This window comes from Ostrinia furnacalis, unplaced genomic scaffold (genome assembly GCF_004193835.3).
Source record: "Ostrinia furnacalis isolate ACB-3 unplaced genomic scaffold, ASM419383v2 OfSCF0995, whole genome shotgun sequence".
Classification (NCBI taxonomy): Eukaryota; Metazoa; Arthropoda; class Insecta; order Lepidoptera; family Crambidae; genus Ostrinia; species Ostrinia furnacalis.
Genome location: NW_021131234.1, coordinates 649,034 through 764,038, shown reverse-complemented (window position 1 = coordinate 764,038; position 115,005 = coordinate 649,034). Strand labels below are relative to the sequence as shown.

The following is a 115,005-nucleotide window of genomic DNA, read 5'->3' as shown; positions in this document are numbered from 1 at the left end:
GCGGAAAACCCGCTTTTGCATCATTTTTCATTGTTGCTCTGCTCCTATAACTCCTATCGTGATGGTATATAGCCTATAGCCTTCCTCGATAAAGGAGCTTTCTAACACTGAAATAATTTTTCAAATCGGACCAGTAGTTCCTGAGATTAGCGCGTTCAAGTAAACAAACAAACAAACAAATTCTTCAGCTTTATAATATTAGTATAGATAGTATAGATTTTATTGTAGCAATTAAAAAATAGCCAATAAATTATAGAGAATCTTAAGGAAGGAAACTCAAATAAACTCTTGTTTACGTCTGTAAATAGGAATTTTGTATCATCTGTGGGTTGATTCCACGAATTCACAAAACGTTGTTTTTGTATTAATTTTGCCTTTATCGAAGTTGTATGTTATAGGTATTTATAACATCTACCTTCTACAATGATAGCTAGCACATCAATCTACCACAAATTTTAACTTAATTGACTTTGTACCATATTACAGAATAACTAAGTTCATAATTCATGAAAAAATTGGTCATAGGTAAGAAAATTAAGAGACTGACTTCCAATTTTTTTTTGCAAATCGTCAAATCTAAACAAAAAAGAATACGATCCGACAAAAATGCAATTAGCAATGTTTTTGGTCAGTGATTAATCAAAATACTTAATTTGATCGTCAAGGTCAACGTTGTAAGAACTTAACGCATCATTGTAGACACATCGTAAGTGACTTACGACAAAAACAATGACATCCGGGTGTAAACATAGTACCACAAAGGCCAGTGTGGTAGGTTTTTAAGTACATCTAGACTCTACTGGACAAGTTGTCTTGAACGGAAAATTGTATCACAACTCGCTTACCTAAATCACATAAAATCCTATAAAACAAAGTCGCTTTTTCCGCTGTATGTCCCTATGTAATATGCTTAGATCTTTAAAACTACGTAACCAATTTTGATGCGGTAAGTTATAGTAGAATTAAACTTTACAGTGTTACCCCCTTACTAATAAAAAGTTACACAGATGTTGAACACTGTTTTAAAATGACATTTCCATACCGTCACTTTAAAACACAGTTCAACGAGCGCGTAAGTTTTATTAGTAAGGGGGTTATTGTTTAAATACATCCATACATACATGAAAAAGGGCTACTATAAAGTTGATGATTATATAAAAGATAAAAATGTTTGGAATGTTTAACTACCTAGCTCGCATCAATACTTATGATTATAATATTTTGTATATTTTAAAGACTGTAAACCCTTGAAAAGGAGGCTGACAATAGTGACTGAGTTTCTTGCGCTGCTTCTTCTCAGCACTGGCCCATTTATTGTCCCGAAGCAGTGGTAGGGTTAATATTTGGACGTGTAAAAGTGCTTTCTAAAAGCCTATTTGCAAAAATAAATGAATTTTATGAATTTTAATTTTATCAGAATAACTTCTCTTAGATCTGTGACAAACTGAATTTCCCGCAGGCGAAGCCGAGGGCAAAAGCACTAGCTTTTAAATAAAGCCATCAAGCAGTTGATGAACTCTGTCTATGACTTAATAGACAATGATGACATAATAATAGAAATACCGAAACGTGCAGCGGTGTAGACTTGAGAGGCTTGAAACCGGTCTGTTGGGAAACGCTCAGATTCTGAGGCTGAGTGGCACCAACTTACTTTAACCGTAACTATGACAATAACGACTTCTTCACGAGATCAAATCAGAAATGAGGAGATCCGTAAACGAACTAAAGTCACTGACATAGCACGACGGATTAGCAAGCTGAAGTGGCAATGGACAGGGCACATAGTACGCAGAACTGACGGCCGATGGGGCAGCAAAGTTCTGGAGTGGAGGCCACGTACCGGAAAACGCAGCGTGGGACGTCCACCCACAAGGTGGACCGACGACCTAATAAAGGTAGCAGTAAGGCGCTGGATGCAGGCCGCTACCAACCATGCGGTGTGGAAGTCATTGGGGGAGGCGTATGTTCAGCAGTGGACGTCCTATGGCTGAAATGATGATGACGACAATAACTGGTGCATTTTGTATGAAGTTTGACAGATTTTTTACTTTTGTTAAAGTTAAAGTAAGATGGTGTAACTCAGCCTTCGTGGTTTATTATCCTGGCCGCAGTTAGTGCTTCACTCATAGTCACGTTTTGTAGATGTATGGTTGGGAAAAAAATATTACAATAATTTTGCAAGATACTGAAATTATACACTCGCAATTACTTTAAAAATCGTTTGCAAAAATTACTGACTGAAGCATGGTAAGACTAGAGTTCACACTCTACTCACTTGAATTTTAGAACTATTGTATTATAAAAAGACCATTTTTCATAAATTTTCCTTCGTGAAAAAGAGGTATTCGGAGAAAAGGTTCGTTTGAAAATATAATATTTCCTATGTCATTTACTTTGCCACTTCATTCATCAGATTCAGAGAATTTCGTCATAAATCTTAAATTAAGGTTGAAACTAACTAACTACTAAAGTTTTTTTCTTTTTTTGATTTCTCTTCTTTTATTTGTTCATTTTCATTTGTGTTTTCGTGTCAAATAAAGGTTTTTCTATTCTATTCTAAACTATCTACTTAAAGTTAACGTGCCCCATAAAGGTAATATTCACAATTGAAAAGTTTAATGTGAATTGAAAAATACAACCAGGTATTGAAATTTCAAAGGAAACCTGTTTTCATGCCAGCAAAATGCCTGAAAATTGTTGAAATGAAAATTTCCGGCAGTTGTCGCCAGTGCATCAGGTCACAGAGTTCACATTCTGATACGCAGGGGTCAGTGCCCGGTACGGGCCACAGCAGACAGTACTTTTAGCGTCGGCGATCGGCGATTTTCCGACTGTATCGATGCAGTAGCGCGATTTTGCGATTTCATGCGATCGGACGCGTTATGGGATCGCGCGTTTTAGCGACTCTATCAATGCAGCAGCGCGATTTTGCGACTTCATGCGTTCGGACGCGATAAAGGTTCAGCCAAACCAACGCGATCAGCTGGTGTGCAGGGATGGCGATCGATGCTTTTAAGTCTGATCGCCATCGCTGCACGCCGGCTGATCGCGTTGGTTTGGCTAAACCTTAACGGAATCGCGCGTTTTAGCGACTCTATCGATGCAGCAGCGCGATTTAGCGACTTCATGCGTTCGGACGCGGTAACAGAATCGAGCGTTATAGCGACTCTATCGATGCAGCAGCGCGATTTAGCGACTTCATGCGTTCGGACGCGGTAACAGAATCGAGCGTTATAGCGACTCTATCGATGCAGCAGCGCGATTTAGCGACTTCATGCGTTCGGACGCGGTAACAGAATCGAGCGTTATAGCGACTCTATCGATGCAGCAGCGCGATTTTGCGACTTCATGCGTTCGGACGCGGTAACGCGCGCTTAAATCAAGCGTTTTCAGATCGCCGATGTTTTAAAAGTAGCGTGTGTGATGTGGCTCTACCTGGAAATCTTCACGCGAAAATGAGCAGACCAAATAAGAAGAAATTTGTACAGGTTCCAGTAATTACCTTCATATTAATTAACTTCGGCATTCTGAAACTAATTTCATAAAGCATATGACTGAGCTTTTTCGTCGTAACTTCTTCAGTGTTCACTACTTTAATAAAACGGGTATAATGCAAAAAGAGCAATACATTTTCAATTTCACGAATTACTGTAGGTGTAGGTTTCTTGTAAACATAATAAATGGTGAATGAGTTAATTCTTAGTAAATCATTTATTTAAATGTAAGCAAGAAAGTGATGAAAAAGTCTTGGAAGTGCCTAACTGGGAAAACTGGTTTCATTGATAAAATCAAAGGCTTATTGTCAACTTCGAAATAATGCCCGCGTGATAGCAGGTTTTGTTAATTTTAAAAACAATTTATAAATAACTCTTTAGGCAGTAAACATTTTTCATATTAGAAACTCCACCTCTGTTTAACTCTGTCTCAAATGATAAATATGATAACTTTTATGATGGAAGTGAGGGCTCTAATATCCTTGGAACTTGTGAGAGCGTACATTTCTCATGTGTTTGTGAGCATGTGGAAGGCCTGAACCCTTATTCAACGTCGCTGAAAAAATGTAACCCGATTGAGCTAACTGGCACCTCACTGAATGCGACTCTTCCTCGCACTCACCCGCACACCTACCCTACTAGAGCGTCGATGTGACGTCACGGCTGCCAGGTGCGAAGTCAACTCGAGCGAGTAATAATTAACTTTTTAAAAAAATAAAACCGACTTCAAATGCGTGAACACAAAAAAAAAACTAAAAATTGAAAATATTGCGTATAAAAAAGTTTATCCCCAATTTTCCACCCTTGGGGGTAAAATATTTTCTTCAAATTCGCATGAAACCACCCTTTTCATAATACCTATTCAACAAAAAAATAATCGTTCAAATTGATTTATAATATAATCGGCGGAGATATTGCGTATAAAAAAGTTCATCCCCAATTTTCCACCCTTGGGGGTTGTTTTTTCTATTATTAAATTTAAATGGGACCACCCTTGAGGTATTACCTATACGCAGAAAAAAGATTTGTTCAAATCGGTTCATAATTGGCGGAGTTATCGCGTAACAAACATAGAAAAAAAAAAAACATACGGGTCGAATTGAGAACCTCCTCCTTTTTTTCCCAAAATTTCATAGAGCGGTTGATAAACTCTATGCCTAATCGTATGAGAGCTGTGGTAGATGCCCATGGAGGCAACACGCGTTATTAAATTAAACCTTTATTTGATAAAAACATGTTTTTTATTCAAAAATCAATTGCCTTTAACAAGGCGCATATCTGACTTGTTAGGCGTAGCTCCATGTCTTATGATATTCTGAATTCAAATTTAAAACAATACGATCGAAAAAGATGGTAATATGTATCAGGTTTAAAACTTCATCAACAGTTTTTGTTCAATCTAGCAATCATAGTTCGGTAGGGGCCATCGAAACCTAAACTCTAAGGAGGGCCAATAGATGTGTCCAGAAGTGTATAAAGATGATAAAATTTCAATTGTTTAAGTATTTTTATTTATTCTGTACGTCGCGTAGATAAAAAGTTATACAAGGGAGAAAATTTTCATTTGCACAAAAATCATTGTAGTAGCCTCCCCATCCCTCTTGGGTAGAGGGACGGTGCACACGAGTGTGCGATAGCAGGGAGGGTTACTGGTGGACGTTTCGTGTGCTACTCCCGCTAACTAACCGCACTGGAGCAATGAAGGGTGCGGGAGCGACCCGCTCAATTTCCTCTCCCTTACCCAGATGGGCGCTTACCCGCTTTGATCGGGAGATGGCCAAGGAGGCTGCATTCGTATGCGGTAGTCACGGACGGTGATATGGCGGCCATCCAACTAGCTGAGCTGCGTTCACTCGTAGCTGGCGTAGAAGTTCACGAGACCCGTCATATGGCTTGCCTTTATGAAATCGGAGCCGCCAAAGACCGAGCGAGGGCAGAAATGCTCGCAAGTTTGGACGACGATACTAACTGTGGGAGATTTTATGCTAGAAACCAACTACAGCCTATTGGTCCTCCACTGGCTAAAGAGCAGGCTCTGCTAGACAAGGTTTTGCGAGCGCTCTTCACGAACCAGTTTGCCTCTTGCCGCTCTACCATCCATGATAGATTCCCGCAATGTCAACTCAGCTGTGGAGGGGGCCCCTCTTTGCCTGCCTAGGCCGGACAACTATGCCTGCTGCGCAAGGAAGGCCGTCCAGCTAACTCAACGTCGGATATGACTGGGTACAAAGCGGCGCCCTCCTCCCGGGCGTAGATGTTATCAGCTATGCAGGTGACACTCGTCACAGCCTGAGGGAGGGATTGTATGGACGCGGCCAATTTGGCGACCACTGCCAGCACTTAAATTGCCAAGCGCATCTGGAGACTGGAGTGTTTCTCCTAACGCCCATATTATTTTACCGTGGATGGAGTCAGGATAGAATTTAAGGTTCAGAGCAATTGTCTGGGCCTGATAGTGGATAGCCAGTGTCAGTTTGACCCTCATTTTGCCATACTGTCATAGCGCCTGCTTAAGGCCGCGGATGCTTTATCGTGGGGGGGTTCGAGAGCCAAATGGCGGCTCCTTTACGCCAGANAAAAATACTTTTTGATTTTTGTGAATTTTACTCAATATTTAAATTTTTTTGTATGAAAAGGCAAAACGTTTGTTCTAGAAATGAATTTGCCATCCTTTAATTATCCGAAAATGATACCACACTTGCCCTAATACCCATAGTTTTGAAGATATGGGCCTTAAAGTGAAGCGCGGCGGAAGGAAACTTGCCCCCCCTCCCCCTGCTACCACAGGGGGGGCTCCCGATGTCTACCGACGGAAATCCACTCAGGAGCACCCAAAGAAACACTGTTGCAAAAATGAGCCTTCTATACCAAAGTGGAGGGGTCTCCATACAAATCATTGCACTAAATTCCCTACTATTGGACCCGCAACGAAATTAATCAGAAGAACATAGGAGGAGGAGGATATAATGTTGTAAATAGTTAGCGTCCTTTCCCTAACATTTGAACCTATGATCGCTTGTTTTGTAATTTTGACAATGCAAAATAACATTTATGTTTGCTCCGTGGAAATCTGTGTGGAAATTCTTGATTCCCGTTTTGTAACTTTTTGTACCTGTATTTGTATAGAAAAATGTATCTGACATAGTTAATAGAACATACAAGCATGCTTTCATTACTCCAAAATAGGACTCGATCCCAAATCCTTCGCGTTGAAAGATCAACTCTGAATCCTCTACTAGACTAAATTTTTGTAGCAAAATCTACCTACTAAAACATCATAAGATTTCACAAGGTTAAACTCGAACAACTGCACGTAGGAAGATTTAATGAAGGCTACTGACAACGCCACTTTTGTGGTGGAGTTTAGGCTGACACTGTAGGTTTGTTGTCGACGCTACAAGAAGAACTCGATGTGCCGCCAACTCACATCATATCAACATTACGATCTAAGAAGTAATTATTACTGCTTGTGCCAGTTCTCAGGCACCTTAGGAAACAGAGCTATTCACACGCTTCTACTGCATTGTTTCGTTGATTACGAGAAACGCAATCCAATAAATATCCGCTTGGCTTTTTGTTGACACAATTTCAAGATGGTTTCACTTAGCAACACGGTATAATAACGCCAGTATTCACAAACTTACTATGAGGTCTCACAGTGCGCGTGGACGCACAGGGTCACACATGAACCAATCACAGATTTATTCAACGCTGCTGTGCATTCGATTTGCTGCTTCACTTAAGCAAGCATCGTTTGTGAATACGGGTGTAAGTCAGCTAACTCAGACGCTAGTCGCAAAATATTATTTAATCCGTTATTAACTTCTATTGAGAACTCTGAGCAGGCCCGCCGCTAGCTGTTTCGTCGCCCGCGTGCAAAACTGATTATGCCGCCCTACGACTACCTACTTACTGAGTTTTGTAAAAAAAAAAGGCTAATTTAATTGATGTTTTCTCATTTTTCATGCTATGACATATTTTCTTAAACTTAATAGTCCAATCAATAGGTATTTTTTTCCTGCAAAAGGTGGAAAGTAAAATGTATGGGCTAGTTATGAAAAAAGTACCTATGTTTTCGAACTCGAGAGGTCAGAGCGTTAGTCACCATCTTGAGTTAAAGGGCCGAACATTAATTATTTTTTACATTTAACGCTTCAATAGTTGACTATATGAGAAAAATGTCTTTGAGAAGTACACTTCTGGACACATCTATTGGCCCACCTTGTATTTTCAGTTTCGTTTGGTCCTAGCTAAAATTTTATATTAGGTCGAGCAAAAAGTTTTTATGCAGTTTTGAACCTGGCACATTCACAATTTCATTCAATAGTCTTTTTTTGAATTTCGAACACAGAATTTAAAGAAACAAAAGACAATTTGGAGCCTGTTTGTTGATATCAAACAATCGAATACTAAGAAAACTTGGTTTTATTGGTTTAGTTAGATTTAATTCTTGAAAAAGTGATTGATATCTTTGGTTTTGCAACAAACATTACTTATTCTTAACATTAAGGTGAGGTTCTATCAATAATCTATGGATACTTCACCTGAAGTCGCCGCCCATGCTGTGGCACTTATTCAGGCCGGACATAGCCAAAGAAACGTGAGTGCTCAACTTAATTTAAGTCAATCTGCGGTCCGAAATGTTTATCGGAGGTACCTAGAGACTGGCGGCTTTGAACGTCGCCAAGGAAGGCCACGATCTCGGGTCACAACTGAAAGGCAGGATCGATTCATCGTGACGACCAGCTTGAGAAATCGTCACCTTACCTCCATTGAGATACAAAACCAACTTTGCGACTTCCACGGAGTATCTGTGAGCGCTCGAACTGTTCGGAGAAGATTAAAAGAACGCGATATGGTACCACACAAGCCAGCTAATGGGCCCAAACTAACGCGAGCCCACCGAACAGCGCGCCTTCATTTCGCACGCAGTCATTTAAATTGGACACAGCAAGATTGGAGCCGTGTACTCTTTTCTGATGAGTCTTAAAATTGTGTTACATCATACATGGCAATGATGGAAGGAAGAAGGTCTACCGACGTAAGGGAGAGCGTTTCGCACAATGCTGCTATGAAGAGAGGGTTGCTTATGGCGGTGGCTCATGGACTGTCTGGGGCGGTATATCCGCGAGCGGCAAAACTCAACTTGAGGTTGTTACAGGACCACGGCTGCCAACATTAAATGCTGAAAGGTACATTCGTGAGTGCTTAGAACCTCACGTGATACCATACGCGGACTATGTGGGCCCAAATTTCCTTTTTATGCATGATAATGCAAGAGCCCATGCGGCCGGCATCGTCAGGGAATATCTTCGGGATGTGAACATCACAGTTATGGACTGGCCAGCCAGAAGCCCAGACATGAACCCCATTGAGCACATGTGGGACAAAGCATTGCGCTTTACGGGGCTCCCATATGGGTTGACATCCTCGACAGAAGTCGAGAGGCCCGCTCGAGAAGAGAGGTGGTCCGCCGCGTGGCTCGGAGGACGAGGCGCACGATACCCTCGCAGTGTGTGCGGCGTGGGCTCGAGGCGCTGGGCCGGGACCTCGTGCTGGCTAGCATAGTCAAAGCAATGGTGGACAGTATTGAGGCCTGGGCGGCCATAGCCTCCTTCTGCGAAAACGTCTTGTTGCAAAATGAGTCCTCGGAGCGAGAGCACGAGGACGAACCAAACGCGCCCTCACTCCGTCGGTGGCGGAGGGGTCAGAGGAGGGGACAATATGATCGCTTCCTGATTCCCCTCCACGATGATGGTCAGCGGCTGATAGTGTGGGGGTGCCCCCGCCTGCATTGCACACACCATCTCCTCCGTCAGACGGGAACAGCTGCGTGATCCCAGCTGTTCTGAGCGCCCTGAGCTTCTCTTCTCGGAAGCTCTGAGCGCCCGATTTGCCGCCCCCCCTGGGAGTGCCGCCCGCGTGCGGTGCACGCCTTGCACGCCCGCTTGCGGCGGCCCTGACTCTGAGTTCCTACATGTTCCCGAAAGCACGTACCGAGTATTATTTCAGTAGTAGTACAACTCAAAATACAGCTTAGTTTAACAAGTTTTGCTTGTACATACAATAAAGCTGAGTTGCACCACCTAACCGTAACTATAACGATAACCGGTGTATTTTGGAGTTTGACAGATTTCAGATAGTCAAATTAAGATGGTGTAACCCAGCCTAAAATAATTAAGTCTTACTCTTCGTTCTTAGTTCTTTCTTACGTCTTATAGTTCTCTGCGATACAGTACAGTTTGATTTTGTAAATAACGATTTTGTGATATAACATGACAAATATTGTATCGCATACACTAGTGACAAATTGGTATCTCAACCCTGATATCATGATGATTTTATGCATAAATATCATGACTGCGTAGTACTGCGTACATAACCGTCTGCCGGCATCTGCTTAACTCTATGTAAAGAGTCCTATGTTCAACAGTGGACGTAGGTACTATGGCTAAGATGATAATGATTTTTTATAAACAAATAAATGGGACAAGGCGTAAGTTATTGGTACCTATAGTACCTAATAGAAGTCACAACAAGAAACCGAATGCCCATTTAGTAAAACACTTCCCTAATTCCATTCCTTCCCATATCTCAGTAGCTCAGACCGTCGTAACACGCGCAGTTAAAGCTAACCTCGAATCTCTAGTTTATAGGCGGTAAAAAAGTAACTGTCGAATAGAAAAGTACCCTTAGGGTGTGTCTTCAGGGTTCGCGATTGATGATCTTCGAAAAAAAACAAGTATGTCAAAGTCAAAGTCAAAATTTCTTTATTTGTTTACACTAATAAATAGTTCTTACAAATCGTCATTTTGCTCTTAAGGAGCCTCTACATGTTTCATAATCTTTTTACCCTACCAGCGCTTCGAGACCAACATTTGGCTATGAAGTAACAAATTGATATCTTCACTTCATCGTCTTTGAATTCAGCAAATACTTGTAAGTAGGCACCCTAATTATTCAAAACTTTGTTAATTAATTAATTAAAAAAATATATTTGTAATAACTGGACCAATTTTGATTAGTTAATAATTGTATGGGTTGAGAAATATTGGAACTGAAAGAAGTTTTAGGCCATGTAGGCCAAAAAAATTTACAAAAGATATTAAAGGGTCTCTTCTTGGACGAATTAGACGATGAAAGCCAGTTACTACACAAGGTATAATGAATCAGTCATATCTCACGTTACATCAGCTACTAGGATTATAAAAAGCTTTAAAACAAGACTTATTTTTATTGAACTCTACATTTTAATCTAATTCAAAGTCAGTGGTGACNATATTTTGTCATGCATAAGACAATCTTTTATACTCTTTAAAATGTTGAATGGAGTAAACCAAATCTTTACGACATAAAAATTACAGCCAACTTTTAACATTAAGTCGGTGTGCGGACGCGTAACGGTAATTAGAGAACAGGGTTTCATGAAATTAATTTAGACACAAATACTTAAAATAGAGGCCTATGATTTAATGCACAACTGGATAGGGTTGTTAAGTAACATATAAAAATACTTGCATGTCTCTAATTTGTCATTTTTAACGATTTAACAGCCCGGACACGCAAAAACTAGCTCATCTGAGAATGGCCGTTATGCTGAAAAATATCTGACATAATTAATTGAACATACAAGCATGAAATGTTTTCATTTCTCCAAAATAGGACTCGATCCTTAGCTTGATCCCAAATCCTTCGAATTGAAAGACCAACTCTGAAATCTCTACATTTATTAGACTACATTTTTGTTGCAAAATCGCACCAACTACACTAACATAAGGTGCCACAGTGTAAGCTCGATGTGCCGCCAACCCACATCAATATTACAATCTAAGAAGTCATCATTACCTGTGCCAGTTCTCAGGCACCTTAGGAAACCGAGCTATTCACACGCTTCTACTGCATTGTTTCGTTGATTACGAGAAACGCAATCCAATAAATATCCGCTTGGCTTTTTGTTGACACAATTTCAAGATGGTTTCACTTAGCAACACGGTATAATAACGCCAGTATTCACAAACTTACTATGAGGTCTCACAGTGCGCGTGGACGCCCAGGGTGACACATGAACCAATCACATTGCTCTATTCAACGCTGTGCTTTCGATTTGCTGCTTCACTTAAGCAAGCATCGTTTGTGAATACGGGTGTAAGTCAGCCAACTCAGACGCTAGTCGCAAAATATTATTAAATCCGTTATTAACTTCTATTGAGAACTCTGAGTTCCTACATGTTCCCGAAAGCACGTACCGAGTATTATTTCAGTGGTTGTACAACTCAAAATAGAGCTTAGTTTAACAAGTTTGCTTATACAATAAAACATTTAAGTCTTACTCTTCGTTCCTAGTTCTTTCGTCTTATTTAGCTCTCTGAGATAGGTACAGTACAGTTTAATTGATAGAGACGTATTTAGAACTTATATCGATTCATATTCAACCTAGCATGCAAAATCTAAACTTATTATATTTTATGACGATTTTTTGATTGTGACAAATATTGCTTTCCATGTTACCCGGTTGGTAGCGGCTTGCGTCCAGCGCTTTCCTGCTACCTTTATGATATCGTCGGTCCACTGCATTGGGGGAGGCCTATGTTCAGCAGTGGACGTCCTATGGCTAAGACGATGATGATGATGATGATGATGAAAAATATTGTATCGTAATAACAACTGATCAGATTTCACATATCGCGTCTGCGCTCATAAGCTGCCGGCGTCTACTTAACTCTCGGTATGTTTCGGTGAGTCCTATGTTCAGAAGTGGACGTATAATTGCTGAGGTGGTATTTTTTACGTGCTACAAGGCGTGTGTTTGGTGCCTAATAGAAATCACAATAAGAAACCGAATGCCCATTTAGTAAAACACTTCCCTAATTCCATTCATTCCCATATCTCAGCAGCTCAGACCGTCGTAACACGCGCAGTTAAAGCTAACCTCGAATCCTAGTTTATAGGCGGTAAAAAACTAACTGTCGAATAAAAGTACCCTTAGGGTGTGTCTTCAGGGTTCGCGATTGACGATCTTCGAAAAAAAAAAAACAAGTATGACGTAACAAATTGATATCTTGTGAACTTCATCATATTTGAATTCAGCAAATACTTGTAAGTAGGCACCCTCATTATTCTAGGCTTTGTTAATTAATTATTTGAAAAAAATTCTTGTGTGTTTGTTGCTTAATAGGTGGACCAATTTTGATTAGTTAATATTTGTATGGGTTGAGAAATATTGGAACTGAAAGAAGTTTTAGGCCATGTAGGCCAAAAAAATTGACAAAAAATATAATCAAGGACTTTGACGAATAAGAGAGAAAGCCAGTTACTACACAATGTATAATGAATCAGTCTTATCTCACGTTACATCAGCTACTAGAATTACAAAAGCTTTAAAACAAGACTTATTTTTTATTGAACTCTACATTTTAATCAATTCAAATTTCAAAGTCATTTAAATTGCCCTATAATAAAAATAATTTCGTTTTCTCCCAATCCCTAAAGCATTGAAGATTATTCCCGGTTCTCGCAACATAACAGTCTCGTCCCACACCTCTTAGTTTTTTAATATTTCAAAAGCCAAGCTCCCTAAGTACAGCCGCCCTCTGTTAGAGGGTATTGTGTTTATACAGCCCTCCCGAGTTCGAACGATTGCTGCTCGATGGATTTTCGGAGGTCATAACTCAAATTGGAATAGTAAGCCTACTCTAACTGACTCGTAAGAGACTCATGCCCGTTTTTACCATCAATCCCGAATTTTTAAGTGACCCCTATGGTAACACATAACAGGCATTTCGTTTTCATAGGGGTCACTTAAAAATTAGGGATTGATGGTGAAAACGGGCATAGCTTACTCGTGCCTCACGGGTTACAGTTTAGCTTACAGTTCCTTAAATGCTTACAGTTCCTTAAATTATTTCGGTTCATATACCTATTGAGATATTTTTTAAAATGCAAAGTAAACTTTGCAACTTCTCACAAGTTTCATTTTGCAGCATTTGAAAAAAATCTGGAAAAATTATGAGTGTTAATGGTGGGTGAACTTTATAAACACACAATTTCTGTCCTTTTTGCCATTGAAATTCAGAAGTACCTATTAGATGCATATAACAATAAAGGTAAAGGTCACTTTTACATTAGCCTGAACTTTGGATTTGGTTGCTCAAGTGTGAGCTAAGTTTGAATTAGGATATGTAAAGTGTTCTTCCCACCTGCACATTTGGAATTTAGTCTTACTCTATTTAATTATGTCTTTTTTATTTTATAGAAGGTACAAAGTGGACTTTCTGTGTCTTCTTACTTCATGTCAGCAGAAACGAGTGGGGCTCCGATTCGATGCGGTGTGTGGAAAGACGTTGAGAGTTTTATCCCGCTGTTGTGTTTGTAATACACGCGATTGCCCACGGATTCGTTCGCATTCCCATANTTCCCGTGCAGTAATCTGAATTATGGGAATTTTGACAATCAAGGCTAAACTTGCCGATCATATCAATGCTTTTAATTCCACGTTTTATCTATTTATCTTAAGTTCCAAAATACTGGTCAAAACTGAATAAAATATTTTTGATTTTGATTTTAAATCTATTGTGAGCGTATCAGCTATCATGGTTTCAGTAGCGACCTAAGTTCTTTCGTTCATTTCAGCCAAATGACGTACACTGTTGGACAAAATGCCTCTCTCGTTGTAATATAATAATATCATCTGCCACAGCCGTAAAATGAATATCGATTGTGCTTCGCCTTACATCAGGTGAAATTAGAAACATTTATTAGGGTTCCATCCAATAATAATGAATTCGTCTTGTTAGTTCACTAAGAACCATTCTCCAGTTGTTTCCTTCGAAACACTTTACTAAAAATGCGTTTAGGGAAGTGATTTCCCCTCAGGATTAACAGGGTGGCCTTAACTGGCATTACCATAATGGATGGGGTCCAGCTGATCGATGGGGGTGCATACGATTTGAGTTCAGCACTCATTGAGAGGGGTCTTGAGATTTGGCCGATTGATTTTTATTCTGAGTCGAGATTTTAGTGAAAATCAACGGGCTGTCAGTTGGGTTTCTTACCTCTTAAGGAAAAAAAATCACGCATTCTTTTAAGAAAACACTTTTCTCGGAAATCAGTTGCGGAAAAATTAATCAATGCAATCAAGGAAACAAAACTTCAGGATATTTACCGAACTAGAATCATGAAAAGTTAGAAGCAAAGTTGTACGGACCCTTCTGTGCACGAGTGTGATTCGCACTTGACCGGATTTTATATTTTTTCCTTTTATAAAGTGTACATTTAAGGAAAAGTTTAGAAAAATGCCTTTTGATTGAAACTACAAAATTCAAAGAATAAAAACTTTACATTCACTCTACGATTTCGACTCAATTTAGAGAGTGTGAATGGAAGAACCTTGTTCCAAAGATTAACTAGAGTCGGCCTTCAAGACACATTTCGTCGTGGTACCCCTCTAGAATGGTAAAGAGCGAACGAATAAATTTAGGAATTGCATTATCCTTATTTTCGTCAGTAGAGCGGCATGATCTGCCTAAACAATTAGCCTAAAAAGTTTCAATAATGACTGATATAGTTATGTACCTACCCTAGGTTTTGATATTCAAGTGATTATGCTGTGAGCACGCGACTTACAATCTATTGTCGAAAAATATGACAAAAGAAACACAAGTCACAATTTTCAACAGCACAATCATTTAGGTGGTCTTAATAATTAATGCACATGTTGTAGGTAATTAATTAGTATTCAAATATGTCGGTGACAAATTAGTCGATTTCAGAGCAATCTAGGTTTAAATTAATTTAAGAAAGTTCAAAAATTTAAAGCACACTACCCAAGACAAACTTTTCGAAATGAAATGGATGATCTCATAATCAAAGAAAGTTCATGAACCAATGCTATAAAACATATATTTTTTATTTTAAAACAAAATTTTACAGTTTGTCAATTTTTTTCATTTTAATACTAATATTGTGCAGCGCAGGACCGTTCATTGTGGAAAACCTTGGGGGAGGCCTTTGTCCAGCAGTGGACGTCATTTGGCTGAAACGAACGAACTAATATTGTAGGTAAGCTTTGAAGGCTCTATTTCGTTCGAAACTAGTCAATTGCCGAAATAAAACAAACTGGCGGTTAAAGCATCGGCAAAGAGCCTCTATTACCGAGACGCGGCCCCTCGCAGATTAATGGGCATCGATCGACAAACGAGGATCCAAATGTCGGGACAAAACTGTATTAAAGTGTACGTGTGATACCGACGCGCTAGGGCTGTGCCTTCAGCGAAGAATAGGTTGAGTTTTTCTTTGTGGGACGTAAATAATATTGTCTCAGGACTGGCCCATTTTTGCCCCGAAACAGTGGTAGAGTTAATACTGGGTCGTGTAAAAGTGCTTTTTAAAAGCTTACTTGCAAAATAAAATGAGTTTTTATGTCACGTTTTTACGCGAGTTTCACGAGTATTTTACAGTGAAACGAGTCTCATTGAGACTTATTTCAATATTAGTCGACAATATCTCGGGAATTGTAGCAAAGCTAACAAGTAAAAGGAATAACCACATTGAAATGGCACAATTTAAGCAGTCTTATCGCTAGGAAACGATCTCTTCTAGACAATCCACGGGGATGACAGATGATATAGATAAAAATTCATCCCCAAATGTGTAAACTGGACAAACAATAAAGCTATTTTGAGTTTTCTGACCAGAAAAAATACATTCTCGCACGAGACTAGCTGGCCCGGCGAACTTCGTACCGCTCAGTGAATTAATATGTAGCATGAGGTGTAGAATGTAGAGTAAAAAAAATGCCTATGTTCATCAGGGTTGTTATAGGATTCTAATGGTGAAAGAATTTTTCAAATCCTTCCAGTAGTTTCGGAGAATAAAGAATCAAATCTTTTTTTCTCTTTAATGTAGAGTTAAATCGCCAACCCTATCGTCCCCCTGTCGTCAGAATCTTTGGGGCGAGTCCGTCAATCAAAATATCCCGTAATGGGGCGCAGAGTTCCGCTTAGGATATTAGATAAACACCCCCCAACCCCCACCCTGGATAGTTGACTGTGCTGATGGATGATTTGGTAATTGACTGACAGATCATGATTTGAATTAGGGGAGTTATGCATTTTTGAGCTGAATACAAGTATGTTTTGGGGGAAAGATTTTTGGAATTTTTAGCTTTAGGTACCTAGTTCTTGCACTATTTAGCAAGGTACTAAAAGTAGGTGAGTAACCTATGTTCCTACCTAAGTAATTTTTATTTGAAAGTACAATAGAAATAGAAAGTATTTATTAGTCTCAAAACAGGTTTCATTTACAGTTTATACAGATACAAAAATTGTACAAACACTGTGGTATTTCATGTCGTTGGTATAATAGGTGAATACTAACATTAAAATTGTAGAGTGTTTTGCTCTACCTTTTGAGTTCGCAATTTTATGTTGCTTACTCGTAAAAAAATATCAGGCTAACAACGAATCTGTCTAGTCGAAAATAAAATAATCTGTACTAATAGTTTTTTATTATCTAAGTTAATAAGCGTCTGAAGCTTACTTTAATAGTAATCTTAGCTGCTACTAAGAAACGCCTAAGAAAAATACTTTATACAGGGTGAAATTGAATCGTGAAATTGAATCCTTTAAAATAAGACTCTACTCATAATACGTAGTTACCTACTCCTACATTCTCCAAATATGAGACAAATAAAATCCAATGAGTTAAAACGAGGTAAAAGGCAATAAAAAAACCTTGTAAAAGTTGAGTCTTATTTTAAAAGGATGACGATTCCAATTTCACCCTGTATAAAATTAAAAAAGTAGAGCCGGTTTCCATCGACACCAAATGGCTTAGCGACTGTCTAAAGCGTCAATGCCCTAGTCCTCTTTAATGACGTCATCATACAACCCCTCGCTGACTCGGCGAAAAACGAAATCGATTCGAATTTCAACTATTTCGCTTTTTATCCGATCGATCACGGGCACGGCAAACAACGATCCACCAAACGAATTAAAATTTTATCAGCGGGCAGTAAGGTTTAAAGTTGAGGGTAGGTGCGAGGTCGGCGCCTTTCGGGTGCGGTAAACGCCCCCTGTCGGAAATTATTGTCACATCGTATTACTGTTGTGCAGTGTCGCGTCGTGATTGTCTATTCGTTTTATGTTGAAATTCCTCGACGTTTATTGTGGGACCTACATGAATATTGTGGCACTTTTGTGGCACACACTGGCAAGTTTGCATTTAACAAGTGTCATTTTTTTATAGTTACTTTTGTGAAGCCTCAATGTAACCTTGTTGGTGTTCAAATAAATAAATAAATTAAAGATGACCAAGGTTTGGTCTAAGACAGAATATTTTTTTGCAAGTAACTTATGTGCGGGACACAACAACGCATCTCTATTAGAGTGATTGGTTAAGGTATTTTAGAGAGTGTTTTTCACATGAACGAATAGAATTTTCATGCATTTTCAATGGGCCATAGACACAACAAGTATTTAAGCAAATAAAATTTAAATAAATCAGTACCTCTAGTAGGAAAAACTTTCGAGTTCGTTTCGTTGCGTATTCAAAGTGTCATCGAAAAATTTTGTATGAAAAATTAAACAGCGCCCCCTATATTATAGCCGCCCTAGGGGGCGCTGTTTAATTTTTCATACAAAATTTTTCGATGACACTTTGAATACGCAACGAAACGAACTCGAAAGTTTTTCCTACTAGAGGTACAGGTACCTAAGCAATTGAAACCTAAACGTTAGATAGAGCTTGGGAACCGCGTTTTAAAATGTAATTGTCACTATAAACAAATGCTTTAGAGTAGGCACATACCGTTGATTTTTAGTTGGCCGATAGTTGTGCCCGATTTTAAATTGTATGAAGAATCGGCCAAATCAAATCGGCGTAGTGTTCGCACTCCCATACATGCCCATACTGATCAACTGCCCGACTAAACTATCGGCCAACTAAAAATCAACGGTGTGCGCCTACTCTTAACATCAATTCGAACGTGAATTTCTTCAACACTGCATCACAAACGAAGTTATCAACACACGTCGTTTCCTCACGAGATGAGTTTAACCTTGTAAAACGAACCTTCCCCAGGGAGTGGGAGTACCTACATTATAAGTATTAAACGCGTAACATCGACGCATCTCTACGTACAGGTTGCCAGGCAACGGACGAGGCTAGGGTGTCTATGGCCTTTTACTGGGACGTGCTCAAGGACGAACACAACATTTGAAATGGATTCGAGCTTGTGATTGGCTATTGAAAATCTATCATGCTTGAATATTAAGCATAGGTTTCGCAGAGCTTCACTTACACAAATTTTTAGACAGACTGTGTTGAGCATGTTTTCTGTGATTAAGCTGTGAGCTAAGATGTTTCTTTTTTTTTACCAACAGCTCTTTTGTCTTACTCGCTTGCTTTTACCGACGAATTAGCAGGTATTTTGCTTAACTGAGTACTTATGTTCCTGCGGTTGTAGAGCAGTGCAAGAAGGTGATTTTGTTACGTCAAACTGTCAGGGAGACTTTAGATGTGGTACATAAGTAAAGGTACCTATACCATGACTGCTCTGCTAAATGTAAAAAACATGTCACCACTACCGCCGATATCGAATAAGTTAAGCGCTATGGCTCTAACACTAATTTCGTTTTTGATACCAACAACTGCGTCGGAATAAAATTGACAATTACCAATGGTGTGCGTTCAAGAAACGTCTAAAATTAAAGCGCCCATAAAGTGAGTTTCGATATTTCCCAAGTATCTGGCCACCCTACAACTCCCCTCGCGCAAAATAATGAGATCCCACTTTGGCAAAGTCGCAGAGCTGTTATTGTTTCCTAGCCGGCGATTTGCGCGTTACACCGTCAAATTGAGGGAGCTCTTGGCTTACAGGCCGGTCGTAAATCATGGACTCTATTGAATGTGGGACTTGTCTTATCGTTTTCAATTGTTTCATTATACAATCTTTGCTACTTAGGTAACTGATTCTGCCCGTCTTTGGATTGTAGCAGAGTCTTATACGGCACATAACGAAAAATATGACTATGAAAGCATAAAATACTAATCTCTAGGTAGGTATATTCTCATTTCTGTTCCATATGGTTTGAAGCTCGTCTTTTGTGCCTTGTTTTATTTAATTAGGTAATAAAGATTTTGGTACTTCGATGTATTTTTTTCTTTGTTAATTATACAGTTAACATCTATGCATCTGTAGACTTTACAGCTTCTTTGCTTCGTTACTTTTTTCCGTTGATTTAAACAATTATAATCTTAAGAAATCAAAACTCGATGCAAAATTACTAACAAGGTGATGTATGAACATCAAATAGCTGAATTTCTACATATTCTCATCTATAGAACGGCTTAGAAAACTTCGCAAAAAGATCAGCACACGAGTAGGGCAGACAATGGGTGATATCGGTCCAGTGACACAATCGCGGACAATGCAGGCCACCTGAGAGCCTACGGAATATGGAGATTCTAGAAGTAATTGGAAAACGTTGAGCTCAAATTATACAGGCTTTTAACGGATATGATCGGTGTGACTTCATGATCAGTAGCTCTACCATGAGTTTACCTACCGAGCATTTCGCTATCGAGTGCGTAAAAAATGTATGGCAAATTGTACAGCGCCCCTAAAAAGTAGTTAATTTAATAGACTACGCGACTAAATTGAATTCCATGAAAATGTTGACTCTTCTTAATTCCTAACACATAAATGTTTTCTAAATCTCTCGATAACATGCGAGTTATCGAAAAACATATTTTACTGAAATACATTTGGCTTTTAGCGGTTGTCATTGCCACGACATTAGTGTAGAGATATTCAAAGGATCTAGGTATAATGTAGGCATTTTACAAAAGGCTTTTCAGTAAATATACTCGTAGAAATATGATTTCAAACTTTTTGGAGACTAATTGTATTGTGTACATAGATAAGTTATTGTTGTAGTAAGATTCTAAGGCTGAGTTGCACCACCAAACTTTGACCGTAACTATAACGATAACCGGTGATTTTTGTATGGAGTTTGACCGATTTTTGACGTTTGTTACAGTCAAAGTAAGATGGTGCAAACCAGCATAAGTGAACATGTTCACTCGTGTTACTGTCATCTGTCTGTCGTACCATCTTGACCACAATCTCAAAAAGGCCTAATTCAGAAACGAGCTAACAAATAAGACCATTTGAGTATAGAGTTGTCCAAGACTTAGGAGTAGTTTCTAATCCTGCTATCCTGCAACTGATCGTGATCAAAACCGTTCTTAAACGTCTCTATCCTTTGTCCCCAGGTGCAGTCCTATGCCGGCGTCCAGAGCCGTACTACGGCCGGCTTATAGGCAAGCTGACGCAGTATGCCCACGGCATCCGCGGCCAAGTGTTCGCCGTGGATGAGCACACAGTGTTCGTGAAAGGGTTCGCCTATGACGGCACCGGCCCTGATGCCTACTTCTGGGTGGGGGACACGCCTCAACCCTCGCCTGAGGGCACGCTGGTGCCGTACCCTGAGGATTACACTACGAGGTAAGTGCCTTGCTGTGTCAGTAGAGATTATGTTGGCGGCGTTCTCAGATGCCCTCAATGTGCGAGGAAGTTTGCCGCGAAGATCGGCTACATAAACCATCTTCGGGCGCATAAGCGCTGCCAAAACAGGAGTCAAAGTGGTCGCCATAGCCGGAATCGGTCAGATGAATCATCAGAGGTGATAGGTGGCCTTTCTGACACTGTTAGTGGTATTTGTCACAGGTGCTTCGGAAAACACGAGGCAAACTAGGTAGTAAAACCTGATCAAACGCTTCGGGGCGATGCTATAATCTGATCAAAGGTTGGTCACTTACATACCACCAACACCAATGCACTAGGCCTGCGTGGTGACTGGTGAAGTATGGCCAAGTCAGCCAATAGTGGGGGCGGCTTATAGGTATGCTGACGCAGTATGCCCACGGCATTCGCGGCCAAGTGTTCGCCGTGGATGAGCACACGGTGTTCGTGAAAGGGTTCGCCTATGACGGCACCGGACCCGATGCGTACTTCTGGGTGGGGGATACGCCTCAACCCTCGCCTGAGGGCACGCTGGTGCCGTACCCTGAGGATTACACTACAAGGTGAGTGCATTGCTGAGAAGCCATTTGGGGAAGCGCTTTGCATTACACTTGCACTAGACCCGCGTGGAGAATACGGTCAGATTTGGGGGACCAGTTTGGGGGTGAGGTCTGTGCCCAACATTCTCTTTCTTTCTAATGTCTCTCAGCTCAGTGGTCTGCTCACAAAAGATTCTCATTCTCTTCATTCGTGATTCAACATCTCAGTGTAGGTAACTATCATGACTCACGAGTTATTTTTACAGATCCTGCAGTCAAGTTTTGTTTACTAACTTATATCCTGCTTTGATTGGGAAATAAAATATAATATACATATAATCTGGCATGAAAGCATAAGTGCCACTTGTGGTCTAAACTGAATAAATATTTTTGATTTTGAACAACGTCTACTTACGAGTATATTTCAAAACCCAAATAGTTGAGTACACTTTACTTATTCTCGGATAAAGTAGGGCACTTTGGGTGTCGTCTTACTCCATCCCCAGGATCCAAGGGGCCCAATAGAGCCGTTACCAATTGATTCGGAATTCACGCGGCGTACGTTCACGTCGAATTGTGCACCGTGACGAATGTGGTTATGCGATGCCAACGTGACGGCAAACGGTTTAAGGGATCGGAAAACATTTATTTTGGAGTTGAGATCGGAGATCCTCGTAGCGCGTTGGAAGTGCTTGGTAGCGAATAAAGACGTTAAGCAATAGGCTAGATGACAAAATTTCAATTATTTGTCCGTCAGACAGATATTAGTAAATATTAGACTCGTATTTTTTATTTTCTTTCAAAATTAAATAATAACAGTGCTACATCGTGTTGAAATGGCGCGATACGTCACGCTTGAGTAGAATTTTTACTCAAAAGTGACGTCACGCGACATTTCAATTCATTATAATACCGTAATTATTCGATTATAGAAAAAAATAAAAAATATGTGTCTAATATTTTCTAATTATCTGTCTGACGGACTAAGTAGAATTTCGATTTTATTACCTAGTCATCATCCCTATTCAAGCTGTGGTCGAGAGCGGATGGGTGATCGTACTTACTCGTATTTTAGTGTATCGAAAAGTCTCAAAGATTTCAATTTAAATCACTGTAGCTAATTTCATTTGGTTGTCGGCGTTATAATTTAGATTATTCTGACAATAGCTGCGTTCTGCCATCGAAAAAACTTTTATAACATTTTAACTATTCTAAAGCTCCCTTAAAATCTTTCCTCAAGCAGTCTTCACATCTCTAACTAGGTGGATTTCCCATAAAGATTCCCTCTCTATTTCACCCCCTTCAAGTGTTTGCGTTATAGGTTGACTATGTCTTTCTGCAATCCTTAAATACCTAATCTCTGCAGCTAAATTCGAAATTGGTTCAGCGATCAAAGCGTGATTACATGACAAACAAACACTATCAACCATTGGCAGTTAAAACGTACCGTTTAAATAACATCACGACAGGTTAAACAAACAAATACCTGGTATTCCCCGAATCGATATCGCATGTGTAAAATATTGACGTTTCGGTTTCGAAGTTCCGATTATTCACGCTGTTGTCATATCCATATCATAAAGCCTAGTTTATCTAATAGACATGTAGGGTGTCTCTACATCTGTATCAAGTTAGAAACGAGAAAGTTCGTGTAAATAGTCTTTGTCCTAAATTAAAATTATCAGTTCTTCGGATTTCGTTTATTTTTCTATAGAACTCTACTGATCCTTTATTTCACAAATCTATTGTTCTTAATTTTTCCCGGTTTTTGCCTTACATGACATGTTTACAGAACTTTTGCAGTCAAAAAATTACCCCGTGCAACCACATCAAGCAAAAAGTTCGTCCGGCGGTCCAGCGGTAACTTAATTACCGACGGGCAGGCCTCGCTGTGTGCTGCTACAACCCGGTGTCAGGCTTTATTAGCTCTCACAGGTCTGACATCGCTCAATCGGGCTGAGAACTTGAATACAGTCAATAAAGTTTTATCTATCTACTATCTAATTTGTTACACTCAAAGCAAAATATTCCTTGATGAACGAACAATTCGAAGGGCAAGGTTGATTAACGCCAGCAATCAATATAATATTAAGAAGAGGTAAAGTACGTTATGTTCACAATTACAAGGAATCTGAAAATTCTGGACTTAATTTGAAAATTCTTTCGCTACTTTTAGTGGCGAGCTACATTATTCCCGAGTTTAAATCGACGAACCCATGTGCAAATAAAAACTCATAAAACTGATTTATAATAATGTCAATAATTAGGACGTACCTACTCATGTATGTCTCTTGAAAATGGTTTAAAAATACAAAGAACTTGATTATAATAATTAGTGGTTGAACTTTGGTTATCCCTGATGACAGATTTGGAACTTAAAGTGGTACCAGGGAGCATTACGTCAATATTCTTATTGCAAGCAGTGTCGGGGAAAATGTGGGAAAAGTCCTGCTGTTGACCCACAATTGAAATGCCAAAACATTCATGACGTCATCGACATTGTGGCAGCCTACGCACATAGTACGTTCCTAAACGAGAGTTGTATTTAATGAAAAAGCTTTAGGAATATCTCCACAAATGAAATGGTTCTAAAATAGTACTTTGTTGACGTCCCACCTACACGTTTACTAACGTGGTGGCCTACGCAAGTGTCACTTTAAAAGAAATTAATTACTTGGATACTATTTTTGTTACGGAATGGGGCAAAAATTCTTGTAAGTAAATAAAAAAAAGATACCATCCGAATTGAGAACCTCCTCCTTTTGTTGAAGTCGGTTAAAAAGGAAACATTTTTATTAAAGTGCTGATACTTAAAATAGTTTTCGCGAGAAAGACTTGAGAAAATTATACTTTTCTTTTATATGTATTAGGTATTAGGAAGCTCTGGTAGAGTCTTAAAGATTTGTAAAGAAAGAAGCTTAGAAGGCATTTAAAGAATGAAGCTTCAGGGCTGCCTTTTGATGTTTATGACATGCCAAGTCAAATCAATCAAATCAAATCATTTTTACTTGCGAATCTTTATTTGCAAGTCTTAGTTTACACTGAATAAACATTATCATCAAGATATCACCTCAATCGAACTCTAGGATGTAGGTAGGCAGTTCAAAATTCGACTTTAATATCTACACAACGAGAGACATTTTAAAGCAAATGTCCAACCCCACTGTAACACGTTCAAATATTATTGATAATGACAGACAAGGACGTCCGCAGCCACCCTCCATGTTTAAAACACAAGGCGACAAAAAGGCCACCCCTCTTTAGGCTATCGTCCCACGGGTCCCACCGCCAAAGATGAGCGATACACTTTATTTTCGAAAGCTATAAACTAAAGCCCGGTCCGTGAGCACGTAGAATTTTGTCCAATGCTAGCTACCCATCCTTATCGCTCGCGCGTAAGTATATTGCTATCGCGACTGTGCGACTGGCACCCGCAGTGAGTGTGCGAGCGCGATAGCAACATAACTACGCGCGAGCCATAAAGATGGGTAGCTAGGGGTCATTGGACAAAATTCTACGTGCTCACGGACCAGACTGTAGAAAGAAATGACTTGGCGAGCATTTAGGAGCGATGTGTAGTGTAGTGTAGCCACTTTCCGATATACTTTTTGTCGTTTATACGTGCATAATTTTTCAGAATTGAATTAAAATATTATGTATTTGTTTTTTTTTTGCTCGGCGAGTATTCCGACTGCCGAAATTGAGCATCACATTTTTGACAATAATTATTGAGTTCTATCACATTTCAAGGAGGAGAGAAACTCACTAGCCAATGTAAACAGTTAGTTATCAAGTAACTAATGATAATTATAATTAACTTTTTTAAAAAANACGGTTTAGGGGATCGGAAAACATTTATATTTTGGAGTTGAGATCGGAGATCCTCGTAGCGCGTTGGAAGTGCTTGGTAGCGAATAAAGACGTTAAGCAATTCATGCTGTGGTCGAGAGCGGATGGGTGATCGTACTCGTATTTAAGTGTATCGAAAAGTCTCATAGATTTCAATTTAAATCATTATAGCTAATTTCATTTGATTGTCGGCGTAATTATTCTGACAGTAGCTGCGTCCTGCCATCGAAAAGTCTTTTATAACATTTTAACTATTCTAAAGCTCCCTTAAAATCTTTACTCAAGCAGTCTTCACATCTCTAACTATAGACACGGGGTAGATTTTCCATAAAGATTCCTTCTCTAGGGGTATTTCACTCCCTTCAAGTGTTTGCGCTATATGTTGCCTATGTCCTTCTGCAATCCCTAAATACCTAATCTGTACAGCTAAATTCGAAATTGAATCAGCGATCAAAGCATGACAAACATGACAAACAAACACTATCAACCATCGGCAGTTAAACATATCGTTTAAATAACATCACGACAGGTTAAACAAACAAATACCGGTATTCCCCGAATCGATATCGCATGTGTAAAAAATATTGACGTTTCGGTTTCGAAGTTCCGATTATTCACGCTGTTGTTATCCATTATGCCCATTACGAAGTAGTTCAGCACAGGATGTCTAGGTAAATCTGTGCTATATTATACTTCTATGCGAAACCCGCCTGCCAAGCGTGGAGATTATGGCAAAACCCTCCACTATAGTGGAGGAGGCTCATAATCCAGCAGTGGACTGTAAAGGGCTGTTGATGATGATGATGATGATGCGAAAGTTTGTGAGGAAAACAGATCTTTGTTTATCTCGCTATAGCTATAGGGTGGATTTTGCTCAAACTACCAATAATGTTATTATATCAGAGTGACAGGATTTTTCATATTAAAATCTAAGCAGGCTAATTCAAGGAAAAGCTAGTGTATTAAAAATACAAAAGTAAATAGGTAACTATGTCCGTTTGTTACGTTTTCATGCCTTAACAAGTGAGTCACTTTAGATTACTTTTGGATGCACAGTTCACAAGCGCTAAACTAAGCTTTGCATTTGTGTGAGTGATCACCAAAAGTAGAGTCAGACAAAAAACTTTTAAAAAATCGCAAATGTTTGAGATAAATGGATTGAGCATTGGAACAGGTAGGATATAGGTGTCTTTTGTTATGCTAAATTGATTATTGCAATGAGAAGTTTAATCTAGAACTTTAACATTATCTACAAGTTCCATTGGTGGGAAACTCTCCTTTCATAGCGTTACATGACATGTTTACAGAACTTTTGCAGTCAAAAAAATACCCCGTGCAACCACATCAAGCAAAAAGTTCGTCTGGCGGTCCGGCGGTAACTTAATTACAGGCGGGCAGGCCTCGCCGTGTGCTGGTACAACCCGATGTCAGGCTTTATTAGCTCTCACAGGCCTGACTTCGCTCAATCGGGCTGAGAACTTAAATAGTCAATAAAGTTTTATACATCTATCTAATATCTAATTTGTGACACGTAGAAGCAATATTCCTTGTTGGACAATTGGAAGGTTAAGACTGAGGACATGGTTGATTAAAATCAATCTATTATGGTTATTATGGTTATTTGTGACAAGTTAATCTCTGAAAATACTGAACCGATTTTGAAATTTCTTTCACCAACCATAGAAACTTACATTTTAATTTCTGACTTTAAATCGACGAAGCCGTGTGCAAAAGTTAATCATCATCATCATACCAGGTACCAGGGAGTATTAAGTAAGTCAATATTTCTATTGCAAGCAGTCAGTGTCGGGGAAAATGCCAAAACATACCTGACGTCATCGACATTGTGACCACCTACGCACATAGTACGACTCCTAAACGAGAGTTGTATTTAATGAAATATCTCCACAAATGAAATGGTTCTAAAATAGTACCTTGTGGACGTCCCACCCACACGTTTACTAACGTGGTGGCCTACGCAAGTGTCACTTTAAAAGAAATTAATTACTTGGATACTATTTTTTTTTACGGAATTGGACAAAAATTCTTGTAAGTAATTACTTATAAAAAAAGACACCATCCGAATTAAGAACCTCCTCCTTTTGTTGAAGTCGGTTAAAAAGGAAACATTTTTAAGTGCTGATACTTTAAACAGTTTTTGCGAGAAAGACTTGAAAAAAATGTGTTCTTTTCTCTGGTAGGTATAATTACTATTCTCGAAGCTCTGGTGGGGTCTACAAGATTTGTAAAGAAAGAAGCTTATAAGTCGTCTCTCGCATGACTAACTATCCTATCTCAGTCTTTTGGCGATTTGATAACTAAGTCCTAACGGACTACAATTTTTTTCCTGCTTCCATTGTCTACGATTTTCTCTAACTCACGTATCTGTATGTACCTATTTTTTCTCCCACGAGGTCCGTAACTATAAAACAGAAACTAAATTTGAAATGACCTAACTGAAAACCCGTGGTTTTGAGAGTGGCAAAACTGAGATAAGAGAGTTAGTCATGTAAGGGACGAAGTATGTAAAGAATTAAGCTTCAGGGCTGCCTTTTGATGTTCTGGGGGCACGGCAGTGCCCCCACCAAGTCGAGCAAAAAAGCGGCACGGCCGTACCATCCTTTTCTCGAAGCAATTCAGGCCATTTTCGACCGCCTGTAACTTCGTTGTGGATAAAACTAGAAGGCTGAATTTTCATTAGCTATGCAGGCATTGTAAAGACACGGTATATTTAAAATTTCATTCAATTTGAACCAGTAGTTTAAGAATTATAACGGGTCAAAGTTACTTAATTTTGTCACTCACTGACTGACTCACTCACTCACTGACTCACTCACTGACTCACCGATCATCAAAACTCTAAGGCACTTCTAGCAGACCTAGAAGCTTCAAATTTGGAATATAAGTAGTGTTTGGTGTATGAATCAAGGAAAAACTAAAATATTTGGGGGCACGGTAGTGCAACCGCCAAGTCGAGTAAAATTTTTCAATTTCGGTCCAGTTTTCTAGATACATAACTGCTGTCTACAAAATACAAAAAGAAATGAGATCCCATCAAAAACAATACTTGTCAAAAAAACCAAGTCTCGCAACTCAGTTGTTCTACGGTAAAAAGTTGTGAGATCCATGTAATACCAAGTCCAGGCCAGGAAATCTTTAACGTTTTACATAAATATATTGACTTGGCCATCGCATGAAAACACGTGTAAATTAAATTATTTAGTGCGATGGCCAAGTCAATAATTTATGTAAAACGTTAAAGATTTCCTGGCCTGGACTTGGTATTACATGGATCTCACAACTTTTTATCGTAGAAAAACTGAGTTGCGAGACTTGGTTTTTTTGACAAGTATTGTTTTTGATGGGATTATGATATTATGCCACATCAAATCAATCAAATCAAATCATTTTTATTTGTGAATCTTTATTTGCAACTCTTGGTTTACACTGAATAAACATATCATCAAGAGATCACCTCAATCAACTCTAGCTTGTAGGCAGTTCAAAATTCGACTTTAATATCTACACAACGAGAGAAATTTTAAAGCAAACGTCCAACCCCAGTGTAACACGTTCAAATATTATTGATAATGACAGGCGAGGACGTCCGCAGCCACCCCCCATGTTTAAAACACAAGACGACAAAAAGGCCACCCCTCTTTAGGCCATCGTCCCACCGCTAAAGATGAGCGATACACTTTGGTTATTTTCGAAAGCTATAAACTAGAAAGAAATGACTTGGCGAGCATTTAGGAGCGATGTGTAGTGTAGCCACTTTCCGATATACTTTTTGTCGTTTATACGTGCATAATTTTTCAGAATTGAATTAAAATATTATGCATTTGTTTTTTTTTGCTCGGCGAGTATTCCGACTGCCGAAATTGAGCATCACATTTTTGACAATAATTATTTAGTTCTATCACATTTCAAGGAGGAGAGAAACTCACTAGCCAATGTAAACAGTTAGTTATCAAGTAACTAATGATAATTAAAATAAAATAAATTAATATTTATTTCTCATGTCTACCCGACTGCGCCAGAGGAGGGTTATTACTAACTTCTTCTTCGTCTCTACACTTTTGGTAGAGTGGTAGTGATTGTAAGTGAAGCATTGAGTGTGGTTTTGACCATGGGCCTTTTATTAACATGCGATCTAAAATAGTTTATAGCTTCTCGCTGCGTCGCCGGCAGTGGGGTTAGTGCCTTAGACGGCCATTACCAACCCCCATAATCATGATCATCTAATTGCGAGGCAATTTGTTTGTATTATTCACGTTTTAGTAATGGATTCTGGATGTGCCCCCATTGTGCGATTGCGTAAATTGACGACAATAAAAATTATATTCCAATTCGTTATGCTAATTGCTTAAAAATTTACATAAAGCTGCAATTTAATTATGAGTTGGCCAAATATTTTAACGTGCCAACTGACATCTATCTATATAAATATCTATCTATATAAATAAAAATGAATTGATGTTCGTTAGTCTGATTAAAACTCGAGAACGGCTGGGCCGATTGAGCTGATTTTGGTTTTAAAATGTTTGTCGTAGTCCAGGGTAGGTCTAAACGGTGAGAAAATACGCGCGCGATATTGTTTTTCTGTGACAGACAAAATTCCGCGCGGGCGAAGCCGCGGGCAGAAAGCTAGTTTCTTAATATTTTCTTTTAATAAGGAGTTGGTCCATTATTGTTATTTTAAGATAAAAATCGGTCAAAAAATCTTGATCAAACACTCACATCCTACTCCTTTGCACTGTAATGAAAATATTTCAACTTAAAAATGTAAAGTGATTTGCTACAAATAATAATTATGCAGGTAATATAATTCCGTTGCATCGACAGAATGCATCAAGTTTCATGATACATTTTCTTTTACCCATACGTAGGACTAAAACTTCAAATTCTCTTGCCCTTTTCAGAGCACTATACAGGGTGGAATTTTGTAATGCCACCTGGAGGGAAAGTACTCTTAATATTGTAGATAGAAACTTTTTCTCAAAGAAAACATTCCTTTATTTTTGAAAAGAAATAGAACTGCATTCAAAGATTTCCAAAAATTTGCTTGCCACACCCGAGAATCAAACCAACAAAAATCTGTTAAATATTACACCCTGTATTTTTATTACATCGATCGTTAGGGTTAAGTATAAGGATGAAATCTCTCAAACAAACTTGATAAATCAAATGAAAGGAAAACCATGAAACCTTAAATTATTTGAATTATGTAGGTACAGAAAATTGTATGGTATGGTAGTGAATTTTCGAAAAAAATTAGAAATTTTTTGAATGCAGTTCTTTTTCTTTTCAAAAATAAAGGAATGTTTTCTTTCAGTAAAATTTTCTATCTACAGTAATAAGAATACTTTCCCTCCAGGTGGCATTACAAAATTCCACCCTGTACACGCGTCCCAAATACAGCCCTACCCCCACTTAAAATGCAACCTTATTGTTCCAGGGACCCCCCGATCCTGACGGCGCACAGCAACTCAGACATTCTTCTGAGGCTGCCGGGGGGCAAGCGCCTACGAGACATCAAGTGGATCAGCGTGTGGTGCCGGAGGTTTACTGTGAGTACCCTACAACTGGGTTTCCCAATTTTTTTTGCCAAGGAACCCTAATTGATTATACTTTTCTTAGCGGAACTCCCGTACTACTTCGCCCGCACGCCCTGCCCTTCCCTTGTGCGTAAACAAGTCGGTGCGAGCGAACAACGTCGGTCATGAAACGTGGGATAATATTTTTTACGGAACCCTTGCGGCCTTTCCACGGAACCCCAGGGTTCCGCGGACCACCATTCGGGAACCGCTGCCCTACAATATGGGTTCCTTGAGTTTCTGGTGGTCTTATTATCATGGTCAGGTCTTTCAGTCTCCACTGCAGGAGAACGACCCTTAGGCTAGTCAATTCTAATCTAAAAATAGAGCCTTCATTGGTAGTATAGTTCTTGCAACTCACGAAGGCGAGTTAGCTTTACTTGTGTGTGTACGTGTACATGCACATAACGATAGTGTAATGTCTATCAAAACTTTTGAAAACGAACAGTAGCGACACATGTAAAGCTCACTCGCCTTCGTAAATTGCAACAACTTACTGGAACCTCAAGATGTAACTAGATTTCATCTGCCTTTTGTACTTGGGGGGTGCAGATGGAGGGAGATTCTGAGAAGACTGCTGTTGCCATATTTCAACAGCCGTATCCACATTCCACAATCAGAACGTCCGCATCACTCTTTGCTGGGATCTGATCCCATTGTCCTCAAGCTTCACCGTCGGCTTAAGATTATCCACGGGAGGAATGAGGGTGGTCCTATTCTACTATGCCAGAAGGCTTAAATTACCGTGCAATTTGAGCCGTGGGAATCAGCAACAATAATGTAGAAATAGTGTTATGTTTTCGACTGTTAGGTACGGGACTATTCCCACCTCTCTTTCCCACCGCTGCATCTCCTGTGTGGCCAGCTCAATCTACAGCTTGATCGTCAATAAAAACCCAACCAGTAAAGGTCAAGTACGACTGTTAGGTACCTTACAAAAACAAAAGATTCTGCCAATCTACGTTTTCGAAAGTATTTGTCTTTTCTTTACGCATAATGAACATGACCTCCGCAGTTGAGGAATCACGGATAAAAGATTTAGTTAATGATGAACACTTTAGTAGTTTCAAAATTATTACCTACATGAATAACAAACAAACATCCAAACCACATTATTTTGACTAAGGCGTAGAATTTGTTTAGTTAGGACTTATAGATTATTACTAACTCTACATGCACTCTCATGTAGAGTTTGTAAGCTTTTTACTAGATGAGATCTAATAGCTTTTTCAGAATGCGTTCAATTTGGCAATTTTGAAATAAGATTTTAAACGATAAAATTGACTGATACAGGGACAGCTCAATGATTATTTCGTTATTCTTGAAAGTACCCAGTAGCCAGTTACGCAAGTAAACTAGAATGGTACCTAGTGGACAATAAGTCAATTTTGGGTTTGGTTTCTGAGAACCACGTCGTTTAATAACAAGGTAATAATGACTTGGTTTCATTGAGGATTTGCCTCTGACTTTTTCATCTCTATTTGATATACCACCTGAAAAAACTTAAGATATGCTCGCAAGCACAAAATGACGATATCAACACGAGAAATTACGTTCAGACAGTCAAATCGATAGTAGGTACGTAAAATTAATGTATCGTGCCCAAATCTTGCTTGCCTGACAGCTCTTATATCGATTGCTTCAACGCGCATGCCCGGAGCTTTCCCGCCAAAATGTGACGTTTGGCGATTTGCCGGCACAAGTGGGATACGAGAGATGTGTAATCACACAAAAAATACGACGAAAGAAAACTAAAAGTGGTTGATTACAAACGATAACGATGAACATAATAAGTATTCAGTCAGCATTGCATCAGCCTTATCCTACGATAAAAAATATTAACACAACAATTTTGTACAACTTAAATCCATCGAGAGAAATAAGGCAACATACCTTCGACTTTATAAAAGTCACATATACTGCGACCAATAAATTATATTCAACAATCAAAGCAACCGCAGTATTAAGAAAGCATAGGCAATGTCAAATGTCCTAAAAACCAGACTGACATACGAGTAGATGAGCAACCACTATGGTACGTACCTTCTCACATTAGCCGATAGATTGTCCCAATAATGTGGTGTTAGAGCTAACTATTTCTTTGGGCCTATTTATGTATGCCCTGAAAAGGGCCTAATTTTAGAGTAGGCGCACACCGTTGATTTTTCGTCGGCCGATAGTTTAGTCGGGCTGTTGATCAGTATGGGTATGTATGGGAGTGCGCACACTACGCCGATTCGATTTGGCCGAATCTTAATCCAATTTGAAATCGGGCACAACTATCGGCCAACTAAAAATCAACGGTGCGATGCGCCTACTCTTAGAACACTGAATTCTAATTTGCCGAGCTCTTATGTATATATTCGGNGAAAGAAATAGAAAGAAGAATAGCAAACACTTGGAAAAGATTCTGGTCGTTGAGCGAAGTAATGAAAAATAATGAAATGCCTATGGCTGAAAAACGGAAAGTCTTCAATGCTTGCATATTGCCATGTCTTACATACGGATGCCAAACTTGGGCCTTAACTGAACAACAACAAAATAAATTAAATATATGTCAGAACGGGATAGAGAGAAGCGTTCTAGGAGTGAGAAGAAAGGATAAAATGCAATTAAAAAAGATCAAAGGGAAGACAAAGTTTGGAAAAGTACAATCATTATGCAGGAAATTAAAATGGCGCTGGACAGGACATATGTTAAGAGAAAAGAAAGAGAAATGGACCAGAATAATTACGGAATGGTACCCTAGAGAAAGCAGAAGAAGTAGAGGAAGACAACCAAAGAGATGGGAAGACGATTTGAAGCAAGTAGCTGGGCCAGAATGGTTACGTACAGCAAAGGACAGAAACAAATGGAAATCCTTAGAGGAGGCCTTTGTCGAAAGACAAGCTGTTAAGAGGAGAGATAAGCCGAATGCCGAAAATACTATTTTAGTTTAAATGAATTTTTTTCTTACCTCTAGTTATAATTTGTAATATTATGTATAGTGAAATAAGTTAAAAAAATTAACAGCAATAAAGGCTTATATTATTTTATTTTTATTTTATTTATGTATATATTTCCTCTTCTCCAGGTTAACTTCGGCGACGTGTTCATACCACCCGGCCTAGACCCACCCAGGCCGCGGGTGCTGCCAGAGTTCAAGCGACTGGCCCACGGCCTACGCTCCGGCAACATCAGTGTGCTGGACGCCAAGACTTTCTACATCCCCAACCTGCACTACGATGGTGCTGGTCCCGACGCGTATTTCTGGGTCGGGAACGGCACCGAGCCCAGTCCTTTTGGGACTAAAGTAAGTATCCTTTAGTGCCATTTAATACCACTTCTCTAGAGGTTCATCACGATGAGTGCAATAGTTTTGCTAGTGAGCTAACACCACAATGTGACAGACACATTGACCTTTGCAAAACAAGCTTAACGTCTAGCAGCTAACGTCAACGTTTTATGACAAGATCATAGGCGGAAGGAGTGATAAGGAATTCCGCGAGGGATAGAAGTCCAGTCCCTCTAGAAGACTAGAATCTAGAAAATACAACAATCCCTTAGTAAAGCAACAAATAAACACGCAGTGAAGCAATGAATGACAATCGTTGTCATTACTGTAGACTATGCATAGTCTAACAGTACAGGCACTCGTGCAAGAACTACTACTACACATTGCACACTAACACAATAACCTATCCAATTTAGATAATCCAATATGAAGGCACGGCATACAGCATTCACATCATCAAAAAATCTGATTCCACTTTCCCTTCCAGGTCCCCAACGAGATGGGGTCCCTCCACCCGCTCCGAGGGTACCAAGGCGAGGACATAGAGATCCAGCTGCCTGGCAAGCTGACGGCTCATGACGTGGACTGGCTGGCGGTCTGGTGCGTGGAGTACCGCCACAACTTCGGGCATGTGTACATACCAAAAGACTTGGACGTGCCACCTGCATTGGGGCAGACGAAGATCACTGTGAGTGCCAGAGGTTTGGTTGGGGATATAGGTTTTGTTTGCAACGCTAGAGAGGATTTGAAGTTGATTTATTGAGCTTTGTAAAGCTCGGTCACTAACCAATTTTGTATATTATAGAGGAAACTATTGAGCTAGGGCCTCTTTCATGAAAGGGTTTGTAGGTCACATCAAAACCTGCCCTTTGGTTACTCCAGAAGAGTTAAAGAAAACCCTGAAGACTCAAAGTCTTGAATGTCCTTGAAATGTTTCTAATTAGACACTTTTTACTAAGAACATGTCCATTGATTTAATTTTATAGAAACTGCTCGTGCTCATACTCAAGTTATGAACTTTACACATTACTAAATCGCGGTGGTGTCCTTCAATTTAACTTAAAACCTAAAATTAACAATAATTAATTATGATATTCTACACATTTTCTTATTTCAGCACTTATAATATCTTAATTTAACATCTCACCATCCATTACTAATCATGTCTTTCAGCGCTGCCAAGGAATCATTACCATCATTTTCCAATTGCAGGGTAAAAGGAAGAAGCCTTCAAAACGGGGGCGGACTAACAAATCCCAAAGACTAACCGACCCTCGGGCTAGCAACCGTCAACCTCCGTGGTTGAACGACTGGTTGCAGCGGTTTTATTTTAATTAGTTTAACTACCCTTTAAGAATACATCAACCTTCAGAAAGAGACGGCAAAAAAACATAAAATTGGCCGCTTTTCAGTGAAGATAGATCTAGAAGAGTAATGCCCATTTTCACCATCAATCCCTAATTTTTAAGTGACCTTTATGGTGGCACATAACAAGAATTTAGTTTTCAAAGGGCTCACTTAAAAATTATGGATTGATGGTGAAAACGGGCATAAGTTGGGCAAGATCAATTTGAGAAGAGTACAAAATTAAATACTGAAAAGCAAGTAGGTATTTCTACACTATAATATTATAAAGAGGAAAACTTTGTTTGTTTGTTTGTTTGTTTGTTTGTTTGTTTGTTTAGTTGTAATGGATAGGCTCAAAAACTACTGAACCGATTTTAAAAATTCTATCACCATTCGAAAGCTACATTACTCACGAGTAACATAGGCTACATTTTATTTTGGAAAAAAATAGGGTCCCGTAAAATATTTGGGATTTTCATAAGACGTGGAAAAGCGCCATCTATCGTCATTGGTTAAAATCTTCTCGCGCCTGACAAAAATTTTTGAGGTTCGTAAATATTCATGAATACAAAGCTGTCAAACGCCATCTATCGACAGCATTAGTAAATTAGTAACTAAATATTACATACATTTATTATGTACTATGAATAGCGCTGTTCGTAAATAATATTGAAAATTTAATAAATAAAGACATTTTATGTAATTGAACCATTCACTGTATGTACCTATTTGAATCATTCACTGTGTTTAAACGAGCAAATCAAAGTGTTATATTAGTGACTTTTTGCAAACTTCCTTGCAAATTCTTACTAGGTATGTGCCGCCATCTAACGAGATGAATATTAGGGTGCGGTTCAGCGGCGGACGAATGGGTTGGGCGCGTGGGCGATTGTAGTTAAATTTATATAATAAGAATTAGGTACTTCGTTTTTATTTTTTTTATGTAATTTGTTCATTTTTTGGTAGGGTCTTTATTTTAATTACTTAGGTTGGTAGGTACCTACCTACTTATTTGATTTTAATGATAATTACTATAGGTAAGGTAAGTGCCCCCTACTTCGGTATATTAAGGCTCTTACGACTTTAACAATTTATTTAAAAATAACCAAGCATGATATCAGTATGAAAGCTTTTGTATGCTAAACTTTGGTCTTTTGACAGTAACTTAATACATAAATTATAGTTATATTGTTTGAACTTTTTTTAACCCATTATAGACTGAGTTTTCTTAAAGTGTCAGATTTTTGTTTTTTTGAAATATGTTCATAATTATGGTCTACATAATGCTATACAAGCATTAAAAAAATGATCCGACCTGTGATCTAGAAAAAAAATGCTGGTACCATATGGTACCGCTAGCCTCTTACCGTGTCAGTCGGTTAAAACATAACTTTATCAAGGACTTTATAAAAATATGGTAAATTATATATTTTATTATTATTATAATATGTATTAATATACAAGCAAATAACAGGAGTNATTATGTACAGAAAATTGTATGGTATGGTAGTGAATTTTCGAAAAAAATTAGAAATTTTTTGAATGCAGTTCTTTTTCTTTTCAAAAATAAAGGAATGTTTTCTTTCAGTAAAATTTTCTATCTACAGTAATAAGAATACTTTCCCTCCAGGTGGCATTACAAAATTCCACCCTGTACACGCGTCCCAAATACAGCCCTACCCCCACTTAAAATGCAACCTTATTGTTCCAGGGACCCCCCGATCCTGACGGCGCACAGTAACTCAGACATTCTTCTGAGACTGCCGGGGGGCAAGCGCCTACGAGACATCAAGTGGATCAGCGTGTGGTGCCGCAGGTTTACTGTGAGTAAAATACAATAATAATAATAATAACTAGATCCAGCATGTGCACCACTTTCACTTTTGTCGATTATTTTGCGCTTAAAACGGCCTCTACGTGTTGGATCTGTATCCCCACGCAAGCCTTATAAAGGACCGGGCCACTTTTGACCCGTGAGCTCCAAAGCGTACAAACATAATAATAATCTTCCTCTAGCTGATGAGATAAAACAAATGTGGCACCAAGAAGTTCCCATTGTTATCTCGTCTACCGGCGTAGTCCCAAAAAAAAAAAACAATAGTTATAGACACGTGCTCAATAGTACGGTTTTTAAACCCATCCACGCTTACACTGCAAACCTCCTAAGACATCTAATGAACCAGGATACTTGGCATAAGCCCGTACCTGTTTCATTACTGCCGACTACGGTCGAGATCAAAATTCTTTTGGAAAAATAATAATAATAATAAATTTATTTTCGTAACTTAGTCTAATAATATACAGATAATGGCAGGAACTTCCCTTTAGGCAAGACATTGCCTGTGTTGGGAAGAACCGCTCCTACCACAATTATTCACTTAACTGGTAAACTGTTTGATGCAACAGTTAATTTATTTATTTGCATTATAAGTACCATGCTCTCGTGTCAGTCTCCACTGCAGGAGAACGACCCTTAGGCTAGTCAATGAGCCTTCATTAGTAGTACAGTTCTTGCAACTTACGAAGGCGAGTAAGCTTTACTTGTGTGTGTTGTGTACGTGTACATGCACATAACGATAGTGTAATGTCTATCAAAACTTTTGAAAACGAACAGTAGCGACACATGTAAAGCTCACTCGCCTTCGTGAATTGCAACAACTTACTGGAACCTCAAGATGTAACTAGATTTTAGCCTTTTGTACTTGGGTGGTGCAGATGGAGGGAGAGTCTCAAAAGACCACAGCTATCATATTTCAACAGCCGTACCCATATAAATTCCGCGTCACTCTTTGCTGGGGTCTGATCCCATTGTCCTCAAGCTTCACCGTCGGCTTAAGATTATCCACGGGAGGAATGACGGTGGTCCTATTCTACTATGCCAGAAGGCTTAAATTACCGTGCAATTTGAGCCGTGGGAATCAGCAACAATAATGTAAAAATAGTGTTATGTTTTCGACTGTTAGGTACGGGACTATTCCCACCTCTCTTTCCCACCGCTGCATCTCCTGTGTAGCCAGAATCTACAGCTTGACCGCCAATAAAAACCCAACCAGTAAAGGTTAAAGTACGACTGTTAGGTACCTTACAAAATCAACAAAAGATTCTGCCAATCTACGTTTTCGAAAGTATTTGTCTTTTCTTTACGCATAATGAACATGACCTCCGCATTTGAGGAATCACGGATAAAAGATTTAGTAAATGATGAACACTTTAGTAGTTTCAAAATTATTACCTACATGAATAACAAACAAATAGCCAAACCATATTATTTTGATTATGGTGTAGAATTTGTTTAGTTAGGTATAGGGTTTGTAGAATTTAGAAGCTTTCACTGGACGATATTTGATAATTTTTTAAAATGTGAGCAATTTGGCAATTCTTAATTAAGATTTTATGCGATCTGGGGGCACGGCAGTGCCCCCGCCAAGTCGAGTGCGAAGCAAACACTGCCGTACCATCTTTACTGGAACCATTTCGCCGCATTTTCAGGCCTCTATTTGAGAACCTCTGGATAAGACCAGAACGCAGACATTTTTGTCATCTAGTAAGCTATAATCACATACTTAAAATCCAAAATTTCAAGTTTGTAGGTCATTTAGTTCCGAAGTTAAGCGAAAGCAAAGTTTCGCATTTACGACACACTCACTCACTCACTGATGATCATCAAAATAGAACTAGTACTTCCCATTAACTTAGAGAGCTGAAATTTGGTACAGAGTTAGGGTTTAATGACTACATAAAGGGAAAACTATAAAAACTAGGAAAATCGAAGATCTGGAGTAACACCACATTCATAATCAATACTACTAGCGCCACACCGGCACCGTGGTGTTGGCCTGTACCGCTCATCGCTAGATGGCGTGGCACTTGTTATTAAAACAATTTCTGATACGTTGTCCATTTTAAAGGTCGTTGAGTTTATTTGTGTTTAATATCGTAAAAAAAATAGCGATATTAAAAGAAAAGACGCCGACGTTAAATAATTATGCCACTTTCTACAAAAAGAAGTGAAATCCCACCAAAAACATTNTGCTTATTTATTCAATCAAAAGGACATAGCAAAGAACACCTTTATTAATCTCTCTCTTCTCTCCTTCTTACAGTGTCAGGGAACCAAAAGAGCGGCGTCACCACGATCACGTACCGCCGGCCACTCGCCGCCAAAGACTACACTAAGGACAAGGAAGTGATGACCACCCGCTCCCAGTCCGTCATCGCAGCCTTCGGGCCGCTGAATACCAGGTCTGAGGCGAATGCGCACTCCTTCATGGACACCACGAGGATCGATGTGCAGCTCGACTTTGGGGCTATGGTGAGTATTTTGTGAGAAATTTTTACTTATTTGGACAAGAGATCAGATATACTAGTACTACTATGGTATTACATATTAACAGAATTGATTTGTCAGGTCTAGTTGAAAAACTGGGCATTTACTCGTAATTAGGAAGGTTTGGTGTTACGATTACGAGGACTCATAATTTCTATTCTGGATTACCCATTGGTTTTGTTAGATGACTTGGACCGCTAGTAATATTTTCAGTAAATCCATGTGACAAGCAAATAAATAAAATCATAGCGCCTCGATTTGCTGAAAAACCGGAGCTTCGGGCCAACAAGAGTAACGTCTGTTTAGAGTGGGGTCAGTCAAAGCCTCATCATTTGTCATCACTGTGTGACAGCGAGAACGAGAGCACATAGTGCCTTATTGTTCTGCATTCAGTTACACTGGCGTTGTCATTAATGTGTAGCCTATCCTATCCCATCTTGTCAGCGTAGGTAGTGAAGGCCTCGTAGCGGCGGCGCGCGATTTGTTCACGCGCACCGTTAGCGAAGAACAGGGGAGGTACTACTTCCCTGAAGCCAGTCGTCGCTTGCTCCAGCAGAGCGAGCCACAGTCTGGGGCGGAGCCGCGAAAGAATGTCCAGGCCGTCTAGCTCGGACAATAACTCGCAGCTCCGTCTCAAAGATTTCGGGAGGACACCGTCAGGTTTTAGTGAGTAGGCCCTGCCCATCTGGCAGGGAGAGCCTCACATAACCCACTGGTTCCCCCGGGCCAGTGGGTATGCAATTTCATGCATTTCCTGACAAAAAAAAAGGTAGTGCAGGTGCAAATCTCCTATTTGACTTTAGTAAATAAGAGACGGCCGTGCTCCTGGAGTAGACTAATCGACCTGATGATGACCATACAACACACTTTCCCCAGAACGACAACACGTGCATCGGCCTGGCCGAGATCGCACCGGATGGCCCGCCGGCGTGGCCGGCGCGCGTCATCGCCGGCGCTTCCAACTTCTCCGCGCGTATCGGGCCCACAGGCGGCGTTAGGGGGTACACGCCTCTTACTGGTCAGTTCACACTGTATTTATATACCATGGATGAGACAAAGAGTGTTGTAGAATGGGGTGGAGTTAACGATGTTTTCATTCGAAAAATCTAAATCAAAATTAAAAATATTTATTCAGTTTAGACCACAAGTAGCACTTATGAACGTCAAGATATACTTAGTAAATAATAAAAAAGGTAGCCCTTATGGAGCACTTTACATGTGGGCCCTGCCAGCGCTTCGAGACAAACATATGGCAAGTGCTGAGAAGAAATTGGTTAAAGCAGTCATATTTTGGGTTTCATGAGGCTTGTACTAAAGCATAACCTCTATCACATTGGTGAGAGAGAATAGAGCTATAGGGACGTCGTAGAAAGTCCGATATATAAGAACGTAATAGCCTGATTTAAGAAGACTGATTTTACTTGAGTTGTATTTTCTCTAGGCAGTCGAAGTCGCCATATTTGCCGTTGTTACATAAAAACCTTCATTATTAATTGACTTGCCTTAATTTGTCTAATAGACTGGTAAGAGAAAGATCGAAGATAGTTGAAGATACTATTCTTACTTAAGGAAATTGTATGAACCATTTAAAAACTTTTTCTATTTTTTTTTCTCTAATCATTTCATGCAGCCAATGACATATCAAATGGATTCCTATTTGGTAATTACTTTCGCATATTATTCCATTAATGTTGTGCAAGTACCTATTTTACATAGATTTCGTTCAGCATTCTTAGACCTGGTTCAGACACTGTCAGTTTCGTGCCTGGTGGTTCTCATGGGCGATGCATTGAGTTACAAACCTCATAGAAACCGTGCGGTTGTGGTTTGATGCAAATGTACGAGAACTAAAGTCCGGTCGCCGAGCACGTAGAATTTCGTTGTAGTAGTTGCTGTCGCGACTGTACGTGTCGGGCTTCAGCAGTGAGTGGGCGAGCGCGGCAGCAATATAATTACGCGCGAGCGATAAGGATAGGTAGCTTGGGGTCATTGGACGAAATTCTACGTGCTCGGCGACTTGACTATAGTAACCGCGCGATTCGCTGGGTCTGAACCAGACCTTATAACGTATCTTAAAACGTCATTTCTGGTACCAGGTACAAACATAATATTTCAATTTGTCCTTTTTCGTACCAGGTCACCCATCGTGGGGCATCGCGTGGTACATCAACGACCAGCTGATCCCCGAGATCTACGTGGAGAGAGGCAAGACTTACACATTCATCGTCGAAGGAGGTGATGACAGGACTAACCCTGCCAAGTGAGTGGTTAAGTAGAGAGTTAAATTTTTAACCGACTTTATGAACGGTAAAGACAGATTCGTCTCAGAATTCGAAATAGCCAGATGTAGTAGTGGACATCACTACAGATTTTCACTTTCACTTCACTCTACCAACTACCAATAGCGGAACCCGGTACATGATTATTTTGTTTAGTGCCAAACCGAAAGTCATGAACCACGAAAAAGTTTTGGGAAGGAGAGAGAAGAAATCGCGCTTAATCCAGTTTAGGTAAAGTAATAAACTAAGGCTGGGGTTGCACCAACTTAAGTACTTTTATTTTAACAAACATCAAAAATTTTACAAACTCCATACAAATAACACCGGTTACCGTTAAAGTTAGGTGGTGCAACTCAGCCTTTAAAAATATTCTTAATAGTAGGCCTTGCCCATATTTTGGGGGATAAATGTCAATTCTGTGTTCCTAAACAAATATTAACGTTCCACAGATTTCACCCGTTCTACATCAGCGACTCCTCAGAAGGCGGTTTCGGCCAGAAGAAGGAGGAAGAGCGCAGGAAGCAGCGCGTGTTTGCGGGGGTCGCCTACGACAACGAGGGGTATCCCTACCCTACGGCTGGTTAGTATACACCCTACCCCTAGCATCCCTACCCTACGGCTGGTTAGTATACACCCTACCCCTAGCATCCCTACCCTACAGCTGGTTAGTATACACCCTACCCCTAGCATCCCTACCCTACAGCTGGTTAGTATACAATCCCACCAAAAACATTCTGTAAAAAATTAGCCAAGTCTCGATGGAGCTGCCTGTTTATCTCTAAAAAGTAATGAAATCTAGACAAAGTCGTGCCAAGTCTATGGTTCCTTACTGCGATTTATTTATTATTATATTTAATGTTGTGTGACTTGGCCGTTGAACAATCTTTATTACGATAATCATACATAAGTATTATTGAAATACGTAGCTTTATTATGCCTACAATTGACTGGTTATTGAATCAACGTTTTCCAAGTGCAATTTATTTTCCATCGTCAATGGGTAGCGGTTTTGGCGACAGATTGGTGCAATGGTGTCATGGAGCATCTGGTTTGGTACCCTTCAACGGCCAAGTCACACAACATTAAATATAATAATAAAGAAATCGCAGTAAGGAACCATAGACTTGGCACAACTTTGTCTAGATTTCATTACTTTTTAGAGATAAACAGGCAGCTCCATCGAGACTTGGCTAATTTTTTACAGAATGTTTTTGGTGGGATAATATTGTCTGAAACAAGGACAGCTCGATCATTCGTTATTAAAATTTCTTAGCTATTAGAGTCCCTACAATCTACATCATTATTTCGTTAGGTATTCTTGAAAGTATCCAGTTACGCGAGTAAACTTGAATGGTAGTAGACAATAGGTCAATTTTGGGCTTAAGGCTGGTTTCTGAGAACTACTTCGTTTATTAACAAGGTAATAATGACTTGGTTTCATTGAGGATTTGCCTCTGACTTTTTCATCTCTATTTGATATACCACCTGAAAAAACTTAAGATATGCTCGCAAGCATACAATGACGATATCAACACGATAAATTACGTTCAGACAGTCAAATCGATAGTAGGTACGTAAAATTAATGTATCGTGCCCAAATCTTGCTTGCCTGACAGCTCGTATATCGATTGCTTCAGCGCGCATGCTCCTAGCTTTCCCGCCAAAATGTGACGTTTGGCGATTTGCCGGCACAAATGGAATACGAGAGATGTGTAATCACACAAAAAATACGACGAAAGATATTATTTTGTCTGTGTTCATATAGTGTAGGTATTTTTAAGTCATGCCTTTCCCCACCTTATGATTAGTACATGCTGCTGTTTTTAGGTCAACATTAAACTCTTCAGTACATAGCGGGTTGCAATAATAATCTAGTAATTGACAGAAATATCATTAAGTTCACAATCATACTAATAACGGGATTAAACTAACGTATTGAATTTCAAAAGTCAGAAGGGGCGGCAAAAATTGAATGGCCTACTAGCGGCAAATTTGTAAATCCGACACTGGAAAGAAAACTAAAAGTGGTTGATTACAAACGATAACGATGAACATAATAAGTATTCAGTCAGCATATTATTGCATCAGCCTTATCCCACGATAAAAATTATTAACACAAGAATTTTGTTCAACTTAAATCCATCGAGAGATATAAGGCAACAAGCCTTCGACTTTATGAAAGTCACATATACTGCGACCAATAAATTATATTCAACAATCAAAGCAACCGCAGTATTAAGAAAGCATAGGCAATGTCAAATGTCCTAAAAACCAGACTGACATACGAGTAGATGAGCAACCACTACCTACCTTCTCACATTAGCCGATAGGTTATCCCAATGTGGTGTTAGAGCTAACTATTCTTTGGGCCTATTTGTATGTATGGCCTGAAAAGTGCCTACTTTTAGAATTATCATCATCATCATCTCAGCCATAGGACGTCCACTGCTGAACATAGGCCTCCCCCAATGCTTTCCATGTTACCCGGTTGGTAGCGGCCTGCGTCCAGCGCTTTCCTGCTAGGTACCTTTATGATGTCTTTTAGTCTCGGTACTTTTAGAATATGTACTGAATTTTAATTATATCTTTCCTCTTCTCCAGGTTAACTTCGGCGACGTGTTCATACCACCCGGCCTAGATCCACCCAGGCCGCGGGTGCTGCCAGAGTTCAAGAGACTGGCCCACGGCCTACGCTCCGGCAACATCAGTGTGCTGGACGCGAAGACTTTCTACATACCCAACCTGCACTACGATGGTGCTGGTCCCGACGCCTATTTCTGGGTCGGGAACGGCACCGAGCCCAGTCCTTTTGGGACTAAAGTAAGTCCTCTTATCTCATACCACTTGCATATAGGAGCACCTTCACAGAGACTGTTCCCACCGCTCGTTCCCACAGCTGAAATTCATGTGTAGCCAGGATGTATAGCTTGCACCAATATCAGTGTGCTGGACTGGATGTCTAGACTTTCTAAATAGCCAACCTGCACTACGATGGTGCTGGTCCCGATGCCTATTTCTGGGTCGGGAACGGGACCGAGCCCAGTCCTTTTGGGACTAAAGTAAGTATCCTTTAGTGCCATTTAATACCACTTCTCTAGAGGTTCATCAAGATGAGTGCAATAGTTTTGCTAGTGAGCTAACACCACAATGTGACAGACACATTGACCTTTGTAAAACAAGCTTAACGTCAACTAACGTCAACGTTTTATGACAAGATCATAGGCGGCAGGAGTGATAGGGAATTCCGCGAGGGCTAGAAGTCCAGTCCCTCTAGAAGTCTAGAATCTAGACAATACAACAATCCCTTAGTAAGGCAACAAAAACACGCAGTGAAGCAATGAATAATAATAGTTGTCATTATTGTAGACTATGCATAGTCTAACAGTACAGGCACTCGTGCAAGAACTACTACTACACATTGCACACTAACACAATAACCTATCCAATTTAGATAATCCAATATGAAGCCACGGCATACAGCATCCACATCATCAAAAAATCTGATTCCACTTTCCCTTCCAGGTCCCCAACGAGATGGGGTCCCTCCACCCGCTCCGAGGGTACCAAGGCGAGGACATAGAGATCCAGCTGCCTGGCAAGCTGACGGCTTATGACGTGGACTGGCTGGCGGTCTGGTGCGTGGAGTACCGCCACAACTTCGGGCATGTGTATATACCGAAGGACTTGGACGTGCCACCTGCATTGGGGCAGACGAAGATCACTGTGAGTGCGAGAGGTTTGGTTGGGGATAGAGGTTTTGTTTGCAACGCTAGAGAGGATATTTGAATTTGATTTGATTTTATTTGAGGTCACTAACCTGTTTTGTATAGTAGAGCAAACTATTGAGCTAGAGCCTCTTCCATGAAAGGGTTTGTAGGTCACATTAAGATATGCGATCTAAACCAGCCCTTTGGTTACTCCAGAAGAGTTAAAGAAGATCCTGAAGATTGGAAAAGACTTGAATGTCCTTGAAATGTTTCTAGCTGGACACTTTTTACTTGTTGTCATATGAATTTCCAACATGTCCAATGATTTAATTTTATGGACGTAATAGTAAATTTAAACTGCACACAACACACTGCTAATTACACATTACTAAATCGCGGTGGTGTCCTTTAATTTAACTTAAAGCCTAAAATTAACAATAATTACAATTAATTATGAAATCCTACACATTTTCTTATTTTCAGCACTAATAACTTCTTTAATTTAACATCTCACCATCCATTACTAACCATGTCTTTCAGCGCTGCCAAGGAATCATTACCATCATTTTCCAATTGCAGGGTAAAAGGAAGAAGCCTTCAAAACGGGGGCGGACTAACAAATCCCAAAGACTAACCGACCCTCGGCCTAGAAACCGTCAACCTTCGTGGTTGAACGACTGGTTGCAGCGGTTTTATGTTAATTAGTTTAACTACGCTTTAAGAATACATCAACCTTTAGAAAGAGACGGCAAAACAATTATAAAATTGGTCGCTTTTCAGTGAAAAGGTACAGGAGGTTGGGCACGATCCGTTTGAGATAAGTAAAGTTACTTATACTGAAAAACAAGTACTTACATAATAAAGAATTGAATAAAACTGGTCTAGATGTGAGGGCTCTCCCTCGTCTTAACTCTTGCTGATTTAGCATTAGGCTTAGTACACAAGAAGTGTTATTTTAAACTTAAAACAAAATTATTTTTGCAGTGAAAAACACTAATGGTTGATGGAATTCTTGATAGGCTCTCCGTTCTAAACTCTATGATGTTACGAAAAAACTAACTCTTTTCAATTTTCCAAGGGGAATTTATAATCCAAAATCTCATTTCCCTGAATTTTCAAATTCGTAACTATTCGAGTTTAAAACAAAATATTTTTTTATTATAATTATTTTATTGTTAATTGTTACTCTATATTTGTTTACTAAATCTTACTAAAGACTGAATTGTTTGTTTGTTAATAAATCATTGTTTGTTACTAATCCATGCGTTTCATGTTTCTTTTCTTTGCTGCCTTGGAAAATGGATATTTACAGCCTGCTTGGTGGTATAACCCCGTAAGTTATATGTTTAATTTATATCAAAAACTTCTATGTATAAGTATTTGGTAGTAGAATATAGAGTACTGAGGAAATGCTTGATGGTAGGGTCTAGACCATGTGTACCTGACGTAACTCACAGCCTAACGGTCGTTCGGGATATTTACATGACAGCTTTCCAAATTAGTGCGCCTTTTATAACTTATCTACAACTTAATTCGTCGATTAGCAAGCGAGAGAAGTAAAGTTACGAAGGTTATAGTTGGGTTGAGATCTGTAATATTATTTAGATACTGAACAGCTTCTTTAAAGTATACATACCTACATAGAAGTATTTGAATTGACTAGCTAGGNAGTATTAGAAAGTTACTGCCGCAGCAAAGGTGTTAAATCAACAAGTCAATTGTATTGTCGAATGATCGATGAATGTCTGATACCACAACTGCAACTGCATCCCGGACAACTACGGAACTCTATTTCAGCAAGAAGGTGTCTCACCACACACGGTGGACCTCGATGGAGACATTGAGGACCTCCGTGTCCGTGTGAGGATTTTTTTTTTTCAAATAAATGATCAGCAAGTACAGGGACATACCCTAGCCGCCTCGGTCACCAGATCTCACACCATGCGACTTTTTCTTGTGGAGATATCTCAAGTCAAAAGTTTACAGCAAACAATCCTTAAATAATTCAGGTTCTGTAAGAAAATATCCGCCGTGAATTTGCAAGAAAATTATTAGCGCGATTTGCTCTCGTATAGTTGCGAATGTAAGGGTGAGAGTGGCTAGAGTAAAACGGGCATCATTTAAACGACATTGCCTATAAAAAAATTAAATCTAAACTCCAGTTTCCATTCCATTCATAAAATTTATTTGTGTTCATTTTTGAAGTTGAAAAATTCCCACTGGACAGTGGACACCCTTTATTTCTTCTTCATTTCCCAATATTCCAATATACACCGGATATAATATTCTACTAAGAATTCATAATAATGTCTTAAATAATGTTTTAATGCCGGTTTTCTTTAATCAATCCTTATCAAAATCAACTGTCAAACGTCATTATGTTTTTGGTCAAAACATTAACGGTTTTCAAAGTTTTTACATAGGAAATTTCATATTGTTTACAAGATATTTGATCACAGATTGAAATTTGACAGGTGAAGGTCATTTTCGTTTTCGGCCGAAAATGAGACTGAAGCCGAAGCTTCGTTTTCGTTTCCGTTTTCGGCTGAAAATCCATATTCGGTCGGACACTAGAAATTAATAAAACTGGTCAAAATGTGAGGGCTCTCCCTCGTCTTAACTCTTGCTGATTTTGCATTAGGCTTAGTACACAAGAAGTGTTATTTTAAACTTAAAACAAAATTAATTTTGCAGTGAAAAACACTAATAGTTGATGGAATTCTTGATGGGCTCTCCGTTCTAAACTCTATGATGTTACGAAAAAACTAACTCTTTTCAATTTTCCAAGGGGAATTTATAACCCAAAATCTCATTTCCCTGAATTTTCAGAAAATTCGTAACTATTCTAGTTTAAAACGAAATATTTTTTAATTATAATTATTTTATTGTTATTTGTTACTCTATATTTGTTTCCTAAATCTTTATGCCTATGAAAGACTGAACTGTTTTTTATTAATAAATCATTTTTGTTACTAATCCATGCGTTTCATGTTTCTTTTCTATGCTTCCTTGGAATGTGGATATTTACAGCCTGCTTGGTGGTATAACCCCGTAAGTTATTACTTATTAGTAAACTTATTTGTTTAATTTATGTCAAAAACTTCTATGTATAAGTATGTATTAGGAAGTAGAATATAGACTGTGGTACGGTAATAAGGAAATGCTTGTTGGTAGGATCATAGAAAAAACAAATCTAGACTTGACGTAACTAACAGCCTAACGGTCGTTCGGGATATTTACATGACAGTTTTCCAAATCAGTGCGCCTTTTATAACTTATCTACAACTTAATTCGTCGATTAGCAAGCGAGAGAAGTAAAGTTGCGAAAGTTATAGTTGGGTTGAGTTCTGTAATATTATTTAGATTCTGAACAGCTTCTTTAAAGTATACATACATAGAAGTATTTGAGTTAACTAGCTTAGTATGTAACTGTATTTGGTAACAGTGTATGCATGCGGGCGAAACGTAATGTATTATGCCCACGAAATACAAAGATTTCTCTTTATATCAGTACTATACTGTGCTATTTCATTTCGCCCATACACCTGCATTGTCGCTTAGTTACTGTACATTTATCACTATGTATTTATTGCTTTCAACGAAATTAATGGCTTTTTATATTATTTTACTAAAACCTGGAGGGGTCTATCCTCGAAATTAGTAACTTTCTTTTTCACAATCTTGGATTTCGGTGGTAAGTGGTGGTGTACCCACGTAAATTAGAGTTACAAATGCTAAGTAATAGTATTACAAAAGAATTATAGTTAACTATGTTTCAAGCTTTATAAATGCTTACAGACGAGCTCAACGACCTCCCAGACCCCTTACAGCGCCGCCAATAACTGTAAGGAGATCCTGGATAAGAGGCTGCAAATCCGGTGGGAGATCCAGGTTGGTAGCAGTTCTATTTTATGACAAAACTTTGGTTTTAATACTGCCCGTCCGCTGCTTTGAACGACTGAACGTAATGTGAGAAAAATATAGGTGTAGACAGAATTTTTAAAAGATTGAGCTGTGGTAAAAACTACCTATAGGTAGAGCGAGGATTCGTATGATGTTTTCAGTTTTGGGAATCAAATTGCTCACAGGTTCCCAAAATTTTATAAACTGAAATATGACAGAATACGAAGTCACTCCATAATAAAAAGTAACTTTTAGATATTCAAAACATTAAAATTATTTCAGCTGAAATATTTTCAGCATAAAGATTCTTTTCAAGGCAGCGGGCGAACTGTTTTATTATTACGAGCTAAGTTATTATAATTTCAATACTACATAACTACTTTTAAACTGGAAAATGTTGTGCATTGGTTTGCTTTGTTACCTAAAGTTATACTTTGATTATTTTGTAATTATTTAGCTCACAAAATAATAACTTCATTATGTTTCCACTCAAGCCGGTAACCTGTGAATTGAGAAGGTAAAGATATGACGTTTGAATGTTTTAATAATTTGTTTGATATTAAATTTTGTATAATATGCTAAATGGTACTTTAGATCACCCTATTGCCAGTATACATTTTATGTTGGTTACAATACTGTTCACACCAGCACTACTAGCGCTAACTACAGGACGTGAGATCCTATTTTCGTCCAAGTTTTACCTGAAACTAACACACACGTGGATATTTTGATTCCAAAACTATCTACCTACCATTGAATGAATTTGTGGGCATGGCGTAAGACCCGGTGTGAATGTACGGACTAGATGCCACAAGATTGAATTGAAACTTTGAATGGCTAAAGTCCGGTCGCCGAGCACGTAGAATTTCGTCCAATGACTGTGCGACGCGATAGGCGGCCGCAGTGAGTGTGCGAGTACGACAGCAATATAATTATGCGCGAGCGATAAGGATGGGTAGCTTGGAGTCATTGGACGAAATTGTACGTGCTCGGCGACCGGACTTTAGATACCATTGGATATATCACTAGTCTAGTACCCTGACTTTGACCTGATATGGAGTGCCCTCACTTCCTATTTTCAACCAGTTCATGCGTCCTAACACCTGACCTCCTTACAGGGCGATCATGTCCAGATAACTCTGGCAGCGAGACTGCGCAAGGACCAGTACATGGCCTTCGGCATCTCAGGAGCTGAAGGCAAGCCGGCCATGTTGGGGGCTGACGTCGTAGTCGCATTTTGGAACTCCAAGTAAGTGTATTTGGAGTAACATACAAGAAATTAGTTGGTAGTACCTACCTAGATCCTGACTGTCATGGGAACTTTGATACATTATGCTCAGAGCAACACCCTAGAGATTTGTAACATTAGACAAGAAACGCAGCCGGGCAAAAAGAAAGAAGCTATTTCGGAATTTAAATTATCAGGAATGTTATTTTGTCTAAGGGGTATCTCGTCGACTGAATAACCGACTTTGCTAGGAATCGTATTCCTGAATTAAGTGTCTTAATCTTTTGGAAAATATTCTGTGTTGTATTTTGCAAACATGCTGCCTATTTGGAGGTATGTAAAACATCTAAAATCCGTGTAGATTTTATTGATGTAGGTATATATTTTTTACAAAGACTCGTGGCGATGGATGTAACGCAGTGTTTAAAATCATCGAAGTCACAGTCTCTAATCAAGATATGGTTCTGCTCTTCAAGTACATATCGTTTGACGAAAATATCGGAACTACCACTGGCAAATAAGATCAATCAAGAGAACATGTGATACTCATATCACTACATCATGACGATGATGATGATTTCAGGACCAACAAGCCGGAGGCAGTGGACTACACGATATCGCACCTGGCGCAGTGCGATGGCAGTCAAGGCGTCTGCCCTGACGCCAGGGTGGGCGGCTCCAACGATGCTGTCTTAGGTAAGCCTTTAAATCCTCTTCTATATCTTCTTCAGGTAAATGGCCATTAAACAGTTATCAGACTCGGACATGATAATCTACGGGACTATTCGCACCTCTCGTTCCTAACTCCTGAAGCAGGAGCTTAACCGTATCTATCTTCTAGATAAAGCAACATAATATCAATATCGATAGCATAATGTAGCATATTACCTACATCATAATTATTTTTACGTCCATATGATTACCAAAATGAACTATCAAGTATCAAACAAGCATCAATCAAAGTATTGCTGATTGGTTTTGAGAAAGATGTTTTCATTGATGATGATCTTCGAAGGCTCTGAAGGTCATTCTAACGTGTGACATGAAAAGAAAGTAACAAGAACAATAAGCCATATCGATCTGATCGAAGAATGTCAAATGTCCATGGTATCTCGTAAATCTATACGACATAATATGATAAATGATATCCACGATAAGACAATCAAATCAAATCATTTATTGCTTATTTATTCAATCAAAAGGACATAGCAAAGAACACCTTTATTAATCTCTCTCTTCTCTCCTTCTTACAGTGTCAGGGAACCAAAAGAGCGGCGTCACCACGATCACGTACCGCCGGCCACTCGCAGCCAAAGACTACGCCAAGGACAAGGAAGTGATGACCACCCGCTCCCAGTCCGTCATCGCAGCCTTCGGGCCGCTGAATACCAGGTCTGAGGCGAATGCGCACTCCTTCATGGACACCACGAGGATCGATGTGCAGCTCGACTTTGGGGCTATGGTGAGTTTTTTGAGGAATATTTACTTAAATAGGTTGAGAGCCATATCTACTTCTAGAATTATTTTAACAGAAACAAGCAACTACAAGAACCCATGACTGAAAACAATTGCACAGCGTTTGGGTGTTATAGTTATCAAAATATTTTGGAATCCATTAAGTAGGTAGGGCGTACACGAATAAACTTTGTAAATATAATTGACGAGCTGTATCCTGATGAGACTAAAAAAGAGGCGCAGTGATTTGTTGAAGCACAAAGGTTTTGGGTCAGCAAATAGACGAGTATTTGGAGCGGGGTCAAATGAACTTAAAATCCCATGAACCATGAATCTGTTTCACGCCATGTTTACCATACGATACGGGGCTTTCATAACTCTGCACTAAGTTAGTTTAGCATCATTGCATTCATCTTGCCATAGCGGGATTAGCGGGGAGTGTGTACCAAATCCCTCATTTTTGATTTTGGTAAATTAGAAAGGATCGTGCTCCTGGAGAGGAGAATGCACGACCTTCTTCTCCCTCGGTCTTTAACTGATGAGGATCGCGACCACGTTAGTGTTCCTCCATATACTGCGGTCATAAGCTATGTGGACCGCAAGATGCGTACTTCCGCCCCCGTCTTTCTCACCGCGTCTGACCATGTCGTCGGTGCCCTACCCCGAGCAAACGACCTCATGATGATGATGTTTATATTCCCCAGAACGACAACACGTGCATCGGTCTGGCCGAGATTGCGCCGGATGGCCCGCCGGCGTGGCCGGCGCGCGTCATCGCTGGCGCCTCCAACTTCTCCGCGCGTATCGGGCCCACTGGCGGCGTTAGGGGGTACACGCCTCTTACCGGTCAGTTCACACTGTATTTATATACCAAGCATGACAACGAGTGTTCCAGAATGGGGTGGAGTTAACGATGTTTTCATTCGAAAAATCAAAATGAAAATCAAAAATATTTATTCAGTTTAGACCACAAGTAGCACTTATGAACGTCAAAATATACTTAGTAAATAATAAAAAAAAGGTAGCCCTTATAGGGCACTTTACATTTCTCCTTATCTTTTGGGCCCTGCCAGCGCTTCGAGACAAACATATGGCAAGTGCTGAGAAGAAATTGGTTAAAGCAGTCATATTTTGGGTTTCATGAGGCTTGTACTAAAGCATAACCTCTATCACGTTGGTGAGAGAGAATAGGGCTATCACGTCGTAGAAAGTTCGATATAAGAACGTAATTTAGCCTGATTTAAGAAGACTGATTTTACTTGAGTTGTGTTTTCTCTAGGCAGTCGAAGAACGCCATATTTTCTGTTGTTACATAAAACCCTTCACTATTAATTGACTTGCCTTAATTTGTCTAATAGACTGATAAGAGAAAGATCGAAGATAGTTGAAGATACTATTCTTACTTAAGGAAATTGTATGAAACTTTTAAAAATCTGTTTCAAATTTTTTTTTTCTCTAATTATTTCATGCAGCCAATGACATATCAAATGGATTCCTATTTGGTAATTACTTTCGCATATTATTCCATTAATGTTGTGCAAGTACCTATGTTATTTAGATTTCGTTGAGCATTCTTAGACCTGGTTCAGACACTGTCAGTTTCGTGCCTGGTAGTTCTCATTGGCGATGCACTGAGGTAGAAACCTCTTAGAAACCGTGCGGTTACAGTACAGTTTGATGCAAATGTTCGAGAACTGCCTAGCAATCGCGCGATTCGCTGTGTCTGAACCAGACCTTATAACGTATAACGTATCTTAAAACGTCATTTCTGGTACCAGGTACAAACATAATATTTCAATTAAAATTTGTCCTTTTTCGTACCAGGTCACCCATCGTGGGGCATCGCGTGGTACATCAACGACCAGCTGATCCCCGAGATCTACGTGGAGAGAGGCAAGACTTACACATTCATCGTCGAGGGAGGTGACGACCGGACTAACCCTGCTAAGTGAGTGGTTATGTAGAGAGTTTGAACGTTAAAGAGACTCAATCGCCTCAGATGTAGTAGTGGACAGAACTTCAGATTACTTATGCCTACTTTTTTGTTGCAAAATAGCAATTAACTACTACGAGTACAATCATATTACGTACTATGATGAAGTATGATGAGACTCCACGTTAACTGGTTGCATCGCCGTTTAACTTTCACTTCACTCTACCGATAGCGGAACCCGGTACATGATTATTTGTTTAGAACCAAACCGAAAGTCATGAATCCTTATTTTAAATCTAAGCATGAACCACGAAAAAGTTTTGGGAAGGAGGCTTAATTAATCTAAGGGAAGAAGAGAGAAGAAATCGCGCTTAATTAACTAGGTACTTTAACTTTAACAAAATTCAGAAATCTGTCAAACTCCATACAAATTACACCGGTTATCGTTAAAGTTAGTGATGCAACTCAGCCTAAGATAACTAGTTAAAAAATATTTTTAATAGTAGGCCTTGCCCATATTTTGGTGGATATAAGTAAGTGTCAATTCTTTGTTCCTAAACTTTTCACGTTCCACAGATTTCACCCGTTCTACATCAGCGACTCCTCAGAAGGCGGTTTCGGCCAGAAGAAGGAGGAAGAGCGCAGGAAGCAGCGCGTGTTTGCGGGGGTCGCCTACGACAACGAGGGGTATCCCTACCCTACGGCTGGTAAGGTTTTAAACCTTTGTTTGTCACCTGTCATCCGCTTTGCAATGGAGGGAAGTCGAACCTTAATTTCGAACTCCTCCTATGTTCTTCTGATTAATTTCGTTGCGGGTCCAATGACAGTTTATCTTTCCCCCGGGACAAACTTGACCTTCACTGGTTGGGTTTTTTGTGGCGGTCAAGCTGTAGATCCTGGCTACACAGGAGTTGCAGTGGTGGGAACGAGAGGTGGGAATAGTCCCTACAGCTGGTTAGTATACCCTACCCCTAGCATCCCTACCCTACAGCTGGTTAGTATACACCCTACCCCTAGCATCCCTACCCTACAGCTGGTTAGTATACCCTACCCCTAGCATCCCTACCCTACAGCTGGTTAGTATACAGCCTACCCCTAGCATCCCTACCCTATGGCTGGTCAATATCTCCTAGTAGACAATATACTTCGGCCAGAAGAAGGAAGACCGCAAGCAGCGCGTTTGCGGGGTTCGCCTACGACAACGAGGGGAATCCCTACCCTACAGCTGGTTAGTAAATATTATGAGGAATCGGTCGATACCAAATCGGTGTAGTGTGTGCACTTCCATACATGTTCATACTACTTAATTAACAGCCCGACCCGACTATCGGCCGACAAAATGTCGGTAGTCAGCGGGGTGTTTAAAGCTAACCCACGCTCTAGTGATGACCTCGGGCAGCACCTGGATACGGGCAGCGAAAGACCGGTCGTTTTTTAAGGAAATCCAGGGAAGGCCTTAGTTTAGCAGTGAACTTGCAACGAACGAACCCCGCACTTTACAATACATACTTAGTGACATTCCATAAAAAATGATCAGCGTGACTTACGTGTATAGTGATGAACGCCCACCTGCTCGCCTTAAGAAGATAGCTGGCTTCGTCTGGATCGTTTCTTCTGGGAGGCTTGCGTCCAGGAGTGGGCTGGCATGTCCTGAAAAGATGATTTGATTAATTTTATGATTGATTGTCATCTCAATTAAGGAAGGCAAGGGGTTTTTCATCCTTTAGTTCCCGTGCTGGTGTGTACTTCTATCTTTATCTATAGCAGCCTTTAGGGGGTTTGCCTCCGAACATAGGCCTCCTCTTCCAACTTTGAGAAGTCGGTGTGTACTTATTACACTTATTTTTCGTTATTTCCTCCCCAGTGGGCAGATACTGCGAGTGGACGCACAAGACCATAGACCAGTCTGCAGTGACGGAGACCTTCGAGGACTACATGAAGACCCTGCAGTTGGAGTGCAATGATGGCGAGCCAGCCGTGCTCAACTGGACCGTGGCCCACGAGACTCCGGACTTGGTCTACTACCAGGTAAAGAGTCTTCTCTATTCTTAGGTCTTCAATGAAACAGTAGAAGGTACCGCGCAAAGGTAGTGAGAATGATCGTAAATAATTAACTTTTAAAAAAAATAAAACCGACTTCAAATGCGTGAACACAAAAAAAACTAAAAATTGCGTATAAAAAAGTTCATCCCCAATTTTCCACCCTTGGGGGTGAAATATTTTCTTCAAATTCGCATGAAACCACCCTTTTGATAATACCTATTCAACAAAAAATAATCGTTCAAATTGATTTATAATCGGCGGAGATATTGCGTATAAAAAAGTTCATCCCCAATTTTCCACCCTTGGGGGTTGTTTTTTCTATTATTAAATTTAAATGGGACCACCCTTGAGGTATTACCTATACGCCGAAAAAAGATTTGTTCAAATCGGTTCATAATTGGCGGAGTTATCGCGTAACAAACATAGAAAAAAAAAAAAAACATACGGGTCGAATTGAGAACCTCCTCCTTTTTTTTGAAGTCGGTTGAAAACTTAAGACATAGCTTAAAATAGAGCCGTCCTAAAAAAATAATTGAAATAGCGAAGAAATTTCGAAACATACTTAGCCTAGGCGCAGTTCAACGATTTTTAGTCGGCCAATAGTTTGGGCCCGATTCTAATTTGTATTTATGAAGAATCAATCGGTGTAATGTGCGCACTTCCATACATGCCCATACTGATTAACTACCCGACTAAACTATCGACCGGCAAAAAATTTGCAGTCTGCGCCTAGACTTACCTACCTAACTGCAAAGATGCAATTTGATGCCGTGTACACGGCGCTCGTTTCTTACATTGTGATTTAGAATGTTTTTTATCGGATTTAAATAAAACTGATTTAACTTTTAACCACTTTGTCGGGTTCTCTGCTAGATTTCTATTGCCGTTAAAAATGTGCTGCTACCCACATTTTGTTACCGCATTGTTCACATACGAGAATTCTACAATATTAAAATGTAATGTAATTCAGCTGGTCAGTAAAATTCCTAGTGACGGGTAGCATCTGCGTTAATACACGGAAATGCAGCACGCCCATCCCCGCACGTATGGAAACCAGTCACACGTATGTGCACCATATTCATCATCATCATCATTTCAGCCATAGGACGTCCACTGCTGAACATAGGCCTCCCCTAATGCTTTCCACGTTGATCGATTGGTAGCGGCCTGCGTCCATCGCTTTCCTGCTACCTTTACGATGTCGTCGGTCCACCTTGTAAATGGACGTCCCACGCTACGTTGTCCGGTACGCGGCACCATATTATTTCATTTCTAATTTTCTATACAGACACGCCTGCGGGCGCGTGAGTTGCCGTATGGGACGTAGAGTCACGGGAAAGCCGGGAAGCGGTTGGAAGCGAGCAGCGCAGGGCATCCTGAGGGAGACCTTTATCCAGGGTGGATGCAGTCTATAATAATAGGAATAATGAGTGTGACTTACGTGTAGTGTAGAACGCCCACCTGCTCCCTTTAAGATGATAGCTGGTTTTGTCAGGATCGTTTCTTCTGGGAGGCTTGCGTCCAGGAGTGGGCTGGCATGTCCTGAAAAGATGATGACGATTAAAATGTATGAACAGGCAAATTGAGATCGATTGCCATCTCAATTAAGGAAGGCAAGGGGTTTTTCATCCTTTAGTTCCTTGCTGGTGTGTACTTCTATCTTTCTTTCTAGATATACAGGGTGGAAACGATAAGTGATCTCACTCGATTATTTTAAACTATACCAAATATTTAAAAAACCTAGTAGGTACTGTATGGAAGCTGGAAACATTGAATTTTCGGATAGTGCCAGTTTATTCTGTAACCTATTATTGGTATCGTTTGAAAGAGCTAGTGAAGCACTTTCAGGGTCAGTAACCAGTTTTTCGATATCTTGTAGTTTAGAAATAATCGAGTGAGATCACTTATCGTTTCCACCCTGTATAGGGGGTTCGCCTTCGAACATAGGCCTCCTCTTCAACCCTTTACCAACTTTGAGAAGTCGGTGTGTACTTATAACACTTATTTTTCGTTATTTCCTCCCCAGTGGGCAGATATTGCGAGTGGACGCACAAGACCATCGACCAGTCGGCGGTGACGGAGACCTTCGAGGACTACATGAAGACCCTGCAGTTGGAGTGCAATGATGGCGAGCCTGCCGTGCTCAACTGGACCGTGGCCCATGAGACACCGGACTTGGTCTACTATCAGGTAAAGAGTCTTCCCTGTTCTTAGGTTTTCAGTGGAAGAGTAGAAGGTACTGCGCAAAGGTAGTGAGAATGATCGTAAAAAACTTAAGACATTTAGCTTAAAATAGAGCCGTCCTAAAAAAACAATTGAAATAGCGAAGGATAGGCGATACGCCTAGGCGCAGACCAACGATTTTTAGTCGGCCAATAGTTGGGCCCGATTTAAATTTGTATGAAGAATCAATCTGTGTAATGTGCGCACTTCCATACTGATTAACTACCCGACTAAACTATCGACCGGCAAAAAGTTTGCAGTCTGCGCCTAGACTTATCTACCTAACTGCAAAGATGCAATTTGATGCCGTGTACACGGCGCTCGTTTTTTACATTGTGATTTAGAATGGTTTTTTTTATTGGATTTAAATGGAACTGATTAAACTTTTAACCACTTTGTCGGGTTCTTTGCTAGATTTCTATTGCCGTTAAAAATGTGCTGCTACCCACATTTTGTAACAGATGGCGTGTTCCTACTACAATAGGTACGAGAATTTAATATGAAATGTAATGATTTCAGTGCTACACTCACAACAATCTAGGCTGGAAGATCCACGTAGTCGATCCAGGCACAAAAGTTCCTTTCCCGGGAGATCAGCGGGCACAAATCAACATGGCGCCCCGTCCCGCGCCGGCGCAACTGACAGCTGTCACCTCTGCCATCGCCATCGGAATGATCAACATGGCCGCCAGATAAGGCAAAGATATACACGCGAGCTTGGGGCCTTGAGTACTGAGTTACTGGCTCGATGGGAAGACGTGTTAGATTTTTATAGGTATTGAAAAAACAATATAATTATTCAGCCTATGTACTCAAAGAAGATAGAAAGGAAATAAAGAAGATTTTAAAGGCAACTTTCATGCCGCGTCGCGGGGGTTTTAAAAAGTGACACGTACAGTCAAGCATAAAAAGTTATAACGAAATTTATTTTTGGTCAAAAAGTCAACTGTTATCTTCTTCATTTGTAAGTACTTACTGAATCTCAACACGTCATCTCATCGGAGTATAGATTGTGATATTGTTGGGATAAAGTATAATGTGCCCTGAGTTCGCGCCTCTTTGTACAGGTCTAAGAAATTGGGTAAATTATGTCAATCTACGTACATTATTATCAATTTCATATCAGTCATTATAAAGTGCATTTTGTGCATTAACTTTACAATTTAGGCTTTGGATACTTGAAAGTATGTAGTTAATATACTGTGACTATTAACATTTTATACAGTTACCCCCTTTCTTGTTAAAATATAATTGCCTATAGATAGACAATAATAAAGCACAACAATTATACAAAAGCTATTTATTCTTAAAATATAAATATACAATTATTATTATTTATATACAAATAACTATTTGTTAATATATTTGAGTCGAAGTATGTACTTTGAAATTGAAAAAAGAACTGTAGCGATAGGTAGAGTTTATATTAATGGTAATTCACGATATTGAAAGGAATGTTTTTTATTTGATATGAGATAAATGTTTATTGACAATAATATTATTATTAGAAACTGAATTTAGATGTCGTTTTGGAAAATTAACAATGGCATAAATTATATATTGGTTAAATATTTAATTATGTGTTACTTTTCTAAAAATATAACGCTTGTAAAACAAGTTTTATCTTCCCACTTAATAGGGGGCTATGAACAGAACAATATCTCACTAAAAGACAGTACCTAAATAAGTTAGTACTGTTTGAGCATTAGCAAGGTTGAGCTTACGTTGATTGAGGCTCAAATGAACCAGAACATAATAGCATAGTACAAAATCGTACTTATGTCAACTCATGCTCACGACATGGATTTTTCATGGATTTTATAGGTAGTAGTTATGAAAAGCCACTTTAACACTAGCTAAAATGTAAATAGAGACAGTTCAATACAACACAGTTTCCGTATATTGAAATGGTCTCAGAGATTAGCTCGTGCTCTTGTATTGTAACAAAACCCTGATATTCATAATTATTGTAATGATTGCTACTTAATTTACTGTGACTTGAGAAACAATAATTAGATAATGGCTGACGCGATTTATATTTTCATAGTAAGGGGGTAATAAAATAGGTATTTATGGAATTGATTCCGTGAGTTTGGATTGATGGGTTTTGAAATTTTAGTCAGTAGGTATCTAAATAAATTTAAAAATGCCACAATGGAAAACATTGACAATAAATTGGCGTATTATTATATTGACACGTATTTTTTAGATTTACTTTGTAAGTACGTATACATTTTTATACCATGTGCTTGACAATAAATAATAAACTGTGGTATAATTTTGTAAACCAGTATAAATAAAACATTAATGAATGTAACTTGATATTTATATTACAGTGTCGAATTAATAACGTTAACGTATTTTATTATTTTACTTTTTAAGAATTTTAATATTCGATGGAAGAATTTATTCCATATTTAAGATAAATACCTAGTGGTAGACAATAATCTACTCTCTTGTTTAGGGATTTAAAATACATTATTGAAATTTTGCATAAATCGCATGCTTTATGGATGGGATTTGGAATTAAAGACAATAAAATAATGTTTAAATGGAATTTTGGACTGTTTAAATAAGATGCTGACTAAGTGAAACGTAGTCTTAATATTTGAGCCTAACTCATTGACAATAATTGAGAATTATCAAATTAAGTGTAAATATTGCGCATTTTTCTCACCACTATTTTTACAAGAATGGTAGGTATCACTACCGATTTCATGTGCATTTAAAAACTTTTTAGGAAATCAGTAATTTTATAAACATTTGATGAATTGAATTACTTGTTATACATTAAGTAATAGAAAATACTTATCTTTAATTAACGGTACAGTACGGTATTCATACTGATTTTACAATAAAACCAATTAAGGCTCGGAGTAAACGATGAACACACAATCACTAAACAATACTAATCATAATGGCACAATGTGTTACTGAGAAAATGTCAGATGCTTGCCGATTATTATAACTTGTTGTGTAGTTATTAAAATATTTTCAGATACAAAATTATGTTGTCGACTGTACTTTTCTGTCAACGAAAGTACTAATGTTGCTAGAAAAAAAATGATTGGTAGTTTTGTAGTAAAATACAGGATAAATTAATTCATTATTTTTGTCTAATAATTATTATTGTGGGCACTAAATAATTGAAAGGCTCATTTAATTTAATTGTATTATCTCTGATCTACTAATAAGGAAGAAAATTCAACAATAACCATCACAAAGCAATACCTATAAATTCAACTAATCTTTACCAACTTCATATTACCTACACAGATTTACTTAAACCGGAAAAAACTAGTGAAAATTATAGTATTAACTAGTTTTACAAAATACATAACTGCTGTTTTAAAGATATTGCAACATTTGCAACCAACCCCAAAAATAAAAAACTTTATTTAACGTCCGCTTAGAACCAGTGGCGGTAACTTCTTTATTCATACAGTCGACTAACACACTTTTTGGAATTTAAAAAATATAAATGTTGATTAAAATAAATAAAATAAATTATAGTTGATTCCAAAATTATATGTATTCAATATATTAGAGAAAATTCGTTTCTGAAAACTTTACCTATTAAATGTAATGATAGTTTAAAATAGAGTAATTTGAAATCATTTTACACTTTGTAGCTGTAGATGTTGATGCACAAATTTAAGTTTATTAATAAGAATTTTATTAGTAGTTAATTATTGTAAAATGATGTATAGTTAACTGTATACAATACAAATTTACACTGTGCAATTACAGGATGATGGCTTAGCTATTGTCTTCAAAGTTTGTGTGATTTCAAAATACCATCTAAAGGAAGTACAATTATTGCAGCAATATGATTGACACTAATAACATTTAATAGTTTATGTTGATTAATAAGGTAACAATTTTACTTAAATCAGATAATTTACAAAAATACTTAAGTGAAATTTCATGCTCACAAATGTCAATATATTATGTCTGTAAATTCAATAAAAAAATTAACGAAGCATTGTTCCTCATATTTATCGTGTATTTTAAAATATTCATAATAATATTGTGTGTGATTTGTAGCGGCCGTCCAAATAGATGCAATTGTAAAACATTTACGGCCGCAAACGAATGGTGTTATTCCTACTTTAATAGTTCCGTGTTAAAAAGGATTCGTGATTTTAAAAAAAAATCAGTTATCCTAAATTTTAGAAAGTACGTGATATTAATACGTTGTTTTACATACTTGCTAAAAGTTCAGGACTGGACCAAAATAAACGCCTTTTTAACATGGATCGATTCTTTTACCAGCTGTCTTGTTTGATATTTCGAGGAATTGCTTAATCCTTATGTGACTATACCGGTAACTACACAATGTTTGAGGTGTATAATCAATTCTTTTAATATAAGTTTTTATTCACATAAACGCATTATTTTCTAAGATATGAGATAGTGTACTTTTTTATTTAAAAATTATTATCCATCAGTGTGATGGTGATAGCTTGACAATAAAGTAAGTCGCATTTGCATTATTCAATTTTCAACATAGCTTTGCCTATGAGTAATTACTTAGTACAAAATTGGTAAGTTGAAAATGCAACTGAATTGATAAACTGTATTAAATTAAAGTTATTAATTCGTTAGCCTTTTGTTTATTAATTACTACTACTTGTTTTATAAAATTTGAATTTTCTCTAGAGATTGAATTTGGTTGGTTAAGTTTATAAAATGATTTTCTATAGATTATGTTTACGTAAGTATAATTTAAAACATGTTACTTTATAATACCCATTTAAAATACTTATTGCACAAATTTTACATTTAGTAGTTAGTATAAAAAGTAGCGTAAACGGAAGCTTTTTATAAATACCTAACTGCATGTATATATTTACGTGTAAGTTAACACGATTTTGTAAAAAATACCTACTCACATTTTTAAAGATAAATTGCTGTTACTTTTGTGTAATTTATAAAACTTTGACAATAAACCTTTCCTTAAAGTATCGGAGTTTCATTATGTACTATGTGTACCAATTTATACCTACAATATTTTGTTGATTTCTCACTTCAAGATCTACTGTGGCTCGTGAGCAATATCATAACAAATACATTATTCGCTCCAAAAAAATGGCTGCTATATTTCTAAGACCGGTTTCATTATAAAAATGCTGAGGTGTAATTATGTAACATTGAAAATCAATCAGAGCGAGATTTTATTGCTATGAGCGCCCGGCCCATTATTTTTGACAGATTGACATTTTGACAAGCATTTTGGTAGAAAATGGTAGAAAATTTTAATGTTGGTGTAGTAGTCGTATCGTATCAAACATTGCGATCCTATGTATTACTTTTCTCTATGATTGCGATTGCGGTCACTGACTCACCGTCACTCAGAATCTTGTATTTTTATTTTTGTTTCGTAAGTTTCGTAACATTGTTTAGTGTTTTGTAAAGAATATTCATTTTAAGCGTACAGTGCAGTGTTATTATTTAATAATTTAAGTCTCACAATGTCTTTGTTATGATTTCAATCAGTGATTATAATCGACAGGAAGTGTTTTAGTGTCTATTTGTTTTTCATTTTTTGTGCTAATAATTGAATACAATGGCTGAAAAAGTAAGTTATACTATTTAAATCTAGATTAATAAGATATACCTGTTATATTGCCTCTTTGTAGAAACCTTTCGTTGAAACCATTGTAGTGACAAAGAAAAAAAACATGACAAAAAGTTAGCACCTGTCAACAATAGGGAAGCTTTACAATTTTTGGCAATGTAAAGAAAATTCAAAGTGCTATTTATTAAACCCTTTTAAATTTACAAAGTTTTGTCTTATCTAAATTGATTGTGCAGGTGTTGTTTTAGTCTTGAGATATTTTATGTAAATTGTAGGTTATTTATCCAAGTTTAGCAAAGCAAGGCAAATTAAAAAACAATGGTAAGGTGTGGTAAGGATTGTTCAAATGAAATCTGTAATTTGACCTTATACCTATCAGAAGACTGGATTAGATTTTACATGCTTAAGATGTGGAATTGCTGGCTAGATTTTCATTTCATTACTAATTTTCTAACTTTACGGTCAATGCATTTACTAAAATGTCTTACGTTCTAGAAAATCCAAGAAAACCCTCTACCAGAGGAGCAATCAGAGGCAGCTGATAAACCAAAAGAGCCTGCACCGGACAAGCCAACAACAGTCCCCGTACCAATCCCAGTGGAGCCTGTGATAGTGAGACCGTCCGTGCCTTCGTTTACGAAGACTCCGCCCAATGATTTGTATAGGCGGTTGCTACCAGCCGTGCTTTTTGTGCTGACGTTTGTTACTGTGATGACGATGCTGCTTATCTACATGGACAATGCTGGTAAGTAAATAGTAAATGCTTTTTAATTTTGTCTGATTTGAGATGTCTTTTTAATTTATAGTAGAAAAACTAATAGAGGGTTTTTATTATGCACAAAATTGTAGGAACTAAGTTTATAGTCCGTTTAATATTGTTTAGGTTCAAATTCTCTATTTTGTAACATTGTTTAATGTTTTGAGTAGTGTTCAATTTAAGAAGAAGTACCAAGGTCAGCAAATTACATAATTCAAATTACTGATGTCCCTGAAATCTGTTTGTGCCTGCATCATGTATGAGTCACTCTTGTGATGCACCATTAAACTAGTTGATGATAGTGTAGCTCATCACACTCAATTACGTAATAGTGTATTTCCTTATTGTAGTATTGTACTCTGGAATTTTGTAGTGTTTTTCAAAGGGTTTTCTTGTGTAAGCTATATTAAATGGGCATAATGAAGATTTCTTTAAAGTAGCTGTTAGGGGCGCTATACAATTTGTCATGCATTTAATGTCATTCTTTTACGCACTCGCTAGCAAGCACACCTTAGAGCCCTCGCTTACGGCGACTTATTGTCGCACGTTTCGTAAAGGACTAACGTGCGTTAGTCGCATTTGGAACGCACAAAGAAGTGATGCCAATGCCCTACAGCAGCGTGACTGCATCGCTACAAAATGTCGCCGTAGGCGAGGGCCTTAACGTAAGCGCCTTCCCGCCGCAGATCGCGTGAGGGGGGTAAGCACACTTAGGCCGGCAATACACGGACCGCTTGAAGCAGTCAGGGTCGACAGCTTCAAGCTGCGACTGCACAGTGAACTGCAGAGTTCTATGGACGCACATACACGAACCGCTCGAGCAGTTGCAACTGATTCGGGCGGTCGACAGCACGGTGAATTTTCATCGTGCGGTCAAGCAGTCGCCAGCCATACACTAACTGCTCGAGCTGTCGACAGCTCTCGCGCAGTTACCTCCGCCCACTTTCTTCAATCCACGGCGCGCGCGCTTGTGATTTGTTGAGCAGTTAATACCAACTGCTCGAGCAGTTATCACTGGCAGCTTCAAGCTCTTGACTGCAAGAGCGGTCCGTGTATTGCCGATCTTATGTCAATGAGGGCTATCGTTTTAGTGCTCACCAGTTAGCGCCACTGTAGAGTAAGGTCCTGTCACTTGCTAGTAGCGAAGACAGTGGCGTTAACTTGTGAGCGATAAAGTGGTAGGAGGACTATCGTATTTGCACTCATCAAGATGGCGCCACTGTAGAGTAAGGTCCTGTCAATCGCCAGGGGTGCCAACTGTTAAGTAATAATAATAATAATAATTCAAAAGGCGGTGATCCTCAGTACGGCACGCATTGTCCGGAGGTTCCTCAGCCTGTGACCCTGACCACCGGTAGCTTGGGCCCTGCTCCGCTGCCAGCGGGTTAACTATTTTTAAGATTTTTGTTTTTATAATGTATTTTTATTTTTTGATAATTACTATGTAAAAAGAAAAAATTAAAAATAAGAAAGAAAATTGAATAAAAGAAATAATAATAAATAAATTTATTCAATTAAACATTTGGATCTAACAAGGGGTGAACACTGACACCGAAACAAGGTGATATAAAAACGATAGCCCTCATTGATTTGTATGGTCTTCCTTACCCTCAGCGCTGGGAGCGCAGCAGTTCCGTCTGAACATGACGCGCGACTACGAGCTGGCGCGCATCCCGCAGGAGTCGGCGGCGCTGGTGGCGTACGTGCGCCAGCTGCACCTGCAGCCGCGGCCGCGCGCGCCGCCCGCCGCGCCGCCCGCCTCGCCGCGCGCGGACCTCGTCACACGCCTCGTTGGGGACACTGTGAGTATACAGGAAGGCTGAGTGTGTTTACAACAAACGTCCTCACTAGTGAGCGCGTAAAAAAGTGACATTATTATTGTATGACGATTTGTACAGCGGAAAGTTTCAAGAACTAAAATTTTCATACATATGTTTAACGCAGAAGATGTCGAATGCTTTGATGTAAACTCACACTACGCCCACCAATCATGCAGGATATCTCAAATCATACCAACCCGGTCGAGGTAATTGCGTATAACCCGATTAAACTAAATGCGCACCTCCCTGGAATACGACTCTCCCTTGAACTCACACTCGCATGTCTCCCCGCGTTCGCCTTGTCCGTACCAGAGCGTCGATGTGACATCATGGTCACCAGGTGCGCAGTTAACTTGACCAAGTTATATGTACTACGGACAGAAAGTTTTCTTCGCGAAGGTATTTAAAAATATCAACTCAATGTCAACAATATGTAATTTAGCTTGTCTCAGAGTCGAGCACCGTTTCGTTTACATACTGCTACAAAAAGCTATTGTATCGCCGTCTATCGTGGACGTCGTTTGGCTGAATCAGAAAACGTAACGTAGTGACGACGACGAGTGATTTAGTGTAATTTTATGCTTTAACTTTATTACTTTTTCCGCAGCAAAACGGAACATTCGTAGAATTCCTTCCGCGAGGTCCACGGGACCCCACCACGCTTTATCTGGAGAGCAGCCGAGGCTGGGAAGGCGTGGTGGTTCGGGCTGCGGCCAGGGACTACTTAGCGCTTAGGGGCGGAGCCCGAGCGCTGCACGCCTGTCTGAGCCCCACTGTGCATCCTAGAGAGGTAAGATTGGTTAAGATGTATGCCCGTTTTCCTCATCAATCCCTAATTTTTAAGTGACCCCTATGGTAACAACAGGAATTTTGTTTTCATAGGGGTCACTTAAAAATTAGAGATTGATGGTGAAAACGGGCATTAAGCTTCCTCCGAATGAGACCATGGTGTTCAACGTTCGTAGTGGATTCAACTGTGATATGGAACTGCCGTGATGCGATACACTATTTAGTCCCAAGAGACGGAGCTCGGGCGATGTATGTATGATGTCAGCCCGACCATGCATCCTAGAAAGGTAAGATTGATTCAGATCTAAGCTTGCTCCGAATAAGAGAGAGCGTGGTGTATGACGTTCAGTGGATTCAACTGTGATGTGCAACTGCCGTGATGCGGTACACTAAATAGTCCTAAGGCCTCAGCCTCGAATTTCGCGGGCAGCGGGGCGGCGGCGGTAGCGGCGCGGGAGCGGCAGGATCTTATGCGTAAAATCAAATAGACCGGTTCTCGAAAACAGCGGCGCGGGAGCGGGCAACGAGCGTTAGGAATAAATTTGAATCGAAATAAAATTGTCGCCGTTGTTCAAACATTTCGTTCGCGAATAAAAACAAATATCTTGACAACACAACCCCGAACACAGTTTCCTCCCACTTATGGCGAGTGACGGAGCACCGGGGTCTTTTTAGTGGGTATGCCTCGTCCTTCTGACTTGGTGAGCCCCACATAACCTACCCTGTCCCCGCAGGGTAGGTATGCGATTCAACGCATTTTTTCCCTGTAAAAAAAAGGTTCCTTGACTTGATCACGACCCCTCTATCAAGACAGCAACGTCAGAAGAATCGATCAGCTTTTCCTTACCTTTGTGGTCAATAACAATGTTTTTATGTGTATTTGTATCCTCCCCAGGTGACATACCAGTCCCCAGACAGCCATTCAGCAATGTTTTCATCCCGCGTGCTGTGTCTCCCGCTGTACACCGTCTTACTAGCTGCGGAGGCCACGCACGCTCAATACGCACTGCTGGGTGGAGACAAAGTGTTGCCAGCCTTAAAACACGTGCCGTTTGGGGACAAAGTGCGACTTCAGGTGAGTGATACATTCAAACACTTTATTAATTCGTTCGTTCGTTTCAGCCAAATGACGTCCACCGCTGGACAAAGTCCTCCCCTTATTTTTGCAATAACCGGTCCTCTACCAGAGGTCGCGCCTGTAGAGTAACTAAATGTGCACTATTCACTGGCTCACCGTCACACCAAGCGTCTCATTGCGGCACGTCCGTCCTCGCCGGCGTCTGCCGTTCGACTGACTTGTTTCACTCGTAACGATGTCACGTGACTGCCTATCACTTGTGTACGTGAGACAGTGTACTGTGTATCTAGATCGTAGATACAAACAAACAGATCGTCGGTCTAACGAGTGGGAGGACTGCCTGCACGTTTTCTGGACCGTGGTCACCCCCCTGGACAACCTTTGTGCTTCGACGGTTATACGGTTTATAAGCTATGTCTACGCTCCGATCATTGGTCTCTACCACAGGCGCATGACCCTCTCTTATTTACCAGAGGCAAATGCTCCCACTAGGTGGACGGACGATATGGTGAAGGTCGCGAGAGGTGCCTGGATGCGAGCGGCGCAGGACCGGTGTTTGTGGAAATCCTTGGGGGAGGCCTTTGTCTAGCAGTGGACATCTTTCGGCTGAAACGAACGAACGAACGAAATGGAGGATTTGGGTTTGGAATATGGGGTTAAGGAGGCCTGATGTTCGCATATTTGTTCCTCAGTCGTTTTTATGATATCCACAGGAAGAATAGAAGTGCCGGCAATCATACCAGCATTTTTAAACTAATTCAAATTCTGTGTACTATGTGTAGGCACTTAGATCCGGTTTCCACCAAAGCGGAGCTGAGAAGAGACGTGTGTTGAATAACCAATCAGTTATTATTGTTTCCACTTCACGTCTCCGCTCCGCTTTGGTGGTAATTCGGCCTATAATACACGTCCTAAATATAGCTTTACCTAAAAATATTTATCATCAACAAAACGCTCACATGGTTGATCGTCCACAGGTGATAGAATACCGCTCATCAGACCCGGTGCTCCGCAACCAGACGGCCGAGTTCCTGGCCGCACGGAACTACTCCATCGCTGCCCAGTACGAAGACGCCGTGATGTTTGCGCTGCAAGGGGACGCCTAGGAAGGTAGGGGTGGGTTAGTTTGGAAGGGTCGAGTTTGAAGGGTTTTAGGCTGGTTTTAGTGTCACGCGGACTGTCAGTGCGCATCGCTCCGCACAGTCGATCTGTATGAACTGCTAGGGAGCGGAGCGGTTCCTCCGGACCGCATTACTCTAAAACGCTCCCTAGAAGTTCATACAGATTGGCCGTGCGGAGCGGGTCCGCACCGGACGGTCCGCGTGACACTAAAACCAGCCTTACTGATAAAGGGTGAGATTGGAGAAGTTTGGATGGTTTTGGTCGAGTAAATACAAATGAGTAGGTCATCTTCATAGAAACGCACCGAGCGCGGTTTGTATGTGAGCGCGCGCCAATACGTATGCGGCGCGCACGCACACACTGACAAAATTTAGCGGGGACATACAAACCGCGCTCGGTGCGTTTCTATGAAGATAACCTACTCATTTGTATTTACTCTGGTTTTGCTGATGAAGCTGATGAGTTTAGTGAGGTTTGGATGGTTTTGGTCGAGTTCAGACTGTTTTGGGGATCAAGGAACACCAAAGTGTCGCCTAGAGTCCACTTTGATCACCTGGGTGGTCAAATCCATGTGATCAAGGTGATCACCCAGGTGATCAAATCCATGTGATCAAGGTGAATAAACCTTTTGGTCGGGAAGAGACGTCACTGTTGGGTAATTTGGATTCGTTCCACTAAAACAGATAAGACATTTGGATATTTTAAACTCTGCCATTTATTTTTGCCATACCATTGCTAATATAGGTGAAAGTCCGTGGTTTGAAAGTTTGTAATTAATGCCGGTCAGGAAATTCTGCAAAACACTTTGAACTCGACTAATCTCGCCCACACTCGAGTGATTATGGAATCACTCGATGAGGCTGTTTGGGTGGCCAAACAGCCTCATCCTTTGAAGAACACGACGTTGCCTTTACGAATATTCCTCTACACGTTTATACAACTTGTTACACAGCTCACGTTGAGCCATATTGCTCTTGTATGCTTAAGACATCCTTGATAATTTGGCTAGAAACGGTTACAAGACAATGTTAGGTTTACTCTGCAAAACATGACATAAAATCATTTGTAATTCGAGTGTGGTTTGGAAAGTTATTAAACGAACTATTATATCATAATAAAGTTATTTTACTCGACGAAGCTCATGAAAGTTATATTTACCTATTTTTGCGGGAATTAAAGTGTTACTAACAAACTCTTTCACACGTTAACAAAATGTATTGCATCAATTTGGCTGTACCTATTATTTCACTCATTCTGGGAATGAGAGAGTGAGACAAATACATCAACATCGTTTTGCAAAGTAAACCCATTGTCTTGCCGGTCTCATTATCTTAAGAAACTCGCTTTTTCCTCAGAGTCAATGGCACATCACAAATTACGATCACAATTTATAAAAATAGTCTCATAAATTAACTTATTCGTTTTTAAATTTAATGAAATTAATAAAATAGTGTCATCTATTTAATNATAACAATGTTTCATACATAGGTTATAATTATGTCTGTAAATTCAATGAAAAAATTAACGAAGCATTGTTCCTCATATTTATCGTTATTATAAAATATTCATAATAATATTGTGTGTGATTTGTAGCGGCCGTCCATATAGATGCAATTGTATAAAACATTTACGGCCGCAAACGAATGGTGTTATTTCTACTTTAATAGTTCCGTGTTAAAAAGGATTCGTGATTTAAAAAAAAAAACAGTTATCCTAAGTTTTAGAAAGTACGTGATATTAATACGTTGTTTTACATATTTGCTAAAAATTCAGGACTGGACCAAAATAAACGCCTTTTTAACATGGATCGATTCATTTACCAGCTGTCTTGATTGATATTTCGAGGAATTGCTTATTCCTTATGTGACTATACCGGTAACTACACAATGTTTGAGGTGCATAATCAATTCTTTTAATATAAGTTTTTATTCACATAAACGCATTTCTAAGATATGAGATAGTGTACTTTTTATATTTCAAAATTATTATCCATCAGTGTGATCGTGATAGCATGACAATAAAGTAAGTCGCATTTGCATTATTCAATTTTCAACATAGCTTTGCCTATGAGTAATTACTTAGTACAAAATTGGTAAGTTGAAAATGCAACTGTATTGATAAACTGTATATAAATTAAAGTTATTAATTCGTTAGCTTATTGTTTATTAATTACTACTACTTGTTTTATAAAATTTGAATTTTCTCTAGAGATTGAATTTGGTTGGTTAAGTTTATAAAATGATTTTCTATAGATTATGTTAACATAAGTATAATTTAAAACATGTTACTTTATAATACCCATTTAAAATACTTATTGCACAAATTTTACATTTAGTAGTTAGTATAAAAAGTAGCGTAAACGGAAGCTTTTTATAAATACCTAACTGCATGTATATATTTACGTGTAAGTTAACACGATTTTGTAAAAAATACCTACTCACATTTTTAAAGATAAATTGCTGTTACTTTTGTGTAATTTATAAAACTTTGACAATAAACCTTTCCTTAAAGTATCGGAGTTTCATTATGTACCAATTTATACCTACAATATTTTGTTGATTTCTCACTTCAAGATCTACTGTGGCTCGTGAGCAATATCATAACAAATACATTATTCGCTCCAAAAAAATGGCTGCTATATTTCTAAGACCGGTTTCATTATAAAAATGCTGAGGTGTAATTATGTACCTAACATTGAAAATCAATCAGAGTGAGATTTTATTGCTATGAGCGCCCGGCCCATTATTTTTGACAGATTGACATTTTGACAAGCATTTTGGTAGAAAATGGTAGAAAATTTTAATGTTAGTGTAGTCGTATCAAACATTGCGGTCACTGACTCACCGTCACTCAGAATCTTGTATTTTTATTTTTGTTTCGTAACATTGTTTAATGTTTTGTAAAGAATATTCATTTTAAGCGTACAGTGCAGTGTTATTATTTAATAATTCAAGTCTCACAATGTCTTTGTTATGATTTCAATCAGTGATTATAATCGACAGGAAGTGTTTTAGTGTCTATTTGTTTTTCATTTTTTGTGCTAATAATTGAATACAATGGCTGAAAAAGTAAGTTATATTTAAATCTACATTAATAAGGTATACCTGTTATATTGCCTCTTTGTAGAAACCTTTCGTTGAAACCATTGTAGTGACAAAGAAAAAAAACATGACAAAAAGTTAGCACCTGTCAACAGTAGGGAAGCTTTACAATTTTTGGCAATGTAAAGAAAATTCAAAGTGCTATTTATTAAACCCTTAATTTACAAAGTTTTGTCTTATCCAAATTGATTGTGCAGGTGTTGTTTTAGTCTTGAGATATTTTATGTAAATTGTAGGTTATTTATCCAAGTTTAGCAAAGCAAGGCAAATTAAAAAAAAATGGTAAGGATTGTTCAAATGAAATCTGTAATTTGACCTTATATCAGAAGACTGGATTAGATTTTATATGCTTAAGATGTGGAATTGCAGGCCAGATTTTCATGCCTTCATTACCAACTTTCTAACTTTACAGTCAATCCTAGCACTAAAATGTCTCAATTATGTTCTAGAAAATCCAAGAAAACCCTCTACCAGAGGAGCAATCAGAGGCAGCTAATAAACCAAAAGAGCCTGCACCGGACAAGCCAACAACAGTCCCCGTACCGATCCCAGTGGAGCCCGTGATAGTGAGACCGTCCGTGCCTTCGTTTACGAAGACTCCACCCAACGATTTGTATAGGCGGTTGCTACCAGCCGTGCTTTTTGTGCTGACGTTCGTTACTGTGATGACGATGCTGCTTATCTACATGGATAATGCTGGTAAGTAAATAGTAAATGCTTTTTAATTCTTTCGTCTGATTTGAGATGTCTTTTTAATTTATAGTAGAAAAACTATTAAATGAGGGTTTTTATTATGCACAAAATTGTAGGAACTAAGTTTATAGTCCGTTCAATATTGTTTAGGTTCAAATTCTCTATTTTGTAACATTGTTTAATGTTTTGAGTAGTGTTCATTTTAAGAAGAAGTGTCAGCAAATTACATAATGCAAATTACTGATGTCCCTGAAATAATGTTTGTGCCTGCATTGTGTATGAGTCACTCTTGTGATGCACCATTAAACTAGTTGATGATAGTGTAGCTCATCACACTCAATTACGTAATAGTGTATTTCCTTATTGTAGTATTGTACTCTGGAATTTTGTAGTGTTTTTCAAAGGGTTTTCTTGTGTGAGCTATGTTAATGGGCTTCATCAAAGTGGATGTGAGTAGTAGAGGGGAGGATTTTCAGCTATGGTTTATCGTCGTCGTCATTTCAGTCGCAGAACGTCCACTGCTGAACATAGGCTTCCTCCAATGATTTTATCGCCTGGTTAGTATCCTGCATCCAGCACCTTCCTACTAACTTAATGATATTGTCGGTCCACTTTCTGGGTGGACGTCCCACGCTGCGTTTTCCGGTACTTAAGGTTTATCAATCAAAGCTTATTATAAACTGGAGACAAGATGTTTCATCTCTGCTCAGTTTCAGTAGAAATAATTGGTGAAAAATCGCCCTTATTGGTTGGCAAGATTGCCTAAGTTATAATATAGTTCTTGCAACTCAAAAAGGCGAGTGAGCTTTACTTGTGTGTGTACATTTACATGCACATAACGATGTACTTACGTGTAATGTCTATCAAACTTTTGATAAACGGAACAGTAGTGAGCTACCACACATGTAAACCTCATTGGCCTTTGTGAATTACAACAAAACTATAAATACACTCGACATCAAATAAATCGCTGAGCTTGAGCTTGAGCCAACTTTTATGGCTATAAAATTGTTAAGTTGGGATTAATTGCTATCCATCTGTTTTAAAGAGGACACGTGAGTTTATTATTTGGTTTAAAAATTGGTCTAATGAGAGAGATGAGCCCCAAGTGAGGTCTTTTTTCAAGTCCCATTTATGGTATATGTTAATCGTTTATTAAGAAACTAAATGTGTTTTTCTTTAAGTTTATTTATTGGGCTTTCAAATAACACCAATATTGTTGGGGCACCATGATTGTGTCAGAAGAAAATCTTTAAAGTTCGCGTCGCGGAAGGTGCGGTTTATTTGATGTTGAGTAATGCATGGATTACATCACTGTTACCCTCAGCGCTGGGAGCGCAGCAGTTCTGCTGAACATGACGCGAGACTACGAATGTGAAGATACTTTCATCACTGTGTGCCCGGCATTCTTTTGCTTGTTCATATAGTTTTCACTTGCCTTTACCCGCAGCGCTGGGAGCCCAGCAGTTCAGTCCGAACATGATACGGGACTATGAATATGAAGATCACCCGTTTATCTGCTTGTTCATATAAAGATGTGTTCACTTGCCTTTTCCCTCAGCGCTGGGAGCGCAGCAGTTCCGGCTGAACATGACGCGCGACTACGAGCTGGCGCGCATCCCGCAGGAGTCGGCGGCGCTGGTGGCGTACGTGCGCCAGCTGCACCTGCAGCCGCGGCCGCGCGCGCCGCCCGCCGCGCCGCCCGCCTCGCCGCGCGCGGACCTCGTCACACGCCTCGTTGGGGACACTGTGAGTATTGTAGGCTAAGAACTCACGGCGCGATTTTCACTCGCGCCCGCGGCGGTTGTGGAATTGCGGTTTTATTTCAAAACTCACGAGAGCGGTTATTTGCGCGGTTATTCTAAGAACTCACGCGTGCTAAGTCACTGGTACAAAATAGTCGCCCGCCGATCGGGCGGTTTTCGTGCGGGCGAACACCGCCTAGCGGGACCCGATTACAACCGCGCCCGCTGCGGACGAAAACCGCGTCGTGAGTTGTGCATTATTTTTTACACAAGTATCTGCATTCTACAGAAGCTGCGGGCCCGCAACCGCCGCGGGCGCGGGTGAAAATCGCGCCATGAGTTCTTAGCCTTAAAATCAGGAACCATTGTTTAGTCACCTATCATCTGTTTTGCACTGGAGCTGGGCTTTGCAAGTCGAACCTAGACTTCGAACTCCTCTTATGTTTTTCTGATTAATTTCATAGCGGGTACAGTGCCTCGCTGGGGACACTAAGGTGTTACGCGACATGAAGCGACACGTCGCAATACGACCAAATACTTCATTCTAACTTGCGAAACTTGTCGGCAAATGCGCTGAAATCAAAGGACTCGAAGTGCTCCGAAATTGAACACAGTGTCTCATTCAGCTAACTTCGATTTCCGTCAAGACATTTGTCCTCAGTAATTTGTTATACTGAATGATTGAGAATGTAAATTGCAATGGCAGTCGCCACTTGAATACTATTTTGCCATACATGTTGCCTAATGCGTGAATGCGCTAAGACTGAATCCCTCACAAGGTTGCATGAAAATTACGAATTTCGCTTAACTTCCTCGAAAATTCCGTCGAAACGCAGACATAAAGTTTGTGCTCTAACTTTCCTACCTTTTCTGCAGCAAAACGGAACTTTCGTGGAGTTCCTCCCGCGAGGTCCACGGGACCCCACCACACTTTATCTGGAGAGCAGCCGCGGCTGGGAAGGCGTGGTGGTCCGGGCTGCGGCCAGGGATTACTTAGCGCTTAGGGGCGGAGCCCGAGCGCTGCACGCCTGTCTGAGCCCCACTGTGCATCCTAGAGAGGTAAGACTACAGGTTAGACTCTATTACAGTGGTTCTTAACCATTAAGTCACGAGGGACCATTTTACCAAATTTCTATCTTGTCAGGGACCACTTTTTTTTCATAATTCTATGAAAGAGGAGGTCGATTTCTCACCCACTGTGCGCCATTTGCGTTGTGTTTACTCGACTCATCACGTCACGTTACTTGTTTATTACGACGTCTTCACGGACCACTTGGAATGCCTCCAGGGACCACTGGTTAAGAACCACTGCTCTATAAGATAGCTTTGACGACTGAAGTGCAAGTGGTGCGGGATTAACTTGCACTGAGGGGCGGAGCCTGGACCCTACAAGTTTGTCTCAGCTCTGCGGTGTATCCTGGAGAGATATGCTTATTGGTCAGGCTTATGATAGCTTGCTCTAAAGGGGAATAGAAAGCATAGTATGCGTAATGGTGGTTTACTAAGCTCTACGTGGAGAGCAGCCGAGGCTGGGAATGCGTAGTGGTTCGGGCTGCGGCGAGGGACTACTTGGCGCTTAGGGGCGGAGCCCGAGCGCTGTACGCCTGTCTGAGCCCCACTGTGCATCCTAGAGAGGTACGATTGGTTAAGACTTATGCCCGCTTTCCCCATCAATCCCTAATTTTTAAGTGACCCCTATGGTAACAACAGGAATTTTGTTTTCATAGGGGTCACTTAAAAATTAGAGATTGATGGTGAAAACGGGCATTAAGCTTCCTCCGAATGAGACCATGGTGTTCAACGTTCGTAGTGGATTCAACTGTGATATGGAACTGCCGTGATGCGATACACTATTTAGTCCCAAGAGACGGAGCTCGGGCGATGTATGATGTCAGCCCGACCATGCATCCTAGAGAGGTAAGATTGGTTCATATCTAAGCTTGCTCCAAATAAGAGAGAGCGTGGTGTATGACGTTCATAGTGGATTCAACTGTGATGTGGAACTGCCGTGATGCGGTACACTAAATAGTCCTAAGGCCTCAGCCTCGAATTTAGCGGGCAGCGGGGCGGGAGCGGCGGCGGCGCGGGAGCGGCAGGATCTTATGCGTAAAATCAAATAGACCGGTTCTCGAACACAGCGGCGCGGGAGCGGGCAACGAGCGGGCGGCGCACTCCAGTCTAGCGGCGCTCACTTCTTTTGCCCGCAATAAATCGAGCGGTAGGAATAAATTTGAATCGAAATAAAATTGTCGCCGTTGTTCAGACAATACTTATAACATACAAATATTTTGACAACACAACCCCGAACACAGTTTCCTCCCACTTATGGCGAGTCCGTCACTCGCACCGGGGTCTTTTTAGTGGGTATGCCTCGTCCTTCTGACTTGGTGAGCCCCACATAACCTACCCTGTCCCCGCAGGGTAGGTATGAGATTCAACGCATTTTTTCCCCGTAAAAAAAAAGGTTCCTTGACTTGATCACGACCCCTCTATCAAGACAGCAACGTCAGAAGAATCGACCAGTTTTTCCTTACCTTTGTGGCCAATAACAATGTTTTTATGTGTATTTGTATCCTCCCCAGGTGACGTACCAGTCCCCAGACAGCCACTCGGCCATGTTTTCATCCCGCGTGCTGTGTCTCCCGCTGTACACCGTCTTACTAGCTGCGGAGGCAACGCACGCTCAATACGCACTACTGGGTGGGGACAAAGTGTTGCCAGCGTTGAAACACGTGCCGTTTGGGGACAAAGTGCGACTTCAGGTGAGTGATACATTTAAACACTTTATTAATTCGTTCGTTCGTTTCAGCCAAATGACGTCCACTGCTGGACAAAGTCCTCCCCTTATTTTTGCAATAACCGGTCCTCTACCAGAGAGGTCGCGCCTGTAGAATACCTAAATGTGCACTATTCACTGGCTCACCGTCTCACACCAAGCGCCTCATTGCGGCACGTCCGTCCTCGCCGGCGTCTGCCGTTCGACTGACTTGTTTCACTCGTAACGATGTCACGTGACTGCCTATCACTTGTGTACGTGAGACAGTGTACTGTGTATCTAGATCGTAGATACAAACAAACAGATCGTCGGTCTAACGAGTGGGAGGACTGCCTGCACGTTTTCTGGACCGTGGTCACCCCCCTGGACAACCTTTGTGCTTCGACGGTTATACGTTTCACAAACTATGTCTACGCTCCGATCAAATGGAGGCAAATGCTCCCACTAGGTGGACGGACGATATGGTGAAGGTCGCGAGAGGTGCCTGGATGCGAGCGGCGCAGGACCGGTGTTTGTGGAAATCCTTGGGGGAGGCCTTTGTCTAGCAGTGGACATCTTTCGGCTGAAACGAACGAACGAACGAAATGGAGGATTTGGGTTTGGAATATGGGGTGAAGGAGGCCTGATGTTCGCATATTTGTTCCTCAGTCGTTTTTATGATATCCACAGGAAGAATAGAAGTGCGTGCCATACATAAATCATACCAGCATTTTTAAACTAATTCAAATTCTGTGTACTATGTGTAGGCACTTAGGTCCGGTTTCCACCAAAGCGGAGCTGAGAAGAGACGTGTGTTGAATAACCAATCAGTTATTATTGTTTCCACTTCACGTCTCCGCTCCGCTTTGGTGGTAATTCGGCCTATAATACACGTCCTAAATATAGCTTTACCTAAAAATATTTATCATCAACAAAACGCTCACATGGTTGATCGTCCACAGGTGATAGAATACCGCTCATCAGACCCGGTGCTCCGCAACCAGACGGCCGAGTTCCTGGCCGCTCGGAACTACTCCATCGCCGCCCAGTACGAAGACGCCGTGATGTTTGCGCTGCAAGGGGACGCCTAGGAAGGTAGGGGTGGATTAGTTTGGGAGGGCGATGATGGTCGACTTTGATGAATATTGCCAGAGTAAATACAAATGAGTAGGTCATCTTCATAGAAACGCACCGAGCGCGGTTTGTATGTGAGCGCGCCAATACGTATGCGGCGCGCACGCACACACTGACAAAATTTAGCGGGGATTAACGGGGAGTTGCGCCGTATTGGCGCGCTCACATACAAACCGCGCTCGGTGCGTTTCTATGAAGATAACCTACTCATTTGTATTTACTCTGGTTTTGCTGATGAAGCTGATGAGTTTAGTGAGGTATGGATGGTTTTGGTCGAGTTCAGACTGTTTTGGGCATCAAAGAACACCAAAGTATCGCCTGGAGTCCACTTTGATCACCTGGGTGATCAAATCCATGTGATCAAGGTGATCACCCAGGTGATCAAATCCATGTGATCAAGATGGAATAGACCTTTTGGTGGGTATGAGACGTCACTGTTGTGTAATTTGGATTCGATTCCATTAAAACAGTTAAGACATTTGGATATTTTAAACTCCGCCGTCTTGTATAAAATCTTAACATAAATAAATGAAACCGGTAAATAAATATACACATATTTATATAGGTGAAAGCCCGTGGTTTGAACGTTTGTACTTAATGCCGTCTTTGAATAAAATAAATTTTCGTCTCTTGTCTCAGTTAGAAAGGTCTGGAAATTCTGCAAAACAGTTTGAACTCGTCTAATCTCGCCCACACGAGTGATTTCGGTCACATCGTTAGGAGAACACGACGTTGCCTTTACGAATATTCCTCTACACGTTTATACAACTTGTTACACAGCTCACGTTGAGCTATATGCTTAAGACATCCTTGATAATTTGGCTAGAAACAGTTACAAGACAATGTTAGGTTTACTTTACAAAACCACAACAAAAATCATCGGTAATTCAAGTCTTATTTGGAAAATTATATCATGAACTACTATATCAAATGTTCAAATAAAGTTATTTATACTTGACGAAGCTTGGTAAAAGTTATATTAACCTATTTTTGCACACATTACTAGTGTACTCTTGGTCATACATTTTGTTTCACTCGTTCTGGGAATAAAAGAGTGAGACAAATACATCAACATCGTTTTGCAGAGTAAACCCATTGTCTTGCCGGTCTCACTACTTGAGAAACTCGAGTCAATGGCACATCACAAATTACGATCACAATTTATAAAAATAGTCTCATAAATTAACTTATTCGTTTTTAAATTTAATGAAATGAATAAAATAGTGTCATCTATTTAACAACGATGCTCAGAGTTGAGTCGCGTTGCTCAAAATGTATTTTCTAACAAAAAGGCTAAGGCCCAGAACAGACGGTGAAACGCAACTGCGACGAAACTGCAACTGCTACTTACTTTTGAGTTGCATCTAAGTTTCTGCCATAGCGTCCGTTGAGAGACCACACATGACGCGACCAGTTTGAAACTTTCAGTTTCAGAAATGATGATTTGGCAGAAACTTAGATGCAACTCAAAAGTAACTAGCAGTTTCGTTGCAGTTGCGTGTCACCGTCTGTTCTGGGCCTAAGGAATTCCTTTTGAGGTGATTCTACTGCTCATAAGAAAACTCTAATAAAACCAAACATAAATGGAGTCTACAACCCGATCGCGCTAAATGCGCATCTCGCAGGAATGCGACTCTCCCTCCCACTTACCTGCACACCTACCCGCGTTCGCCCCTTCCGCACTAGAGCGTTGATGTGACGTCACGGCTGTCAGCTAACTCGATCGGTTTGTAACTAATAAAGGCTCGGCCAAACCAACGCGATCAGCCGGCGTGCAGCGATGGCGACCTGACTTAAATGCATTAATCGCCATCGCTGCACGCCGGCTGATCGCGTTGGTTTGGCCGAACCTTTACTAGGATTCTATGAATGAGTCTTTTTGCTCATGGCTGAAGTCGCTTTGCTCAATTTTGAGCCACTTTGTCCACTACTTATTGGTGTCATAAAGTTCAAAGTATGCTTTTCATCTAAAATTAAATGTACACGGACTACCTATAAGATGTTGACTAAACGTTCTACTTACTTAAAATTTTTCGTTTGATTCTACGTTATTATAAAACACGTAACTATTTCGCAACTAAATCTACTTCGTAGCTTTAATAAATTATATGCAGCTATATGAACAATCTTAGCAAATTATATACTCGCAACATTTACAATAATTCACTGTCTAATTTCTATTATAATTTGTAGATAATCATAATGTAACGTCAAACTATATGCAACTTAACGTAAACTGATTTTGGAGTTCTAATAAAATTAAATAAATTGTTTACATTTACGCAATTTTGCATATACTTTGGCGGTTAATCGGCTACATCGAAATATGAACAAAATAGGCATAAACTTTTAATTGAATAATATTTAGTAACCAAACAAGGCTATTACATTTCACCTCTTACTTAAAAGCACGAAATAATATCGACGCGTGTGTCCATAAATTACCAATTTTGGGATGACATTTTGAGTAACTCATTACCCAGAATTTTTTTTTCGGTGATAAAAATGTAGTGATGTATATGTCAACGTGAAATTGTGAACTCTGTCAGTTTATAATATAACGCGTTAGATTGTAAACTAACAGTGGGTTAGGTTAGATTGTAATTTAACTACGTCAGATTATAATCTGACGGAATTCACAATTTTACGGTGACATATAGGTGTCAAGATGTGTACACACAAGTATGTACAAATGTTTTTGCAAAGACGCTTTGCAAATACGTTCCCATATACGTTTTGCTATAGGTATGGGAGCGGCAGTTGAGGGTGTTTTTGAGACTTCAACGTCAACGAGACTTCAGAATTATAGTTCCAAAATACTGAACTGTCCTATGCATGACATTGACAGTGGGGCGCCACCGTCGATACCGGATCGCTGGATTCGCTGGTTCCGATTTTTGCCATGTTGGCAACCATATAGTTGAACGATGGTAGCGCCCCCCTGTCATTGAGTTTGGTGGGACAGTTCAGCGTGGGTCATCTATAATTCAAAGTATGCTCTGTCACATCTTAATGTCAATGTCACTCCTCACTCTGTCGTGCCACTCCCATTCCTCAGCCAAGTCACAGTTAAGTCTAGACCCATAATATTTTAACCAAACTAAATCAATGACATGCAATCACTGTCTCGTGTGGTGATATTTATTAGGTATTATTTTTTCAGTGATCTGACATATTGTACTGTTGTTGATTGAAATGGTTAAATGTCAAATTAATAGAGCCAAATTATCTTACTATTAAAAATGATAATTTAATTACATTTACAAAAGATAAATGTGTTTAGTTTAGTTTAACAGATTGTTTTTGTTTGGTTACTAAAATTATAGCCCTCGTAAGTTTACTCATTTGAACATCACACCAGTTTATCGTGTTTGTGTTCCTTAAAAATCTTGAGTAGCTTTTTATCTACTTTCTTAAACCTCGAATCGGAGGAGTCTATCTGGATCTCTTACATTTTATTCTCTAATAATGTCAATAAGTTTAATTTTAAAATAATTCATTTAAGATTTTTAATTATTAATTTCGAATCGTGATAATTTAAGAATAATGATATTTAGTTAATTCAATGTAATGTTAATTTAATTTATTAAGTTTTAGCAATGTAGTAACACTTTTTTAACTTTGCATTTTATATTACTGGCAATAATGATGACAGCTGTAAGTAGGCAATAGCATTTTCACACACTTATAAGTCGACTGAAAAATGTAGTAGGAACGAAATATGCATAAAATAATGGTTTTCACAGAAAAAAGTGCCTTACTAGGGTTTTCATTTGAATATATTTGGTTTTCCTCGTAAATAATGTAGTTAAGACGGTTCCTAGATTTAATAGCAAATTTTGTATGCGATCAAATAGAAGTAACACCATTTCTTAATGTATCATTTAAAACGACAAGTTTTATAGTTTTTAAAGTCTACAAACGCACCGTAGTTACGCAGTGCGCTTATTGTTATAGCAAAATAATTGGTCGAAAATAGAAATATCTGTAGATATTATTTTTGATTGGTGAGGAAATATCAGCACAAAAATGAGCACTGTTAACTTGTCACTTTTAATAAATTTGACTTGAGAAAATTTGCTCAGCCCCAGCTCAAATCTTATCGATGGTTTTAGACGACAAATGTATGGGTTTATCATGTAATTCGATAAAAGTTTAAGCGCATCCTAGGTCTACTGATTGAAATAACCGACAATAAACAATATCGGGTTTTGAAATGTTTCTCAAGTCAAATTGTTGTTTGAATCCCACTAGCCATTTTCTAAATTGCAAGTGAAGACGTAAATTGTAGTATTTTTTAATAGTTTCACTGCCATCTAAGTTTTATGATTTAAATTGTGGAAAGTGTAGAGAATAGGATAAATTATAAAATGACGAATGTAACGGCTCCAGTATTTTGATTTTATATAAATTTTCAATTCGTAATGTACTTTTTAAGTCGATTTGCTCTTATTTACTCCAGGGTTTAATTCGAGTGATTTGGCGATTCTTAAAGGACAAAACATAATTCAAACAAGCATATGAAATGAAATTATCCCGAAATTATAACAGAGTTGAGCATCGTTCCAGAAATTGGTTACTTGATTCGAATTAAAAATTGGAGTAGATAGATATTAATTTCCAGTGATTGTATGAATCTTCAATAGTTTTAACTTCTTGTTTGTATGCGTTTTTAATAATTTGGTTTGAACATCGATATTTTACAACTCGAATATTTTTATTATTTTGTATTATACAATAATTATTATACAGTTTTATTGTTGCGTCATTCCAATTTGATTTAGAATTCCAATAATTTAGTGATTTTCAAAGACTGAATATCGAATATTTTTGTCATGGAATCGCTAATGATCGAACAAATGATGTTCAAATATTTTCTTACGAATAATTTACAGTATTAATTAATTGTATTTGTTTAATCGATGTATTAGGAGTGTAATGGATGACAATCAGCAACTAAGATAATGTTTTAGTTAGTCGTTAATTAATTTAAGAGCTTCAGTTAGAATAGTTTTTTATGCGCTCAATTTTTCACGAATAAATTTTAATGCTTAAAAATTCTTTAACTTTTATTTAAAAGTTATATAAAATTCACCCAGGGCACAACACTACACTACAGGTGTATACTACACACCATAAACTAATGAAAAGATAACTATCTACAATCTACTGTTATGCAAATGGAAAATAAATAAAAAAATGAATCTGAACCTTTTGTATGAAATGGAGAATATTGTCACGGTTATAGTGGGTAGGCCCCGCCCTTCTGGCAGGGAAAGCCCCACATACCCCCACGGATGGTGGGGTATGCAATGATTTTTTTCCTGACGAGAAAAAAAGAAAAATTAACACAAACTGATGGAAAATCAAATAAAACGCATTAATTCAGTATTTATTAAGTTTATTCATCGTGTCCTTGACGTAAACAATCATCATTCTTGATCCGATACCTTGTTCCGAAAACTTACACCTAGAAAATCATTTCTTACAATTTCGAATTTCATATTTCATACTCTTAAGTGGAAAGTACACAGAAAATGATTACATTGCTTCAACACAAATTAAAATCTAGGTATTGTGCGAATACAATCGACTCATGACCTAACACTGAATATACATTTGAATGAAAAAACTAAATAAAATAATCTTCATAATCAACTAGAAATAAATTTAAATTATTATTGCTTTTAAATCTCCGAATCAAAGTAATGGAAGAACTACGAAAACTAAATACATATTTACACGACCCAATAGTCTTACTAAATCAGGGTAAGTAATTAAAACAATAATCTAATTACTTTAAAAAATTAAANAAATTAAGTTTACTGTAAATTGCAAACAGCGGGAGGTCATTTTCTAGTGCCAATCTAGCTATCTCTCTCACTCAGTGCTGGAATCTAGCATGAGCAAAAGAGACAGACCGACCCGAGAACACGTTAGCCCCCTTTAATGTTTAAAATGTATGATTTAAAAGTGTTTTAATTGACATTGAAATAAACGCATTAAAAATCTACTTAAGTAGTAAATGAAACCTAGATGTATTTCCTACGAGTCATTGAATCGGGCACCAAAATGATATAAAGCACTCTAAAACATGAATGAAATGTAACGCGTACGAAGCTTCCTTCCCCCCGTGAGCCGGAAAAATATTTTGACATCTCTGAGCTTGGTCCCAATCTACTTACTATTTTTGATATTTCTTACGCACCCGTTACATTCCATCGAAATTATTATTTACAATATAAATTAATATTAATGTAACTAAATAATAACTCAATTTGTTACAATATCAGCAACTGTTACCGTTACAATCTCAGCAATGTAACGTATGGGTTACTTACGCCCGTATTTAAAAACGATGCTTGCCTAAGTGAAGCGGACAATCGAACGCACAGCGTTGAATAGAGCTCTGTGATTAGTTCGTATGCACGTATGTTACCCTGTGCGTCCACAGGCACTGTGAAACCAACAATAGTAGCGTTTGTGAACACGGGCGTTAGTTTATTTGCTGTTTACAACGTAACAAATTGGTTCTAAACATAGCTGCCGTATACACAACATAAGTATACATAATTATATTTCTATTGACGGGAATGACTTAAATGCATATTTAGACATCAGTTTTGTGATATTATATTGAAAAGGAATGATTATAAAGCTACATATTACATTACAAAGGAGTCGTATGAATTCCAGACGTTAATTACCAATACACGTAGATTTTTATAGGTGATATTATTGATACGTTATAAGAATAAGTTTAACCAGCAACAGTACGTTTTGTGTATGATTTTAACAGTACATACAAATTCTTACACATGTGTTTCGAACGTTGTGGCGCCATCTATAGGCGAGTGTAAGTGATGCTTAAAATTCTGTAGTATTTTAATTAGCACATGCAATAAAGATAAAATAATGCACTCCGTAGAGATGACAAATTATTATGTTCCTGTCTCTAGAGATTGGTATAGTAGGTAACAGATTTTTTTTAATATAAATTAGTAAACAAGAAAAATAATACTTCAAAATGCTAGAAGGACGCAAGAAAACAACGTTTATTTATAATAAAGTTTTATAAATACTGAGCCACAAACTATATTGATTTAATATTGTCGAGTTTACACCGTTCTTATTCACGTTTACATCAATTTTCCATCTAAACGTCGCTTTATTTAGAAATTTGCATAATATTAAGTGTTTACAAATTTGCAAACATGTTTTATTCAAGTTAATGACATTTCCACTCGTCATTGACATTCATAATTTTGTTTACATTCACAAATTTCCAAATCCATCGACTGTATAAACATTAACATAAAATGTACATAAGTTCGATACTTTAAGTACACAAGAATATTCAATTTACCTACCAGTATACAAAATTCCCTCACGTCCCATTCTTTTATATATACAGTCCGCCATTTTCTACATAACACTTAGAGTAAACAACGTACAGTACTATGTATTTTCATTTTTGACACTACTACTTAGGATAAGAGTTATTTTAAATTAGACACCTTATTAATAGATAGAAGTCCATGTTTGGGACACGCCCACATTTAGTTAATCAGTTATTTACCCTCATTAATATAATTAAATAGCGTCTTTGCTATGACTACATTTAGACACCGGCTGGCCTATGATGTGCGTCATGATAAAAACTTATCGATGGTTTTAGACGACAAACGTAGAGGCTTGTCGATATAATGCCGTGATAAGTTTATGGTGGCGCGTATCCTAGGACTACAGTCGGTTGCTCGTAAGTAGTGATGTGCCATTTTTAGAACCGGCAATCTTCCCCAATATTCCCAGTCAATTGGATTATTATGGGAATGTTACCGGGAATATAGGCACCTCTCTCTCACTCGTGACAATTGATTGTATTGTCTTACACTTTTTTGCTTCCTTTAAGCACGGACCTATTTTGAAATAGTTCTATTGGACATAAAATCCTTCAGCTCGGGAAGAAACTAGACAGTTTTCCCTATCAATCTTAAAATTGATAAAATAAGTAGCTAAAACGTAGGAATTCTCATAGTTCATCAAAGTTTTTAATCTCATTTTGAGCAAGAACAAAGAAAATCTACCTAAATCATGCAATATAAATAAATATTAGGTATAACCATTTACAATCTCTCAATAGTGTGAATAATTTCAAATAACTCGTCACGATTATATTATAGAAGCGGGTATAAAAAATAGTCTATCTACATGAATTATTCAACAACTATGTAGGTACTAGACGGTGCTACGGTTTGACAACGAACGGCAGTATTGTCGGGGGCACACACAGATGGCGTATTAGTTCAGACATGCGCATGAGTTGACAACGTAAAAGGCACCTCATTTCTTTGCTACAACTGTTTTTATTCGAGCAGCATAGTACGCAACCATAAGTCAAATTGACAATGCAAAATAGGTTTTATTTCCTACAGCCTAAGGCCAGTTTTTATCATCATGTCATCAATAGATGGCGCTATATCGCTTAGTCTTGAGCGTGTCAGAACAAATACGCCATTTGTGGTTGCACCATTTTTATTCGCAGGTAAATAAGGTGGGAACTATGCAGGTTATCACACATCTCCCTCTTTCTCTTAATAATGAGCGAGAGAGAATGAGCTGATTTGGTATGTAATGCCAATAGTTTTTTTACTACTAACGATGGTGGTGACAACTGTTCTCACCAGTCTTAACATTTAATTCCCTAAACTGCGTACTCAATGATACAATAACATAGTTATAATGTTTAAAATTGTTTTTGTCATAAATTCTTCTTTTGTATAAAAAATAATAAAACCATAATTGAAATCTAAAAAATCGTGGTATAAAATGGCAACAGGAATTAACTGGCGTTTCAATGGAAAATATTTACACAAGAAATAAAAAACAATTGAGAAAGAATATTAGTGAAGAAAAAATAGGACAGCTTGGCACCCGTCTCCCTCTTTGATATAGTATTAGAGCGAGAGATACTGTTTGCTGTCGAGAAGTCTTATAAAATATTTCATCTACCCCGGTTTTAGTACGAAAGAGATAAAAAGGGAATGTAATTCTTTGAAATATGAGTAAATACATACAAAAAAATAGAAGAGGAAATAATGTCACTAAATAAAATAGGCGCCAAAATCATACAGGTTTTTGCCACAAGGAAACTACTTTAGTTAGGTATTTGAGCGTTGAAATATTTGAAATACCGCTCTTGGCGGTAGTAACGGCTATACATACATACTATGAACCAACAACAATAATATCATGTGATAATTTACCTTGATATGCACCACTAACACTAATCTTTACAACCGTAAGTCGCGCAACGTCCAATTTATTTGGGTTAATATCAAAATCTATAAAACGTCCACCCATACAGCGATTGCATTCGTAGGTACATGAACCGTCACATTTTAGGGCGACAATTAGTTAAAACTAAATAAAAATTAAACACTTTCAATTACGTCTACACTTGTGCGGTGGGCCAAGCAAGTAGTTCGTCTTACAGATTTAAACACTTCGAAATTCCTAACGATAAAAGGCTGTATCAGATTCTTTTTCGGCACACTTGGTACGTTTCAATAAACTTGTTTTTTCAAGTGTCATATGCTCCTCCCACGTATACAAAAGGTGAGCATAGACTAGAGCATTTACTTGTAACAGAACAAAGAGCCGTTCTATGAAATGTTCTAGTGTTCACCGTCGTACATTTTACCTGTACTGTATCATTCGTAAGAACGTTACATTACACAGAAATGCTCAAGTCCAAAGCTGCTCAACCCCAGGCTCAAGGCTCAAGAATTTTAAGTGATCAAACCATACTTGCGAGGGCGCAAGTATGGTTTGATCTTAATAAGTTATTTTTTTATTTTGAGTTTTTATTGCGCTTGCCCTGAGAGTAACTGAAATAGGAAATGCAAGTGGCCCGTCGTTAACGACTGAATCCACCATTTGACCGTCTATGAGTCTTCAAAACGTTGAGCAGCCTTACTCTAGTGCAGCGTTTTTCAACCTGTGGGTCGTGTTTTTCAAGGCTCTATAGGGGGGTCGCGAGAGGTCGTAAAAATCTACCTCAGTAAAAAAACCTACTTGCATAAAAATTATCAGATATATGCAGTCGGAGGCATCAATCGCAAATCGGGGGGTCGCAAAATATTTTTTCATACTGGTGGGTCGTATCACCAAAAAGGTTGAAAAACACTGCTCTAGTCTATACTCACCTGAAGACGAGCGTATACGCACCAAAAAAGCGAATTTGAAACAGCCTAACCTATCGTTTCCTTCATCACCGACGGTAGCTCCACCAGCTNCACCAGTTGCAAATTGACGCGGACAACGTTCCACTGTTTATAACCTAACTCGAACCACTCGTCTGTGCCCGCACTCGCGTTCCAATATCATTGCAGCAGGGAGTCGTTGAACATCGGTCTGTTGTTGTTGATTCCGGCGAGGTTGTTGTTCATGAAGGTGGTTGGTTTAGCGGGGCTGTTTGGGGAGGACTTTAACTGGTTGATGGTGGGCGGGGGGGCCGGTTTGGGGGCCCGGGGGGCCAGCAGGTTGTCGACGTCGAGGTTGATGGCACTGGTCTCGGCCCACGTGGGCGGAAGGCGAGCGCGCGCCGCGCCTGTTGATAGCGACTGTGAGACTGAGCCGGTGAAAGTGGTAGGGTATACATACGCCGACTCGAGTAGGTCGATATTTGCCGATCGATATCGATAAAATTGGAAAAAATACCGTCGATATGACACACGATTTGAGGCTGGTGTAAGACTTGTAATTATTTAAAGGTAAAAGAGACAAACTGCTGTTGATAGGGTTTACTTAATTTGCGTTTTCTCATAAGTTCGTTTTTGTGCGTTCGTAAAAACACGTTACATTATAGACGGACATGTTCTACTTCCTAAGACCATACCATATTATTTTCTATCTCTGTCACTGTCACTCATAACAGCATCTTATTACAATGAACTAGAACGACTTACCAGTTATTTACAAAAAATAAGGTTAGCCCAAGAAGTTTTAATCTTGATTCTCGATTACAATAATAGTAAGAACAACGGTGTTGTTACAAGGAGAACACCAAGTTGAAAATGTGCGAATTTTCAAATTGAACCGAAAATGTCATATCAAAGGTCACGTACAACACGTCGAAAACTATGTCGANAAAGTGGTAAGGGTATACGCCGACTCGAGCATGACTTTGGTTTATGTGGGTTAAATTGAAATCGGAAAAATGCCGTTGATATGACAACCGATTTGGGTCTCGAGTAAGACTTGCAAGAGGATGAAGACAACTAACTATTTACTGTTTTAGCAACGATGCGATATTTCGTGTTTAAATTAATTGCCAAGTCAATATTTAACATAGAATCTAAAAAAATTTTTTTTTTCTGTTTCTCTCTTTACTCAATTTTTTAAAACGATACCTATGTATAAACTATTTGTGAAAACTATTTTGGCAAATGTGAAGTTTAATTGGTAACTCTATATGTGTTATAGAATGAAAAAAGAGGAACAGCCATTGGCTTTTCCATTCAGTATTTTGTTTTATTATAGAACTGGAGTAGACTACCAACGGGGTAAACTAAGTACAAATAAGTTCCGCAATCAGTTTACTTCCTAACACCATTATGATGTTGTCACCGTGTGTTGGTCTCTCTGTCATTGCAGCTCATGCCAACATTAGCTATGAGCGGAGTGGACTAGGACGACTTATCCTATTATATTATGTCGGCATTTAAAAACAGTAAAATTAGACATGAATACTTGAGATAGTGTTTATTCTTAATTAAACTCTTACTAAGAACGTCGGTGTTGTTACATGGAGAGCGTCAAGTTGCGAATGTAAGAATTTTCAAATCGAAGATGTCATATCAAAGGCCACGCACAACACAAGTTGAAAACCGATTCAANTCGAAAACTATGTCGATACTCGAGTCAGCTGATATTCCCGGCACATCACTAGCTCCGGTCTTCTTAGCAAATACATGTGACTGTTGCTGGTTTTACTTACGTCAGGGTGCGGTCGAAATGACGACCAATCGTCGAAAGGCTACTCAAACAGAAACATCAAATTATCACTTCATACACAATTTTATATAAGCCTCTAATTTAGGAACAAAAATTAAACAACAAATATGATACACATCTCATCTAATGAGTAAGTTTGACTTATAAAACACAATAAAATTATGTCATGGTAAAAATTCGATTTTGTTACAATACCTAAACGCTTAATACATAATACAGCATTCGAAAAGATTTTCAAGAACTGGTCAAAGCACTGAAATGGTTACAAATTTTATTGATAACGGTGGGTAATTCGATTACATCGCATCACACTTACGCTTACATTCGATCACATAATACTACTCCTCGGACATAGCTTTCTCCATCATATAGAGGACTTGTCCGGCGAATATGGCTGATTCGGACTTGGAGCCGCCGAACCTCATGGTCAGATCTATGTTAGTCAGGCAGTCGCCTAACCACGAGCGGAATTCAAGCATTATATTCAAGAATTCCGTCTTCATTATCAGAGGCGGCAACACTAAAACCACCGACGCTAGCAGGGAAATCACTGCCATCTGAATTTTCGGGTCAGGGGTGTGTCTCATATACGTGATTATTTGAAGAATCTCCCAACAGTAGCTTGAGCATTTCGGACAGTTCTTTGAAGCGAGAATTATATTCCCGACCACCGATAGATACTTCAAAAGCAGCACACTGTCAACATCGTGCTTTAAGTTGTGGTAGCTCAAGCTAAGCTGCTTGCATCCGAAGCCCGAAACGAGGGGTAGAAGAAGAAATCTGAGACTGCAGCGAACTGATTCCGCTTTGCTCTCGAGAACGGGTGCGGTCGGATCGTGTGGAAATATCTAGTCTTGTTGACTAAACGCCGGCGGATGATTTCGGCGGCGGGTAGGTCGTTTTCCCGCGTGATGATTTCCGGTTCGTCTTCGTCATCGTCTATGGCCTGCCCGGCCGGTTGCGAGGCCGCATTGACGCCGGCGATTCGACTCGCAGCCTCCGCTAATGCATCCAACATAAATATCTTTGTCGCTATGGAATAGCGCCCAACATCCGTGTGTATTTCTTTACACAAGTGCGCGGCGGCAACTTTCGGCTGGATGTACACTATAGCCACAACTGTGTTAAACTTGATGCTGTCAAAGTTCTCGACGTGGAACTTTTCTTCTATGTGCACGAATAGATTGAGGAGATCCTCGACCAGTTTCCTGTCTTCTGTCTTTAGCTGCTTGAGGACCAATTCTTCAGCTACATCGAGGCTGGCTTCGAAAGTTTCTGCATCTGGGGGGTCTACGAGCACCTCTAAAAGGTCTCTCAAATAGTTTGCCCGTTTCCGAGTAGCGACTGCCACGTCATTGCTCATGTCATACGGTTGCAAATCGTCATCGGAATCTAGTTGTTCCGACTTTTCAATCTCGCTGATGGTGCTTTTCGAGAGCGCGTAATCGTCCAATTTGTAATAAATACACGTTTTGCATATCCGCTCCATTTCCGCTTTGGTTTTGGTGGTGCATACTGTGAGAAGTGTATTCTCGGCTGGCCAGTTGTCGCCATCGACCACCCTTGTTGCGACTAGGTCTAGCAATCCTTGGAGGTTGATCGGTTTTACTTTATGCAACCGCGGGATTCTTCTTTCAGGGTCAATCAGGCATTTGTAAATGATTCCTCGAAGGATCCTTTGTATATCGACGCAGGTATCCCCCATGCAACTTAAATCAAAGTTCAAGTTAGCAGCCGCCTCTCTTTCCGAATCATCGTGAGTCGAAAGTATCTTGAATATGGTCTCGACAGTTGTCATGCCGATGCATCGAAACTCGTTTAGCAAGACCCTGAGATGCCTTGAGACGCCTTTGAAGAGTATGCTCTTAGTTTCTACCAGATCCCACTCGACGTTGTCTCTATTTGAGATCATGCTGCGGTATTTTACTGCTAACAGCATCAGCTGGGAGATATGCATATGTTGAGGAATGTTTGACACGTTGCATAGCTTCACATCTGACCACACGCTGGCCAATTTAAGAACAAAGCCAGCTAAAGTGTCCGCTGGATTATTTTTTGTGGTCGATAAGTAGTAGATGAGATTCTCGACGACAGTGGTGTCTTTGTAGTCGGTAGGCTTGTAGTAGAACGGTATCCGGTAGGTTAGGATGTCGTTCCAGTCTTTGCTCGAGTCGATATTATCACCGAGCAGATGGAAGATGGCCTGCTCGTCGGTTTTATAGTCTATAGGACAGCGCTTGAGCAGGATGAGAGCTATCGAGTCTATGGCCTGTCGATTCAAGTGGTTGAACAGCGTCTGTGTAAGTCTTCGTCGAACGAACTTGCTCAAAGACTGGTCGTTGGCGCTCCAACCGATTAGAATATCGACGAATTTCAAAATAACGTCCGTCATATTGTAGTTTATTATGACTTTCGATAAGAAATGAGCCAAGTATGATATGTCGTACATGACTTCTTGGTGGAAACAGCTCTCGCTCATATAATCCACGCCTCTGATCACGTGGAATATCAACTTGTAGCAGTAATCCTCGTGGGAGAACTCTTTCGGAGTTTCAGTCTGTAATCTATTGGCGACCCTTTCGGGCAGCGACGTGAGAAGTTGCACGAAATTCTCCCAATCCATCCTGTGCTTATAATTCTCGATTTTATCCTGCATTTCTACGCAGCTGCAGTCTAAAACCGCCGTCAGAACTGCGTCACTCCTGACGTATTTCAGAAGGATGTAAGATAAGGCTCTTAGCACGGTAACATCAGTTTCGTGCTTGAGGAACCCGCACAGAACCGTCAGGACTTCGTGGCTGAGGAAGAAGCTTTCTTCTAGAAGGAACAGCGGGGTGACGTCTTCTTTATAATGCGGCCACTGCGGCAACATGACCTTGATGATGAGGCCTAGTAGTTGCGAGTACGAATCCAAAACTTCTCCGGTCAAGATATTGTCGTCCAATCTGCACAATTTTTGCACCGTGATTGGTCCGGGGAGGAAAAACTTCAGCGTTCGCAGGTTTTCTCTGATTTTCGTCGCCTCGGCGTCGGTAGTGATTCTGTCAATCGTTTGCAAACTGTCAATGGCGGCTCGGATGGCTCGGCGAGCGCTCTCCCGTATAGCGGGCCTGTTGGCGTCGCTTCCTGAAAATAAAAAACACCTGAATGTGCCCAAAACTTACTGATATACTACACGAACATGAACCAACGGAACGGACGGACAAAATAAAATAATGGGAAAACAACAGTCACATGTATTTAGAGAGCTTATTTACTACGGAAAAGTGTTGATTTCTTCGTATAACATTTTGTGGTTATTCGAAGAAATCAATCATTAAAATTATAATTAAAGTGTGTAGAATGAAGTATTTAAAGTTGCTTTATATTCTCGGTAAGTTATACTTCACTACTTCACAATACACTGTTATAGATAAGATTATAAAGATTAAGATATAAAACTTAAAATAACTGAAATCAAGACATAAAAATAAATTAACACAAACATCAATAACTCAAAATGAATATCAAGAATATTCAAAGATTGTTTAAATATTTATGAAACAATCTTCGGTATTTTCATTTTAATTGTTGCACTTATTTTTATACGGTGTTTTAGGCCCAGAATAGACGGTGAAACGCAACTGCGACGAAACTGTAACTGCTACTTACTTTTGAGTTGCATCTAAGTTTCTGTCATAGCGTCCGTTGAGAGACCACACATGACGCGACCAGTTTGAAACTTTCAGTTTCCGTTTCATTCATAAGAATCATCAGAAAGTTGCAGTTTCGTTTCACCGTCTGTTCTGGGCTAAGGCCCGTAAGGCCGTACTGTTTAGGAATGGATAAGTCCATTCATAATCAGTACTGTCGTATGCACAATTTGAAATGAAACTGAATTGTTTAATTTAGCAAACACCATATAAAAATATGTAAGACATACATTCAGTTGCACAGGAATGTATACATTCTCATTAGTTTTATTTCGAAGTTTTTCGCGGTAAGGTTCAACATATTTAGAGCTCATAAGACCAAAACTTAACCAACATCTTAGGTAGAACTCGGTTCGCCAAATAGCAACTTTCTGCGGTTGCTATAAGGTTTAGTGGTTGAGTGGCTGTTCATAGTTCGTAACAGTCGTGATAAGCTGGTCAATATCGGTTAAGAGTGTCATCGCTTGTACTTATTTAAATGACACCTTATACAGCAGTAGCATCGTTCAATATCAAAATTAAAAATATTTTATTCAATTTAGACCACTAGTGGCACTTATGAACGTCAAAATACAGTTAAAAAACCGGCCAAGTGCGAGTCGGACTCGCGCACCGAGGGTTCCGTACAAACCTACAAGGTTTACAAAGTTCGTTCATTACGACAATCGAGTCATAACTATGGTATTTTTATTGCAAAATGAAATTCATAACATTACAATGGGGAAAGATGGAGGAGCATAAATTTAAGACAAAGATCTCTTTATCGTTGAAGTAATCCTTTATTTTATAGTATTTGATATGAATTTCAACTTGATAGCTCTACGCGTTCATGAGGAAAAAAGTAATAAGTTTATATTTATTAAAAAATATATATTTTGTAATGTAACTAAAAATTTATGGTTTTCGTAATTTTTCCTTTATCTATGCTATAACACGTTGCTTCGTACCAAATTTCAAGATTCTGAGTTCACGGGAAGCACCCTGTAGGTTTTGATTCCCTTGCAAGTTTCGAAAATTTGCGGCATAAACGGCTGTATCTTTTGATTGCGTTGGCTTAGAAGTTTGATTTTTTCACAGCTTCAAGGGACAGTAGACCTGAGTAATTGATATAAATTTCAGCTTCATACCTCCACGCGTTCCTGAGAAAAAGGGTCTTGACAGACGGACGGACAGACGGACAACAAAGTGATCCTATAAGGGTTCCGTTTTTTCCTTTTGAGGTACGGAACCCTAAAAAGGTAGGTTCCCATTTATGGGAAACTTTACATGTCTTATCTTTTGGGCCCTACCAGCACTTCGAGACAAACATATGGCAAGTGCTGAGAAGAAACGCTGGAACAAACTCAGTCACCACTAGTTGCCAGTAATTATCTAACGGTAAGAATCATATCGTCGTCATCGACAAGAATCAATCATTCGAGGTAGTAACATTCCTGTGCAGTGTGCATGTATAGTGTATAGTCTGGTCTGCGAGCACGTAGAATTTTGTCCAATGACCCCAAGCTACCCATCCTCGCACACTCACCGCGGGCGCGCGTCGCACAGTCGCGACAGTAATATAATTACGCGCGAGCGATAAGGATGGGTAGCTTGGGGTCATTGGACATAATTCTACGTGCTCACGGACCAGGCTTTAGTGTAGTGTATTACTGACCGGGCGCGGGCGGCAGCGCGGCGGCAAGCTGCGCAGGCGCCGCTTCTAAAGGACTGAGCGTTGGCGCTAGCGGTGGCGTGGACAGATCGCTCAGGAGGTCCAGGTTCGACGCCGCTGGAAGTAAAATTGAAGGTTCTGGTAAGTTATGTTTTTATTTCAATATCTTTTATAGAATTTTACCTTGAAAAAATCAATAATATAATAATGTATGTACAACACTAACACACACACACACACACATAATTTGTTCATATATCACAATATTTATGATTCATAATCTTTAAAAAACCACAATAATAGTCATCTGATAAGGAATCGGAGCTGTATATTTAATGTAAAAATGTAATCTGTAATGCTCACTCAACACAACTACTGCGACACAGGCCTGCGAGCCTAGTGCAGAAGCTGTGGTTTATTACATCACAGGAAATGATATTTGTGAATAAAGATTATTTACTATTTATAACTTATTCTAAGCACAAAAAAAATGAAAAGTTTAAACTTCAGATCAATTAACAAATAATTAATTTAATTAAATAATGGCTATACATTTACTAAAGTACGGCCAACTAGCAGCGATACAAAAGGTCGATACGACTGTCGAGTTGTATTCTGTCTCTTCCCATCTTGTGTATTTGTCGTAACGTCTCGTTCTCCCGCCAAAATATGTCAAAGTCACACGGGTTCACCGATGACATTGGGTTTGTTTACATTTGGTATCGCTTCTCGTTGGCCGTACTTTATGCTTCATAGTCACAAATCACAGAAACTAAAGGGAGATGTAAACTTTTTTTTTTTTTCTTATCTCTGACATGTGTTATGTGTACGCCAATATTAATATTATGTTTATGTATCTTTGTGTATGTCTATTATATTAATATGTATTCGTATGTTATTTATTTTATCTAATGCTATGTAAGTAGGTATATTAATTAAACGTCATATTTATTACACCGCCTTAATCTCTCTACTCGACCTGTGGTTGACTGGCAGATAATGCCACCTGGCATTAAGTCCGCCACTGTACATATGTATGTGCAAAAGTGTAAATAAATAAATAAATTTATAATCGGCGGAGATATTGCGTATAAAAAAGTTCATCCCCAATTTTCCACCCTTGGGGGTTGTTTTTTCTATTATTTAATTTAAATGGGACCACCCTTGAGGTATTACCTATACGCCGAAAAAAGATTTGTTCAAATCGGTTCATAATTGGCGGAGTTATCGCGTAACAAACATAGAAAAAAAAACATACGGGTCGAATTGAGAACCTTCTCCTTTTTTGAAGTCGGTTGATAAATAAAAGGTTTACATATTTGCAAAACATATTGACACACAAAAAACAATTGGCAGGGCACGCAGAACTGACTAAAAATGTACCACGTACCGGTAAGCGCAGCGTTAGTTTTTGAACGTTTCCCGCTAGGGGCGCTGTACAATCCGTCATACATTTAATGTCATTTTATGACGCGCTCACTAGTGAGCGCGTTGGTGTAAACTCACACTAGGCTCTCTGGTCAATCTGGAAATCATTGGAGAAGCCTATGTTCTGCAGTGGATGTCTTGTGGCTGATATGATGAAGTGCACTTAACCCGCACATGTGCTTTTTATTTGCAGAAAATTTGTGACTTTTATGACGTACCTAGTGTCAAAGTCATCTTCCAGCACTAGCGACGCGCTGCCACTGCTCGGCGTAGGCGCACAAGTCTTGAACAGGTCGTCGATTAGTTCCTGCGTGTTGTTGGTGGCGGGAGTGGCGCAGTCTTACCTCATATTACTGCAGCACATATTCCTCCCACTTATCTTGAGTCAAAAATGTCTTCCCGCCCACTTACTATGGGTCAAAGTAGTTCTCCCGCCCATTTACAGTTGGTCAAAGTCGTCCTACCTCCCACTTACTGTGAACCAAAGTGGTTTCCCCGCCCACTTACCGTGGGTCAAAGTCATCCTCTCACCCCCTTACCGTGGATCAGTCGTCCTTGAGCTCACTTACCGTGTGTCAAAAGTCATCTTCCCGCCCACGTACTGTCAGTCAAAGTTTTCTTCCCTCCCACTTACCTTGGGTCAAAATATCCTGTCACCCACTTACTGTCCGTCAGTCATCCACCCGCCCCTTTACCGTGGGTCAGTCGTCCTCCAGCTCACTTATCGCATGTCAAAGTTGTCCTTCCGCCCATTTATTGAGGGTCAAAGTCATCCTTCCGCCCACTTATCGTGGGTCAGTCGTCCTCCAGCTCACTTACCGTGGGTCAAAGTCATCCTCCCACCCACTTATCATAAATAAAATTCGTCTTCCTGCCCACGTACTGTAGGTCAGTCGTTCTTCCGTCTCTTACCTCGGGTCAAAGTCGTCTTCCAGCACTAGCGACGCGCTCCCACTGCTCGGCGTAGGCGCACAAGTCTTGAACAGTAGGCCTAAGATGCGCGCCGTGATAACTTTTATCGACGTCAAAATGTATGGGCAAAATCGATAAAATGGCGTGATAACCGCTTATCGCGGCGCGCATCTTAGGCCTACAGGTCGTCGATTAGTTCTTTCGAGTTGTTTGTGGCGGGAGTTGGCGCAGTCTTGACGCTGCAGCAAGCTAGCAACTAACTAGACCACTTACTGTGAAAGTGGTCCTACCTCCCACTTACTTAATCAAAGTGGTTTCCCCGCCCACTTACCGTGGGTCAAAGTCATCCTCTCGCCCCCTTAATACCATGAGTCAGTCGTCCTTCAGCTCACTTACCGTGTGTCAAATCCATCTTCCTGCCCACTTTCTATGGGTCAAAGTCATCCTCCCACCCACTTACTATGGTCAAAGTCGTCTTTCCGCCCACGTACTGTAAGTCAAAGTTTTCCTCCTTACCTATTACCTTGGGTCAAAATATCCTGTCACCCACTTACTGTTCGTCAGTCATTCTTCCGCCACTTACCGTGAGTCAAAGTCGTCTTCCCGCCCACTTACTATGGGTCAAAGTCGTCTTCCCGCCCACTTACTATGGGTCAAAGTCGTCTTCCCGCCCACTTACTATGGGTCAAAGTCGTCTTCCCACCCACTTACTATGGTCAAAGTCGTCTTCCCGCCCACTTACTATGGGTCAAAGTCGTCTTCCCGCCCACTTACTATGGGTCAAAGTCGTCCTCCCACCCAATTACTATGGTCAAAGTCGTCTTCCCGCCCACTTACTATGGGTCAAAGTCATCCTCCCGATTTAACTCGGGTCAAAGTCGTCTTCCAGCACTAGCGACGCGCTGCCACTGCTCGGCGTAGGCGCACAAGTCTTGAACAGGTCGTCGATTAGTTCCTGCGAGTTGTTGGTGGCGGGAGTTGGAGCAACCTTACCTCATATTACTGCAGCACATATTCCTCCCACTTATCTTGAGTTGTCCGCCCGTCCATTTACCGTGGGTCAAAGTCATCCTCTCGCCCCCTTATCGTGGGTCAGTCGTCCTTGAGCTCACTTACCATGTGTCAAATCCGTCTTCCTGCCCACTTACTGTGGGTCAAAGTCATCCTCCCACCCAATTACTATGGTCAAAGTCGTCTTCCCGCCCACGTACTGTAAGTCAAAGTTTTCCTCCTTCCCTATTACCTTGGGTCAAAATATCCTGTCACCCACTTACTACTGTCCGTCAAAGTCATTCTTCCGCCACTTACCATGAGTCAGTCGTCTTCCTGCCCACGTACTGTGAATCAAAGTTTTCCTCCCTCCCACTTACCTTGGGTCAAAATATCCCATTACCCACTTACTGTCCGTCAGTCATTCTTCCGCCACTTACCATGGGTCAGTCATCCTCTCACCCACTTACTGTGCGTCCTTCCGTCTCTTACCTCGGGTCAAAGTCGTCTTCCAGCACTAGCGACGCGCTCCCACTGCTCGGCGTAGGCGCACAAGTCTTGAAAAGGTCGTCAATCAGTTCCTGCGAGTTGTTGGTGGCGGGAGTTGGAGCAACCTTACCTCATATTACCTCCCACTTACCTTGAGTCAAAGATGTTCTCCCACCCGCGTATAGATGACCCACGCTGAACTGTCCCACCAAACTCAATGACAGGGGGGCGCTACCATCGTACAACTATATGGTTTCCAACATGGCAAAAATCTGAACCAGCGATCCGGTATTGACGGTGGCGCCCCGCTGTCAATGTCATGGATAGGACAGTTCAGTATTTTGGAACTATAGTGAGGGTCAAAGTCGTTCTTCCTTCACTTACCTCGGATCAAAGTCGTCTTCCAGCACTAGCGACGCGCTGCCACTGCTCGGCGTAGGCGCACAAGTCTTGAACAGGTCGTCGATTAGTTCCTGCGAGTTGTTGGTGGAGGGAGTTGGTGCAGTCTTGACACTGCAGCAAGCTAGCAACTAGCCAGTCCAATTACTTTGGGTAAAAGTCGTCATCCTGCTTTACCGTGGGTCAAAGTAGTCCTCCCACCCACTTACTATGGTCGAAGTCCTCATCCCGCCCACTTACTATGGGTCAAAGTAGTTCTCCCGCCCATTTACAGTTGGTCAAAGTCGTCCTACCTCCCACTTACTGTGAATCAAAGTTCCTCGCCCACTTACCGTAGGTCAGTCATCCACCCGCCCCTTTACCGTGGGTCAGTCGTCCTCCAGCTCACTTATCGCATGTCAAAGTTGTCCTTCCGCCCATTTATTGAGGGTCAAAGTCATCCTTCCGCCCACTTATCGTGGGTCAGTCGTCCTTCAGCTCACTTACCGTGAGTCAGTCGTCCTCCAGCTCACTTACCGTGGGTCAAAGTCATCCTCCCACCCACTTATCATAAATAAAATTCGTCTTCCTGCCCACGTACTGTAGGTCAGTCGTTCTTCCGTCACTTACCTCGGATCAAAGTCGTCTTCCAGCACTAGTGACGCGCTGCCACTGCTCGGCGTAGGCGCACAAGTCTTGAACAGGTCGTCGATTAGTTCCTGCGAGTTGTTGGTGGCGGGAGTTGGTGCCGGCGTCGGAGCGGTCTTGCCGTATGTCGCTGCTGCACCTATAGACGAATATTGAAAGGTATTTAATAAATAAATAAATAAATAAAAGGTATTTATTTCAGGCATAGCCCATAAAAGTGTTAGTAACAAAGGTCTTATTAACTATGGTTAGTAAATCACACAGTAACAGTATTAATAAACTGGCTAATTCGGCTTTTGTCGTCTCATTTTTCATAAAAATTGCCGACTTTCTTCTATACAAACAGTTCTACATTCGGATTGTGATTTCAGTACAATCATTAGGTGATAACTTTAAGCAGCGTACGCAGGCATAAGAGTAGAAATACCTACTTTACCTGACTTTTCTTCAATAGATCCTCAAAACGAAGTAACAAGTGTAATTTTTTTTTAAATTGTTTCCTTTTATCTTTTTTATTCATCAATCTGACACGAATATTACTTTGCCTGTAGGCCTTGGTATGTTACAACACCATACCATAAGAAAAATAATGTCATTACCCAGGTCAACAAACTATTTAGTCTGGCACGAATGTTACTCTGCGAAGCCTTGCCAGGCTAGGATGCGAGCCATGATAAAATGTTATCGATAATTTAAGACGACAAAAGTTATCGTTAAAAATCGATAAAATGGCGCGATACATTCTAGGCCGGTGTTGATCAGGGACAACAAGAAGAAAAGAAAAATAAAATTATAATAAAAATAAACTTTTTTAAAAACAAGCTTTTATTCTGAATTTCGAAAGCTTGTATCGCGCATGGAATTTATTCCTCTTTTTCTCTGTTTGCGCTACAAGCTTTCGAAATTCAGAATAAAAGCTTGTTTTTAAAAAAGTTTATTGTTATTATAATTTTATTTTACACTTTTTAGTTATATCTTAATCTCAGGACCCTAGACATTATCTAACACTAAAGTGCTCGAAAAGACAAATCCAACGAACCCAAACTCGATGAGTTTCCGCCGTTTTGTTTAGGAGTTCCTATGGCCACCTCCCGACTCCATCATCAGACCAGCTCAATGGTACCATAATATTGCATTGTCATCGTACTTACATAAGTGTACCAAATTTCAGCTCAATCGGTTGGGGAGAACTGGTCTTAAATTCAGTTGCAAGATTTGTCCCACACATACTAACAAGTGAAGTCAATATAAAGCTTGTAATAAAGCTTGTAATAATAAAGCTTGTAAAAAGAACAGCATCATACCCAGGTCGATCTTCTTGACAGGCGTGGCGGGCTTGGCCTTGGCGGGACTCTTGAGGCTGATGTTGAGGGAACGCGCCGCGTCGGGCGAGCGCCGCGCCGGACTGGTTGATACTACTTCTGCGTCGCGGTATACGTTCTCTCTGAAACATTCGATTTACATTTTATTTTGTTTGTAATGCTTGAGCTGCAATACTCACATAATGAGGGCTATCGTTTTTATACTGTTAATTATGAAAAATCTAAAACGTTAAAATAACGGTATAGTTGTGGCCAATGAGTTGCTGTCATAGTTACATTGACAATACGTCAATGTCACACGAGAATCAAACGTCAGAATAGAGGGACGCGCGGAGATGACTCCGCGCGCTTTTGTGCTAAGTGATGAATTGTATCTAAAATAAGGCAATATAATGTGAAAGATGAGTATCCAGTGTTTTATTTATGAGAATAGATCGACCGACCTTTAATAATACTTAACAGTTGACACCCCTGGCAATTGACAGGACCTTACTCTACAGTGGCGCCATTTTGAAGAGTGCAAATGCGATAGTCCTCCTACCACTTTAGCGTTCACCAGCTGGCGCCACTGTCTTCGCTACTAGCAAGTGACAGGACCTTACTCTACAGTGGCGCCAACTGGTGAGCGCTAAAACGATAGCCCTCATTGTCTGATGTTAGTTGAAGAAAGTATAAACAGCATTTTACTTCGCTTAAATGGCTTAGAATAATCACACCTCGCCTAATGAGGGTTTTCGCGATGGAAAAATCCGCCAGATGGCAATACGAGGCATGACATTGACAGATATGTCAAAATCCACCAATCATGCAGAATTTGGACCTCGCGGCTACGTATTCCGATCGTTCAGTTTTTGCGCCCGAGTCAAAGGGCTCGAAGCATCCTGAAGTTTGAACACGAAGCGTCCGAATACAAGACTCGATTAACTTCGGTTCATGACGAATTCGAACCTTGTTATAAGTAAAAGTAAACATTGCAATGGCAGCTGCCACTTTCGACAATCTATGGCGGTTATCACACTGCGCCGCGCTTCGCGTGATTTCATATAAAAAATCCCGCGCGCAGACGCGTTGTCAGTGTGCTATGCCGCGCGTGTTTTCTATACAAACTGAGGTACTTGCATACAATGATTAAATCTGTCGTCCCGCGTACCGCGGCGGAGCGCGGCGCAGTGTGATAACCGCCTATGTTGCCTAGTGTGCAACCTAGAGACCACTTAGAACTTCAGTTAACTTCCTTGTATAGTCAAAGTAAGTATTGTAGGTGAAGCATAAAACTACCTTGCATCAAGTGAAGATTAAATAACACAATATTTTTGTTGGACAACACACCAGATTCGAAAGTTTACATACTTGTTAGGTTTCCTGTGTCCGTACTCGCCGTCTGAGTCTTCTCTCTCATAGTCGTCTTCATCCTCTCTCCTTTCTTTGGGCTCATCTGCAGAAAGCATTTAAAAGTATTTTATTTTACAGAACTTATCATAGACAGATTTTAATGGCTCAATAAATAGAAAATCGAGTAANCCAGCCCTACATAAATATATTGACTTGGCCATCGCATGAAAACACGTGTAAATTAAATTATTTAGTGTGATGGCCAAGTTAATAATTTATGTAAAACGTTAAAGATTTCCTGGCCTGGACTTGGTATTACATGGATCTCACTACTTTTTACCGTAGAACAACTGAGTTGCGAGACTTGGTTTTTTTGACAAGTATTGTTTTTGATGGGATAGATTTTTCGTCGGCCGATAGTTTAGTCGGGCAGTTGATCAGTATGGGCATGTATGTGATGGGAAGTGCGCACATTACACAACTATCGGCCAACTAAAAACCGATGGTCTGCGCCAAGTCTAAACGGGATCTTCTAAAAACAGTTTCTGCAACGAACGAGATGTCTCCGTGGGAAAGAGCCCTAATACCTCAGATACACTTCTCGCGAAATTGGCCGAAATTAACCGATATACAGGTTGGAACTTTGTAATGCCACCTAGAGGGAAAGTACTCTTAATAATGCAGATAGAAAATTTTACTCAAAGAAAACATTCTTTTGTTTTTGAAAAGAAAGAGAACTTATATTGTGTTCTCACTCTTCGAACTTCAGTTAACTTCTCGACGACTACAAATAAAGATTAAATAACACAATATTTTTCTTGGACAATAAGTTACTAGATTTGTAAGTTTACATACTTGTTAGGTTTCCTGTGCCCGTACTCGCCGTCTGAGTCTTCTCTCTCGTAGTCGTCTTCATCCTCTCGCCTTTCTTTGGGCTCATCTGCAGAAAGCATTTAAAAGTATTTTAATGGCTGTTTTACACAATTTATTGTAGACAGGTTTTAATGGCTCAATAAATAGAAAATCGAGTAATAAGTAGAAGTAAGCTTACTAGTAGTAACTTACGGTAGTTTGTTATAGTTACTAAAAATACTGTTATCTCTAATTTAATTATCCTTTTGGGCCAACTGTTAAGAAATACACAGCCCTTTAAATTACATAATATGACAAAAAAGTTTTTCTCTGGTGATAGTTCACCAGAGACAAACTTTTACAATGCTTCTTTAGTGAGAAGGGATGAGTCTCTAGACTACTACAGAATTCCAATTAATCCTCTATGACTCAGTCTTAGGCTCGTATTACAAAACAACGCTCAACACAACACTCGATTCGATCTCTGTCATAGATTCCGTCCTGTGATAAGTCTAAAACTCTAAATATTTAATTCTTCCAATCAGAAGCATCCATCGAGTTTTGAGCGTCGTTCTGTACGGACCAAATGACTTATTGATGATAATGACGCAGTAAAGTAGTAGATACTGACCCCAGTTGGACCCCGAGCGGTCGCTGTACTCGCCCCAGCCGCCCGAGCCGCGGGTTCCCATCACGGCCGCTTCCGAAGACATGCCTGACAGATTCAACATTTTATTATCCAGCTCACATAGATTAACATTTTTTCTTCTTCTTTTTTGATGATGTTGGCAATACACGTCGAGGTCGACTTGATTTGTGCCATTTTCAAGTATATAAGTGATACGATTTACAAAGTTCAAGTAATGATATAATGAAGGATGATAGATGATACCCCTTCCCACCCTTTGAGTCTCAGTAAAGTGGTGGTGCTTTACTGAGACCTCCTATGGACAACTTGAGAGAACCAGAAGAATCACGATGCACTGTTTTGCTTCACTTGCCCACACTCATGCACGTTCACGAACACTCAATGGTCAATAATCCACCATTATTACACATCAATAGACGCTCGAACACGAATTTGAGGAAACAAAACAAAACCGCTAACATGACGCTTCAGATTCCCGCCAAGAAGTCCAGATTAACATTTAATAGAGTGTATGGTATGATGCACAGACCACAAACTAAAGGGAGATGTGACAAGGGGGCGGGGCCGGTGTCGCAACAATACGCCCAAAAATAAAACACATTGTTCGCGACAGCAATGATGACAGCAACGACGTCATAATGTAAACAGTTTGCATTGCTTGCGTCGTTTATTCAAAGTCGTCAAAGATTATTCGAACGTTGAGTACTGATACTGCAGTGGATAATGAGCACATATTTTGATTACTTTGTGTGTGTGAATTTCTAATGCGACACTGAGTTTCGAACTCAGCGCATTAGTTGGCATCTCTCTATATCTCTATGGTATGATGCTAACTATGCACGTCACTGTGTGCACCCTGCCTCAAATAGTTCGTGTCACCCAAAGTGTCCAAAAAGTCGACAACACAACCGTATTCCAATGAGGGTTTTCGCGAATGAAAAATCCGCCAGATGGCAATACGTATACGCGGNAGACGCGAGGTCCAAATGCTGCATGATCGGTTATTTTTGACATGACATTGACAGATATGTCAAAATCCACCAATCACGCAGCAGTCAGACCCCACATCCACGTCCCGCCATCTAGCGGATCTTTCATTCGCGAAAACCATCATTGTAACAAAAAGGTGTTGCGAACTTTGTGGGTTTAGGTATCACGAGCTATTTGATGTTACACATGTAGCAGCAGAAAGCTTAAAGGAAGAAAAACATTGGAAACTGAAATGGGACCTCACATATAAAAATTAATTCAATAATTTTAGGACTTGAGTGAAGAATTATTTTAGAAAATTGTGGCTTTGAATTTTCAACCGACTTCAAAAAAGGAGGAGGTTCTCAATTCGACCCGTAATTTTTTTTGCTATGTTTGTTACGCGATAACACCGCCAATTATGAACCGATTTGAACAAATCTTTTTTTGGCGTATAGGTAATACCTCAAGGGTGGTCCCATTTGAATTTAATAACAGAAAAAACAACCCCCAAGGGTGGAAAATTGGGGATGAACTTTTTTATACGCAATATCTCCGCCGATTATAAATCAATTTGAACGATTATTTTTTTGTTGAATAGGTATTATCAAAAGGGTGGTTTCATGCGAATTTGAAGAAAATATTTCACCCTCAAGGGTGGAAAATTGGGGATGAAATTTTTTATACGCAATATTTTTAATTTTTAGTTTTTTTTTGTGTTCACGCATTTGAAGTCGGTTTTATTTAAAAAAAAAAGTTAATTATTGCTTTATGCTGTCGACTTCCCAAGTACCAGCAGAAATTATGCGTTAATGGAGTAAGGGTTAAGAGCTTACCAATATATTTGTCTTTGTTTTTCTTCGCCTTTTTCCTTTCCTCGCGAAGTTTCTCATCGTCCTGTATGAAGTCGATGAGCTCTCGCACTTTGTGCCTCACGTTTATACCCTGAGGAGGAATATCAACTTTACTATAATTGTTTTTAATATTCTAGTTTGTCGATAGATAGGTAGATTTGACTTCACCTAAGATATCAAAGAAATAAGATTTTGGTAAATCATATTCTTTATCAGCACTGTGCTTTTGCCTTTGTGTGTGCCATTAAGACTATTGTATAGCTTTACACTATTATTTCGTTCGTTCGTTTTAGCCGAAAACACTCCTTGGGGGAGGCCCAAGGATTTCCACAAAGACCGGTCCTACGCCGCTCGCATCCAGGCAACTCCCACGACCATCACCAGATCGTCGGTCCAGCTAGTGGGAGGCCTGCCGACGCTACGTCTTCCGTCTCGTGGTCGCCACTTTCAAGAACTTTCCGCCATTATTTATTTAATTATAATTACATTCAATATGTTAAGTTCGGCTCTTGGCAGATAGACATCGAGTAATAATCTCTAATCGGATCAACACTTAGCTATAGCCTGGGACTACTAAACCTTCACTGGTTGGGTATCACTGGACGCAGGCGCAAATGTATTGTAGTGGTCAAGATGCCCATAACGGCTGCTGCCTTCACTTTCTATTGTGGTTAAACAACTTTGGTTTGCAAACTTGGCCGATTTGTAAAAGCTGAGATGTGCCCACAACCTTTTTAGAGGGTTAGATCCGCGCCAGGGAGGCGAAATCGTAGCTATAGAAAAGTTGAGTGGTGGGAAAAGTTCAGTTTGTTCCGGCGTTTCTTCTCAGCACTTGCCAGTTTGTCTCGAAGCGCTGGTAGGACAAAAAAAGTAAAGGAGACATGTAAAGTGCCCCTAGGGCTGCCTTTTTTTCTATTTACTATATTTTGACGTTCATAAGTGCCACTTGTGGTCTAAATTGAATAAATATTTTTGATTTTGAAAGAGGTGGATTTAGTCCCGTTCTTGTTCATCATACCTGATCCTTGCCGATGTCGTCGACGTATGTATAGTTCTCCAGCGAGCGCAGGTCGTAGATATGTTCCCGCGCTGACGTCACCACGCGCTCGGAGCCGTTGCGTACCAGGTAACTTAGCAGAAGCAGGCACTGCAATACAATATTTTACAATACAATACGCTTGTCTCCACCACCCATTGACGTTCATCATCATCATCAACAAATCAAATATTTTTTATTTATAAAAGGGTTTACATACAGTAGGTGTTATTGTTTTAGTAAGTATCTCAATCTTCCATCTTTTGGCATGCAAAATAGACAGTTTGACACCATACGCCTATACATAATTCGAAACCATAACTTTTTTTAAAAGACCCTTCATTCTGGTCTTAACTAACTTATTTAATTTTAAATTACCTGTAAATTACGATTTTTGTTCCCATTGTAATTGAAAAAAGTAGTTTGATTGAGTTGACATAATAGTGACGTCACTTGCTTGTAGTGCCATACAAAATCTAGTACTCTCCCGAGTTTCGTTTTGACAGTTTTAAAAAGTACGTCAATTGATTGGTGGTGTCAACATATCTATTATCTATCAATCATCAAGGCATGTCCTGTCAAGGGAAATCTCTACCGAAGCAGCAAGACTCGAGGTAAATGGAGGAATTGGCTTGTAAGTCGAACTTGAGTGAAGTGTACTCCACTCAATTCCATCTATGGAAATCTGACATTCGCATGTGTCAATAGGATATTTACAGGAAGAGGGTAGTGGTCGGCTGCTCTACCATTTAAAATATTATAAGGTCACGCCGCACATGAGCGGTGCCCTCTTCGGAGGACAGCACAAAGTAGATTTTGTATGTCTCAGTAGGGCGGCGTTGTATCTATAGTATAGCCCAGTCAAGTTAAATGCGCACCTCGCTGGAATGCGTCACTCGACCGGGTTGTAAGGTGTACAGCCAGAGTAAATACAAATGAGTAGGTCATCTTCATAGAAGCGCACCGAGCGCGGTTTGTATGTGAGCGCGCCAATACGTATGCGGCGCGGACGCACACACTCGGTGCGTTTCTATGAAGATGACCTACTCATTTGTATTTACTCTGGTACAGCGCAGTGGGACAGCGCCGCGCCATTCAATGCGCTATGATCTTCATAGGAAGTAGCAAATATGATTCTTATACCTTTCCACGCATGGTGTATATTACCTTGTAGGTGCGGCGTCAGCGCGCGGTGAAGGTGACTAGGGCCAGCTCCTGGTCTGCTGGGCCGATGTGAGCCTTACGTCCTCGCAGCACGGCGCAAGTTACCTTGTAGGTGCGGCGCCAGCGCGCGGTGAAGGCGGCTATAGCTCCTGGTCTGCTGGGCCGATGTGAGCCTTACGTCCTCGCAGCACGGCGCAAGTTACCTTGTAGGTGAACGTAGCTAGGGCCAGCTCCTGGTCTGCTGGGCCGATGTGAGCCTTACGTCCTCGCAGCACGGCGCAAGTTACCTTGTAGGTGAACGTANCTATTAAATTGCTCAAAGTGAGAGTCATTACCACATCGATATTCACAGCGAGCAGTCATCTTAAGTTTTTGTTACAAATAATAATTCAAGATGTCGTCCACGTTAGTAAACGTTGGTAGTCCTGATTGGACTCCGATTTATTTTGCTGAAGATTGTCACCCGTTACCAAACTTGCCGGCACAAGAAAATATTAAGAAGAAAAGAGGAATTTCAAAATCCAGGAAGAGTGCACAGAATTTGGACAAGAAGTTGAAGATGGCGTCAACATCTTTCGTTAAAGTGAAGCATGAAAAAGAAGGACGACAGCTCATAAAAATAAAGATTTTTGACTTGACTACTTCTCCGGAGGCGATCGAGGATGATTCAAGAGACGGAGATGTAATCACTAGTGCTCAATACATTGTGACAAGTGTGGTGGACAATATCCTTCATGAAACGGAGGAACTTGTATCAAAAATATCTCGGAAACTTGGAGGAAGTGAATATTAGTTTTGTGATTTCTATTTTTGTTTTTTCTTATTATCTTAAAAGTAAAATGTTAGTTTTAGATATGGGCTACTATGTAAATGATAATTATAATTATTGTGTAATATATTTGTAAGTAAATAAAAGTTTGTAACTAGGTAATTATTATAATAAAAATAAAACATATTTACCTCAATCTTGGGTTTTCATTTTACTGTGTAGATATTTTTGCATTTTAAGTTATAAGGTTCTTGTTAATATTTTTAAGGGATGAGTATCTACAATTAATTGTAATAAACCTCAGATCCTTAAAATGCAACAATTTCTAAGATGTTAAAAAAATAAAAAAGTTATTTGAATCATTAATATTTATTAATTAGAAAATATTTATAATCACAATATTAAATTAACATAAAAACTATTATTAAACTACATACAATTTTAAATCTACATTAACATTTTATTTAATTTTTCTTTTTAAATTAATTCACAGTAATCTTTTTCTGTACACACCATTTTCTTATACACACAACATTTTTTAAAGCACAATATTGTGAATTAGTATGAGTAAAACAGTTATAACACTTAAAATTCATACAGTACATTTCACTCAGGGTATTTAAATTAGGAATACCCTTATTGCTTATATCTGTAACATAATTATGGCCACACAATTCCTGCATCCATTTTACTTTTTCTTCACCCTTTACAATTATATGATAGTCTTTTAAAAAATGTTTTACTATTCTTTTAAATTCTCTATAGTCTATAAGACCTTCCCGCCAAAGGAGGTGTCTGTGTTTTTCAAGCCAACAAACCATTTTCTTTTCTTTGTATGTTAAAGCAGAAAAGGGATACGGTGGTTTTACTAAAAAAACTTGGGTATTGTGTTCCGTAGCTGTAGCCAATTCTTTTACAATAAAATCATTATGCATATTTTTGAATCCTTGTAAATCCACATAAATAATTTCTCTGCTCATGATACCTTTTTTATAANTCATGTCTTGGTGGAATGTGTCCGGAACGGGCAGGCCAGGTCTCAGCTGTTCCAACCTGACGGGTTTTCAGTCGGCAGGTGCAACAGCATCCTGGCTTCTCCTATGTCGGAGGAGGCGAGAGCCTTATACTGTGTTTTTCTAGCTTTTTAGTTTCCTAATTTTAGACAATAAGACACAAATACATTGTACCTAAAATATTGTCTAGATATAATATATTGTACCTAAAGTTTGTATCTAATGGAGCGACATTGTCATCTTGACAAAGCTCCTTAAATAAAGAGAAAAAAAAAATACAAAGAATTTAAATAAACTTTTACATCGCGTATATTACAATGGTCAAATTCTGACATGGACTTTTCTGGTTTATGCTTGCGGGCAGTTTGTAACGCAATAATAACAAATCGAGGCTTGTCGATTTGCGAAGATGTTTTGATTGACCATGTGTGTTTACGTGTCTTAGGTAGCAGAGGATATTCATACAAATCCCAATTTCTAAATGCGTTATAGAACGATCTTTCTCTAAATGTTTCAATATATGCTTCATCATCATTCCATNTGGTCAAATTCTGACATGGACTTTTCTGGTTTATGCTTGCGGGCAGTTTGTAACGCAATAATAACAAATCGAGGCTTGTCGATTTGCGAAGATGTTTTGATTGACCATGTGTGTTTACGTGTCTTAGGTAGCAGAGGATATTCATACAAATCCCAATTTCTAAATTCTAATAAAATAAAACGACTGTCTTCTTTGAAAGCAAGAACATGAGAGAGTTTATTCATAGATAAACCAGATACAAGGTATCATAGACAAAAAAAAGTTTTGGTTATTGTTTATGATATTTTACAACACCCCCACTATATCTAAACAATAACCAATCACTAATTACCACTCAATATTAATTTACACTGTTAATTAATATTTTGGATTCCTAATCTTTTCAAATAATTATAGTGTTTTATACTGTTTACAGCTTTTGTTAGCAAATCAGCTGGCATATCTGACGTACATAAATAATTTACTTTAACAACATTCTCATTTAGCAACTCTCTACAATAATGATATCTAACATCAATATGCTTAGTTCTATTGTGGAATACAGGGTTTAACAATAGTTTTTGAGCACTTTGGCTATCATTGTATAAATTAATTTCATAAAAATTATTAGTAATTTCATACTGCAAGTTTCTTAAGTACACAGCCTCTTTGCAGGCTTCTGAAATTGCCACATACTCTGCTTCTGTACTAGAAAGTGCAATATATTTTTGTTTACTACAACTCCAAGAAATAGCAGACCCCGACAAAGTGTAGCAAAACCCCGTATAAGATTTTCTATCGTTAACATCATTGCTCCAATCAGCATCAGCATAACCTTCAATTTCAATATTATTATTTTTACAATATTTCAGTCCTATATTTTTGGTTTTCTTTAAATACCTCAATACTCTCTTAGCATAGAGCCATTGCTCTTCATTACTACAGTTATTAAATTGACTCAGGTAGGAAACTGAATAAGCTATGTCAGGACGCGTGAGTACAGCTAAATACATTAAGCTCCCAATTAGCTGCTGATATGGATTCTGAGTTTTACAATTTATGTCTTTTTTACATTTCAAGTTTGCCTCCATTGGAGTATTAACAGTTTTACAATTTGTCATGTTAAATCTGCCTAACAACTTATCAATATATTTCTCTTGACTTAAACTGACTGTACAATTCTGTTTATCAATGTTAACTGACATACCTAAACATTCTTTTATTTCTCCTAAATCTTTTAACTCAAAATTACTATTCAACATATCTTTAAGATTGTTTGTTTCAGACTTGTCATTTGAGAAAACAATAAAGTCATCGACATACAAAGTTACTATGGTTCTACTACTGCCAACAATTTTATTATACAAACATGGCTCCAATTTAGATTTATGATAACCAGCCCTTAACATACAGTCATCAACCTTTTCNACCTTTTTATGCCACGCCCTGGATGCCTGCTTGAGACCATATATGGCTTTGTTTAATTTAAGAACTTTTGAATTATCTTTACACTCAAAACCAACAGGTAAGTGCATATATATTGTCTCATGCAAGTCTCCATTCAAAAAAGCTGTCTTTACATCAAGGTGTGTTACATCCAAGTTCAATTGTACTGATAATGCAAATAATAATCTAAGTGTGGTGTGCCGCACAACTGGAGAAAATGTCTCGTCATAGTCAACACCATATTTTTGAGAACAACCTTTAGCTACAAGTCTGGCACGATACCTTACATTGTTTACACTTAAACAATCTCTTTTCTTTTTCAAAACCCATTTACACTTTACAATATTTACACCAACAGGAGCATCAACAATGTCCCATGCATTGTTTTTCTCAAAGCTTTCCAGTTCATCTTTTACAGCCTGTTTCCAATGTTCTTTTTCTGGTCCCTGTAAAGCTTCTTCGAGTGTCAGTTCATTGTAATGTTCATCATTTTGTTCTGAACACAAAAAACCATATCTATCTGGCTTTCTTCTCTGCCTTTGAGGTAGTATTTTTCTACTTATAACTTCTGGAACTTCTTCATCAGTAGTCACAGATTCATCCACCACAGTATCTTCCATGTTATCATCATTTGCTGTAGAAGTGAACGAATCCTCATCTGTCATGTCTGCGATATCCCCCACTGAATCTTGACATACTGAACTCTCTTTGAGTTCTTCTGCTACTTCAACTTCTAGATAAGAATGACCATCTTCCATTACAATGACATCTCGACTGGTTGTGACTGTTCGAGTTAAAGGATTATAAACTCTATAACCTTTAACATCTTCAGGATACCCAATTAGAATGCAGTGCTCAGATTTTTTGTCCCACTTACGTCTTTTCTCCTTAGGTATGTGCTTCATGACTGAGCTGCCAAATATTCTTACATGACTTAGGTTCGGCTTTGTCTTTGTCCACAGCTCATATGGTGTGCGATCATTCAATCCAGTTTTTACAATTCTATTCTGTAAATAAACAGCAGTGTTAATGGCTTCAGCCCAGAACTCTTTACCCAGCTTAGCTTCAAACAAAAGACATCTGGCTTTTTCTACAAGTGTTCTATTCATACGTTCACAAAGCCCATTTTGTTCAGGTGTGTATGTGTTCGATTTCTGATGAATAATGCCCTGTTTCTTCAAATAATTATCAAAATCATTATTGCAAAACTCCTTGCCATTATCACTCCTTAGGATTTTTATTCTTTTTGAAGTTAAGTTCTCTACTTTGGCTTTGTACTCTTTAAAACATTGCAAAGCTTCATTCTTAGTCTTTAGAAAATAAACATAAGTCATGCGGCTGTGATCGTCAACAAAGATAAGAAAGTACCTCGATCCTCCTATAGAGAGATTCTCCATCGGCCCACAGATGTCACAGTGTACTACTTCCAACAGCTCAGCACTCCTGTTGCCTTCATGAGGAAAAGGCAATCGGCTTTGCTTCCCTTCGCAGCACACGACGCAGTTCGACTTACTGATGTTGACCTTTTTATCAAACAGCACTCCCTCCACAGCTTCCTGCATTTTGTTCATGTTGA

The 115,005-nt window shown here is 39.4% G+C and overlaps 4 protein-coding genes across 8 annotated transcripts; 3 read left to right on the top strand and 1 right to left on the bottom strand.

Annotated features, from left to right (window-relative positions):
• Positions 1-21,396: 21,396 nt before the first annotated feature.
• LOC114350857 (protein Skeletor, isoforms B/C) lies at positions 21,397-60,012 on the top strand. 3 transcript variants are annotated; one of them, XM_028301802.1, is made up of 14 exons: positions 21,397-21,581; positions 30,865-30,976; positions 34,077-34,295; positions 34,765-34,965; positions 47,250-47,270; positions 49,736-49,828; positions 50,959-51,089; positions 51,652-51,764; positions 52,322-52,530; positions 53,228-53,369; positions 54,348-54,471; positions 55,033-55,163; positions 58,526-58,689; positions 59,242-60,012. In XM_028301802.1, the coding sequence occupies exons 1-14, from the start codon at positions 21,400-21,402 to the stop codon at positions 59,416-59,418; spliced, it is 2,019 nt and encodes a 672-aa protein (XP_028157603.1). In that variant the 5' UTR covers positions 21,397-21,399; the 3' UTR covers positions 59,419-60,012. The 3 variants fall into 3 exon arrangements, with proteins under 3 accessions (XP_028157603.1, XP_028157602.1, XP_028157604.1); XM_028301801.1 differs by lacking the exon at positions 58,526-58,689 and adding an exon at positions 56,321-56,484; XM_028301803.1 differs by lacking the exons at positions 47,250-47,270; positions 58,526-58,689 and adding an exon at positions 56,321-56,484.
• A 4,061-nt stretch (positions 60,013-64,073) lies between these two features.
• LOC114350850 (protein Star-like) lies at positions 64,074-71,138 on the top strand. 3 transcript variants are annotated; one of them, XR_003655738.1, is made up of 7 exons: positions 64,074-64,303; positions 64,799-65,048; positions 66,675-66,862; positions 67,488-67,670; positions 68,565-68,744; positions 69,725-70,426; positions 70,462-71,138. XR_003655738.1 is itself a non-coding variant. In XM_028301793.1 (6 exons), exons 1-6 carry the CDS (start codon positions 64,292-64,294, stop codon positions 69,851-69,853), a joined length of 942 nt encoding a protein of 313 aa, XP_028157594.1. In that variant the 5' UTR covers positions 64,074-64,291; the 3' UTR covers positions 69,854-71,138. The 3 variants fall into 3 exon arrangements, 2 of the variants coding, with proteins under 2 accessions (XP_028157594.1, XP_028157595.1); XM_028301793.1 differs by having other exon boundaries at positions 69,725-71,138; XM_028301794.1 differs by lacking the exon at positions 64,074-64,303 and adding an exon at positions 64,517-64,624 and having other exon boundaries at positions 69,725-71,138.
• Positions 71,139-72,670: 1,532 nt separating this feature from the next.
• LOC114350849 (protein Star-like) lies at positions 72,671-79,383 on the top strand. The gene is made up of 6 exons (XM_028301792.1): positions 72,671-72,937; positions 73,420-73,669; positions 75,225-75,412; positions 76,285-76,467; positions 77,991-78,170; positions 79,126-79,383. The coding sequence occupies exons 1-6, from the start codon at positions 72,926-72,928 to the stop codon at positions 79,252-79,254; spliced, it is 942 nt and encodes a 313-aa protein (XP_028157593.1). The 5' UTR covers positions 72,671-72,925; the 3' UTR covers positions 79,255-79,383.
• Positions 79,384-84,681: 5,298 nt separating this feature from the next.
• lqfR (clathrin interactor lqfR) lies at positions 84,682-110,013 on the bottom strand. Its single transcript, XM_028301812.1, has 14 exons — positions 109,898-110,013; positions 109,787-109,835; positions 108,500-108,628; positions 107,464-107,572; positions 105,641-105,724; positions 105,013-105,097; positions 102,808-102,947; positions 101,486-101,642; positions 100,862-100,990; positions 99,025-99,077; positions 96,662-96,775; positions 92,049-94,441; positions 91,655-91,872; positions 84,682-90,061 (listed from the first exon to the last, which is right to left on the bottom strand). The coding sequence occupies exons 1-14, from the start codon at positions 110,011-110,013 to the stop codon at positions 89,683-89,685; spliced, it is 4,155 nt and encodes a 1,384-aa protein (XP_028157613.1). The 3' UTR covers positions 84,682-89,682.
• Between the last annotated feature and the right edge of the window lie 4,992 nt (positions 110,014-115,005).

Bases quoted from the DNA above. Each gene is read 5' to 3' on its own strand.
- LOC114350857 (XM_028301802.1), top strand. From the start codon at position 21,400: ATGCTGACGCAGTATGCCCACGGCATTCGCGGCCAAGTGTTCGCCGTG. The intron at 34,296-34,764 runs GTAAGTATCCTT...TTTCCCTTCCAG, and splicing joins CCAGTCCTTTTGGGACTAAA to GTCCCCAACGAGATGGGGTC. The intron at 51,765-52,321 runs GTAAGCCTTTAA...TCCTTCTTACAG, and splicing joins CTCCAACGATGCTGTCTTAG to TGTCAGGGAACCAAAAGAGC.
- LOC114350850 (XM_028301793.1), top strand. The intron at 66,863-67,487 runs GTGAGTATACAG...CTTTTTCCGCAG, and splicing joins CACGCCTCGTTGGGGACACT to CAAAACGGAACATTCGTAGA. The intron at 68,745-69,724 runs GTGAGTGATACA...GATCGTCCACAG, and splicing joins GGGACAAAGTGCGACTTCAG to GTGATAGAATACCGCTCATC.
- LOC114350849 (XM_028301792.1), top strand. The intron at 73,670-75,224 runs GTAAGTAAATAG...CTTTTCCCTCAG, and splicing joins TATCTACATGGATAATGCTG to CGCTGGGAGCGCAGCAGTTC. The intron at 75,413-76,284 runs GTGAGTATTGTA...CCTTTTCTGCAG, and splicing joins CACGCCTCGTTGGGGACACT to CAAAACGGAACTTTCGTGGA.